We start from the raw sequence: 140986 nt of genomic DNA, 5'->3' as shown, positions 1-140986 counted from the left end.
CTTAGTCATTTGCCTCTGGGAGAGAAGGGTATTGCTTTCCTGTGTTTATTATTATTGAGAGGGGTAACAGCACAAGAGCCCTACTGGATCAGACAATCTAGCCTACTATCCTGGCCTCATAGTGTCCAACCACATGCCTATGGGAATTCGGCAAGCAGAACCTGAGCACAACAGCACATATGCTCTCCAGCAACTGGTATTGAGAGGCATACTCTCTCTAATGCTGGATGTAGTACATGCTCATTATCTGCCCATGTATTTGCTTAGTCAGCTTCTAAAATCATCCTAGTTGTTATTCATTGAGCTTCTTTACTTGAGGACTTGGGATTTACGAGAACGAGTCAATATAATGCTGAGATTATGATCAGCTTCAGGAGGAAAAAAAGGCTAAATGAGAGAGTAGTCTGCCCTGGGTCTCCTTGTCCTGTTACCAAACTTGCACAGGTGCCTAACTTGCTCAATACCTTGATGCTTTGTCAGGTGGGGCTCCCCCCTCCCTTTCTCATAGATTGAGTTTCCACCATAGCTTACCCTATTTTTACATTTCCGGCTAGCTTCTTCCAGCTGCTACCTGAAGAATCCATTTAACTATATTCATTTCTCTTGATTTTATTTCTCTTGCTGCAAAAATAAAGCTTTTAGGTGGACATCATTAAATTGAGAGGGAAGGCAGTGGAGGCCTGGAAAACAGGGACTGGCAAAAGGAATAGCAGCCTAGGATTCAGCTGCTTGCTTCTCACTTGCTCAAAACTGGCAGTCACTGTCTCTAAAGGCAGCTGGTATATATTGAGAGTTTGCAACGGTTCTTAAATTGTATTTAGTGTGTTTATTAACATGAACACAACTTGCCTTGCCAAATCCATGTTCTGGATCTCAGAATAGCACTGTGTGAAGCATCATAAATATACTTAATGTCTTCTTCATTCCACCGTTTTTTTCCAGGCTCTTCAGGAGGCTTATCGAGTCCTGAAACCAGGAGGGAGATTCCTCTGCCTAGAATTCAGTCATGTCAACAACTCCTTCATTTCCAGGTTGGGTTAGAGATTCTCTTTTTCATCCCCTTAAGCAAATGTTGTTTACCTCCAGATGTTTTGAATTACAACTCCCATCATCCCCGGTTGGGACATAGGATTCTGGAGCTTGCAGGATGGCTGTGCAGGCAGGGGCTGATGGGACTTTGGATTGGCAGATGAAGGGCCCCCCAGCCCCCATCTTCCTCTTATCATAGCACTGGAGAAGGCAGTTACTGTCTTTTCTCCTGTGCACTCTCCATTGCAGCACTGGGCTAGGAAGAGAGGTTTAAACCACCTTAGTCCAGCACTATAACGGGGATAAGTATGGTGTGGTCTATGTGTGCGTTTGGTGGCATGTGGCCCTTGAAGGGCTGGCCAGCCTTGAAGTACCACTCTGTTCTGCCTTGGTCAGACCCCACCTGGAGTATTTTGTACAGTTCTGGGCAGCAGAGTTTAAAATGGATATTGACGAGTTGGAAGATGTGCAGAAGGCAACCAGTAAGATAAAGGGTCTGGAAACCAAGCCTTGTGGGGAAGGTTTGAGGGAGCTGGGTATGTTTAGCCTGGAGAAGATTGAGAGGCGATATTATGATAGCCATCTTCAAATATATAAAGGGTTGTCACATGGAAGATGGAACAAGCTTGCTTTATGCTGCTTCGAAGGGCTAGGACTCAAATGTTTCAAATGGCAAGAAAGGAGATTGATCTGTATTATCTGTATTAACCTACTGGTGTTTTTCCTCCCTTTGCAGTCTGTATGATCTGTATAGCTTCCAGGTTATCCCTGTGCTGGGCGAGGTTATTGCTGGTGACTGGAAATCCTACCAGTATCTCGTAGAAAGCATCAGGCGCTTTCCGTCCCAGGTAAAAAAATAAATCCTTTTAAGTCTATAAACATTGAGGTTGCAATTGTACTTCCTAGGATTGTACACAGCAAGTGTCCCAGGTGAGGTGCACTGTGAAATGTTCGGGAATCCTGCAGAGTTTCATCATTTATTGACAGTATCACCATTGTTGCATTTCAGGTAGAATTCAAGGAGATGATTGAAGATGCAGGCTTTCTGAAGGTGGACTATCAGAACCTGGGTTCAGGCATTGTGGCTATTCACTCCGGCTTCAAGTTATGACTTTCATCTTACAGTGTACAAGTTTTAAAATGGTGGACTGAACTCTGATGGCCAAATTCAAATGGTTATGGCCTTGCAACACACTCGGCATCATGCCATCAAAGCACACTAATCCCTTGGGGAATTAAATTTCAGTTATCAGTCAGCTGCTGTATTCTGCTGCTGTAGTCATGTGACAGCTGGGCAAGCATCTGCCTCATCTTGCTAGGGAACAACACGTGAACCACTGAAAGATGGGACTTTTATTTCAGTGAGAATTTTTTAAAAATCTGATGGGTTTAGGCAGTTCTGTTCATGAGGGCAGCTGCATTTTAAGACTCAAGTAATTTCCTATTTCAATCATGTCAACCACCTTTTGTGTAGCCATGTGTGGCACCAACTAGCCTTAAAAAAAAAGAGGTCTGCACTTACTGGGTAAAAGTCACTGAAGCACCAGATTTTTTGCTGTATTTATTAAAAATATATATTAATTTTCAAATTTCTTTTGTTTCATTGAAATAAGACTTGTAATTTGTTTGAACCTCAAAATGGATGTAGCCTCTGTGTAGAGGACACATACCCTATAATTACCAAGATGGAGGTCCTAATCTGTAAAGTCTATTATTTATTGAATTTATATACTGCTCTATACCCAGGTCTATGGCAAGACACACATAATCCTCATCTCCTGCTGTAATGTAAGCATGTGTAACTACAGTAACTACCATGTTATTTCTTCTCTTAAAAAAACTCTACCATGAGGTTAAGGAGCTGCCCCCCCATCCTTTAAATAGTAGCATCATGTATGTGGTACTGCATGATTACAATAAATTCAAGTGTGAAGAGTTACATAAATGTTCCCGTATGTGAAGAAAGCTTGGGCACTGCCATTCTTGGTGTAGTGCTGCATCTCCTGAACCCAAGCCCCTGGATTCTGTTGAGTGGCAGTAAGTCTTCATGGACTGCCCGCCCTCCATCATCACTTTTGGCAGGATTGAATATCTACATTAGAAAGAGGAGTAACTAGCACAGAGGAGCAAGCATTTGCACAAACTACATACAGTATTTAAAGTTTGATGGAGGTGCACATTGGGTCTCTGTACTTACACCTACAGTGAAAGCTGGATAGCTCAGTTGGTTAGAGCATGGTGCTGATAAAACCAAGGCTGCAGGTTCGATCCCCATATAGGACAGCTGCATATTCCTGCATTGCATAGGTTGGACTAGATGATTCTCCGTGTCCCTTCTAACTCTGCAGTTAAATGATTTTCTGGGCTGGCCTTTACTTCAACACCAGAAGATGCAAATAATTTTCCAGTCTGGATGCTATTGACCTCCCATCTACCCCCCCTGAAAAGAACAGGAGATGAGCTTGCATGACTACCACCAAGTGATATATTTGCAATGAAAAGTAGTAGCAGCCACTGCCAAAAAAAAAAAAAATCTTAACTACCAAAGAGCTACCAACCTATTACAAATTAATGTTGCATTCTCCGAAGTTGCAAATATTTTCAATGGAAAAGTTGAGCATGCACTCTAGTGTACAAAACAACAGGTCTTCGTAAAATGCTTGATTTGGATTGTGGGAAAAGGAGATCTGACATGTCAGTGAAACAAGCAGGAGTTGCACATCCTGCTAAGCTAGGTGATAATTCTTTTTCCAAGCAGTGGTATGTTTTATTCCTTGGGCTTTAGACAGGCATTCTAGCCCTGTTCCTTACATCAAGATGCCCTGCCATAAGTACTATGATGCCCAAAAAAACAGTGCAAGTATGCTACTGGGAACAAGTATTGTAAATGCTTTTGATTACATTGTTAGAATGTTATGTATTAAAATATTCCATATTGGAATTTAAATAACCAGGCATCACTGAACATTTTCAGAGGCGACAACAAGTCTGGCACATATTTTTAACTAAAGAATCACACTGACCAGAATGTAATTTAAATTCAGTTGTTCCTTTTGTACACTGCATTAATCATCAAAGCATGCATACTGGTGAGTAAAGATCATCTTTGCAGGCGTTAGATACACCCTAGATTGCAGTCTCATGCAAAATTACTTGTAAAGACAATGAACACACTGGGATCCCTTCCAATTTATGCATAAGCTTATGCAACCTCGTACATACTTGCTTGAAAGTCCCACTGGATGAGTCAGTTATGTCATTTTACAAGTAAATATTCTTAAGAATCAGATGCAACACAGGGAATAGTTTACAGGTCCTATTGGCTCCAATGCTAGCGCTGTTTTGCCAAAGGCAAATCTAGTTCATTCAGTAGATAGAAAACTATGGTCTCCAGATGTTTTTGGATTCAAACTCACACCAATCTCTAATGGGGGTTGTAATCTGAAACATCCTAATGGGGGTTGTAATCTGAAACATCCAGAAGGCCACAAGTTAGTCACCCCTGATTTTGGCAAATAATTTGCTACTTCAAGTCTGCAGTGCAAAGCTGGTAGTCATAGGAGAGTTGGCCAAATATGGAAGTATTAGAACAAGCTCTTAAAGACTGAATGTATGCCCAAAGGTTTTATTAGAAAATTAGGACTTGTGGGTTGCTTTTTGGAAAGAAAATACATACAAGATTACTTTTTTGCTATTTTTTTATGGCCACAACAAAAACACAAAATGGTACAGAGGAGTACCTGTCCATTAAAACAACAAAAGGCTTGAAGATCAAGGTATGTTCCCTGGGGAAGGCTGAAGACTTCAGTCTATTTGGAATTAGCGTGCAGTCCTGTAACCAAATGCATGTTTGGGGTGGAACAGTCCCATGTTCTAACCGGATTTGAAGAGGAGAATGGCAACTTGACCCAGGTAGAAGTAGATGAAGTGTTTGGTCTCATGAGTCACATAGCTGCCAAAATTTCTTCCCACAATGCAGTGCCAAGTAGGATTGTATTTCTTGTCAAACTCCTGAAAGAGAATAACTTAATAGCTTAGCTTCTCAAGTGAACAGCTTCACTCATGTATTTGGAAAGAATATGGAATGCAGTCTTCTAACCTCTTGAGCTATACATACAAGAAACATGCAGCAACATAGCCCAGTGACTTAACTTTTGTTCTTGCCATGTATGAGACAAGGGAAGACTGCAGTCCACAAATCACATTGAAACCATAATAACATACTGACATTAACTGGACTATTTTGGAGCAAGTAGCTTGAGAAGTGCTGTAGGGATATTCTAAGCAACCCATACAGACGTTCAGGCTATCTGGGTTTAGGAAGAGAAGTTACGCACAGGTCCTACTTTTGTAACAAAGTCCACCATTTCATCATTTCCTATGGAAATATTTCTAATTCGGGATTTGTCCAACCCCCCGCCCAAAGTTCCTGAAATGTATGCAGCTAATCTGCAAGAGAACAGAGGAAAAAAACAGATTTGCCTAACGCAGGGTTTCCCAAACTTAGATCTCCAGCTGCTCTTGGACTACAGTTCCCATCATCCCTGACTAGTGGTCCTACTATGTAGGAATGATGAGAGTTGCAGTCCAAAATCAGCTGGAGACCCAAGTTTGGGTCTCCCCTGCCCCAATTCCTTTGTTCTTGGCTCCCCACTTCCTCTCTCTCTGGTTTCTTCCCAAAAATGGCTGTTGCCAACTAGCAAAGCACAAACCAGCAAGGAAGTCAGTTCTTTGGATATCTGAGTCTACGGTGCTCATAGCAAGGTTTGGGCAGAAGGATAAGTGAATTTTCGCATCGCAAGAATGTGGATAGCAGCACCTGCACATATACAACTAATAATTAGTAGTATAATACTCCTCTGTGCTATCTATTTAAGTGTGGGTTCTTAATTCAACTAACTTAAGAGAGTAATGTCTATGGAACAATAAAGAATCTACTTCACTTTGTACCTCACAAGATTTGGTAAGAATTTAATTCATGGTAAATAATTTTCAAAATGACTTAAGTTAAGTAATGGCATGCAATGAAAACCCCGTCAAAGCAACTATGACAGTATTAGCCAATCCTAAAGTTTTGGGGAGATGGTGCGACCAGGATATGGTGTACTTAAAAAGGCAAAGTTTTTGTGGCTTGGGCTGGTTCACGGTCCCGCACACGCTGTGGTGGGCTGGAGTGTGTGCGCACGCATGCACAAACGCTATTTCCAGGGCTCCTTTTGGCACGGAGCAGGAGGAGAATGGGCAGCACGGGTCCCTAAGCAGGTGTGGGGGTCCATGGGCCTTAGGTTGCCGACCCCTGAATCAGACCAATCCTAAACGTATAGTGGCTAATGCAGCAAGTCTTGAGTGTCTACCACATTCTTTCTCCCCCAGCCCATATGCAAAACAGTCTGAGTGGCCAGGTTTGTACACTATTAAACTGTAAGTTAGCACCTCTTTCAGTGTGCCATCAAGCTGATTCAATTACCGTATTTTTCGCCCCATAGGACGCACTTTTTCCCCTCCAAAAATGAAGGGGAAATCTGGGTGCGTCCTATGGGGCGAATGCAGGCTTTTGCTGAAGCTTGGAGAGCGAGAGGGGTCGGTGCGCACCGACCCCTCTCGCTCTCCAGGCTTCAGGAACACATCTGCAGCCTAGGCAGCCCTACGGGAGGTCCGGCAGGGATGTCTAGGCTGCGGATAGCAGCCTGCTGCCCAGCGCGAGGGGCACCCTGAAGCAGAGCGCCCCCCGCGCCAGGCAGACATCCGCAGCATGGGGAGCCTTGCAGGAGCTCCCCGCAAGGCTCCCCACACTGCGGATAGCAGCCTGCTGCCCAGCGCGAGGGGCAGACATCGGCCAGCCCCACAAGCTCGGGGGACAGCAGGGAGGCGCAGCGCCACCATCCCGCTGTTCCTCGACCTGGTTCTGTTTCCCCGACCTGCTTTTGGGGGGGAAATAAAGGGGAATTTTTTTCCCTTTATTCCCCCCCCCCAAAAAAAACTAGGTGCGTCCTATGGGACGAAAAATACAGTAACTACAATTTACTGTTGCACTCAAACCTTGAATTGTGGTTAATCTTAACTGGTTAATGAAAAAAGCCTTTTTTGATTTGAAACCAACCTGTTTCCACTAATCATAATTATAGCTAAAACTAAACGGTATTTCCAAGTGATCATCATACCAAATTGAGGCTAGGTTAAAATAGAAGCAAGGGCTACCAAACTCTTCAAAGTCATGCTGCAGAAGATGGTAGCAACCAACCATGAGGCTTGCTGTGGCTTGCCTTCATAGTGCTGAATTGTTGAATAGCACTGTTGCAAATACAGGGTGTATCTTGCTACAACTTGTTAAGAGCTATGCTAAGGAATGTTTTAAGGTTTTGTACTTTTCTCATCTTCGAGGAACAAATGTGTATGCTTCCACACTGTCTTACTTATGCAGATATAAGCTTGCCCACTGTCACAGCAGATCTGGCAAGCTTCTTGCAAGCTCTGCCAAAGTCAGAAGATCACAGATGCTTGACAACCCTCTAGGAACACAGACATGCAGTTAGACCACCCACATAGACTAGGCTGTGAAGGAAATGCAGGAAAATGTCCAACTATTCCCTGGCAGGCCAGAACACTCCTACACATACAAAATCAGCTTTGCCAGTTAAGAAATCTGTGGACACATGTTTAGTTAGAAATAATTTTAACTGTTCCCTCCCTCAGTCTGAATTTTCCTCTTCCTCTAAGAATTCTAAACTAGCAGCATGCAACGATTATCAAGCTTTACCTTCTTTATGTGGGCAGCAATATCTTTCTCAATGTTGTATTTTTCCAAGGCCTGTGTAGCACACTCCACGGAGTCCTGCTGCATCTCCTCAGACATATCTGCATTCTTTATCACGGCCTTTCGATCACTCATGGTTACCTACAAAGCACAATGGACAAGAATTCAAAATGTTAACCTGTGCTGGTAGATCCATACACTACACCAGCTAAAAGTCTTTACTGTATAATGGCTTAATTTCCAGAACCATTCAGCCACTCTCATAAACACACTCCAGAATTTGTTCTGGAGACACAAAGTTGAACCATCTGTTCGTATTTCTGATGAGCTAATGAATATACATGCAGTTTATCTCCTCCCACTGTTTTAACAAATCAAGCATGTAAGATCAAACATATAAATTATTTCTGCAAGAAGAGACCAATATGCTCAACACTTTGTGTGCCAGATGTACTTCAGTAAAACACAGACCCCACCTTGGGGGTTGAGCTGAACAACCTACACACTACTTAAATTAGACGGAACAAATGCAGTGTGTTGCAGACACCTTTTGCTGAGCTTGGCTCATTATAGGAGGACCTAATTGGCCACAGATGTCTTGAGTTGCCCCACCCACCTCCAGGAATGCAGACCAAGGTATTCTCATCACTTATACCCACAGACTTAACTGTCTTCACCCTCAAGCAGAAATTCCACATTTTCTTACATCCTAGAACTATTTGCCCACAAGATACCCTTTGTACAGCTCGCAAGAGGACTCCCTCCCATCAAACAGGATTCCCAACTCTTCCTACATTATTTTGATTCCTTTCTTCTCCAAACTCTTTTTCTGTATTGCTTCAAGTCACACAACATCTAGCACATTATTTTAAGGTTATTTCCGAAATTAAATGATGCAGTTAAGGGACTTTATTGTTCTATTTTTAAAAAATACAAAATTGCAGGGTTGGACACGGGGACTAGTTTAAAGAAGTTGTACAATGCTTTGCAGAGCTACAAAAATTTTGATAATGTCTTCATCAGAAACTTTCCCACCATCACCCCTCCCAACAATATTTGCACATCATTAGACATTTAGCACCCTCCCTAATTTGCCCATTTTACCCACAAGGCTTCAGAGATTCCTTGCCACACCCACACAATCATACTATGCCTTTTAAGTAAGCCTTGTCTCTCCCATATACACACACCAGACTTAAGTGTCAGTGTCTTGAGAGAGTAGGAATTACACAATACCCAGCACACTAGATAATACAGCAATACAGTGCAATCCACCACAAATCCTACCCATCTTGAAAAATATACGCCCAACAACATATTCAGAAAACGTACTCCTGTTACTTCACCTCCTATTTATTCCCTTCCCTAGTTATTCATTGCAAACCAAATAGGAGCTGGCTGTGGTTTCTCTTTTATCTCAATAGTTGGACCCCACATGGCACAAAACTATTTAAGAATACTTTCAAGCATTTCTTTTTTTAATTTCTCTCTGTAGAATCTAAAAATTAGGCTGCAACTCAAAGCAAAAAAAAAAAAGGTGCAACAGCAAAATCCTCCTCCTCCTCCATCAGGTGACCTACAAACTCACTACAGGGCTCCCCAGTTTGAGTGTTCATTCAAAATAATGTAAGAAAACCAGGAGCAGCAAAATCAGCCAACTGTGCATGTTCACATGAGGTGGGGAAAAGAGGATAACTGTCCAAAATGCAGTTGGCCAAAACACTTATTTAAAAGGTTGCAAAATAAGCTTGCAAGCATCCAAGTTCTCCGGAACCCTTCATGATGCCAACACTATGTACCATGCTTAAAAGTCATTTCTATTCCACTTTCTAATGCCACCCCCCCTAATTTAAATTTCACAAACTTAAGGAATTCATTTATTTTAAAACTTTTTTAAAGTTTTGCATTATTATGTCTTTTAATTGTCTGTAAAACTGCCCAGAGAACCCAACTTTACGAGAAATCAAAATCTATAATAAATGAAATGGAAGAACGATTACCCATGATTCCGATTCAGTTGCGCAGATTTATTTATAACTCCTCCCAAGGGGTTTCTCCCCCCACCAAACAAAATAAGTTTACATTTTACATTTTCTGAGGGCCCAACTTATATATGAGCAGAACACAAACGTATTCAATAACTCAAATAACCAACTGATAATCATGACCTGCTTTAATGGGTTTTTAAAACGCCATTTAAATTTTGTACCGTATTAGAATTATTCAAACGGCCTGTGAACATTCCAGAGAACCCAACTTTTATAGGATCAGAATTGCAAGCTATACTAATAATAATAATACCGTTTCTTCCCCCACACGCCCCCCACACTCCCATCGCCTCCTCCACCTCAGCAATCCTTGCACCGCACTAATATTAATCTGTATTTTCAAACGGCTTTTGGGCAGCTCGCAGAACCCAACTTTTTAAAGGCCAGAATTACATACCGAACTACTATTTTATTACTTATCATGATAATAATGTCGTCTCCCCCTCACCCCCCCCATCGTCTCCTCCTCGACAGTTCAAGTAACCGTAATGTCACTTTATAGATCATTTTCTAACGGTCTCTAGACGGTCCCACAGAAGCCAACCGACACATGGCCGGAATCACGCTATGACTCTCCTCATATTAATAATGTCCCCAACCGCCCCCTCCCATCATCTCTGCCGACGCCATTATAATTTCCCCGCTTAAAAACCTCGCCGCCGCCGCCCCTCACCGTGTGCTTCTGGTTGGCGGCGGCTCCTGCGCCTGCTTCCTCCTCAGAGAACGACGACGGCGACGGGCAGGGACGTTGGTGGAGCGGACGAGCAAGTTGTCACCTCGGCGCTCCTCCGGAGGCTGCCCCCGTCGCGTAACGAGCTGAGGAAACCCGCGCGCGCCTCGCCTCTGCCTTCGCCCGCGAACAAGCCTCGAGTGCCGCCTGGAAGCTCCGGCCACGCCCTCCGCCCGCCGGCAGCGGCCACGCCCAGCCCAGCTCGCCGCCAGCTGCCATTGGCCACGACAACAATACTCCTCTGAGACTATTGGCCGTCTCTCCTGAGCCTCCCGTAGAGTTTTATTGTTGCATTTTGTTGCGGGCCGGCATGCACCGCGCCGGCGTCCGTTACCGTGGCGACGGGGCCTGGTCAGCCAGACGGACTACGAGGCGGAGGGCTAGGAGGTGGTGCTGCTGGTGGCGCCCTTGCAGGACCAGGCAAGCCGCAGCTCGGCGGGTGCGTCAGCAAACAGCAATATTTCTCTGAAGAACTGGGAGAGAGACGTTCTGGAATGCACTTCTTCAAGCTGAATGCTTCTGAGCTTATGCATGTATAAAACCAGAGAGAACAGTGTTCCTGAGCATGTGCAGAATGTATTTACTTTGTGATTCGGAGTGCTCCTTCAACTGTTAGCTGTATGTTGTTGCTTTTGGATACTGTTGTTATATCTCTCTTTTTGTTGTAATGCATACAGTCTAATATGGTAGGAGGTATAGAAATGTTTTAATAGATAGTAAGTAAAGTGTTCAGAGGCTCCCTGCCTTGTGGAGTTAGGTGGTGCCCTCTCTTACCTGAGAGGAGATCACAGGTGGTTGTCTCATGAGTGGCAGCTAGACTGGTGACTGGGAGCGGCCACTGAGACCATATAACACCGGTCTTGAAAGACCTACACTGGCTCCCAGTATGTTACCGATTCCCAATTCAAAGTGTTGGTGCGGACCTTTAAAGCCCTAAACAGCCTCGGTCCAGTATACCTGAAGGAGCGTCTCCATCTCCATCATTCTGCCCAGACACCGAGGTCCAGCGCCGAGGGCCTTCTGGTGGTTCCCTCACTGCAAGAAGCCAAGTTACAGGGAACCAGGCAGAGGGCCTTCTTGGTAGTGGCACCCGCCCTGTGGAACGTCCTCCCACCAGATGTCAAAGAGAAAAATAACTACCAAACTTTTAGAAGACATCTGAAGGCAGCCCTGTTTAGGGAAGCATCTAATGTTTAATAGGTTATTGTATTTTAGTGTTTTATTGGAAGCCGCCCAGAGTGGCTGGGGAAACCCAGCCAGATGGGCGAGGTATAAATAATAAATTATTATTATTAGCGGATGAGGTTTGGCCCCTACCTCTGGGCTGTAGGACTAGCAGGGCAGCTGGGAAAACTTAACTGCCTGGCCCATTGGGACACTTTCCCCAGGTCACAAAACCCTCCCTGGCCCAGCATCACACTCACCTCAAAAAAATGTGCCCAGCTAGAATATGACCTTGATTAATTATCATACTTCTTGCTTGCCTTAATGGAGAACAGAGGGTGTATGGTTGTGAAAAAGCTAGCCTAGAGTACAAAAGTAAAATTCCCATTCCTTGCCCAGCCAAATGTTTGCTTCTGATCACGGCTACCTTTGCCTCTGGCCCTACCCAACAAAGGCCCCTGGAAGCTTACCCAGAATTGAATGCAGCTGTCTTACTGAAAAATGTTTCCCTGCCTTTGCTGTAAAATTGTTCTCAGCTCCTCTCTGAGATAATCTTTTCTAGTCCAGAACATCATGTGGCTCTGCAATGTGCATTACAGCACAGCCACACCCCCATGTGACACATAAGTGTGGTATGACTGCAAATAACATACACATCAAGAAGGTAGGAGTGAACTGACAGTTCTCACACTGTCTGGGAATTAAGCATAAGAAGAGCTCTGCTGGATCAGGCCAATGGCCCATCTAATCCAGCATCCTGTTCTCACAGTGGTCCACCAGATGCCTGTTATAAGAATTTTAAGGTCTTATATATATAAAATAGATGTTCATAAATGTACCAAGCAAACACATACAAATATGTAAACAACATGTCTGAAACCCACAGAAAAGTCCTGAAACCATTTTTTTCTCTCCCAAAATGACCTCAAATATTTATCTGCAAGGTCGACGGAAATGGGAAATCTCCCCATTGTCTCTCTCACAAATCCTGTCTTAAGGTCACATTTAAGATATGAATAGTATGTGAGCCTGTGACCTGTGACCTGGATTCAGGAGTTGAAGTAACAAAAGAGTGGCCAGGATGCCCAGGTAATTCAGTCAAGCAACCTAGCAGACAAGAGAAAAAAACAATGCCCTCAGATTTCTGTGGCAGTCCGCTCTTTCTGTGATGTATGTATGATGTTTCTGGGGGTGGTCTTGGACTCCAGGGCAGGCAATCTATATAAGAACTTGCATGCATGACTTAGGGTCCCTCCCCCCGCCTTGTGTGTGTTGGGGAGCACCCTGTTGCAACAGCTTTAATAAAGATCAGGCTTACTTGCTGCTTTGCTTCTCAATATTCTCCAGTTGGTCTCTGTTATTTTCTCCTACCGATAGAGAACCTACAAAAGGACTCTATGGGTTCTTGGGTACCCCATAATGGAAAAGAGCAGTTTTTTCTCATAACATGCCCATTATGGGAAACTGGCAAGCAAGTCCTGAGCTCATGAGCACTCTGCCTGTCTGCAGTTTCTAGCAAGTGGTATTCAGAAGCATTACTGTCTCCAGCTTTGGAAGCAGAACGTAGCCATGAATTTGTCTAATCCTCTCTTAAAGCCATCAAAGTGGTCATCACTGTCTCCTGCTGGAGCAAGTCCAATAGTTTAACTGTGCAATCAAGCAAATACCAACAATATCAATGCAATCAAGCAAATACCAACAATCTCTGTTGGTAACACATTAATGCTGTTCAGTGCTCTGAAGCCAAGGGTCAGCTGGTGGGCATCCATCTGTCTCAGGAAACAATGGAAGAGTGCGCCTTTGGGACTGAAGTCAAACTGTTAGGGATTTACAATGCCTACTGTGGCTGTAGAAATGGATAGAGGAGAGACATGTTTTGTTGCAGCTGGAATAGATGAAGGTGTCTGGTTTTGCTGGGACAGATGCACCATGGCATTTCTTATTGCCTCGTTCCTCCCAGCAGTCATGCATGCAAAGCAGATGCTTGATCTACTGCCCATCCCCAGCTGCAGCACAAGAAATTGTTAAAGCGGCAAATGTGGTTCAGCAAAAGTAATTTTAAAATGATGCCTATAGAGGCAAAGCTTCACATTCATATTTGAGTCCAAACAAAACATATAACATTAAAAAAATAACAAGGCAGGTAAATCAGCAATAAAAGCTAAAATCAAGTTGGAACATATTTAAAAGGTTGCATATGGGGGGCACTTTGATCTTACCTGCCTTGAGTAAATGCTGTCTACCGATGCTTCAACCAGATTTGCTGGATAAACAGGATTGTGTAAATATCAGAAAGCATCCCCAACAGGGCCTGAAGCAAGTGTTGCTGGAAATTTTTAGTTTTGATCATGGATGTTCTACTCTGTCTTGAGATTTCAATTGTGTCACTTAAGGGCAGCTCATTAGCAGGCATCCTTCTTGGAAATGTGCAACACACTAGGCCCCAAAGGGGCGCGTGCGTGCATGCACTACAGGCTTGCCTTTTTATTTTATTTTTTTATTTAGAGTATTTGTACCCCAGTTTTCAGCCCCAAAAGGCTCCCAGAGCGGCTTACATGAAATAAAGACAAGACACTATCTACCTGCAGGCTTACATTCTAATAAAAAAACAAAAATACAACACACGAGAAAAAGAGCAAGGAGGGAAGAGGAAAATAAAACTCAAAAGCTCAGGCCCGAATGTTTGGACAGCTGTTCCTATGTCTCCCACTGAAACAGCCTTTTCCTTAATGTGGTTTTGCTGATGGGTGGGCAGAAAGGAAGACAGAAGTCCAGTAATAAATCTGTTAAGTTGTGGGTGAACATATCAGACAACACAGCAATTCTTCAAACAGCTCTTGTTTACTCACAGGCCTGAACTGAACTGAAGGGTTCAGCCAACCTGCTTATATAAAGCTCAACTACAAGGCAACAGTAACAACTTTCTGTAACTATCCAATCACTGAACATCACTTTCAATTCCTTATTTGCATATGTGGACCTGAGTGAAAACTATCTACAGTACCCCCCTGCTGGCCCAGGATGAGAACTTCAGTACATAACAAAATCAGTGATGGACAATGCAGACACCAAGTGTGATAGTTAAGCTGGCTTTCCATGCACAGGAAGGTACTGTGATACCGCTTTTAAGAAGTCATGGCTTCCCCCAAAGAATCCTGGGAAGTGTAGTTTGTTAAAGGTGCTGAAACATATTGCTCTGACTTCCTTTAGACCACATCAGCGAGGCGGGAGACTGCCCGAGCTTGTGCCTGGAGGTAACTTTGGTGCTGCTATCCCCAGAGGCGCACTCTCGAGACAGAGGATGCCCACAATACAATGGTACCTCGGGTTAAGGCAGCCCTGTTTAGGGAAGCTTTTAATGTTTAATAGGTTATTGTATTTTAGTGTTTTATTGGAAGTCGCCCAGAATGGCTGGGGAAACCCAGCCAGATGGGCGGGGTATAAATTATTATTATTATTATATTCGTTCTGGAGGTCTGTTCTTATCCTGAAACTGTTCTTAACCTGAATAACCACTTTAACTAATGGGGCCTCCAGCTGCTAACACGTCACCGGAGCACAATTTCTGTTCTCATCCTGAAGCAAAGTTCTTAACCCGAGGTACTATTTCTGTGTTAGCGGAGTCTGTAACCTGAAGTGTATGTAACCTGAAGCGTATGTAATCCGAAGTACCACTGTATCCCTATATTCCCTTTCCTGAAGCTACAATTTCAGAGAGGTTTAACTGCCAATCCTTCTCTTTCCAGCGAACTCTCAAGAGCTGCAGCCAGTCTGGCATCGATGGTTATTTCTTAACAGCTTCCAGCACCTTTAACAAACTACACTTCCCAGGATCCCTTGGTGCTGAAGCCCTCACAAGTGGCATCACGCTATTGAACTGCGCGCATCCGCTCAAATATCCCCGCCCGCCCCGCTGGAGGCACCCTTGGCCCACAGAAACCCGAGCATGCGCAAACTGCAGCCGCCGCCGCATGCGCATCCGGTGGCTCTTTCGTGCTCCCCCCTCCCTCCCTCGGAGTGAGGGTTTGCATAGGAGCCGTTCCTTCCCCCCCCCACCCCACTTCCCCATCTCTTCTCGGTGGCGCGTTGCCTCTCTCTCCTCCTCCCCTTTAAGCTGCGGTTTCCCCCCGCTCCTCATTTTTTGTCCTCCGTCACGTTGCTCCTTGCGGCGTGTGAAGGCCTGAGGGGGCGGCGGCCGAGGCCGAATCGCCTGACTGACTTGGCTGGCTGGCTCTAGGCCCCGGAGGCGTTTGCAGCGGCCTGTGAGGGACTCGGAAGGATGTCTGGGGGCTGGGGCCGGGATATGATGGACTACGGAGGCGGCGGGGCCGGCATGTCCGGAGGGGGCGGCCGGGGAGGCGGGAGCGGCGGCGGCGGCGACGGCCGCATCTACGTGGGCAACCTGCCGGCCGACGTGCGCGAGAAGGACCTGGAGGAGCTTTTCTACAAGTACGGCCGCATCCGCGACATCGAGCTGAAGAGCAAGCGCGGGCTCGCCCCCTTCGCCTTCGTCCGCTTCGAGGACCCCCGGTGGGTGACGGGGAGCGGGGCGGGTGGGTTCCCGGGTTCCCTCAGGCGGGAGATGTAGAGAACCCCCCCAATAATCTCTCAAATTTGGGAATGGGGGGTTCCCAAGCATGCCTGGAGGGTGGGGGGAGGAGGAAGAGGAGCCCCCCAACCCCAATTTTTGGCATTTTGTGAATGTGGGGCTCTCCATCTTGCTGGCAGGGTGAGGTGCAAGCCCCGCCTCACCCCCTTCTCCTCCTCCTTCTTTCCCGCCTTTTTAAAATTTATTTTTATTTGGTTCTTTTTAGCACGTCACATGCTGGCTTTCTGCTATAATAATAATAATAATAATTTTTTTTATTTATACCCCGCCCTCCCCAGCCAAGACCAGGCTCAGGGCGGCTAGCAACCAATAATAAAAACAAGTTGATTAAAATACAATTTAAAAGATTAAGATATAACATTAAAGCATTAGGATGCAGCCTCTTCACAGGAGGAGAAAGGAAAAAGAAAGAGGGGGAGGGAATCAAACCCACCTGCATCCACCCACCCAGACGGTTTTCAGATTATTATTATTTATATTAATGATATAAGGGGGTTGCTATCCAGCATTTGCCATGCTCCAGAGAGTAGACCCGTTAAAATGGATGAGCTCAAGATAGTTAATTTCAGCAGGTCTCGAGTACTGTTGAGTAGGATTGACATTGGATATGATTCGCTGAAATTGATAGATGTTTTGTTTTGGAATGGTTTCGGCTACACAAATAAAAATAAACATTGCCTTACAGTGTCACATTATCTTCTTTATGATAATAATTTTTATTAGTTTTCAATAATAGCCTCATAATAACAGTACCAATTTATAATTACTAATACCAGCCATTCAAATACCGAATCACGTTGTCATTACCCACCCTTCCCCCTAAGGTTCCAGCAATTGAAACAGTATTAAAAACAGCTTAAAACAATTTAGTTACAAAAATAAGGCTGCCCTAGAGTCCATTAATTTCAATGGGTCTGCTATTATTGAGTAGCACTAAGATAAGATGCAACCCATTAAAATTAACAGACATAACTTGTATGGGGTCCATCAGTTTCAGTGGGTCTGCTATTGAGTTTGACAATGGATACAATCCATTAAAATTGATAGGCGTGATTAGCATTGGGTCCATCAGTTTCAATGGGCTTTCCCTAAGTAGAACTCAGTTGCCTATAATCCTAAAATAATCTATATGAAATGTATTATGTTTATTTCCCACCTCGCTTCCTTAATGGAAGCCAAGGTGGCAAACATTATTATTATTATTATTATTATTATTATTATTATTATTATTACTATTATTATTGGAATTTATATACCGCCCTATACACCTGGTAGTGTTTTCTCAGGCAGCCTCCCATCTAGGCAATGAGCAGACCCTGTATTGTATCCAATGCAACCTACAACCTTCACCAAACCCCATGTTGTTGGACTAGTTTGTGTAGAGATGGCCAACTGTTAGAAGGTAACTCGCTGCGTGTCTGCTTTTGCATTTGACGCATGAAAAGTTGTTCAGCAGGGTATGTGGCTCTTGATGTGAAAAAGGTTTCTCAGCCCTGGCCTGTGTAGATTGGCAGCAGCTCTCCAGGGATTCAGACAGGACATACAGTACTGGATATATCAAGGATTGAACTAGGGATCCTCTGCGTACAAATTGGGTGTTCTGCCTCTGAGGTATAACCCTTCCAGAACATAGGTGGATCAGATGCACCTAGACCAATATTCTTTGCAAGAATACCAGCCACTAGTTTAGGGGTGGGGAACTGTGGCCCTCCAGATGTTGTTGGACTACAACTCCCACCATCCTTGGCTGCTGGGGCTTGCAACTGGGACTGTCCAGTAACAAACAGCAGTGGAGGAGCCACAGTTTCCCCACCTCTGCTTCAAACCACACCTTGGGTTCAGTTTATTTATATTCTGCCTTTCAGGATACAAATCCTGCCTAATTCAAGGTGATATATATATATATATAAATTATATTTAAAAACACGCACAGAAACAAGATGGAGGATAAGATGGTGCCTTTTCCCAATTCATAAATGATTATTCGGGGGGGGGGAGTAGTAAAATGGACTGTGGAATGGCTCATCTGCTGTTAATATTACAGTGGTATCTCGGGTTAAGTACTTAATTCGTTCTGGAGGTCTGGTCTTAACCTGAAACTGTTCTTAACCTGAAGCACCACTTTAGCTAATGGCGCCTCCTGCAGCCACTGCGCCGCTGCTGCACGATTTCTGTTCTAATCCTGAAGCAAAGTTCTTAACCCGAGGTACTGTTTCTGGGTTAGCGGAGTCTGTAACCTGAAGCATATGTAACCCGAGGTACCACTGTATATAGTCAGAGATCTAGATGATGTAAAGACCACTGCATCTTTAGTAGGTTGCCAGTCTCCTTCCTGCCTTCCTTTCTTTCTTTCTTTCTTTCTTGACAAATCCTGGAACAGAGCCTTTATGTTTATGAATTAATTTTTAATTCATTAATTTTTGTACTGCTTTTCAAGAATAAAAATCTTCACAATGTGGTTCACATTAAATATAACAACAAAATGCAATATATAATATTTTAAGACATCATTAAATCCTATGGAAAGGGGTGTTTCCTTCATTTTTGCAGAACTGTTGATCATGTATATATTAAATCTGCTTTACAAATATGTACTGTTCTGATTCTGGCAAATTCTTGTTAGTATGTCTTAGTCATTTTCTTCAAATATAGACGTCTATGCAATGCGTAGCTCAACACCACAGCATATATGACTGACAACAGACCATTAATCCTAAATCTGAGGAATGGAGGATTGGACTGCATCAGAAATTAGTCCAGTTACACATAAGTCACACCCACGACCCCTTAAGTGGTGTAGTGAAGGGCTTTTTTGGGTTACCACATCAGGGATGAAGATTAACTACAAAAAATATGCTGGCATAAAGAAGCAGGCTGCAGGGGTTCCCAAAGTAGTGTTTGGCACATTGCTAATTGATCTGTAGAAAGTAGTCTGCTGGTGGAATTCTTGTTGCTCATAAGCATACAGAGAAACTTCTTCATTTTGTTGTATCTCTTGAAAGTAGCCTTCTTTGCGTAACTGACAATGGCTTTTTGAAACAGCTGGAGCAAAGGTGCCTTGGGCACTAATGTTTTTTAACCTGATTGCCACCTTCTTGATTTTACTCCAGGGAGACTAGAAAGTCAGCAGAGTAATTGGTGTTCGGAAAATAAATAGGAACTCCCTGGTGCTATGTTATGCTAACTGTTGTTGTAAGTGTAAGGCATGAATGTTCAGAATTCTTTTTCTTGTTTGCAACATTTTGCGTCCTGATGGTGAATACTGTGTCCAGTCAGTATGTTTCATCCTGTGACTTTTCTCCAAAGCTAGAAACAACTTTATCGTTCATAAATGTCAAGTCCTAACATCTTCCAGCTTAGAAACTGGGAACCTCTCCACTTATAGTAGGCTGGAAAAAGTGGGAAAAATCTAAATATTTCTATATTTAAGTTTCAAAGTACAATAGTTCCTAGGAGTACTCATTTTCCAGAGGGTTAATCTATTTCAACAAATACAGCAAAGTATCTCTTTGTACCTTAAGGAGCAACAAAATGTGTTAGTCAGTAAGGTGCTAAAAGACTCTTCTCTTGTTTTCGTACCTTTCCTGTTCTGTCTGGGCAATGCTAAATTCATGCATATATTATTTGTTCACAGAGATGCAGAAGATGCAGTTTATGGGAGGAATGGCTATGATTATGGTCACTGTCGCCTTCGTGTTGAGTTTCCCAAACCTTCCAGAGGACGGGGTGGAGGCTTTGGTGGGGGGCCTCGTGGGAGGAATGGCCCTCCTTCACGGCGTTCTGAATTCCGAGTCCTTGTTTCAGGTATGTTGCCTTCCATACTTCATACTGGCTGGGAGCCATCCTGATGTCATGCTACATGTTTTGGTATATTGGGGAGAAGGAGCACCTTGCTTCCATAATACAGGGTTTCTTCTTTAATAAGAAAACTGTTCCTGTGAAGGAGTTTTTTCAGAGCTGCAAGAGGAGAAGACAGCTTTCTGGTTCAATTAACGGAGGAAGCCTATTTTAATTTGCTTTTGGAGTTCAACTTCGTGAATGAATGGTGAGCAAAAGATAAATCTCATCTCCACCTGTAGGCAGGCATGAACTCAATGGACTTGGAAATGGGCAACTGGGAGGGTGAAGGGAAAGAAGAAGATCCTTGTAGTGTGCAGGGCCAGGAGGACTGGGTCTCCTAAAAGCAAATGATTCTCTGAGACAAAAATATGAGCATTAAAGAGCTGCCTGAGCTGCTGCTGCTGCGCAGTATTTCTGCTTATTATGAGAGAAAATAACCTGAATTAGATCCCTCAGTTAATAACCTTGTGGATCCCTCAGAGGAACCTTGCCATATCTGGAGTAGGTGTCTTGTTTAGTGAGTTGGGAGAGACAGGTGAAAAATACCTCTTACTGGAGAGAAGTGGATGTATTTTGGAGATTTTGCCATGGCGATCAAATCTCTGGAGAAAACTCAGCACTCCCTGACCAGTTTTATGGAATGGTCCACTTAAAACAAATCTCCTTTTAAAAAAAACATGTTTATTCCCATGTACTGCTTAAATAAAGTACAGTGACCTATCTTGGTGCTTCTCTGCATGGTACTGTGGCATCCTGGCTAAAAATGTGATTGCTCCCTGTGAGGAAACTACTGAATTGCAATCTCTTCAGCTTTGCATCAGGACCCGAAAACAAAAGTGTTGAACCCCAGAACCACAGAAGCCTGGGAGGGCAGGGAGGATATCTGGAGGAATCTCTTTGACGTTTGGCATGAATGGGAGAACGTGCATTGCTAGAGAGTATTGTGAAGCGTTCTTGAAAACTGCTAGGAGCAGCAGTGTTCTAGTGTCTCCAGAATGCGATGTGGAACAGGGGAGCCACTTACCTTTGCCTTTACTTAAGGTTCATGCTGATAGTTAAACACAGGTATCCTTGCTTCGCTGCCCAAGGACCCAAATTGGAATCAAAACTCATACTGTTAGAAGGGGACTATCATTCTTGGATGGGAATCTGATCCTGAGTAACTTAAGTCGTATGTGGAGTACAAGCTGCCCAGGCAGAGTTAGGGGTGATGTTAAGTTTACCTTGGACCAACAGGAGGAGGATTCCTTTCAAAGCCCAGAACTCTGAATCCTACCTAGGGGACCACCTTGCTGACAATGAAAGGCTCATCTACTCAGGAATGGAACTTAACTGCTGTTCTTTGGATCCTTAATAAGCAGGAAGTCTGTGGAAGTGGTGGATGGAGACTCAGACCCACTGGAGGGACCATTCCAGGGTGTGCAGCTTTTTCCGGCCCAGCCTAAGCCGCAAGTGCCATCTCTTTACGTAGTCTCTTATGTTTTGTGTTCTCACTGCTCAGGGCTTCCTCCATCAGGCAGCTGGCAGGACCTGAAGGATCATATGCGTGAAGCTGGTGATGTATGTTATGCAGATGTACAGAAAGATGGAATGGGGGTGGTTGAGTTTCTCCGCAAGGAAGACATGGAATACGCACTGCGTAAACTGGATGACACCAAATTCCGATCTCATGAGGTGGGTCCCTGCCTGTGGGTGAAGAGCATGTGCGTTGTGCCAGTCATGGAGGAACATGCGTTAACGTGTCCTGTTGTGATGCTCTCAAGAGGCTCCGGGGGCACAGTCTAGCAATAGTCTCGGAATTGGTGGCTAATAGTAATCCTTGTAGCATGTTAGGAATCCAGCTTAAAAGAGTGGTCAAGGCCTTGTGAAACCTGCCCCATGATGGCGTGGTGTGAGCCCTGACAGCCAAGGCCAGGTTTTCTGGGGTTCATTCCTAAGTTACATGGAAAAAAAATAAGCATTTGGATTTACTTGCCTCTGTCTTCTTCTAGGTAAGTCGAGTTGACTTGCTTTGCCATTCTCCCTTTAACAGACCAAGAGATGAACAGAGATTGCTAGTGGTTGGCTGTTGAATAAGCTTAGCTCATCTTTGCCTTGGCAGCCAGAGCTTGCATTCACAAACTGCAACGCTTCTCCCCAGAGATGCTGATGAGTAACCATAGTGGTTACAATAGCAGTCATCCCCACCTATGCATGGAACCTCTTCCTATGGTGGTCTCATGATGTCTCTGCCATAAACCAGTTTTTTCCCCCAGTCTTGGGGCATTGCTACCTCTCTTGCAACCACCTTCCATCTGCTGCAACCACCCCCTCTGTCACAGCTGGAGGCTGCTTGCTGTGGGATTTCCCTTCAGAACCTGAGCTGCTGAGATACAATTAAATTAAGATGAGATGGTGAGACAGTTCACCAAGGCATCTCCCAACTATGCTGAAGGACTCCACTAGATTACATCTCTTTCCCTCTGGCAGTTAAAAGTTGGAAACTATCGACATCTTCACCCTTCTTAGTTAGATGAGGACAGAACATGGCTGTGTTTGCCTTACTAATACCTGCACCGTACTAGCTGTTATGTAACACATGCCCATCGTCTGTAGACCCTCAAGGGCCAGATCAGAGCTGGCCCAAGGCAGCAGCAGTAGATGGACTCCTACTTACATATATATGGAAAAAAAGCTGTCTCCAGCCTCGAGCCACTTGTGCATTGGTTCCTGATCTTCATTTTTGGCATTCATTCATTCATAACGTTGACCACAGGATGTTATGCCAATGTTTGGGTTTTCTCTGTTTTAAATTCCAGGGTGAAACATCCTATATCAGAGTTTGTCCTGAAAGAAGCATCAGCTATGGCTACTCGCGCTCCCGTTCTGGTTCAAGGAGTCGCGATTCTCCATACCAAAGCAGGGGATCGCCACGCTACTCTTCTCCCTTCAGGCCATACTGATTGCACCCAACAGGGACTTCTAAAAATGTGAACTGAGCTCTTTATTTCTGCTCAGAGTTTACATTCCAAAATGGATGGATATAGTCTTTCGTAGGAAGCCTTGTCCCCCCCCCTTTCTTATTCAATAAAATCTTTTTTTATGACTTACAGTTTTTACTAGGGAAGTGTCGGTAATGAAATACTATAAAACATTGCCACTTGAACTTCTTTTGTTTGGAAAATGTACATTGTTTTTGTTTCTCCTTCTGAACGAAGGGATATGAGCTTGAGAACTAGTATGCGTTAATGGTTGTCTGCAGGAAGGTGCTGTAAAGCAGTGGAGCAACCTGTATGGCTCAGCCTGTTGTGTTGTTTTGAAATATACTTAAATGTTTCTGTAACTCATCAGTGGGTGACTGTCTTTTTGTGCAGGTGGGAAGCTGGTGTAAAATACAGCTTTTAAATTCCTTTCTGTTCCTGGGTTTATCAAAGCCTACTGGTCAAACCGGGTATTGTAGTGGGGGGGGGGATCAACAGAATATTTACACTACAGTAATATAATTTAAAAGTTGCTCAGATATAATAACCCTGAGTGCTTTCAGATGGGGAGTGCATTGTGGAATTGGTGTTGCTTACACATTTTATTTTTTTGCAGCATCTACACATTGTTTTCATAAAAATGCCAGCCCATACGTGTTCACAAACAATCCGGATAAAAACTGATAAGTGAAAATAACCCATTAATCATCCACAGTGACCACTGGAGTGGAAACGTGCTTGCGGCATGTGGGGGGAGTTTGTCACATCTGTTATTCTCTAGTGAATGTTCCCGATTGCCACACCCCTACTTCCGTTTGCTCCTCATCTGAATGTAGCCTAGCTGTTTCATTTCTGGCAGCAAAAATGACATGAGCCTGCCTATTTCCACTGACTGCCACATGCAGTAGGCATGTCTGAAACCATTTCAGCAGAGGACACATGTGGAACTATCTTGGAGACCCAAATTGCAATTGCACACATTGGATTTTTAAATAAAACCAATAGAACTTTATAGCAGAGCACCTCTTATACTTCTCTGTTACATGTCAAGTAAATATCACTCTTGCAAAACACCAGAGTATTAATTAAAATTTTAAAAACTACAATTGTCCCTATGAAAAGCCCACAATCTTCTGTTTTGCCCTTTGTAAAACATAGCTAAAGCTGATAACATTTGCTCTCGAGCACTTTCTGGGTTTTCTCTCCCTCCCACCACAAAAAAGCTACAGAAGTACGTGTGCACCTGCCAGATTAGAAAAATTGGGGAGATGGGTGGAGCAGAAAAATACAGCACAGGTGCATTCAGTCAAGCTCCAGTATGGAATAGCAGTGACTGTCCACAACTGGAAGAACAGACCTCGTAGTACTTCACATGCCAAATGCACATGACATAAATTGGTTATGAAGTCCCAGTTTTAAGGGCCTTTTCTAGAGGCCTCTGTAACTTCATGACCCCCAGTACGTTTCTGAGCACAAGGTGATGATCTACAAAGCCCTAAACAGCCTCGTCCAGCTATAAGGACCTTCTGGCAATTCCCTCACTGAGAAGCAAAGTTACAGGGAATTGGGTAGAGGGCCTTCTCAGCAGTGGTGCCCTCCCTGTGGAACACCCTCCCATCAGATGTTGAGATAAAGAACAACACAGCTTCTAGAAGACTTCTAAAGGCAACTCTGTATTGGGAAGTTTTTAATGTGTGATGTTTTCCTATGTTTTTATATGTGTTGCAAGCCGCCCAGAGTGGCTGGGGAAACCAGATGGGCAGGGTATAAAGAATAAAATTATTATGAGGCAACATCAAAGAAAGATAACAGGCAAGGCAGCAGAATTAGTGAAGGGGCTGCTGGAATAGGAAGCACAGCACCAGAGCGCACAACTAATGGGATAGGTTCCTTCTCTGGCCAAAGACTTAACAAACACAGAGGGGTATTTCCTGTGCATCTAGCCAACTACTAAATCTGCCCAATTATTATTAATTTCATTTCTTTACCATCCTATACCCGAAGGTCTCAGGGCAGTTCACATGAAATATAAAATACATACAAAATACATAAAATCAAAATGCAATGCAAGCATTTGCTCCTTTGAGAGGAAGGGTGGAACATAAATTCAGTTAATAAAGCTGTATTAAAGCCCCATTGCTACTTGACTTGTAAACCTTTGAAATTAATGTTTTGTAGTAGTTGACATGTAAAACAAGAGATGTTCCATTTCATGCCTATGAAGTTGTATTTGCCTCAAGCCTAGAGGGCTTCCTGGCAAAGACACTATTGCATGCTTAGAGGCTGACTTTTCTATCTTGCCTGCAACCACAGAGAAAGCATTCTCTGATTATGTGATAATTTATTTAAGTGCTGGCCTGGATAATATTTGTTAAGCCTTGTAACAGCTGTAAAGAAGGCCTAACCTCAGGTTTGGAGCTAAGTTAAACTATTAAGTGTGCTGTATCATGTTAAGGCTGCAATCCAATCCATGCATACAATAGAGTTGTGCTACTGGTGTCCATGGGATGCGGGTGGCGCTGTGGGTTAAACCACAGAACCTAGGACTTGCCGATCAGAAGATTGGTGGTTCGAATCCCCGCGACGGGGTGAGCTCCCGTTGCTTGGTCCCAGCTCCTGCCCACTTAGCAGTTTGAAAGCACGTCAAAGTGCAAGTAGATAAATAGGTACCGCTCTGGTCGGAAGGTAACCAGCGTTTCCGTTCGCTGCTCTGGTTCACCAGAAGTGGCTTAGTCATGCTGGCCACATGACCCAGAAGCTGTACGCCGGCTCCCTCAGCCAGTAAAGCGAGATGAGCGCCGCAACCCCAGAGTCGGTCATGACTAGACCAAATGGTCAGGGGTCCCTTTACCTTTACCGGTGTCCATGGATTTCTATATAAATAAAAGGTCAGACTGCATATGTTATACATAAACAGGTCAAATTGATGAGGAAATGCACTTCAGATCAGCAAATTATTTATTACATACAGCTCAACAGTATCTTGAAAACTAGTTTCCTTTTCTGAAGCAGAAATTCATATGCCAATATGAAAATGACAAATACTGCATAGTTGAGGATAATGTGCTTCAGTGCCTTTTGATTCCCCTTCTGAGCCAAATATTACTAGTCTGCTCTCATAGGTTTTGTAAGTACCCAACCATGAGCCCATCTCATAAATTAACTCTACAGCAACATTCTGTTAGAATAGTATCACAACTACCACTGAGCAACATGCTTGTTCCAAAGGTCTGCCATATGTTTCCAGGAAAACATATATCCTATTGTCTACTGTTGCCTGTTGTCTACTTCTCACATGTTTTTATGTGTATGGTTTTTTAAAATAGTGATTCCTTTATGCGTATAACTATCTGTTGATACAACTTGTTCCCTGAATCTATGGTACCATTAAATATCACACCTATACTCCTCCCACGTTTTGAGAGGTGTGAGCTAACCCATAATCTCTCTTGGGCTGGATAGGAAGAAACTGCCAGAAGTCTGTGTCTCCCCTCTTTCATCTCGTATCATTCAGCGCATCACAGACAACCACTCCATCCTTGGGCACCTTTGACAGCTGGATAGCTTTGAGATTCTGCTCCCCCAAATATGTCAGTCTGCTTATCCAGACACAGAACACTGGACAATGACACATCAGTCCTTGCTGTGATCACTCTCCTTTCAATATACAGAGCTCAGAAATCTGCTACATTCTGCTATCTGGTTTCTCGATCATTTTTCTAAAACCATTTCCCCTTTAGAAGTAGAAAGTTTGGTTTTGGGTGTTTTGTTTTTGAACAGGCGAAAGGGTTATGGTTGTGAAAATCTTTTGGCCATAACTAAAAATGGTGTTGGGTACATCCAAAGCCAATTGAAATAAGCAGGTTTAAGGACACTTAACTCTGGGTTGGATTGTTGCCCTCATTGTTGGATTGTATACACACTTTAAAAATGCCCGAGTCAATAATAACTTAGGCCTAAGCAGTACAGAAAAGCAGTCATTTCAGAGAGAAAGGTCAAGTTGCACAAGGGGTGTGGTGAAGGTTTATCCTGCATGCAGCTTCATGGAGTAGATGCTGGCTGCTGAAGAAGTCTATTGTGGCATCTGATGTAGAGCCTAGGACTCTTCTTTCCACGGAAAACTCCTTCTATTTTCAAGCTCTGGTAAAGGGATGTTACCTAACACAAAGAATAAAATTGGCTGGAATTAAGTGCTTGTTAGTATAGGTTTGCTTTTGACAGCGTAAGCCATTCTCTCTTACACCCAGAGTAAATGTTTGTACCATCTAATACATAGTAAAACTAGCAGTGGTGAACATGTATGCCTCAGTTACAGATAGGTAGCCGTGTTGGTCTGCCATAGTCAAAATAAAAAAATTCCTTCCAGTAGCACCTTAAAGACCAACTAAGTTAGTTCTTGGTATGAGCTTTCGTGTGCATGCACACTTCTTCAGATACACTGAAACAGAAGTTGCCAGATCCTTCTATATAGTGAGAAGGTGGGGAGGGGTATTACTCAGAAGGGTGGTGGGAATGGATGATTGGCAGATAGCTGAGATGAGCCTGTTGACGACTCTTAACGACTGCAATAGGTCTTACAGGAAAAGGCAAGGGGTGAGAAACTGATGTATACCTCAGTTACTGATGGTTAAGCAAAATGGGCTGACTAATGCTTCTTTAGGGGTTATCGGAGCAACTCTGTTTCTTGGTAATTCCACAATTAGGTGTGTACAGTATGCATGCCTGGGATGGTGGTGGAGACAGAACAATAAGATACTGCATGCAGAGTTCTGCTTCCTGGGAATCTCAGCTTTAAAATCTAGTCCTTGTGTTGGCGAAACTGTGCTTGGGATGTAAGCAAGGCATTGTAAATCTACAAAAAGTAGAAGGGTTTCTGAGTAAGTTTCCCACAATGGCTAGGGGACACTACTACCCTGCACAGTTGCTTATTCAAATCACGTACAGTGGTACCTCAGGTTAAGAACTTAATTTGTTCTGGAGGTCCGTTCTTAACCTGAAACTGTTCGTAACCTGAGGTACCACTTTAGCTAATGGGGCTTCCCGCTGCTGCCACTGCACCACCACCGCACAATTTCTGTTCTCATCCTGAAGCAAAGTTCTTAACCCAAGGTACTATTTCTGGGTTAGTGGAGTCTGTAACCCGAGGTACAACTGTACTAGCAAAATTACTGTGCAGGACATCAAAAGCTGTGCAAATTCAACTGTTTATTTGCATAATTCAGGGTTGCTTGGAGGACCCCACGTTAAAAGACAGACTTGCTCTTAATCTCTCTTGTACATTAGCTGAATTGGAGATTGTCATTATTTAACTAAAATTAGTTAGGATGTGATTGTTAATAAACTCTGTCTAACACATGCTCTTAAACTTGGAAGAGGTCTAGAAATGTCAAAACGACAGCAAAGCCTTGACTGCATATCTGATGCAAGATAATACCTGGTGGAGCTACAAAATAGTCTTCAACGGTCTCCTTGGCTTTCTCCAGTAGCTCCTCTGCACAGTTGCCTTCTGTGACTTCATCTTCCCTGAGGTACAGATATCTGAGGAGAACAAGTAATTATTCAACATCGTGGAGGTAGTCGGCATAAATACAGAATTGAAGCAGTTTACCACAATGCTTGTCACCTAAGGATCAGGTTACACTACCTGACCTCCCCCAAGGATTCAAGTGTTATTCTTTACTTCAAAAGCAATCAACATGATTTGTGGCAGCAAGCCTTATGGGCTATCTTCTACACATGCTTTCTCTGATGTTTATTTACTCTCTGGTTATGATGATGAGTAATAAGTGTTCACAGACTCTTACAAAAACAGCCCAGGAATATCCTGTACCAATTTCAGAAGAATTCAAGACTTTCCCTGCTGGACCAATAGGAAAAATTTTAAGAGCTGATATGCAAGTGGTCCTGATACTTACCTGTCTTCCAGTACTGAATCCATCGGCTCTACTCCATCTGTATTAACTGCATGGAGTTTTTCAGCAAATTCAATGGCTTTTTCCAAACGCTCCACACCTTCCTGATTGCGGAAATCGACAAGTGCCAGGCGCTCCAGGTGATCAAGCAATTCCAAAGTTACTTTTTTATTCTGGAAGAGGAAAAGTAATGCAATTAGATCCTGCAAAGAGGTCCTCAGTAAATGATAACATAAAGCAACTTGTACAGAATCACATCTGTTTCTTTCTGAAAATCCATTTTTTTTCTTTAAAAATAACATTTGGAAGGAAATTTGTATTGCAGTTTCTCTTGGCTTTATATACTTGCTGCTCTTTCTGTTGCTTCCAAGTACGTATACATGTTTGGAACTCCAGTATCGATTGCATAAACTTGTTAAAACCCACACAGCTGAAATACTTAAACAAGCCAAACTTTCCTGAATTCAGTAATAATTGGAACAGAGGACAGCATTTACCTTATATAAACAGTGAATATCAGAGAACATAAATCCTACTGGAAGGAAAGTAAGGGTATATTCCAACCATGCACAAGCCATAGGTTATGATGTATACACACACCCTCCACCCAGGTTCTGCTGACAGCAAAAACTGCTAGGTTTTTAGCAGGGGCAATTAGAATAAGATCTATTATTTTATTATTGATGTAATACAAAATGTATTTTGTATAGTTAAGCTTTTACCTCTATCTTCAGTACATTTTATTTTATTGCTATGGCTAATGTCTGATGCTGATTCTTCTGATCTGATCCTCCATCCAGGTAAGGAAGAGGCATGATCACAGTTCAATGACATATTCCAGCCAGAAAAGGCACTCGAGCAGAGCCTGTGAGAGGCATGACATGGGCAGAATCTTGAGGACCTGATAGATCCAGAAGCCCGCAATCAGCCCCAGGGCCTGAGGTATTCCACCCTCTGATGTACGTGGAACATAGGAAGCGGCTTCACACACCTTTGGTCCGTCTAGCTCAGTATTGCTTACACTGACAGGCAATGACTCTCTAGGGTTTCAGACAAAGAGTCTTACCCAGCCCTAACTGGAGATGCCATTGGTGGTCGAACTGTTCTGTATGCAATGCAGCTGCTATAGTCACTGAGCCATGGCTGCATAATAATTATATGAAATACTGTAGGAAGAACCTTGTAAATCACCTTGAGCTCCTTGGAGGAAAGGTGGCCAACAAATGTAATTCATGCATCACTGTCATCACTACAATTTGAGAGCCCTTAGGCTAGATGTCCAAGAACCCACCAGTGACTGCTGGTTTTTGTTTTTATAAGACCTCTACACACGCTCAGAAGCACTCTCTCCTATGTCACTTCCTCGTATTTCTGGGGACAAGCTCTGCTTAGGCGCCGCCGGGCCTTTTACTCACCCGGGGAGCCCCTGCTTCCCTAGGCGGCGCGGGGAGACCCCCTTCAGGAACTCCAGCCTGGGAGCAAAACCCCGCACGGAAAACACGGGCGAGCCGCCGAGCCCACATGCCTTCCTCTGGCCCGGCGCTCCAGAAGCGCGTCGGCACGTAACCCCGCTTCCGTGCGCCAAAGGCGGAAGTCACGCTTACTTCCGGGTTCGCGCTTGGAGGGTCGGTGCTGCGGTCGCCATGAACAGCGTCGGCGAGGCCTGCACGGAGATGAAGCGGGAGTACGACCAGTGCTTCAACCGCTGGTTCGCCGAGAAGTTCCTGAAGGGCGAGGGCGGCGACGGCAGCGGGGACCCCTGCGCCCAACTCTTCAAGCGCTACCAGCTCTGCGTCCAGGCAAGGGAGGGCACCTCTGAGCGCATGCAGAGGTCGGGGCGGCGGGGCTTGCGCTTCAGGCTTCGGCTGCATCTGCACCTCGCGTTTAAAGCGCTATTTCTTGCCTTTCTGTCTCACTTTATTTCCTCTAAGGAGCTGGAACATAGTCGCCTCCCCCCAATCTCATTTAATCCTCTGGGTGAGGTTGCGAGGCTGGGACTTCCTCAGAGTCACCCAAGTAAGCTCGATGGTCCAGTCCAGCCATAGCTGTCAACTTTTCCTTTTTCTTGCGAGGAATCCTATTCGGAATAAGGAAATTTCCCTTAAAAAAAGCGAAAAGTTGTCAGCTATGAGTCCAGCACTCTTGAACATAACGCCTAGCCAGCTCTCAAAACACATATCTGAACCGCTTAAAAGCTGCAATAACACTGTGATGGTCACAGCTCAGAACTCTAGAAACCTCAGTATGTTCAGGGTGCTGCGGGCTGTTAGGAGATGCTTCTGCTTGCCTCATGTAGCTGCCATTCCCAGAGTCCCCTGTGATGGTGAAGCCATTCTGGGAATTGTCGTTCCAGAAAGGGAATTCGGTGGTCTCTTAACAAATCTGAGAGTCAGCGTGGTTTAGTGGTTAGCAAATCAGACTACCAGGACCTGGGAGAACAAGGTTCAAATCCCCATTGGGTCAGGAAGGTCATTGGATGTACCTTGAGGCCAGTCACTCCCTCTCAGCCTAACCGATCTCATAGGGTTGCTGTGTGGATCAAAATGAGGAAGGGGAGAATTCTGCGCACCACTTTGAGCTCCTTCGAGAAATAGGTGGGGTAGAAATGCAAATTTTAAAATAAAAAACCCAGCACTATGGACTGTTGTCTAGTGCTGATGGGAGTTGTGGTCCAGGACTTCTGGAGGCTATGTTTTACGAGTTCCACATTCTGTGGTATATGATTCTAATCTTTTTTTCCCCTGTGTCTAAATACACATTTTTTCTATTGAGACAATTAAGTAAAGTGACTGGGGCTTATGAGAATTATAGTCCAAAACATCTGGAGGGCACTAGAGTAGCGCAATCTAGGTTGGACTAGGGCTGGGTTGATCCAAGTTCAAAATTCCCTATTTGGTCATTAAGCTCCTTGGGCCAGTTGCTACCTCTCACCCTCAGGATTATTGTGGGGGAATGGGGGAGGAGGAGAGTTGGGTACACTGCTTTGTGATCCTTAGAGGAAGGGTTGAGTAAAGGGCAACATATTCACCAGGTCTCAAAATCAGTCCCTGGAACTTCTAGTGAGAGGCTCAGGCTGCAATAATTGTACACTTACCCCCTCCCCCAGACCCTAATAGAACAACTGGTTGGTGGAGGCAGAACTGATCAACATGCATACATCACACAAAACTCTGGAAGTCACAATCATAGAATTGTAGAGTTGGAAGGAACCCCGAGGGTCATCTACTCCAACCCCCTGCAGTGTAGGAGTCACAAGAAGAAGAAGAGTTTGGATTTGATATCCTGCCTTTCACTCCCCTTCAGGAGTCTCAAAGCGGCTAACATTCTCCTTTCCCTTCCTCCCCCACAACAAACACTCTGTGAGGTGAGTGGGGCTGAGAGACTTCAAAGAAGTGTGACTGGCCCAAGGTCACCCAGCAGCTGCAGGTGGAGGAGCGGAGACGCGAACCCGGTTCCCCAGATTACGAGACTACCGCTACACCACACTGGCTCTCTGCCCACACAATCTGGGTAGCATAGTTTATGACAGGGGTGGCAGCCTATGGTTTTTTGGCAGGGAAAGAGGTTGAACTATAGGAGAACAACTTTTTGTTTTTTCCCCGAGTGCCATTTTGTGTTTTGCTTTTACACAAGCAATAATGTAATAGGTAATCCCCGCAATAACATGTTTGTGTGGGTGTCTTGCAAGGGAACGAGAAAGTTATAGTCATTACAGCAATTGCTATAATAGTATATGTCCTCACTTTAATGCTGTTTGTGGTAGTTGTTGCTGTTTATACAGTGCTATTACCATATTTTTGCTTTTAATGTTCTGTGGATGGATCCCTGACCTCGGGAAGCTTACAATCCAGCATAGACAATAGCCAGGCATGAGGAATGCGTTTGCAAATACTTTGCAAATTTCTTTATATTCCACTTTTCTTCCTCCATGTCTCCCACGGTGGTGCACATTTAGGTGCTAGACATTCTCTCCTCCAGGCACTGATCACACCCAGACCTGCATGTGCCCTCAGAATGTATCCGGAGACATTTTAGGAATGTGTACACAATTTTAGGAAGGAGCTTCAGACACAGGGAACAATTTTGCCTCTACCCCCAAATTTTGCAATTCTCTCTGTACAAATAGGGAAACCACTGTCCTAAGCATAATACGGAATTTGGGGGCTTTATCAGATGTAGTTCTAAGTTAAGGTCACTTATAAGTATACTAGTATCACTGGTGAAATGTTTTGCAGCAGTGGATCACTGTTGAACTTGAGAATGCAAAATTACCGTATTTTTCGCCCCATAGGGCACACCTAGTTTTTTGGGGGGGGAAATAAAGAAGAAAAAATTATTTCCCCCCAGGCGCGGGGCTGGGGAAGCCCGAGCTTCCCCAGGCCCCAAAACAGGCTGCTATCTGCAGGGATGCAGGCAGCTCTCCGGAAGCCATGGGGCGTGCTGAGCTCAGTGTGCCCCAGGCTTCGGGATGCAGGCAGCTCTCCACAAGCCTAGGGAGCCTGGCGGGAACTCCCGCGGGCTCCCAAGGCTTGGGGATATCTTCCCGAAGCCTGGAGAGCGAGAGGGGCCGGTGCGCACCGACCCCTCTCGCTCTCCAGGCTTCAGCAAAAGCCTGCATTCGCCCCTTCATTTTTGGAGGGGAAAAAGTGCGTCCTATAGGGCGAGAAATATGGTAGGTGGTTGGTAATGTATCTGCCATGCAACAAGTTTCAGCTAGCACAGCTGTTGCACTGGATTTCTCTGTTGTGGAGCATTAATTATCACCCTTGCACTAGTGGGCAGAGAATGCTGAATTCAGCACTTTGTGTGTGTGTTTTTTAATAATTTGGTTACTTTTTAGACCATATTTGTAAATATTAAAATATGCTTGCCTTTTTGCTTCTTCCAGAAAGCTATTAAGGAGAAAGACATCCCCATTGAAGGACTGGAATTCATGGGCCCCAGCAAAGGGAAGTCGGAAAACTCTTCTTGACCATGATGGTCACAGAAAAAAATATTCTGAACCCGCACCGGCATGCTAAATCTAGTTGGCTGCTGGACAAGGACTCTAGCTATGTTGTCCATGGGGATGGAGAAATTCAAGGACTGTTCAGCCCATGAGCAGTAACATCTGCCTCATTAATCTAGTAGCAAGCTTTATATCTACTGACGTATTGTGGGCTTTATCATGTGCAGAATGGGATTCTCCTGATTTACAACTGAATGTATTTCTAACAAAGGAGTTGGGAAAAAATTCATGCCTGGTTTTTGATCAACCAGTTGTTTTTATTTATGTAAATCTTAACTGCAACTGTTAAAATGAATGTCAGGGTCAATCTCATACAATAATCAATGTGTTCTGTTGGGATTTTACTTTCTGTTTGTCAATTCCACTTCTAGTGGTAGCAGAGAATTCCACTTTGGCTGTAAGTGAAACCTAACGTTAAAGGATACCATATTCAGTGAAATACTGCTGGAGAAATACTGTGCCTCTGAGGAAGTTGGCCTCGTTCTGTGTCTGTTTGTTCAGCTATTCCAAGAAGCCCAGGCCAGATGTAGAAGTTTAAAGGGTACAATGCTTTCTATTTACCAAAGGGAGGAAAGGTTTCAACTTCAGCACAGTGTTGTTGGGATTGACCTCAAAAACTTGAAATCTGTCTACAGCATAAGATGGATGTGTAAAAGGTGGGTCTCCATTTCACTTGGCCAAAGTCAAGTTATTAAAATGAGCCAGCATTGTTTTAACTTGTTGCCTGATTTATAAACCTGTAGGAGGAAATCTAGAATTGAAACAAGTTGGTAGCTGATATCAACAAGCATCTAGTGTCATACAATCTTACCATAGTAGCTAAAATGCATCGGTGTTCGTTCAGAGGCAGCTGGATTGAAACTCCTCAAAACCAGGAAACGGACAGCTCTGTATGTGAAGCTTTTTTAAGTTTGTTATGTGATGGCCTGACACCCATCTCTTACAACCTTGACAAGTCTAGTTTCTTAAGCAAAAGGATTTCAGTATAAGATTAATAAGAAGTGTAGACACCCCCCCACATGCACATTGTTAATGGACTTTAGGGGCATAGCAAATGGGCTTCTCAACCCCATCTATTAAATCTGCATTTATTTTAATTTTTCCCAAACCAGCAGCATTTTTAAAGAGAAAAATGCAGTTTGTTTCATATTAAAAGGACTGAATTCAATAGTTGGGTCACCTGCACAACCCCACAGAGAATTCTACAACCAACTTCTTGCAGCCCTGTTGTCAGTGTTGGAAATGTTCTTGCAACAGAAAGTGCCTTCTGATATGATGAATCAGCTGTATGCATTCTGCTGTGTGCAATAACAATTAAACAAGAATAAAAAAATAAAACTGTAGTGGCCTTTTACTTTGTGTAGCACTGCTTCGGACTATCATAGGTGGACAGCTTGTGGACAGCTTACACCACTGGTGCTCTTCCCTGAACTAGGGAAGATACTTGCTGTATAAGTAGCTAAGATACCAGCTGTGAATGTCAGAGCTCAGGTCTTGCCTGCCTCTGCCATCCATTCAGTTCAATGGCCTGAGACAAATCTCCACCTCAGTCAACGCAGCTGCAACAGAGCTACTGGTCTGTCTTAATAGGTATGGCCTCAGGCAAATCTCTTATCTCAGCCAACGCAGCAGCAACAGAGCTACTGGTCTGTCTTAATAGGTATGTATATAGAGCACTATGTAAAATTCCAATAATTACCAATTCATTTAGTCAAATAATCTTTTAAGTATGTAGCCCTCCTCAGTATTGGAGGTTGTGATTAGTGCATAAACCCACCATTAGGAGAACCCTGGGCTCCTTCACCGGAGGTACTAGCCCTCCCCTAACATAAGCTGGATAAGAATGTGTTTTGGGTTGCAAAAATAATATTTACTTCCATGAAAATTTTAATCTAAACTAACGCATAAGAAATACAGTGGTTAAGAATCAGAATGCAAGCAACAAATGTGACTGTTCTCTGCTTTTCTCATCCCTGTGCACAATACAGAGAAAATTTATCACTTCATTTCATAACATAATCTGCTCAAACATGAAAGAATATAAGGAAACCATACAGTGGTTCATGTTCCCATTTCCCCACTGCTGTTCAAGTTGTCTTAAACCAAAATTGTAGCTTCCCCAGGATAGTTAAGAAAAATCACAGAAAAACTTGGTTGAAAGTGTTTTCTTTTTAATGTGACCTCTGGAACAATACATTCTGCTAGAGGTCAGAACTTCATCATTTCATAGTATAAGGAATGGAGAGCACTGCTGGTCCCAACGTGGGTCTTGGTCCAGCTACCTTAAATGGTCCACATGGCTGGCATGATGCAATTGCTTAATGGTCATCTTCATAGCCAGTTGGCAGAGCGTTAACATGGGGGTTGTGGAAGAAAGTATGGTTCCCATCACCCCATGGGAAGGGCTATAGAAAGAAGAGATTAAAGTTTTTAGCAAGCTACAAAGCAGGAATTCAACTACTTATAACAGCTTATAAATGAAAAAGGCGCAGTAGATTATTTAAAAAAGCAATTATTCTGAAAATGATGCTTGAAAAGCATTAATTGGCACCAAACAGGAGGCTAGATCAGAAGTCACTGCTACAGAGCAGGGACAACTTGGAAACAGTAGTTTCAGAGTTACCGGTGACTCAAAGCAGATTACAATTAAATACAAACTACCAGCAAAACCGAGAGACAGAAGACAGAGCTGACACTAAATTATAAAAGATAACGGCTCTTTCAGTCAACACCACTCCCTGAATTGGCTACACTGAACATGGTAACCTATCCCAGAGCTTGGGAGCCCCTCCTAGAAGATTCCTCTTAGCCATGGTCATTAGACCGTCTGGAGGGCCTCAGGTTAGGGACAACCGAGTTAAACTAAAGGCTTAAAATGACAACTGTATAGAATTGTAGATTCATAGAATCATGGAGCTGAAAGAGTCTCAGGGTCATCTTTTTAGCCCAACCTCCTGCAATGCAGGAATCTCAACTAAAGCAGCCATGATGGAAATTAGAGCTCTTTATCTTTAGGTATGTACATCCCACCCTGTTCCGTTCAGACCAGTGGCTGGGACAAAGTCACGTGGGTGGGCCCCAGGCAATGACCCAACAGGGCCATTTTAGTAGCTATTGGGACATTTAGAAAAAACAAAACACACATATATTTCAAATGCACTTTAAAAATGTTTCAGTGTAAAATAAAAGATAGATAACAAAATAAAATAAAGTGGGACTAAAATGGCACTGGCTATGGGGTGAAGGGCAGGGCACATCTCAGGCTGGTGGGATCCACTTCATTTTTCATTGGGCACCCCAAGATCAACTGGCCAGAGCTGGGTGCAAGAAGACCTAGCAGACAGAATCAAACAATGCAGGGGGTTTTTTTGGGGGGGGGGGGAGAAACAGTCTGTATTTGCTTTTTAAGTTGATCTTTAACATTGCCATTTTTTCAGCTACTTTTTTTTAATGAAATACAGCTTTTGCACTAACATTTACTACCTTTCTCTACTATATAATTTTGGAAAGTGGCTTGCCTCTTGAGATCTCATCATCAACCTATCTGGCATGATGGATCCCAAGGCGGGGGAATAGCATGTTTAGATTCCACGGGATGCAGCTTTGCATCCAGATGGGAGGGCTGAACCTTTCCAAACTGCATTGATTTGGAAACCTCTTAAGGCATCATCATCCAGTTTGGTGCCATCTCCTTGTTAAGTGGTCCAAATAAATAAAGAACAAGACTTGCTTGTGGACAGGTTTGAGTCCAATACCTTGGTCCGGAGGCGCAGATGGGCATAAGGAATGAACTCTGGCCTTTCATGTTCTTGCTGAGACTTCAGGTAGCAGTTCAGCATACACACAGCAACTCCAGGCAAAGCAACCACGAAGGACAGGATCTTCCACATGCGAGCTAATGGAAAGAATTCACACACAAGCAGAAACTGATTGGTTGCCCTGTTTTTTTGCAAAGGGAAAAAAGAGCACAGGACTGATAAAATTAATCCCTGAATGTCAGCTTCTTTATAATGGGATCCCTCCTCTCAACTGGCCAATAACTTAAGCAGTGTGTTTCAGAACAGTTTGCAGGCACTTATGGTTGGCGGGGGTGGGGAGTAAGGAAAAATAAAAGAACCTCAGCTTAAATTGTGCTCTTTTTAGAGTATGAATGTAAGAAGAACCCAGTTGAATTAGATCACGGGCATTGTGTTATCAAAGCAACCAACTAGATTTCTCTGGGAAGCCCGAAAGCAGGACCAGAGTAGAATGCTCACCCCCAGCAATAATTATTCAGAGCTATATTGCCTCCAATACTGGGGAAGAGCAACCAGAGCTAGTAGTCATTAATAGCCTTATCCTTCACTGACTTGCCTAAACCAGGCTCCTCAACCTTGTGCCCTCCAGATGTTGCTGGGCAGGGTGGGCCTTTGGTCTGATCTAGCAGCTAGGGCTGCACGATATATCAATATATAATCCAAAAGTGGTTTGAAGTCCATATTGTGATATCGGTTTCATAATTTCTGACCTGGCAAAATATCGCAAATCAGTGTGTGTGTGTGTGTGTGTCTCCACTATGCAAAAATCACATTTCTGGGGAAAACCGTGAAGCCAGCCAATGCTCTTGATTCCTGCAGCCCGTTAACTCTGCCAACTCAGCTCTCCCCTGCCTCCTACAGGGAGCAGCGAATCACAATAGCAGTCCTTCTCCGTTGCCAGCACCAAGCAACTGGTAGACTGCTTCTGACCTTGGAGGCCCTATTTAGCGGCCACCAGAAAGAACATAGGCCAGTGGCAGGGCAACAGCTTTACATACAAAAGGTCCTAGGTTCCATCCCAGATAAGGATTGAATCCTATCTCCAGATATGGCTGGGAAAGACTCCCTTCTTGAAACCCTGGAGAGATGCTGCCAGTCCGTGTAGGCAATGCTTGGCTAGATGGACCAATGGCCCGACTCAGTATAAGGCAGCTTCCTATGATCATTTTGGGGAAGCAGGTACACGAGAGCTCATGCCAATAACTAACTTAGTTGGTCTCTAAGATGCTACTGGAAGGAATAACTAACTTAGCTGGTCTCTATGCTGCTACTGGAAATAATTTTTTTTAAAAAAAATATTTTGTTTCGACTATGGCAGACCAACACGGCTTTGTTGTTGTTTAGTCGTTTAGTCGTGTCCGACTCTTCGTGACCCCATGGACCAGAGCACGCCAGACCCTCCTGTCTTCCACTGCCTTCCGCAGTTTGGTCAAACTCATGCTGGTAGCTTTGAGAACACTATCCAACCATCTCATCCTCATCTCATCCTTCTCCTTGTGCCCTCCATCTTTCCCAACATCAGGGTCTTTTCCAGGGAGTCTTCTCTTCTCATGAGGTGGCCAAAGTCTTGGAGCCTCAGCTTCACGATCTGTCCTTCCAGTGAGCACTCAGGTCTGATTTCCTTCAGAATGGAGAGGTTTGTTCTTCTTGCAGTCCATGGGACTCTCAAGAGTCTCCTCCAGCATCATAATTCAAAAGCATCAATTATTCGACGATCAGCCTTCTTTATGGTCCAGCTCTCACCTCCATACATCACTACTGGGAAAACCATAGCTTTTACTATACGGGCCTTTGTTGGCAAGGTGATGTCTCTGCTTTGTAACTAGCTCTCTGCATAAGGTTGGGAATAGATTCTCAGCCTGGAACCCAGGAGAGCTGCCAGTACGTGTAGACAGTACCAAGCCAAATGGACCAGGGACCTGGCTCGGCACAAGGCAGCTTCCTTTGTTCGCCCCCCCCGCCCGCTCTCCTTCTTGGCGGCGCCGGCAGGACCGCCCTCTTCCCCGCAAGGTCACCCGATCACAGGCCCCACTTACTGGACCCGGCCTCGCCGTGGCCCGACGCCGCTGCCGCCGAGAGGAGCCGCTTCAGCCCGGCCCGCGGAGTTGGAGCCACCAGCTGCCGGGAGGCCTTTCCGAGCACGACCGCTGCCGCCGTCGCCATGTCGCCGCCTCTTCTCGACTAGAAGACCTCGGTCGCTCTCTCGGTGCCGGAAGCGGATGTAAGGAGACGGAGAGTGGGCGCTTGCTAATGACGTCAGCACCAGGGGGAGCGATGGGAGACATAGCGCAGAGGGCGTGCCTCCAACATAGACTTGTAAGGGATAGATTCACGCACACAGGACTCACTTCCGGGTTGCTTGGGGCAGACGTGGGAGCTGCTGGTTTACAGCAATGAAGGAATCTAGCATTTTAGGCTGCCATCCTAAATCCGCTTGAATTCCCCATTTAATTTAATAGATTATTTAGGGTTGTGTTTGCTGCCTGTTGTTTCTGGTTCAGTTGTTATCTAATGTGTGTGGGGAGGAAAGAGTTTTGTTGTTTGGTTTGGAGATTTTAACTTTTAAAAGTGCAAACTGGGCAAAAGCAGGCTTCAGATTGCCATTGGGAGCTAGACAGATCTTGCTTCAGCCGCAGGGGTACTTTTGATTGGGGGATTTGTGGGTGGCACACTGATATTCCTGTGGATCAGGCAAACAATTTGCAATTAGTTCTGTTCAGAATTATCCATACAAGCTTAATTACCAAATGGAAATATTACCAAATGGAAAACCAAATTACCAAATGAGATAAGTAAAAAAATTGTCCAGTAGCATCTTAGAGACCAACTAAGTTTGTTCTGGGTATAAGCCTTCGTGTGCTTATCATGACCTAGCAACCCAGTGGAACACAGCCGGCAGAAAGGGTGGTGAAAGTTGAATTTCTCTAACTTGATCCTGAGCAGATTCTGGAATAGGGACAACTTAAGCTGCTGTGATCTATGTCATCATAAATTCTGCCAACTTTCTAGAGTTAGGATTGTTCTGTTATGCACACAAAAGCTTATACCCAGAACAAATTTAGTTGGTCTCTAAGGTGCTATTGGACAATTTTTTAAATTTATTTTGACTGCGTCAGACCAACATGGCTACCTACCTGAATCTCAAATGAGATAAGGTTATTTATGTATGCAACAACTGCAGCCCGTGTTTTGTTAGCGAGGTCCCAACCAAATGGAATAATGGAGCGAGGTCCCAACCAAAGAAGTATGGCAACTTAAGTTGACAGAATATGTGCAACTTGCAGACTTAACATATAGAATAAGAGAACAATGTAGCAGGAACCCCCCCACCCCAATCATTCTGTTTGCACAAACTTCACACACACTCACACTCACACACTACATACGCCACATTTCTGTTATAAATTCATAGAAAATCAACCATACATCGGATTTGCACTGTTCCATTTTTTACTCCATGTGACAAGGACTATCACAGTTGGTGCTTGGTTTCGGGTCAGCCATAATCCCTTCACCATCCCAGCACATCCACAGGAGCCCTGCCCAGTTGCTATGTCAACCCTGATAATCCCAGACAGAAGACAATCAAAATCACAAAGAACAGTGGATTCACCACAGGCTGAAACAAAGGACAATGATCAGATCTTCCCTCTGGGGGCAGGAAACTGCAAACTCCCCATTGTCACCTGGAAAGTACTCATGGGGAGGGGGAAAGGAGGAACCAGCTGGGTGACGGGACACTCAGGTTACCACCACAACTCCTCCCTCAACCCCTCCTTTCTGTAATGTATGCATGATGTCAACCCCTTCTGTAATGTATGCATGATGTCAACCCCTCCTTTCTGTAATGTATGCATGATGTTTCTGGGGGTGGGCTTGACCTAGAGGAGGGGAATTTCAAAAGTTTTTATAAGGTCTTGCAGCCCATGGTTCTGGGTCTTTCCTCTCTCTTGCAAGGGAAGGGAATACCCTGTTGCAACAGTTCAATAAAGGCCAAGCCTACAGGCTGCTGTTTTGCTCCAAGTTATCCTGGTTGGTGTCTTTGTTTTGTCCAAGAGAGCCCTCAGATTTTTCCGTTAACAACAAGAAGACCATCTGTTTTAAGAAGATTGGAAAAAGTTTATTGACTATATGGAAAATAATTGTACATAGCTGAAAACATTGGCAGCATTAAGATAAATTCAACAGTGTAAAATAAGTAAATTTTGAAGGATGCAATAATGGAAAGCTGATTGGTATTATTTTTGTAAAATATGCAGGGATTTAAGATATGTAAAATGAACCATAGAAAGAGAAGAAGGGAAGTCCCTGATACTTCAAGGATGTAAAATAAGTATTTGAAATTGTAAAACGGAAAACTTAATAAAATTATTTTAAAAAAGAAAACCAAATTACCCCAAAAGCTTGCTGGAGGTGCTATTGAGGTTGCTGAATATATTAATTTTATGAATCTGGGAACTAGTTTGATAAAGCTGCTGAGAATTGCAGCTCTGTGAGACTACAGTTCCCAGGATTCTTGGGGAAAGGAAGTCATGTGCTTTAGGTGTGGAGCTGCTGTGTAAACCTAGTTTCATGGATATTTACTGCTGGTGTGACCCTTTGACCAAAGAATACAGAGAAGAGCTCCTCCTAGCTTATAGCAGTAATAGATCCTGGAAAGCCTGGAAAGATTAAAGCAGATCCTCAATACAGACCTGGAGCATGGCTTGTGAGTAGAAGAGGAAAAACTGGCTTGTGGAAAAGGAAATAGACACTGGGCTCTGAAAACCATTTCAGCAGTGGAGGCTTGTCTGTTAGACTGAATGTAGTAAGTGACACTTTCTAGCCATGTTTACCTAAGTATATAAACCCCATTGGATTAAGCAGGAGAACCAATTATTTCTGAGTATAAATGATTATAGTTAGGCTATTAAAATCACCTGTAGGATGGGGATAGGTAGGAGGACCAAGATGCCCATCTGTGTACATCTCTTGTTTTCTCCTCTCTTGGGGCTGGCAGTTTCCACTTGACAACAGCAATATGATGGCCACCAATTTGGTTAACTTTAAAAGGGGGTTAGGCAAATTCCTGTAAGGGAGGGAGGCACAGTTCGGTGGTAGAGCATCTGCCCTGCCTGCAGAAGACTCCACGTTTGATCCCCAATTGCTTCTCCAGGTAGGACTGGGAGAGACTCTCATCTGAAACTCTGAAGAGCCACTGCCAGACAGTATTTACAGAACTGAGCTAGATGTGCAAGTAGATAAATAGGTACTACTCCAGCAGGAAGGTAAATGGCGTTTTCATGCGCTGCTCTGGTTTGCCAGCAGCAGCTTAGTCATGCTGGCCACATGACCCGGAAGCTGTACGCCGGCTCCCTCGGCCAATAAAGTGAGATGAGCGCCGCAACCCCAGAGTCGGCCACAACTGGACCTAATGGTCAGGGGTACCTTTACCTTTACTGAGCTAGATGATCCATTGGTGTGACTCAGGAAAAAGCAGTTTCTTGCATGTCCACATACAAACAGATGCATCCCAGTTTGGCCAGGCTTTCCTTTAAATGATCAGGCCTCCCACCCTGTTGTCCAGCGGCCAAACCTCCCCATCTTAGTGTCCTGCACTGCTGGGCATGGTGCTGTATTCTGCAAATTAAAAAATGGTGTGGGTCTGATCCTCTGGTCTGATCCAGCAGAGATCTTATGTTCAAAAGTGAGTAGAGCCACAGAGGTGGCTTTTACAAGAATCTTATATTCCATCCACACAAAAGCCAGGGTTTTCTTCCACCTCATCTGTCCACCAGGCAAGCAAGGAAGATAACATCACTCAAGGAAGGTGTAGGGCAGGGTCAGTGAGGGGTTTGGCTGGGGAGAGTGCATTAGGCAAGACAGAGAGACATGGAGGGCCCCATTCCATGCCCAGTGGCTTCCCTCCACTGGCCTAACATAACAAACAAGGCATTGCTAACATTTTAGGCGAACAGCTCTGGAGAAACCGCCATCAAGTCCTGAAAGGTGGATAAATCATTGGTAGTACTTGACAGTTCCACGGGGCGGCAGGCTGAGCTTTCTACCGGTGGCTGACCCTGGAGATGGGATGTCCAGGCGACTGTTTCACATCTCAAAACATGCATTTTCTAGGCGGGAATGTAGATCTGCTCTAATCATGTAATTTACAGGGTCGTTGTGCGGATAAAATGGGATAGACCCCATGAATACCACCCTGATCTCCTTGGAGACATGCCAATGTCATAAAAGGAATAAATAAAATCCCTTCCCTGCAAATCCACCACAAATTAGGCGCTGGGACCCCAAAGGACTTCAGATGCATTTTATTAATTAAGATGTAACAAACACACTACAGTGGTACCTCGGGTTAAGTACCTAATTCGTTCCGGAGGTCTGTACTTAACCTGAAACTGTTCTTAACCTGAAGCACTATTTCTGGGTTAGCGGAGTCTGTAACCTGAAGCGTATGTAACCTGAAGCGTATGTAACCTGAGGTACCACTGTATACCTTTTAAAGCACATTCCTTTCTGGCCAAGAATTCTGGGAACTGCAGTTCCTTAAGTCTTGCTGGAAATTGAGAAGCAGCGGAGGCTGGTTTCGTGAGGCACTGCCCCCACCAGCCTTTTACTTGTCTGCCTTCTTACTGATGAAGCAGGTGCCACTAGCGACCAGCTTCCTCCTTCTTAGTCTCTGTGTTGCCCTTGCAGAACTCAGCAGGGATGGGGAGAAAACCAGAACTGAGTTGGCTCTGGCGCCACCTACTGTTGGGCTCCCAGTGGGCACCAGCTTCCAGTGGTGAGAGATAAAACTACAGCACGCAGAATCTTTGAGGGAAAGAATGTGGCTCTGAATGCATTTCATAGCGGGTGGAAACAGAGAATGGTAGAGTTAGAAGGGACCCCTAGGGTCATCTAGTCCAACCCCCTGCAATGCAGGAATCACAGCTCAAGATTCCCCAATAGATGGTCATCCTGCCTCTGTTTAAAAACCTCCAATGAAGGAGATTCCATCACCTTCCAAGGTGGTCCATTCTGCTGCCCAACAGCTCTTAGAAAGTTCTTCCTAGTCTTTAGTTGGAATCTCCTTTGTTGTCACTTGAATCCACTCGTTCTGTTCTCTGGAACAGCAGCGAAAACAATCTTGCTCCATCTTGCATGTGACAGTCCTTCAACTATTTGAAGGCGGCCCCTCCAGAAGAGGAGATAGATAGATGATAGATAGATAGATAGATAGATAGATAGATAGATAGATGATAGATAGATATTTGTGTGTGTACTCATTATACCTTTAAATTATTATTATTAATTCCTTTTCTATATCACTTTATATTTTTAGGGAGGGAATCTCAAAGCAGTTTACGTTAAAACATCAAATAAAACAACCCAGAATAGAACATTACTGAAGAAACTAAAATATAAATTATACATTCAAAGCAATGGGAAACTAAAACATGATCTTAAAGTTTTCAGGATATAACATTACAAAGGAGGTCAGCTACAGAATGCACATTTTAACGCAGCAAACTTAACCCACATGTGGGAAACATTACTAAACAAAGTTAAATATAAAATGCACATGTAAAGCAGCATAATTATCAAGCGAATAACATATCTTAAGCATAGAACATACAGGTACATGCTACTGCTGGGAGGGCTGTGTCTGTAGAAGCTCAGGCTCAATGACTGGAGTCTGCACTAAGAGACAAGATGGTCTCTGGCCTCTTCAGCAGCCTCAGCTTTTGTAGCTGGAGTCAGTCAGGGCCCCGCCTTCAGAACTCACACCTAAGAGGGTATAGACCCAGTTCCACCCACTGCATGCCCTGATAGGCATCAGGTTGGCTACTGTGAGAACAGGATGCTGGACTAGATGGGTCTCTGGCCTGATCCAGCTGAAGGGCTCTTCTTGTGGTCTTGCGAATCTGAACACAGCTCTCACTTGGAATGAGGCCTTTTATGGTTTCTGAAAAGTCCTATCTTATACTGTAGAAGAAGATGCCTATGAAACATGTATTATGCAGATGAATGCATGTTTTTCATGTTTTAAAGGGTGCGCTTTAATTGTGTAGAATGTGGATTTTATCGGTGTGCAATTCTTTTTTTCCTTCTTTTTAACTATTTACCCAGAAGGTGAGACGGAAGGGACCTATGCCTTGGTGCCCATGAGAAATGGGACAAATTCTGGGCTGTTCAGTCCACCCTTGGATGCTGCAAACTCTTGCATCACTTTCAACACGGGGAAAAAAAACCCTGTTTGCCTCCTTTCCATGGACGTTCACTGGTCAGTCCTGGCTGAGCAGCAGCAGAGACAATGATGGGACAAAAGAGAAGATTTGCCCCATTCTTTTCTCGCCTGTCTCCAGCCTCCTCCATCCCTTCAGATCTTGCCCTGCCCCTCCCCTTCTTTTTACAGGGACCCCCATCCATCTACACCACAAGGCGGAGGGCAGGGGGTGGGGAGGAATGCCATTGTCCTGTCTTCTAGGAATGATCTGGAAGCTCTATGCAAATCTTCAGTTTTGCATAGAGCCTGGGAACTGGGCCTCTGGGGGATGGGTTTAGCTATGGGGTCTGGGGGAGGGGGAGATGTTTGGCGATCTCTTAGCAGCCCAATGCAGTATCAGTTCAGTAGGCAGGGAATTCCTTCTCCTTTCTCTTGTTTCCTTGGAAGGAAGGACAGCATGATACCATATGTTGTGTGTGCATCCTCCGACATGTATAGCTGCCATGTCTTCTGAGCATCTGGGATGTTCATTTGGCTGGTCTGATGAGCGTAACTACCCAGATGCCTTTTCTCTCCCTTAAGGTAAAGGTAAAGGGACCCCTGACCATTAGGTCCAGTCATGACCGACTCTGGGGTTGTGGCACTCATCTCGCTTTATTGGCCAAGGGAGCCGGCGTACAGCTTCCGAGTCATGAGGCCAGCATGACTAAGCTGCTTCTGGAGAACCAGAGCAGCTCATGGAAATGCTGTTTACCTTCCCGCGGGAGTGGTACCTATTTATCTACTTGCAGTTTGACGTGTTTTCGAACTGCTAGGTTGGCAGGAGCAGGGACTGAGCAACGGGAGCTCACCCCGTCGCGGGGATTTGAACTGCCAACCTTCTGATTGGCAAGTCCTAGGCTCTGTGGTTTAACCCACAGCGCCACCCGTGTCCCTTCTCTCCCTTTATAGATCACATTATCCTGAATTTTGTGGTGTAAAAGCAGCAGCTTGCGCACCTTCCCCTTCCAGGGAGCCCTTTCTGAACTGCCTTGTTGGCCATGTTGCCCCTCTGGGTTGCAACGAATCTTGGGAGCTCATATATGTCCATGCATAGCAGGGTCTGTTACAGTCTTTTCCAACGTGGCACCCTCCAGATGTTCTTGGACTACAACTCCCATCAGCCCCTGCATCATCCAGACGTGCTGGCTGGGGTTGATGGGAATTGTAGTCCAAAAACATCTGGTCTTTTAGGCCGCACTGCTGCTTCTGCTGCTCCATGGGGATTAAGAAACCAATGTTATCCTCAGGCTGCGTCTTGCAGGTTAAGTGGTTTGCAAGCTGTCTTAACAGGTAAGCTGGCCTGTCGTTACTAAGGTCATTCCAATGCTTTCTAGAGTACCTGCAGTTTGATAGCCATGGGTAGTCAGGCACATAACTCAACAAGAAGCAGTGGCGTAGCGTGGGTTGTCAGGGCCCGTGGCAAGGCAAGTTCAAAATGTGCATGGCTGATTTTGAACAATGCATGGAAGGCAGTGATGATCACCAACCTCATTGACATTGTTATAAGAATTGTAAGGTCTCACATATAGAATAAATATTCATAAATGCACACATATCTAAATATATGAACCATGAAGCCATTTTGACTCTCCCAATGATCTCAAATATTCCTCTGCAGTAAGGGAGGCAAATGGAGAAAGCCTTCCCATTGCCTTTTTGCTTGCAAATACTGCCTTAAGGGCGTATTTGTGTATGAATAGGGTGAGCCTGTGACCTGGATTCAGGAACTAAAGTATTAACCATCACAAAAAAATGGCCAGACTGTCCAGGTAATGCAATCAGTGACCGTTATGAGGTATCCTGGCAGACACCTCCTCTGCTGTAGACAGCCTCCTTTTGTGATGTATGTATGCTGTTTTAGGGGGTTGGTCTTGGGCAACAGGGTGGGCAGTTTCAAAAATCTATATAAGGGCTTGTGCACCATTTTTCAAGGTTCTCCCTCTTGTGTGTGGTGAGTGGGGACCCTATTGCAACAGTTCCTTTAATAAAGATCAGGCTTACTAGTTGCTTTGCTTCTCAATATTCTCTGGTTGGCTTCTGTTTTCTCCTACCGATGGGGAACCCACTTAAGGACTCTATATAGGCTCCAAAATACCCTATAAGTGAAAAGGAGCAGTTTTTCTTATAACAACTTTAAAATAGAGTCGACAAATGAATGGAGGATAGGGCTATCAATGGCTAAGGTAAAGGTAAAGGGTAAAGGGACCCCTGACCATTAGGTCCAGTCATGACCAACTCTGGGGTTGTGCGCTCATCTTGCTCTATAGGCCGAGGGAGCCGGCGTTTGTCCGCAGACAGCTTCTGAGTCATGTGGCCAGCATGACTAAGCCGCTTCTGGCGAACCAGAGCAGCGCATGGAAATGCCGTTTACCTTCCCCCCGGAGTGGTACCTATTTATCTACTTGCACTTTGACGTGCTTTCGAACTGCTAGGTTGGCAGGAGCAGGGACCGAGCAGCGGGAGCTCACCCCGTCGCGGGGATTCGAACCGCCGACCTTCTGATCGGCAAATCCTAGGCTCTGTGGTTTAACACTCAGCGCCACCTGCGTCCCTTATCAATGGCTACTAGCTGCAATTGACTATACTCTGCTTCCACGGTCGGAGGCAGAAAAGCTTTTTAATACCAGCTGCTGGTAGCCACAGGAGAGGAGGGTGCCCTCATGTTTGGGTCCTGTTTGCCGGTTTCCCACAGGCATCTGGGGGACCACTTTGAGAACAGGGCTGCTGAACTAGATGGGTACCCTTTGGCCTGACTGATTGGGCTCTTCTGCTGTTCTTACGTTCGTATGACAAGGACCACTTATCTGCATTCATCCACATTTGCTTGCAGGGTGTTTACACGTCATCCTGTTCCTCATTCATTCACCCCACACTTTTCAGTGCATTTCCCCACTGCTTTCCAAACCGCAATTAAAAACCCCAAAAAGTGTTTTGTTGCGCTAGGGTGAGACAAAGCGCTTCAACCCACTTTAAATGCGCAACCCTGAAGTTCTGGTATGCGCTGGATTCCCTCCTGTGAAATACGGACAGTCCCTCGGATGCTATTGCCAGCTCTCATACAAAGGCGCTGTTGACATGCAGCCATCCAAATCGCGTTCCAGGGTTTTCTTCTCTCTCCTCTGATTACCCCTCTGACAGATAAGGAGAACAAGCTGTTCCTTTCCTCTTCGCCTTTTGCGGAAAGGTAACATCACGCGGCCTTGCCTGCTCAACAGAAAACAATTCCTTCCCTTCTCTCTCCCGTTTCTCGCCGTACATTTCTCTCTGCTTCAGGAATGCCGGCCAAAGGGAGCAGTGCACACATGAACTCTTGAGGGCAGAGGTGTGCGGGAGAGAAACTCTTGCACGATTTCCCAGCGAGATCTAACAAGTGGTTCAAGTGCCCCAGACTTGAAGGCTGCTTTAAAGTTTAGGGCCCACCTTATTGTCTTCCAAAGCAACTACAGTGGTACCTCAGGTTAAGTACTTAATGTGTTCCGGAGGTCTGTTCTTAACCTGAAACTGTTCTTAACCTGAAGCACCACTTTATCTAAAGGGGCCTCCTGCAGCTGCTGTGCCGCCGCTGCACGATTTCTGTTCTCATCTTGAAGCCAAGTTCTTAACCCGAGGTAATATTTCTGGGTTAGCGGAGTCTGTAACCTGAAGCGTATGTAACTCGAGGTACCACTGTACTCTATTCCAAACTTAAAAATGGAAAGTGTAATGCTGGTGGTCAACAAAATAGGTTTAAAGACTCTCTCAAGGCAAATCTAAAAAAATGCAGTATAAACATCGACAACTGGGAAACACTGGCTTGCGAGTGCTCCAATTGGAGAACAGCCTTTACCAAAGGTGTGATGGACTTTGAAGACGCTTGAACTCAGGACGCAAGGGAGAAATGTGCTAAGAGGAAGGCACGCTTGGCAAATCCACATTGTGATCAACTCCCGCCCGGAAACCAATTGTCCCCACTGAGGAAGGACGTGTGGATCCAGAATTGGCCTCCACAGTCATTTACAGATACAGATAGGTAGCCGTGTTGGTCTGCCATAGTCAAAATATAAAAAAATTCTTCCAGTAGCACCTTAAAGACCAACTAAGTTAGTTCTTGGTATGAGCTTTCGTGTGCATGCACACTTCTTCAGATAGTATCTGAAGAAGTGTGCATGCACACGAAAGCTCATACCAAGAACTAACTTAGTTGGTCTTTAAGGTGCTACTGGAAGGAATTTTTTTATTTAGTCATTTACAGATTCATTGTTAAAACTGTGTTTATGGAAGACAATCTTACTCGGCTACGAGTGATCGCCAAAGAAGAAGACTGTACAGGGGCACCTGATGTCGGCTGTGCCAAGATAAGCAACGTTGGGCTCACACTTATCTGCAGCAGCAAAGCGCCAGCGAGAATGAAGAGGGTACGGGTGGGTGCAATTGTTTGGGAATGAAGAGGAACTGGGAAGCCTGAAGAAGACCTTGAACGGACAGCTAGTATTTGAAGCTGATACTATAACTACCACCAGCTTCAGCTACTATAGCATGATGGGAGTTGTAATCCAAAACACCTGGAGGGTTCCCGGCTGGAGAAGCCTGTCTTATGCTTTTTAATTCTTTGTAAATTGCCACAGATAAAGAGATGTGTGTATCACATGATTTTAAACATCTCTTTTTTTTCCACAGCAAGGTGCTACTAACATGCCAGTAACTTTATGTTCTCCTCGAACTGTTTCCATCCCAGTTAGTCATTATAAAAACTTGGTCACTGAAAACCGGGGCTTGTGTTTGTTTTCTCCCTCCCAGTAGCCCTTTCCTTTTATGCTGTGCCTTTTAGATTACAAGCAGGAACTGACTTTTAAATCTGTTCCTTGGAAGTCTTTGTAAGCTAAAAAGCAAAGTACACCAAGTTTTTAACTCTTTAAAGATTTTCTTATATGGCTTTAAACTGCTTTGACATATATATATTTATGATATAGCGGCAAATAAATATTTTTTAAAATAAATGAAAGCAAATGCTTTTAATAAATTATAAAATAAAAACAAACGTATACACACAAACATACACACACACATATTTTCCAGTTTTAAAAATTATATCATGAAATGTAACATTTTATCAATATAAAGGTAAAGGTACCCCTGCCCGTACGGGCCAGTCGTGACCGACTCTGGGGTTGTGCGCTCATCTCGCTTAAGAGGCCGGGGGCCAGTGCTGTCCGGAGACACTTCTGGGTCATGTGGCCAGCGTGATGAAGCTGCTCTGGCGAGCCAGCACCAGCGCACGGAAACGCTGTTTACCTTCCCGCCAGACCGATACCTATTTATCTACTTGCACTTAGGGGTGCTTTTGAACTGCTAGGTGGGCAGGAGCTGGGACCGAACGACGGGAGCTCACCCCGCCGCGGGGATTCGAACCGCCGACCATACGATCGGCAAGTCCTAGGCACTGAGGTTTTACCCACAGCGCCACCCGTGTCCCTCTTTATCAATATATGTACATTTTAAAAAATATTTATTTTTATATATCTGTTTTTAGAAAGAAATATACATATCATTATTTAAGTTGCAATTGCATATCTGGTAAATTTCTGCACTTGCAGGAGTGTATGCTAACTTTTTTCTCAAACACACACACACACACACACACACACGTGTGTCAATGGATCTTTCATGCACAGAACAACCAATTCTCTTTCATGCACCTGGGTGCAGCCACGGAAAAGCTCTTGTTTCCAGAGCAGAGTTTATTTATAGTCCTCCTGGCCTCCTTGTGAATGTGAAAAGGAGGAAGGGCCTCTTCCTCCCTCATCCCAACAGCCCCTCTTCCCTGAGGGCTCCTTTCATGTGGAAATTGGAGAGTCTAGCTAGCCCCACCAGGGTCAGAGGAGAAGGGCTCGACTCAATTACTCCCAGAGAAAGAAGCAGGCAGGAGGCTTTCTCAGGCTAAGCGGGACTCTGGCTTTTTGTGGATGGGCGAGGCAGGCACTTCTCCTGTCCTCCTTTTGTGTCAAGAAACGGGATCCCTGCGGGGTATTCTTCTGAACTCTCTTCTACCAGAGACATGGCAGATGGAGACGGGCCAGCAATATATCCTCTAAACATCTGAGAGCTGAAACACCCCCATTAAAAGTGGAGGCAGTTTCCCACCCAAAAAGGCAAAAATATAAGGTGCCCCCATCTACAGAGGAACCCATATCATGCAGGGAGGCAGCAGGAATACGCCTTTGAGGGAGCAATGGAAGACACCTCCCAGAACAACCACAGAGGCTAGTTACCTCTGCTCAGTTGAGGCTGGCAGGAAAGAAGGAGGCCAGGCTTGAGCATGCAGAGACGCAATGAGCACCTTACTCTCTGGACAGGTAGATTAGGCTCACAGGAACATTTGATTGTGTGTTTCAGGCTTGTGTGGCCTACTTTGTTCTTTAACTAGAGCCCCCAAGTCCACCAACCCGGGGCTGGTGCAAAGGACACAGGAATTCTGAGCTCAGGGATTGGTTTGGAGTGCCAATACTGAATGGAGCTTGCTTAACGTTCAAACCAAGCTGTCTTCATTTCAGCAATATAATTAAGGCAGGAGGAGTCGGCCACTGTGAGAAAAGGATTCTAGGCTAGGTGGGCCATTGCCTGATCCAGCAGGCTATTGGGTTGTTGCTGTTGCTGCTAAACCATTGTGGCAGCTTCAGAAATGCCCTCTGACCTACAGCAAATCACTCAGGAGATGTACCCGTACATCCAGTTCTGCTTTCTCTTCACCCTGGCTTGATTTTTTTCACTTCATGTGGAGTGCCAGCTGCTCTGTCGTGGCACGTGGCTTGGGACTTGGTGTCTCTAAGGACCCCCTCCGGAACGTCAAATCAAAATCCACCAAACCAATCCTCTCTTTTTTTTTAAATTGCGCTTTCGCGATGACTTGTACTCGCGATGGTGTCAGGGTGGTTATAAGCGGTTATATGTTTAGGGGTGGACAAACCGCTTCGTTGGCAGCAGATGCGTCTCTTGCAGTTCCCTGCTGAAATCCTGTCACTTTTTATACCACAAATGTCCTGGGTTGTTGCTTTTTTGGCCCGTTTTCGGTGCTGCAGTGCAAGAATTGACCCTGCAGGTGGCAATGATGCAATAATGTTGGGGAAACATCACATAGCTGCTAATAAAGCTGTGTGGACAGTCCAGTTTAAATCCACCACCAATGCTGTGTTGTTTTGTCACTGCTACGTTGCAGTTGAGAGCCACTGTTGTAGTAGTTGAGCTAAGATTTTATTTTGTTAAATACAGTAATATTATAACTTAATACAAGTTGTATTCATTCAACTTGTTTTTATTATTGCTTGTTAGCTGCCCTTAGCCTGGCCTTGGTTGGGGAGGGTGGGGTATAAATAAAAATTATTATTATTATTATTATTATTATTATTATTACTACTACTACTACTACTATAAAAATGCAAATTGAATGAGCAGAATATGGTGTCCTCTCTTAAAAGTAATTCTTCGCTCTTATCGCCCACAAAGAACAATAGCTCCTCCCAGCTCTCACCTGGGAACTTTCCTTTCCCCTCCCAGCTTCTCACCCTGGGAGTCCCACACTTCCCAGGGTCCTCCATTGATTATCACCCGCATGATGAGTATACATATTCTAGTCCTTAACATAAAGGCCCCAGGCATAGGACTCCAAAGGAAGAAGAAAAAGAAGAAGAACAAAGGAGAGCAACAGAAGAAAGAAAGGGAAAATAGAAAGAAAGAAAAAAAGGAGAGAGAGCGGGAGAGAAAAGATAAAATACAAAAGAAAAAGAAACATTAGGAAAAGATACCAAAAAAGAAAAGAAAACTTCTGATTTTCCATCTGCAGGTTACATTTAAAAAAGAATACTGTATTTTTTGCTCTATAAGACTCACTTTTTCCCTCCTAGAAAGTAAGGGGAAATGTGTGTGCGTCTTATGCAGGCTGCGCAGCTATCACAGAAGCCAGAACAGCAAGAGGGATTGCTGCTTTCACTGCGCAGCGATCCCTCTTGCTGTTCTGGCTTCTGAGCTTCAGAATATTTTTTTTCTTGTTTTCCTCCTCCAAAAACTAGGTGCGTCTTGTGGTCTGGTGCGTCTTATAGAGCAAAAAATACGGTAAATGGTTAATTTAAAACATTCAGCCCATGCTAACATCCATCTTTTCTACCTCCAGTTAAACAATATTTCTTTTAATTCAAGGTCTCTGAGATCCACCCCTGCCCCGCAACAAAGAGTCACTGTGGTGCAGGGGTTAGAGCGTTGGACTAGGAGACCAGGGTTCAAATCTCCACTCAGCCATGAAGCTTATTGGGTGTGACCTCAGGGGCCGGTCACTCACAGCCTAACCTACCTCACAGGGTTGTTGTAAGGATAAAATGAGAAGTCTTTAACCCACCTTGGAGGACAGACAGGATAGGAATGTAATAAAGGATATAAATAATAAAAATGTTCCAGAATACAACTGCCAGCCGCTCCCCTCCCCGCGTCTGGAAGGGCTCGAAGATTAAATCTTCAAAATATTTTGTTTATTGTTCCATTTATATCCCACTTTTCCTCTGAGGACCTCAAGAAATGGTTCTCCTCTGTATTTCATCCTCACCAGAGCCCTATGAGGTAGGTTAGGCTAAGAGGCCCAAGGTCCCCAGTGAGCTTCATGGCTCGGTGGTGATTTGAACCCTGGTGTCTCAGGTCTCTGGGACGCGGGTGGCACTGTGGGTTAAACCACAGAGCCTAGGACTTGCCAATCAGAAGGTTGGCAGTTCAAATTGCACAACGGGGTGAGCTCCCGTTCCTCGGTCCCTGCTCCTGCCAACCTAGCAGTTCGAAAGCACGTCAAAGTACAAGTAGATAAATAGGTACTGCTCTGGCGGGAAGGTAAACGGCGTTTCCGTGCGCTGCTCTGGTTCGCCAGAAGCGGCTTAGTCATGCTGGCCACATGACCCGGAAGTTGTACGCCGGCTCCCTTGGCCAGTAAAGCGAGATGAGCACCGCAACCCCAGAGTCAGTCACGACTGGACCTAATGGTCAGGGGTACCTTTACCTTTACCTCTCAGGTTCTAGTCTGACCCTCTAACCACTCTGCCACACTGTTCCACGGACAGGGGTGAGGTTGCAAGCCTCACAATGCCTCTCTTTTCAGTCTTGGGTTGCCGCTGCTCCTGGAAGCAGCTCTCCTCTTTAGAAGAAGGAAACGAGCTAAGCTGGTTCAAGTGCTGTTCCTAATTGGTGTCCTCGTTAGGGGCAGTAATTAGTGCAGGCTCTGGCCAAGTGCTCACCATGTCCCAGACTTACACTGAGAAAGGCCTGACCTTCCCGTAAACCCCCTTCTTGCGTTAATGCCCAACCAGATTCCTCTTGGAGTCCCATTTGCTGCATCTCAACAACAAGGATACAGTGGTACCTCAGGATAACTATTCAATTCGTTCCGGAGGTCCGTTCTTAACCTGAAACTGTTCTTAACCTGAAGCACCACTTTAGCTAATGGGGCCTCCTGCTGCTGCCGCGCTGCTGGAGCCTGATTTCTGTTCTCAACCTGAAGCAAAGTTCTTAACCTGAAGCACTATTTCTGGGTTAGCGGAGTATGTAACGTAAAGCGTATGTAACCTGAGGTACCACTGTATTGTGGAAGGTGCAGGAAAAGGGTGTCTGTTCTCGGGGAGGAAAAGCTGAAACGTCGTTTGCTTCCCAGTTCAGAAAAAAGGGTGCTGGAGTGGATGTAAAACCAAGGTTTATAAAATGATGAACAGTGTGTGGAATGTCGATAGATGGGGAGAAAACCCCCTCATTGCGCTAGAACTGGTCGACATACAGTGGTACCTCGGGTTACAGACGCTTCAGGTTACAGACACTTCAGGTTACAGACTCCGCTAACCCAGAAATAGTACCTCAGGTTAAGAACTTTGCTTCAGGATGAGAACAGAAATTGTGTGACGGTGGCACAGCGACAGCGGGAGGCCCCATTAGCTAAAGTGGTACCTCAGGTTAAGAACAGTTTCAGGTTAAGAACAGACCTCCAGAACGAATTAAGTACTTAACCCGAGGTACCACTGTAATATTAACAGCAGATGAGCCATTCCACAGTCCATTTTACTACTTCCCCACCCCCGAAGATGCAGTGGTCTTTACATCATCTAGATCTCTGACTGTATGCAGTGGTACCTCGGGTTACATACGCTTCAGGTTACAGACGCTTCAGGTTACAGACTCCGCTAACCCAGAAATAGTACCTCAGGTTAAGAACTTTGCTTCAGGATGAGAACAGAAACTGCGTGGCGGCAGCACGGCGAAAGCGGGAGGCCCCATTAGCTAAAGTGGTACCTCAGGTTAAGAACAGTTTCAGGTTAAGAACGGACCTTCAGAACGAATTAAGTTCTTAACCTGAGGTACCACTGTACAGGGAAGCTGCTCAGGAGAGATAAAGAGGGAAATCGTTCTTCAAAGTTAACCTACAGAACTCACTCCCACAGGAGGCAGTGACCATCTGTCTCCTCTTCTCCAGGCTAAACATACCCAACCCCAGCTGATGGGAGTTGTAGTCCAAAACTTTTGGAGGGCAGGAGCTTGATGCAGGCTGTGCTATGGGCTGTTCTCTGGTGCTCTAGACTGTGCCTGGGCCAAATTGCCTCCCGCCACCCAGATTGTGATGCTCATCGTGTAATCTCACAAAAGCCGTGCACCTGATTTTGGATCCGCTGAGCTCCCGGCAAGCACCCTTTCCCTGGACAGCTAAAATCTGAGCCTTTCCTCACATGTTTAATGCTGGCAGAGGGAAATCCATCTCTACAGCCCCGCTCCCTCCCCGCAACCACCCTGAATAATTCATCAAGAGCATAATTGTTAGGTCCGTCCGAGAACCAGTTCCTCTCCTCTTTCTCTCTGTTTCCTTCCTTTCTTCAGCCCGACAGCCTTTCAGGGGTAAAGTTTTTAATTACAGCTCTGGGAGGCTTCTCCGCCAGACAGCAGGGGCCTTGATGCCGGCTGCTGGGCCGCAGAGATGGCTATTTATACAACCCGAATTAATCAGGTGCAACATTTCAGCTGGGAAGAATAAGGGAGGGCTATTTGGTTTCCCATTTTGTGTGTGTGTGAGTGAGTGTCTGAAACAAGCTGCACCGGATTTTCAGTGTAGCAGAAGAAAAAGCAGGTGACTGCGCTATGGGGCCAGTCTGGGAACGTGGGGAAAGCCAAGAGAGAAGCCACAGTGGGGAGAGACATGATTGACTAAGGATCAAAGGATATTGCAGAGCTGCGGAAGGCTCAGAAAAGGGCACTGATCTGTGAAACGGTCCCTGTTACAGATGCCACATACTGTAATACCTATTCCTGGAAACGATGCCTTATGAGGAACGGCTAAGGGAGATGGGCATGTTTAGCCTGGAGAAGAGGAGGTTAAGGGGTGATATGATAGCCATGTTCAAATATATAAAAGGATGTCACATAGAGGAGGGAGAAAGGTTGTTTTCTGCTGCTCAAGAGAAGCGGACACGGAGCAATGGATCCAAACTACAAGAAAGAAGATTCCACCTAAACATTAGGAAGAACTTCCTGACAGTAAGAGCTGTTCGACAGTGGAATTTGCTGCCAAGGAGTGTGGTGGAGTCTCCTATTTTGGAGGTCTTTAAGCAGAGGCTTGACAACCATATGTCAGGAGTGCTCTGATGGTGTTTCCTGCTTGGCAGGGGGTTGGACTCCATGGCCCTTGTGGTCTCTTCCAACTCTATGATTCTATGATTCTATTCTATGATTCTATTCGGCATTTGCAAGAAATAAATATGTTAGAGTGACAGTGCTTAAACTTTGGAGCCATTGACGTCAGGCTGGTTTCTTCACTGTACAGTGGTACCTCAGGTTACATACATTTCAGGTTACAGACTCTGCTAACCCAGAAATAGTACCTCGGGTTAAGAACTTTGCTTCAGGATGAGAACAGAAATCGTGCTCCCACGGCGCGGCAGCAGCGGGAGGCCCCATTAGCTAAAGTGGTGCTTCAGGTTAAGAACGGACCTCTGGAATGAATTAAATACGCAACCAGAGGTACCACTGTACTCTTTTCGACACCTGCTAAAAATATAGAATCATAGAATGGTTGGAAGGGACCCTGAGAATCATCTAGTCCAGCCCCCTGCAATGCAGCAATATTCAGCTGTCCCATACAGGGATCAAACCTGCAACCTTGCTGTTATCAGCACCACACCCTAACCAAATGAGCTATTAAGACCACCCAGGTGTTTAGAAAGTGGGTGTGAGTTTTGATCTATTGCTGTTTTAACTTTCTCAAACCTTAAATTGTTGTTATTTTTTTCTTATTGATAATTTTTAAAAATCTTTTTTGTAAACCGCTTGGAGGTGTGTTTTTTTTTTTAAAAATCAAGCATTGTGTATATTTTATGAAGTACAATAAATAAAATCTCTAAGCAGGGCATGCAAGGCACAACCCCGAAACCACAAACGAAAGGTCCATACATAGCATCAGCAAATGAGAAGAAACCTATAAAGCATTTAAGCAAAACATTGAGACCTAAATCCCGTGCTTTGAAGAAAAACCATAGTGACTCATGTTCAAACCCTAAACTGTGGCCTGTCGTAACTACTGCCCGTTGAAACAAGCCTACTTCGCAACCCGCAAGTTGAGTTTCTCTTGTCTCAAACAAGCCATTGCCTTAAAAACTGACTTTTTGCTCATCCGCAGTGTGTTCAGAGGGGGGAAGTGGAAGGGATGGAAGCAGGGAGAGTCTGCCTCTTGCCTTGTGGGGAGGGCAGGTCCCTGCTCTCAAAATAGGAAGATGTCAGATGAGGTTGGCCAGTTAGAGAAGCAATTAGCAGCTGCTGGTCGTATTTCCAGACAAGGCACCTGTAAAGCACTCTAAGCCTGTAAGCAGCAACCTATTAAACTGCTTTCACCTTGGCAACTCCTCCCTGGCTGCTGCGGAGCCTCTTTGCTGAGCCCATGCAGTAATCTGCTTCTCACACGCCCAGGTTCGCCAGGCAGCCCGTAGCCGTCTCTCTGCATCCAGCGATCATAGCTTGGGTGGCGCTAGCAACTCCCAGGCGCTGGAGAGCCAGGGAAGGGGTGGTGGTGCTGGCAACCAAGCTACACTGGGGAACAGGTGCAGTTCAGAGGAAGAGCGTCTTGCCTTCCGTACAGAAAGTCCCAGATTCTATCCCTAACAACATACAGTGGTGCCTCGCAAGACGAAATTAATTCGTTCCGCGAGTTTTTTCGTCTAGTGAATTTTTTGTCTTGCGAAGCACGGTGTCGGAAAAGTTTTGGAAAAGCTTCAAAAATCACCAAAAACCTCAAAAAAGGCTACCACACCGCGTTCTATGAGTTGCTCCTCGAAGTCAAGTCGCAACTGTATTAACGGTGTTAAGAAAAAGGAAACAAACTTGCAAGATGTTTTCGTCTTGCGAAGCAAGCCCATAGAGAAATTCGCCTTGCGAAGCAGCTCAAAAACTGCAAAACCCTTTCGTCTAGCGAGTTTTTCGTCTTGTGAGGCATTCGTCTTGCGGGGTACCACTGTATCCCGGTGGTACTGCAAGAAGTCTGAAATGCTGGAGCAGGGGTCAGCAAACTTTTTCAGCAGGGGCCCGGTCCACTGTTCCTCAGACCTTGTCAGGGGCTGGACTATATTTTTTTTGGGGGGGGGGGGGAATGAACAAATCCCTATGCCCCACAACTAACCCAGAGATGCATTTTAAATAAAAGCACACATTCTACTCATGTCAAAACGCCAGCAGGCCCCACAAATAACCCAGAGGTGCATTTTAAATAAAAGGACACATTCTACTCATGTCAAAACGCCAGCAGGCCCCACAAATAACCCAGAGGTGCATTTTAAATAAAAGGACACATTCTACTCATGTAAAAACATGCTGATTCCCGCACCGTCTGTGGGCCGGATTTAGAAGGCGATTGAGCCAGATCCGACCCCCGGGCCTTAGGTTGCCTACCCATGGGCTGGAGGCCTGCTGCCACTCAGAGTAGAGGACACTGAGATATATGGACCAGTGATCTGGCTTGGTGTAAGGCTGTTTCCTACGATCCCATTTGTGAAGGAATGCAGCTTAGTGGGGCGTCTGCTTTGCATGCAGGAGAAGGTCCCAGATTCAATCTCTGGTATAGTATCTGCTACGAATGCAGAAGGCCGCAGGTTCAATCCCAGACCCTCCAAGTGTCCCTATTTTCAAGGGACATTCCCGGATTCTGATTTGATCTTGGAATGTCCCGCTTTTCCTTAGGATACCCTATTTTTTTCAGAGAAATGTAGGAGGGTATGGAGTTATGCAACCCCTGACCCAAGGACAGTCTAACGGAAGTATAACGGAATCCGTTCAGGAAGGCCATTCAACTTCCAAAACATTCAGAAACCAAGGCACGGCTTCTGATTGGCTGCAGGAAGCTCCTGCAGCCAATCGGAAGCCACGTTCAGACATTCGGGTTCCAAAGAACATTTGCAAACCGGAACACTCACTGCCAGGTTTGCGGCATTTGGGAGCCAAAACATTTGACTCGCAAGGCGTTCAGGATCCAAGGTACGACTGTACAACCTTTAGAAGACATCTGAAGGCAGCCCTGTATAGGGAAGTTTTTAAATGTTAAATGCTTTATTATGTTTTTATATGTGTTGGAAGCCGGCATGCCATTGGGGACTGAACCTGCGACCTTTTGCATGCAAGGTTGGTGCTCTGCCCCTGAGCTACAGTGCTGCTCCCATTACCTTGTGCATCACATCACCTGGGACTGATGGGAATTATAGTTTCAAACATCTGGAGGGCACCAGGCTGGCAAACGCTGGTCTCCGCAGTCATAAGGTGGAGATTCTAGAGCAGGGGTCAGCAACGTGTGGCCCGTTGGCTGGAAGCGGCCACGAAAACCATTTTACCGGCCCAGGAGCCACCCTCGAACCGAGCTGCCTGCTTGGCAAGTCCCCCGCGCACTGCACTAAACCAGCGCAGCGCGGCACGGGGACTCACCAAGCGGTGCCAGAAATCACGCCTGTGCATGTCCAGATGCTGAAAATTGCTTCTGCTCAGGCATGATTTTTGGCTTCTGGGCATGTGCAGAAGCGATTGTTGGTGCCACGGACATGCACAGACCTGATTTTCGGCATCGCGCTGTGCCAGTCCAGCCCACGGACAGTCTCCGTAGGAATGATCCGGCCCATGGCTGGTAAACCTTGCCAACCCCTGTTCCAGAGCCTTGGGGAGCTCAAAGGGTGCTGTAATTTTTATCTGGCCAATTCCCACCCCCACCCCCCACAGTGAAAGGTTTGGGACTTCATCATCTCCTTTAAGTCGTTTGCTTGGATTGCTGCCGAAGATTTCAACAAATTTGGGGCCTGGGCGAGAAGCTGAATTATTTATTATCAATTAGAACTTTTCAGGGTTTTTGACGTGGCGCTCAGAGCTCGTATTGTTTGGGACCTGCATTTAACGCTCCCGCAGATAAAAGAACGAAATTATCACTCGGGAAGCTTTTATTCCAAGCCGGCTCTGAGATACCTCCTTTGCATATTTGGCGAGATTTCCCAGCTACAATTCAGTGTGTTAATGCTACATCTTGTGGCAGGCTGTAGCGTTGGGAGGAATAAATTTAGAAACACAGACACGTTAAAATGCACCTGAAGACCATCCAGTCCTTCTGTGCCTCTTCGCAGATCAGGTTTGCGCTGATCTCGAAGCAGGATCGGTGGAGCAAAATGGGCTTCCAAATGCAACCTGGAAAAGACCTGAGTTTAAACTGGAAAAGACCTGTGTTTAAATATAACCTTTGCCCACAAGCTGGTAGGCAGGAGAGCAGGGAGCCTGACAGTAGGTGGCACCAGAGAGCCAATGACAAGGGAGAGAGTTCATTCTAGTTTCACCCCAGCTGAGTTCTTCAGGGGCAACCCTGATACCTAAAGGAGGATGCTGACCGGCAGGGCCACCCTCTGGGCTGCATGTAAGTAGGAAGGCAGGCTGGTGGCAGCTGGCTCAGATTGGTGCAAGCAGTGCCTCATTTGCCCTCATGGATAATCTACGAGATCATATGCGCCTACTAGACCGCTTCAGTTGGCAGAACTGCCCCTGTTACAGGTGCCACAGAATACCTGTTACAGATAGGTAGCCGTGTTGGTCTGCCATAGTCAAAATAAAAAAATTCCTTCCAGTAGCACCTTAAAGACCAACTAAGTTAGTTCTTGGTATGAGCTTTCGTGTGCATGCACACTTCTTCAGATACACCGGCAGGGCCACCCTGTGTATCTGAAGAAGTGTGCATGCACACGAAAGCTCATACCAAGAACTAACTTAGTTGGTCTTTAAAGTGCTACTGGAAGGAATTTTTTTACACAGAATACCTGTTCTACATTTGTAGAAACTTGACATTTGGCAGCGTTACACATTGGAACTCCCTGCCTATTGATGTCAGTCAAGGTGCCTTCACTCTTTTCAGTGCCCACTAAAAACATCCTTCTTTAGACAAACCCACCCAGATGTTTAAAAAGTTGGTGTGGCTTTTAATCTCTTTTTAGTCTGTGGTTATTTTACCTTTCTGAAAGTTTTATATTATTGCTGTTAATTTTTCTTATTGATAATTTTATTGTTTCATCTATTTTGCAAACCGGTTTTTGAGGTTTGTTTGTTTTCCTACAGTTAAGTGGTGCATAAATTTTATGAAATAAATAGAATAGAATAGAATAGAATAGAATAATGGAGCAGCCTCTATTTCTAGGAAGCAAACTGCAGGTAAGGCAGTTGGGTGTAAACATATTGAACTGCAACTTCCAGATTCTAGTCGGAATCTTCTGCCTTACCTCCGGCACCAGCAATGCTAGTAGTTCCAGCTCTGTCTTTAACTGGAGCTGAGATTCCCCTTGGGCAACAGATGTTCAGGAACATCATCTTTCTTCTGAGCCCCCTGCCATTCTCTTCTGTTGCCACATGGCCTTTCCTGTCCATCCGTCCCCCCAACCTGGCCGTGTGCTGCAGGTTTGCAGTGGAAAATAGGAACATACATCTGACATTAGATCCATATAGCATTGCATGCTGGACCCTCATCAAATCCGGAACCAGTTTTGAGAGGGGCTTCAGTCCCACACTGGTTTCAACACACGCCCTTCTGCTGCCCAACTGTTGCAGCTTTTGGTCAAATAGAAGCTTCAGTTTGTTTGTTTTTTATACTTTTCAGATTTATAGATAAAGGTAAAGGGACCCCTGACCATTAGGTCCAGTCATGGCCGACTTTGGGGTTGTGGTGCTCACTTTACTGGCCGAGGGAGCTGGCATACAGCTTCCGGGTCATGTGGCCAGCATGACTAAGCCGCTTCTGGTGAACCAGAGCAGCGCCTTCCTGCTGGAGTGGTACCTATTTATCTACTTGCACTTTGACGTGCTTTTGAAGCACTAGGTTGGCAGGAGAAGAAGAAGAAGAAGAAGAGTTTGGATTTGATATCCCGCCTTTCACTCCCCTTCAGGAGTCTCAAAGCGGCTAACATTCTCCTTTCCCTTCCTCCCCCACAACAAACACTCTGTGAGGTGAGTGGGGCTGAGAGACTTCACAGAAGTGTGACTGGCCCAAGGTCACCCAGCAGCTGCATGTGGAGGAGCGGGGACGCGAACCCGGTTTCCCAGATTACGTGACTACCGCTCTTAACCACTACACCACACTGGCAGGGACCGAGCAACGGGAGCTCACCCCATCGCGGGGATTCGAACCGCCGACCTTCTGATCGGCAAGTCCTAGGCTCTGTGGTTTAACCCACAGTGCCACCCGCGTCCCTTTCAGATTTATACATTTCACTAATTATTACAATCATCTTAACATTTCAAAACATGACTTCCTTCTCCCTCTTTCTGCGGTTCCTTAAATTTATTTTTAATATATTCTGCATATCCAGATTAACTTAACTTGCTCATTTATTCATCTTTTTTAAATATATACTCTTATGAAACTGCAGGTTATTACAATAATCCTGCCAATGTTCTTATCTGTTTACAATTTATCTGTAAATATTCAGTAAACCATTTCCATTCTTTTATAAAAAGTTTGTTATCTTGATTTCTTATTCTTCTGGTATGTTTTGCCATTTCTATATATTCCATAAGTTTTTGTATCCATTCTTCCTTTGCTGGGACTTGTGCTTTTTTCCATTTGGGGGCAAGTAACATTTTTATTTTACATGAATAAGTTTCTATATAGCTTAGGTAGTTCTGTCTATAATTCCCAAAAGAAAGGCTGCTGGGTTTTTGTGTGTGTGTCTGTGTGTTGTTTTACAAAGGTTATTTTTAACATCCTTTCCATTAAACAGTGGTACCTTGGGTTAAGTACTTAATTCGTTCCGGAGGTCTGTTCTTAACCTGAAACTGTTCTTAGCCTAAAGCACCACTTTAGCTAATGGGGCCTCCTGCTGCTGCTGCGCCGCCAGAGCACGATTTTGTTCTCATCCTGAAGCAAAGTTCTTAACCCGAGGTAATATTTCTGGGTTAGCGGAGTCTGTAACCTGAAGCGTATGTAACCTGAACCGTATGTAACCCGAGGTACCACTGTATATCATTTCCCAGTAACCTTTAACCTTACCACAAGACCACCACATATGATAAAAAGAACCTTCAGGAGCCACAGATTTTTGCAAGAATGCAAAAAGCGTGCTGAACGTTTTGAGCCGGCGCAAAAAGTAGAGTGTGCAAATATGCCATGGGCCACATTTTCCATCTTTCAAGGTACCTTCAACAACCCTGTTTGAAGGGGGGAACCTAACAACGCTTGCCTGTCTTAGAGGGAAGCCCTATGCCACCTGTTTGTTGGGAGCCCACTTCATTGTGCGTCATATTTGTCTGTCTCCCTCGATGTCCACCCTTGGTGGCAACCAAAACCCACTGCTGGAGGAGGCTGCTTCAGTGGCCCATCTAGTCCAGCTTCCTGTTCTCACAGTGACCAACCAAATGCCTCTTTTGGGAAGCCAGCCAGAAGCGGGACCCAAGCACAAGAGCCCTCCCCCCTCCTGAGGTTTCCAGCAACTGGTACAGCGGTACCTCGGGTTACAGACGCTTCAGGTTACAGACTCCGCTAACCCGGAAATAGTACCTCGGGTTAAGAACTTTGCTTCAGGATGAGAACAGAAATTGCACGGCAGCAGCGGGAGGCCCCATTAGCTAAAGTGGTACCTCAGGTTAAGAACAGTTTCAGGTTAAGAACGGACCTCCAGAACGAACTAAGTTCTTAACCCGAGGTACCACTGTACTCAGAAGCATCACTGCCTCCGACTGTGGGGACAGAGCATAGTTATCTTGGCTGGTAGGGACGTGGGTGGCGCTGTGGCCTAAACCACTCAGCCTCTTGGGCTTGCCGATCGGAAGGTTGGCGGTTCAAATCCCTGCAACAGGTTGAGCTCCCGTTCCTCGGTCCCTGCTCCTGCCAACCTAGCAGTTCGAAAGCACAGCAAAGTGCAAGTAGATAAATAGGTACCGCTGCGCTCTGGTTTCCGTCAGGGTGTTGCATAGCGCCAGAAGCGGTTTAGTCATGCTGGTCCCGTGACCCACCCGGAAAGCTGTCTGTGGACAAACGCCAGCTCCCTTGGCCTAAAAGCGAGATGAGTGTCACAACCCCATAGTCTCCTTTGACTGGACTTAACCGTCCAGGGGTCCTGTATATCTGAAGGAGCGTCTCCACCCGCATCGTTCAGCCCAGACGCTGAGGTCCAGCTCCAAGGGCCTTCTGGCGGTTCCCTCATTGCGAGAAGTGAGGTTACAGGGAACCAGAGGGAGGGCCTTCTCGGTAGTGGCGCCCGCCTTATGGAACACCCTCCCTTCAGATGTGAAGGGAGACATCTGAAAGCAGCCCTGTTTAGGGAAGTTTTTAAATATTTAATGCTGTATTGTTTTTAACACTCGATTGGAAGCCACCCAGAGTGGCTGGGGAAACTCAGCCAGATGGGTGGGGTATAAATAATAAATTATTATTATTATTTACCTTTACATTTTATCATGGCTGGTGGTAGCCATCAATAACCACCTCCAGCCTTTCCTGGCAGCCTGACCCTCTTCCCCAAAGCCCACCATTGGCATATTTCGCCCCTGTTGCCAGAGCCTCCTCTCCCCCCCCCCCGGCAACTGCTGCTGGGCATGGCTGCCATTTTAAACCCAGGCGTTCTGCTCTCCCTTGGGTCAGCAAACAAGGGTCTGAGGTATGGGTGCTTTTTGGGGGGTGGGAATGGCTGCTCCTTTGTCTGCCCAGGGAAACGTACATTCCTTCGGGTCTGCAACTCTGGGAGGCCTGACTTGAGCACAGATGGGACTTGGGGAAGGGGGTGTGGAGAGGGGAAAAAAACCCTTTTCCTCACCCGCCCCCGCCTTTCCAGGAGGTGACAAAGAAGTAAAAGGGCAGAGCCTGATATTTAATTTGGGTTGGGGAGGGAGGTAGGTGGGAAAACACACACGCACACCCCTCGTCCCAACTCCCCGCAAGGAGCCTTCCCTCCGAAAGGCCTCTGTTGTGTCACCAGCTCCACAAAGCGCCCGTGATAAATGAAAGGAACTGAGTCAGGGCAGAGAGGAGGGGTGGGAAGGGCCCCTTTCTCTTCTGGGTCTCTTTCCCAGCTCCTGTTTGCCTGCCTGTCTCACCCTGCTCCCATTGATCAGGCATGCAGAAACATTCCCCCTCCTGGGCGCCCATTGTCGACACCCGGTTGCCAGGCTGCGGCTGGCTTGAATAGTTCCACTAAGCCCGGCTTCTCCAAAAACCGTGGCCATCCGGTGCTCTGGGTACAGGGGGCGGGGGCGGTGTAGGGGGCAGACAGAGCCGGCCCTCCTTCCCCCTCCCTTCTTCCAGGCAGAGATGGCGTGGGACACCCCTGAGTCCAGCTGGAAGGCGGAGGAGCAGGGAGGCAGGCGAGCAATGACATCACGCCTCTCCACAATTCCTTGCTGGTCTGGGTCACACATGGGAATGTAAGAGGAGCTGACTGGATCAGGCCCATGGCCCACCTAGTCCACCATCCACTTCTCACAGTGGCCAACCCCTACTTGACTTTAGAATGTATATAAAGGTAAAGGTAAAGGTACCCCGGCCGTTAGGTCCAGTCGCGAATGACTCTGGGGTTGCGGCACTCATCTCGCTCTATAGGCCGAGGGAGCCGGCGTTTGTCCGCAGACAGCTTCCGTGTCATGTGGCCAGCATGACTAAGCCGCTTCTGGCGAGCCAGAGCAGCGCACGGAAACACCGTTTACCTTCGCGCCATAGCGGTACCTATTTATCTACTTGCACCTTGACGTGCTTTTGAACTGCTAGGTGGGCAGGAGCTGGGACCGAACAACAGGCGCTCACCCTGTCACAGGGATTTGAACCGCCAACCTTCTGATCGGCAAGCCCTAGGCTCCGTGGTTTAGACCACAACGTCACCCGTGTCCCTTTATAATGTATATAGAATCATAGAATTGTAGGGACCAATTAGAGTCATCTAGTCCAACCCCTCTACACTGCAGAAATCCTTTGCCTGACATGGGGCTCAAACCCACAACCCTGAGGTTAAGAGTCTCGTGCTCTACTGGCTGAGCCGTAGGTTATGATGTATGCCGCTGCTGAAATATAGTACAGTCTTGGCTGGTATGGCTATGACCAGGTCTTTGACCAGCTTTGCACAAACCTTATGCTTTACCCATAAAGGAGAAGAAGAGGAAGTCATCATTGTTTACTATCTGAACATTCTTTTTTTTTTAAATGAAGTTTTCTTAACACTTTTCACAATGCAATAAAAGACAAGCTAAATCTATACAAGGAATAAGAAAAAGAAAAGAAATGGAGATAGGAGAATACAATATCCTCTTTCACAAATATATCTTAACTTTTGTCCCATGCAGAAAAAGATGTGTCTTCCTAGCTCTCACCTGAGAGCATCCTTCTCTTTGCCTACCCTTTTACCTGGAGAGATCTCACCTTCCTTGCTTCTCACACAGGGGCTTTCTGAACATTCTAAATTCAATTTGCCCATCCGGAAAACCATAAGAAACGTGATGTGTCTTGTGTTTCAGTATTTGATGTATGAATGCGCCGCAAATATATGGTTGTAATTTTTACCTTTTCTTAAATCGTTGTTTATTTAATGTTCAACTGTTTCATTTTCAACTGTTGTCATACTTTGATAAAAATTATATTAACACATTTAAAAAGTTGGCTCGCTATTGCATAGTTGCATAATTTTATTTAGTTTTTTAAAGTAAAAATAGCAGTGCACCCACAATTTCCTCTAAGCGCCCCTGAATTTGTACTGCCTCAGGTAAGGGAAGTTAGGGTTGCAATCTTAACTGCAGAAAGATCTTATTGATATTTATATCCCTGCTTTCCGTCAAGAAGATCAAGGCAGCTTACATGGCTGTCCCTGCTTTATCTGTACAACAGCCCTGTGAGGTAGGCTAGACTGGGAGACCGTGAGAAGCCAAAGGTCACCCACTGAGCTTCCCCACAGACTGGGGATTTGAATCCTGGTCTCCTAGGCCTAACACTCTAACCACTAAACTCTACTGGAATGTGCAAAGGAGGAGCGGGTGGAATCCAGTAGATCACACAAGACTGAAGCCAGTTCTCCCCTCTGTTAGTTTGGTCCACTGGGGAGTGGGGTGAAAAGGCACAATTGGGAAATATACCTTTATTTGAGTCAACCACTGTGTTGCAAAACAGCAGGCAGCTGAGGAACTGAAACTGAAAAACAAGGAAGAGGTGATGATGTTCTGGTCCAGTGGAAAACAAACAAACCAGGAGAGGGCCCAGGAAGGCTCCCATTTGCTCTCCACTCTGAACTCAAAGGGTGATGAAAGTCCAGCACTCAGGTGATTAGCATAACAATCCTTACAGATCCAGCTTGGTCCTGAGCCCAGGGCTTGCTCAATCCAATTTCCACTCTCTGCTCTTTCTTTAGAAGCCTAATTCCTGCCACCGGGATGTTTTTTTTTTTAAAGAAAAACGGACCTTCTTAAAGAGACAGGCACCTTCTTGCTCCTCCCGCTTTGCTCCCAACAAACACCTGCCGCTTTCCAGAAATAATAGTTGCGTCAGGCACATCATACCTTTAAAACACATCCGACGCACATTTCAAGCACACGTCCTCCGCCAAGAAATCCCAGGGACTGTATGTAATTTTACTTGAGACAGTGGTTTAGAAGGTGAGTCACAAATCAGTGATATCATCACCATCGTCTCTAGTTTGTTAAGGGTGCTGGGAATTGTAGCGCTGTGAACTACAGTTCCCAGGACTCTTGGGGGGGGGGATTCATGTGTTTTCAATGTGTGTGGATGTTCTTTCAACGTACGGTGTGGATCTGCTTAACTATCGGATAACGTAGCCTACCCTAACCCCACAAATCTTAAATATTATAATTGTTGTGGGGTTCATTATTTAATATATCTTCCACTATGGTGGTAAATCAATACACATGACACAGCCCTTCCCCTATGCACTTCATATCCTACATAATCTCAGCATTCCTTACAGGGTAGATAACGTGGTACGGTGCCCTCTGCTTTTAGGACTCCAGTTTCCATCAGCCCCAGCAAATATGGAAAATGGTGATGGATGATGAGATATGTAGTTCAGCACAATCTGGAGGGCCCATTCATTCCCTAAGGAAGAAGGTGAGCATGACATCATCGAACTAACTCATTAAAAGAGGATTGCACCAATTCAGGGAGGAAAAGGCTACCAATGGCTACTAGCCATTATTAACAGCTGGGGTAGCTCAGTGGGTAGAGCATGGACCTCTTAATCTCAGGGTTGTGGGTTCGAGCCCCATGTTGGGCAAAAGATTCCTGCATTGCAGGGGGTTGGACTAGATGACCCTTGGGGTCCCTTCCAACTCTACAATTCTATTATTCTATATACTGTGCCTCCTTGGCTGGAAGCAGTGATGCTTCTGGCTACTGGTTGCTGGAAGTTGCAGGAGGGGAGAGTGCTGTTGCGCTCAGTCACTGCTTGTTGATTTCCCAGAAGAGGCTTCTTTTTTCTAATTTTTTAATCAAAATTAAAACAAGACATATTATCCAAAAACATATCATCCTTGTCCCCCCCCCATTTTCCCTCCCTCCCCCACCCTCCCACACAACCCCCCCACCCCCCGACTTTCCTCATTTCCAGTCTTTGGTTTCTCTGAGACTGCTGCTTTTTGCATGTTACAAAGTTGTATAGATCCTCAAACTATTTAGCTGATTATTATCAATAAAAAGTTTGTGAATCTTTATTCAAAACCTGCCAGGGAGTCCAGTTCGCTTTGTTGCGTCTTCAGATACTTTGTGAAGGGTTCCCATTCATCCTTAAAGTCACAGTTATCCTTGTCCCGTAGCTTATATGTCAGTTTTGCCAGTTCTGCATAGTCCGTCAATTTTTCTTGTCATGATTCTTTAGTTGGGGTTTCTTCAGTCTTCCATCCTTGTGCTACCAGAACTCTCGCGGCCGTTGTCGCATACATGAAGATGTTTTTCAGCTTTTTTGGCAGGTCTTTCTCTACAATCCCCAACAAAAATGCCTCGGGTTTTTTAAAAAATGGAACATTTTCTTCAATTCATTGTATATCATTTCCCAATTTTTTTTAATTACATTACAATCCCACCACATATGATAAAATGTCCCTTCCTTTTCCTTACACTTCCAACATATATTTGAACTAGTTTTGTACATTTCCCCTAACTGCACTGGTGTTGTGTACCATCTATAACCCAGAAGAGGCTTCTGATTGGCTACTGCGAGAACGGGATGCTAGACTAGATGGACCACTCAGTGGCCTGATCCAGCAGCTTCTTCTGACATTCCTAAGTCTCCTTGAGCTCCATGTGGGCCATGTTGCCCAGAAATCATGGGCTACACAGAGCCCAGCAAAACTGGGTTGGTTGGGGAGTCTTAGGGATAAGCAAGTCTTTGCTTTGGAGGGTGGGGGCAGAGAAAGTACTGTTTGCAAAGAAAGTGTTAAGTGATGGGGTATGATGTCTTCAAAGCCAACAGTTCAAGCAAGGTAAACTTTCGACTCTCCAAGTTTTGTGCCTTTCCTTTTACTTCCTGAGTTAGCAAGGCTTGTTTCTGTTTTTGTTTGCTTGTTTGCTTGTTTTGGCCTGGACTCCCAGGCCTTTTGAGTGTACTAACTGGGGTTACCAATTCCTTCTCCCGCTCCACACACAGAGAGAGTTTTTGCCTTTTAAACAGCAGCAGGAGGTGCAGAGATTTAACAGCTGAGATGCTATCTGAGATGCTAACTGGAACTTTATCTATGTTATCTATGTTCACACTCCCGTTTAACTTTGCATCCAGGGTGCTCCCAACACACACGTTGTGTGGGCAACCTTTGCTACAAATTTATTTATTTATTTATTAAATTTATATCCCGCCCTTCCTCCCGAAAGAGCCCAGGGAGGCAAATGTAACACCCTAGAACTCGCGGACATCCGCTGAAGCTGAATGTTGGAAGATTCAGGACCGATAACACAGAGGATTTATTGACACGGTGCAGAGTGAGTTAACCTATGGAACTCCCTCCCACAAGAGGCGATGGTGGCCACCAATTTGGATGGCTTTAAAAGAGGAGGAGAGGGCTGCCGATGGCTACTGGCCACAATAGCTCAGCTCTGCTATGGAGGAAGCAATGCTTCTGAACACAAGTTGCGGGAAGCCACAGCGGGGGACATTAATAGGGTGCTTGGGTGCTGCTTGCGGGTTCCCCACTGCGAGGACAGGGTGCTGGGCTAGATGGGCCGGATCCAGCCACCTTCTCTTACTTTCTTATGTTAAATGTTGTAAACAAAATTCCTATCACATAAAACAATAAAAGCACATTGAAAACACTCCCAGGAAAGATGTGGATAGATCCTTATCTTCCCTGCCTTCTCTTACAAAATGCTTCTTTTTGATGTGTTCTCTCTCTCCTGCCCCAAACCAGCTTCAATCCCAATTGAGAAAAAGAAAGACTTTGCTGTGTACCCAGCATTCATGTTCTGAGTAGCTAAAGCAGCACCAGTTACCAAGAAACCTTGGCAGCTCTCTCAGGCTGGCTCAAGGGAGGCAAAACAGCTTGATCTGAAGAAGATAGGAGGGGGGCTATTTGTTGTTTTTTTTTTTACAGCACAGATAGATAGACAAACAGGATTGCCCAGAAAAAGTCTGCAGGCAGAGCTTGTTGAGAAAGCCACGGTTTCAGGAACTGTTTCCAAAAGTTCACCACGGTGCAGTGTGTGATTCTTAATCTTCTGGGGCGAGAGTTCAAGGAGGCCCAATCTCTTTGGGGGTTTGTGTGTGTTGGTGTGTGTGTGTGTGCCTTTAAGGAATCCGGCTTGGCTGTGCCCCCTCTCCTCCCCCACCTGAGAACCAATTAAAACTCCATGAATTCAAGTGGGGGGCTTTTGTCCTTGGCAGGGGCTGGCCTGACAAAAGACTTCTCCAGGCAGGGATGAAAGCTGTTATTCAGCAAGCTGGGGGTTTGTTCCCATTCAAATCACTTCCACTCCACTCTCCTTTTCTCGCTTGCTCTCCTCTGAGTTCCCAGGCCGGGCTCCCTGCCCGAATGGACCCCCCCCCAAAAAAACCCTGCCACCATCCCCCTGTGCTGAGCTTCTCCCTCCCCATCCCAAGTGGCCATATGCAAGCTTGGGGGGTGGCCAGCAGTGGCAGGAGCCCCAGAAGCTGAGCTGGAAGCTGCCTTGCAAAACTTAAAGGCGGCTGGTTCTGGCCACACAAGGTGCCCATAAGGAGAGCAGCTGGATCAGGGCAGCACCTGGTATTCAGAAGCAGAGGCTGAGCCAAGCCAATGTAGATTTATCCTTCATGAAACTGTCCAATCTTCCATCGTTCCACCCCCATTGCTCAGCCCAGACACCGGGGTCCAGATCCGAGGGCCTTCTGGCAGTTCCCTCCCTGCGAGAAGTGAGGTTACAGGGAACCAGGCAGAGGGCCTTCTTGGTAGTGGCGCCCGCCCTGTGGAACGCGCTCCTATCTGATGTCAAGGAAATAAACAACTAGCTGATTTTCAGAAGACATCTGAAGGCAGCCCTGTTTAGGGAAGTTTTTAATGTTGGATGTTTTATGTTTTTAATGCAGGTGGTACCTCTGGATGCGAACGGGATCCGTTCCGGAGCCCCGTTCGCAACCAGAAGCGAACGCAACCCGCGTCCCCGTGTGCGCGGGTCACGATTCGCTGCTTCTGTGTATGAGCGTGATGTCATTTTGACCGTCTGCGCATGCGTGAGTGGCAAAACCCGGAAGTAACACACTCTGTTACTTCTGAGTCACTGCAGCGCGCAACCCAAAAATACTTATCCCGAAGCTACTTCAACCCGAGATATGACTGTATTCTGTTGGGAACTGCCCAGAGTGGCTGGGGAAACCCAGCCAGATGGGCAGGGTATTAACAACAACAAGAACAACAACAACAACATTTCCCCAATAACCCTTGACTATTCTGCATGACCCTCCTCCATGTGTCATGGCTTTGTTTCCAGTTGGTGCACGTTCCGTAACTTCGTGCTGAAATCCTGTAACATTTGGCAGATCCAAGCCGCACATTTAAAGCGCATCCGACACACATTTAAAGCACATGACTCCCCACCCCTGTAGAATCTGGGAACTGTAGTTCTCCCTGCACAGTGCTACAACTCCCAGCATCCCTGACTACAGCCATCCAGGTGAGTGGCCATCACTGGCTTCTATGGGAGCCAGTTACCTAGTTTAGCTATGTACAGTGTGAAGCAGTCCTTTTTACCTGTCCTGAGTCTTCCAACATTCAGCTTCCTTGGATGTCCACATGTTCCATACCGTCCAACATTTCTCCGATGAAAATAGGAACGTCCTATTCAATTATTATACTATTTATATCCCGCCCATCTGACTGGGTTGCCCCAGCCACTTTGGGCAGAATCCAACATATATCAAAACATAACAGAACATTAAACTTTTTAAAAAACTTCGCTATATGCGGCTGTCTTCAGATGGCTTAGTGGGGTCGGATAACTCCATACCCTTCAACATTTCTCTGATGAAAATAGGGATGTCTTAAGGAAAAGCAGGACATTACAGGATCAAATCAGAAACCAGGACAGCTGTAAATCTGGGGTTGTCCCTGGGAAATAGGGGCACTTGGGAGAGTTTGATTTATGAAAGAGGGAGAAAAACCTTTATCTGCTTTCCTTATGCCATGCACAATTTCACAATATTCCACCATGCTGCCTGTTGCTCTCCTTCTCTCTAAACTAAAAAGTCCCGGAGGCTGCAACCTTCCCACAGAGGGAAGTTGCAGATCTTGGGCTGATTGGCAGTGGCCATTCTCATGTGCTTCAGGAGGGCTGAGCTGACACTCTCCTGTACCTGAGGGCTCCCTGGATAAGTCCTCGGGTTTGAAGGGAACAGAAGCAAACTCTGTACTTGGGCATTTCCGCTATCCAAAGCGTAGCAGCCCCTTGTGGAACACATTGACCTTTGCCTCCTGTGTGCTTCCTTGAGGAGTGTGTGTGTGTGTGTGTGTGTGTGTGTGTGTGCTCATTGGTGTGTTATGTTTCTCATCAGTGGGACGAAATTGATGCCCCCAATCCCTTCCGTGTGGGGAAAAGGGCCTCCATCCCTACACAAATGCCAGTCCTTAAGAGGAGAGTTCCGGGTCTGACCTCAGGGAAAATTACATCTGGGACCCTGCTCCCCCAGATGACAAGGAGGCCCCCTCCCTGACGGTTCCTCGAATCTGGAACTTTGCTCCCTAGTTAGCCGACGACCATGTCAGACGAGTCTCCTTGTTTTAATTACCGTGTTGTTTTAATGGGACTGTTTTATTGCATATTTTAATTATGGATGTTTAAATGTTAACGTTTTAATGGGATTGCTTTATTGTGCGTTTTAATTATGGATGGTTGTAATTTTCATGCTTGCACAGTTGGTGTTTTTTGTTTTTTTTAATGCTTGTAAGCCGATTTTGGTAAATAAGCGGTAAATAAATAAAAAAACCAAAAGGCCCGACGGCATTCCTGGCCTCGGAGACAGAAAGACCTGGACCGAACAGGAAGGAAGGGGTTAACAGAAGAGACGGGCTGCTGGATCAGGCCCAAAGGCATTCTGTTCCCACATAGACCAAAATGCCCCTAAGAACATAGGAACCTAGATAGAATGCCTCTGGACTTGGAGGTTCTATAAGAACATAAGAAGAGTCCTTTTGGATCAGGCCAAAGGGGTCTACCGTATTTTTCGCTCTATAAGACGCACCAGACCACAAGACACACCTAGTTTTTGGAGGAGGAAAACAAGAAAAAAAATATTCTGAATCTCAGAAGCCAGAACAGCAAGAGGGATCGCTGCGCAGTGAAAGCAGCAATCCCTCTTGCTGTTCTGGCTTCTGGGATAGCTGCGCAGCCTGCATTTGCTCCAGAAGACACACACACATTTCCCCTTACTTTTTAGGAGGGAAAAAGTGAGTCTTATAGAGAAAAAAATAAGGTAATTTTATTCCAGCATCCCATTCTCAAAATGGCCAATCGGATGTCTAGAGCAGTGTTTCCCAAACGTTTTTGGGCAACGGCACACCTGTTTACTGAAAAAAAATCTCGCGGCACACCACCATTAAAGCCCCGCCCCGTGACGTCAGCGCGCAGCGTCACGCCGGGAGGGACGCACAAAAGTGAAAGTTTTTTCCCTCGGCAGCTCCTCTCAGCTGCGCTCAATCCGCCTCGGAGCGCAGGAGCGATGCCTCTCTCTGGCTCTCCCTCCGCGCAGGCTGAGGGAGGGAGGGAGGGGCGCGTGTGACCCGCCTCTGCTGGGAGACCAAACCCAGCGAGGCAGAGTCGCGCGGAGGCGCCCAGGCAGCGCTGCCGGCTGCGAGGAGGAGCACCAGGCAGCAGCAGGAGGCGCGGCCTCTCCTCGCCGCCGCCGCCCCGCCTCTCGCCGCCCGACTCGCCCGCCTCCCTCCAGGCATCTCGCGGCACACGAGGCAACGTCTCACGGCACACTCGTGTGCCGCGGAACACCGGTTGGGAAACACTGGTCTAGAGCAAGCATGCAAGCAGAACCTGAGAGCGACAGCGCTCTCTCAACTTTTGATTCCCAACAACTGGCATTCGGAGGCATGCTGCCTTCGCCTCCAAGGGTTCATCCTTTTCCCTTTGATAAACCATGTCCCCTTTCAGAACGGATTTCTAGGGGCCAATTACAGTACAAGTAAGTGGTTTACTAGTCATCAGGCTGTAGATGCTGAATCAGGGTTAATGCTACTGACATTCTGGTGCCTGAAGGTGAACGTCTAAGGCATCCTTTGCCATCCAGTAATGATTACCGGGCCAGGAGGAAAAGTTGAACTAATTGGGGCAGGGGGGGGGGGGCAGGAGTGCAATTAAAATTAGCAAGGCTGAGAGTTAAGTGCACACTTGTTTATTTTTCAGAGCTGTATTGGTTCCGGTGTGTTTATTCTTCAAAGCTATATTGGTTCTCGTGTGTTCGATGAGGGGCTCCAAACACAAAAAACACGCTGAAAAGATCCTTTGTTTCCTAAGAAAGAGTGGCAGTCACGTAATGCCTTAATTAGGAGCAAAAAGGAACGTCATAAAAAAAATGAGCAAGCTTTTGAGTTCACCAGAACTAATATCTTCTAGATTGAAGATTCCTGATAAAACTGAAAGCTTTCTTGTGATGCTGTGAAGGTTCAGTTGGTCCTCATGAAGGTATTACACATTTGTTTTTGATTCCGGTTATTTTCATGAGCTTATGAGTTCTTTTATTTTTTTAATGAACAAATAGAATTTATTTCACACCTCCTACAATATCCGGAAAACAAGTGTCACATCCATACCATACATTTAAAATTGCTTTAGCCATCCTGGAGAATTCTGGGAACTGTAGGTTTGTTGAGATTGCTGATAATTTTTGGTCTGCGAGGTCAGCACCCTTAAACTACAGTCCCCATGATTCTTTGTAGACTGCTAAAGTGGTTTAAAGATATGGGTTTGGATGTGAGCAGAGGCCCATTTTTTGTGCTGGGCAGATAGATCAATTTATTTATTTATTTATCTATCTTCATGCAGCATAGTTAGAAGTATGGAACTTGGGGGCAGAGATAGCCACTAGCCTTGATGGCTTCAAAAGGAGATTGGACGTGTGACGTGGGTGGTGCTGTGGGTTAAACTACAGAGCCTAGGACTTGCCGACCAGAAGGTTGGCGGTTCGAATCCCCGCAACGGGGTGAGCTCCCGTTGCTCGGTCCCACCTCCTGCCCACCTAGCATGTCAAAGTGCAAGTAGACAAATAGGTACCACTCCGGCAGGAAGGTAAACGTTTCCGTGCGCTGCTTAGGTTCGCCAGAAGCGGCTTAGTCCTGTACGCCGGCTCCCTCGGCCAATAAAGCGAGATGAGCGCCGCAACCCCAGAGTTGGTTATGACTGGACCTAATGGTCAGGGGTCCCTTTACCTTAAAAAAAAGGAGATTGGACGAATCAATGAACTTAGATAGCTCAGTTAGAGCATGGCGGCGATTAACGCCAAGGTTGCAGGTTCGATCCCCGTATGGGGCAGTTGCATATTCTTGCATTGCAGGGGGTTGGACTAGAGATGATTCTCAGGGTCCCTTCCAACTCTGCCATTCTGTGATTCTATTATGGTTGCTCTGCTCTGCCTCCATGGTCAGAGGCAGCAATTCTTCCGAATACCGGTCGCTGGAAACTGCAGGAGGGGAGATTGCTCTTGTGCTCAGGTTCCGCTTGCTGGTCGGCCACTGTGAGAACAGGTTGTTGGACTAGACAAGTCCCCTTTGGCCTGATCCAGCAGGCTTTTCTTATGTTCTTGTGTGTAGCAACTACTATACTGTACAAAGGAAGAAATGTACAATAATGGTACTACCCAGTGTTGCCCCAGGCCCTGCACCCCACTGGTGTGTGTTCCCCAAAAGGTTGCCCTCAAGGGGCTTGCAGCCCTTGGGTGGAATAAGGTTCTCCTGAAACAAAGTCCCTTCTCTCCTCTCAGGGTTATCTTTCCTCAGGAAGGTGTCCGTCTCAATTAGGAGATGCAGATTGACCTGTCAGGTGGTTGGTGCAAAGAAAATACCTTTGCAAAGCCACGGGGAAGCAAGGCTGTCACCCTGAGCTGCTTAGAGAGGGATTTGGGGCATGTATTTCTGTCTAAGCATCTGGATTGGGTCTTAGCCTGTTAGCTTGCTCTGTTTCTGCAGGACGGGGACTGGAAGCCGGGCTGGCTCTGCCATTAGGCAAGATGAGGCTTGCCTTAGGCGGCAATTTGTTTGAGGCTACTGTAAAAAGGCAGCCATTTATTTGGAGAATTTCTTTTTTTAAAAAACCAAAAAAGTCTTGAAGCAATTATAAATCGCTAAGACAAATAAACAAAAGCTGTCCCTGTCCTGAGGCCTACAATCTAAATAAAAAAGACATGACACAAAAGGAAAATGGAGGGAGACTTCCTAGAAACAGGAAGTAGAATGCTCTTGTACTTGGGCCCTCCTTTTGGACCTCCCACAGGCATCTAGTTGGCCGCTGGACTAGGTGAGACTCTGGCATGATCCATTAGGGATCTTCTTGTGTTCAAACACAGTGAATACTACTCTTTTGTGGAGGAAAATGGTATCCTAAAGTGGGTAGTTGACTGGTTAGAGCTTGGTGCTGATAATGTCAAGGTTGCAGGTTCAATTCCCATAGGAGTTTCTTGCTAGAGCTGTGTTCCAGACTTCTGGGCAACCTCCCAGGGGCTGCATGCCAGTAGTGGGTGGAGCCAGATGCAAAAGAGGACGGAGCAATAAATGCAAATGTTACCTTTGTACAGTAGGCTAGTTTCGTACATCACAACCCCTCTCTGTCCCTCCACTCAGGCAAACATGCACCATCAGGATTCAAGGACATATCCCAGACAGGGTAAAACACTGCAAGGTGCAAAGCAGGGCCAGTAAAGAGTGTGGCTCAGGGAAGAGTTCTGAGGGCCAGATAGAAATCTTCGGAGGGCCGCATTCAGCAACCTGGACCTTCTCATCCATGTTTTAGGATGCAAACACACCAACATGGAAGATTTGTGCATCTTTAGGGGAGTCTGGAGATAACACAGATCTGCCAAGAGGCTCGTTTTACTCTTTGTAAGGGACATGAGTCTTTCCTGCAGTGGTGCTTTGCTGTGGAATCCCCTCCCTTATGAACATAGGCATGTGCCAATGCAGGACATTCCAGCGCCTTTTGCAATTGGCTCCCTGGATTTTACTAGCTCTTCATTCCATCGGGTAACTAGGATACACACCCTGATTTACCAGTTGAATTTATTTTATTTGCTTTAAATGTATTTTAAAACTATTGTACATCACCCCAAAAGATTTTCTGTGAATACAATATAGAAATGCTTGAATACTACTTATAGTATGATGCTACTGATATCATTGACGGCACAGATGTGGACTGAACTCAAAGAAAGCATGTTTACCTGCCCACCTGGATAAGTTGTCCAGGAGGCAACTGACCAAAGGAACAATTCCAAGCAGAATAAGAAACAAGGACTCATTTTTTTTTAATCATGTATATAGCACAAGCAATGCACATGGCTCAGTAGAAACTTGTGGTTTTTTTAATAAAAAAGAGGCAGATACTTTTGCCAGAATCCTCATGCACACCAATTTAATTACCTACTTCCACACTGAGCTACACACAGGTGATTGGAGGGTCCTATAAACTGCACCATTTCAGACTGCAAGGTGGGAGGGCTGAAAGCTCCAAGCACTCCATTGTTAGCTGGGCAAGTGATTATGGGAGTACGGGAAAGTTCTTCCTTTTTTCTGATGGTATAGATTCCCAGGTGGGGAACTTATATTTATTGCATTTATATCCAACCTTTTCCTCCAAGGAGTTCAAGGTGGTGTGCATGGAGCTCCCCCTCCTCACTTAATCCTCACAACCACCCTGTGAGGAGTCAGTGACTGGCCCCCAAGGTCACACCCAATGAGCTTCATAGAGGAGCAGCGATTCAGATCCTGGTCTCCCAGGTTCTAGTTTCACACCACGCTGACATCTCTTACTTGGCCTGAAGCCGCACAACCTTGAGCCCTGCATGTAAATCAGGCATGTGGGGATCTGTGGCCCCCTGAAGATGTTGCAGGACTACAACTCCATCAGCTGGACCAATGGCCAGGGATGATGGGAGCTGTGTTTCCAACAAAAGGTGCAGGGGCAAAACTTCTCTGCACCTGGTGTATAAATCCCAGCAATGGGGGCGGGCTGAGACCCCCAAATGCTGTGGGACCCAAACTCTCAGCAGGCCCAGTCGAGGTGGCCATCCTGTGGGGTTCTGAAGGTTGTGGAGTTGGGAGCCCAGCGCCATGTGGAGATCACCCACCCAGAGGTGACTTGTGCCCTGGACCGAGATGGTTAAAAGTGGCAAAAGAAACTCCCCCACTTTTCCCCTCTCAAGGTCCGGCCCGCTTGATCCAACCAGGTTCCGGACAGGACCACTTTCCGGGGAGGGGGGGATGCACTGCCCACTCATTCGCGGCTCCCCAAACCAAAATGGCACCTTCTCCCTCTATCACCCCCCCCCAAGGCACCACGTTCCCGTCCTTCCCGAGGCCCTCGCGCGAGAGAAGCTCCATCCCGCGCGCCTCTATGAGGCGGGCCGAGCGAGCGAAAAGGCCGCGCCTGAGGGGGCAACTTGGGCGCTGAGGGTCGCCAGGGCGCTGAGGCGGCCAGTAAGCTAGCCTAGCGGGCGAACCCCGCAGCTGCCCCACGAGCGAGCGAGCCGGCCGGCCACCCTCCTCCTCCTCCTCTTCCCTCAAGCGCGCCGGTCCCCCGCCATGTCACATGCTGTTTATTGTTGCCGGCTAGATGGGCTTTAACCCTTTCCTGCGTGGGCTCCCCCGCTCCTGCCGCCAAGCTGGGCTCCAGCGGCGGGGCGAGCGAGGCATGAGGCGCCAGGTGGGCCCAGGCAGCGGAGGGAGGAGGGCGGCCCCGTCCTCCGCCCGGCGCCCTTGACCATGGACGCCGCCGCCGCCTCCTCCGTGGCCGCCTTCAGCAGGTAGAGCAGGACAAAAGCCCCGCCGGCATCCCCCGGCCTCCGGACCCGCCTGAGAGGCCAAGGTGGACCTGGCGCCGGCCCCCCGCCCGCCTTTGTTCCCCGGCGAGGCCTTCTCCCTCGCCGGCCCCGGGCGCCCTGAGCGCACAGCCGTGTTGCGCGCCGCCTTTGCCGCCGCCCTGAGCGCGCTGCCCGGCGGCGGGCCGGCTTTTATGCTCACGCCGGCTGCCGCGGGTGGGAGGAGCCGGGCAGGTTGTCCCCAGCGCTGCTGCTGCTGCTGCCGTTGCCCGGCCTCCTCCTCCTCCTTCCCTATCATCATCTCCACCTCCTCCTCCCCGCCCGGCTGAGAGGGGTCGGGGGAGGGGGCAGCATGGCCTGGCCGTCCGGCCCCTTTTCCAACGCTCAGCTGCCCCGGGAGTGTGGCGCTGCGCCTCGCAGGGAGAAGAGGTCCGAATGGAGACAGAAGCCAGCCAGCCCGGCCTCGCCTCCCCGGACTCCCCCCACGACCCCTGGTACTCGGCCCGGCCCACCCTCGCCTCCGACGCTGCCTCCTCCTCCTGCTCCGACGCCGACGCTCTCGGCCGGCCGGCAGCCTCCCCGCCATGCCCGATTGCTGGCGGCGGCGGCGGCCGGGGCAGGCTCTCTCCTCTGCCTGGCTGCGGGGAGCCGCCAACATGGCCGATTCCCCCGCGCGCTCGCCTCCTCCATCCACGCCTCCGCCGAGCCGGGCAGCCCACTTGCGCCCGCTGCATCCCCGGGGCGCCCTGGCGCCGCTGCCGCCGCCCCGATCCGCCATCCCGAGCGCTCTGGAGGCGGCGCACACACGCCCCCCCTTTCTCCCCAACGCCACGCTCGCCGCCCGCCATGGACGGAGGAGTTCCGGGGGTCCCCCAGGCTGCCTCCCGTCCTCTCCCCCTGCGCCCGCGCCGCCCTTGATCGGGGGGCTTTCCCTCCTCTCCGAATACGAAACGCTTAACTTTTATGGCCGTCTTGTTGCTCTCGCGTGCTGATTTAAAACCCCGTGTCTCTCTCTCTCTTTTTGTGTTTTCTTCCCTCTCTCGTTAGCAAAATGTTCATCGGGGGATTGAGCTGGCAAACCACGCAAGGTGAGAGCAAGGCGGCGGTAGCGGCCCGGCATGGGGAGTATTGGGGCGGATGGGGGGGTAGGGAGAGAGTTACTGGTCCGGGGGCCGGGGGTCTTCTGGGTTCGGTTCTGGCCGAGCCGCACCTGCAACCCAAACTTTCCCAACTCCTCTGACGCCTTTTCTCCTGCCCCTCCCCAAATCTTCTCTGCGATGTACAGAACTTAGATGCGCCTTTTCATGGCGGGGGTGGGGGGAGCGGGCTTCTCCCATGTGGGTCTTTGTGAATAGCTTTGGGTAAGGGGCGCTGTTCGGACTCGTTTGCAAGGGTCCCCCCCCACATTCCCTCTCTCCCTCTCTGTTGGGGGGGGAGCTTCCCCTCGAGCATGCCCCTCTTTCTCTTCTCTCTCCACCTCCAAGTGTTGTAGGATCTACCCCACTCTTTGCCAGCAGAGGTCGAATAGCCCCCTCCCTCTTTTCTGTAAGCTGTGGGGAGGAAAGAGGCATCACCCGGGGACACCCCCCCACAGTGCCGCCACCTGCCTAGGGGACCCATTTGTGTCCTTCTCTTGTGCTTTGCAGAAGGCTTGCGGGAGTATTTTAGCCAGTTTGGCGAGGTGAAAGAGTGCCTGGTCATGAGGGACCCGCTGACAAAGCGATCCAGGTGAGATGCCCCCCTCGCTCCCCCCCACCCGCGATCCCTCCAGTACCAGATCCATTCTTTCTAACCAACTTCCTTTCCGTCTCTTTTTCTCTCCTTCCCACCTCCTCTCCCTGGTCCAGAGGATTCGGGTTTGTCACTTTCATGGACCAAGCTGGTGTAGACAAGGTACTGGCCCAATCTAGACACGAACTGGACTCCAAGACGGTGAGTCTCCTTCTCCCATCTCCAGAGCGCTGTGTGTGTGTGTGTGTGTGTGTGTGTGCAATAGCCAGCGACCTATCAACTATTGACTAGAGCTATATTGATCCTGTCTGGCTATTGGGTTTTGAAGCAGGCAGTGAAACCAATGACTTCTCTAGTCTGCGCAAGGACCTGATGTGTTTCTTGGCTTAGGGGTTGTGTTTTTCAAAACTTTTTAACTCAGCAAAGTTCTCTTTGCAGAACAGTTCTAGGGAGGTAATGAATTGAAAAGTATTGTACTGGGGCAGGCTGAATGCCTGTGTGATGCTGGTTGGATATTTTGGAGGAAAGTCTAGTGCTTCAGTGGTGGGGTGAGGGCAGACCCTAGGCCTTTTGTCTGGCTTGGCCCATGGGGTGCTGCTGGAGCTTTTGCTGAACCTAAGATATACTGAAGGATGCTTGATTTCTCCCTGAAGATTAGGCCTATTATTTTGGTTCTTCATTAGGCATCAGAAAGTGACTGGGTTTTTTTGTTTTTGTTTTTTTTGGGAGGGGGTATTTTATTTTGATTTTGGATTTTCCACCTTGGCCTAACCCTTTCAAGCTGGATCTTCTTCCTCCAATATTTGGGACCTGAGTGGTTGACTGGCAGATCCCCTTCTCGCTTGCAAAATAAAAATAAAATTAAGCTCTTTTGGTCCAAGGTTGTGTGGAATGCCAGCTATGATGTCTCAGGGCTCCCTCCCCATTAATTCTGGGTATTGGAAGATGTCAGTGTCTCTGTTAAAGAGGGAGAGTCACTCTGCATATGGTCAGAGACACAGTTTTCAAAACATTCCATGGATGTGGCCCTGGGGCTCATGTTCTGGGTCTCAAATGGAGACATGGCTTTACAACACAATGTTCTTTGCAGTAGTGAAGGCTTTTTTATTATAAGAAACCAGTAATTTTCCAAAATAACATATGCAGCAATAAATACATCTAAACAGCATAGCTATATATAGCGATGCATGATAATTTCAAATCCCAGGTGCAGGTGAGGAGAAGGATTTCTAGAGTATATATCTCTTTTGCGTTTCTCTAACATTTAGGTCACCTTGGGGACTATTTTTAAAAGTAGCATCTCCTAACTCCTGTTACAAATCAGAATGAACCTTTCATGTGCATCTGTGTCTGTCTGGGCTGGGACTTGCCTCTCACCATCTTCCTGATTTAACGTAAGAAATAAAGTCATTCCAAAGTTGTTGAGAATTAGTCTGTTGCCTTCGTGTTTCTGAGCAGCTTAAGGAGGCATGTTAGTTTCTCCGTGATTGCCAGGTCCCAAAGTTCAGTGGTGAACTTTGATAAGTATTTGTTTTAAAGCGGGGGTCTTTTTGATGACCAACAGGTGTTTGGGGGACTTCTCTCTCTCTCCCTTGTGAAATTGGGGGTCTTGTACACTTAATTTACCTAAATGTTTAAAAGTTATCTCTTTTGTGTCCCTTTGCCGTTGTGGTTGGGAGAGGTACCACCAGAAAACTGAGGCGGGAAGAGTATGTTTGGGGAATCTGCAACCTTTCACCTGGGAGTCACCCTACCCCCTTGGCAAATGCCCCTCCTCCTAGGAACTACATAAATGACTTTCTGACATATTTCACCAATCGCCACCCTCCCCTCAAGCCTATTTGCATGTTCAGCAAGCAAGAAGACTTGCCCTGGGGTGTGTGCAGAGGAAAGTAGCAGGTCTGGAAGCAAAGAACTAGGGAGGAAGGCGGGGAGGGGGGTGGGCTATAGAAGTGATCAACAGCCAGCGCAGCTGTTCCATTCCTATTCCCAACATATGGTGGCTCTTTGGTTGTCTAATAACAGAGAGCTGAGTCCGGATCCAACTAGTGTTTTAGTCCAAGTAGATTTGGGGCCCTGAGGTGGACAATCCAGATGAAAATACCCAAATCAAATCCCCTCCCGACTTTCCAAATTTGGATTTTCAGATTGGGTTTTCTACCTCTAGGCCTTAAAATGACTGGACCCCAAATAGTTGGAACCCCCCCTCCAATTTTGGGGGCCTAAATAGGGACTTAAAATGCTTGCTCAGCTAAAGGTCTTTGTTCAAGTTGGTTAATAATAACAATAATAATAATTTTATTGCTATTTATATCCTACCCATCTGGCTGGTTTCCCCAGCCACTCTGGGCAGCTTCTAGCACATATAAAAACATAATAAAATGGCAAGCATTGAAAACTTCCTGATACGGGGCTGCCTTCAGATTACTTCTAAAAGTTGCGTAGTTCTTTATCTTTGATTTGAACCGTTGTCACCCAGAACTGGGTTGAGTGCTCTTTTGAACAGTTTGTGAGACCTGTAGTGCATCTTAGTATAGCATCATAGAAATGTAGAGTTGAAAGGGGAACCCTAGCATCATCTAGTCCAACCCTCTGCATTGCATGTGTCTTTTGCTCAATGTCGGGCTTGAACCCACAACTGTTAGTTTTTCACTCTTAGTTTTTCAGGGCGGGGGGTGGTGGTGTTTGTGAATGTGGATACACATTTTGGTGTTGGATTGCAGTGACTGGGAGTCTTTTCTTGAGGATACTTTTAAGTCATTTTTCCTGTGGTTGAAATCTGAGATATGGGGCTCAAGGTTAGAACTCTGCCTAGAGGAAACAACGTCCCCCCCCCCTTGCAGGGCATGACTTTTAAAGGAACAATTCTGCTCAAAGCCCACAGAAACAAAGGGGAACCTATTCAGTCCCCCTTCATTTTGGGGCGAGGGGCTTACGAAAGAGAACTTTGCCAGCGGCTAATGTCACAGTGCGTGCCGTTTTAATCCAATTTCTGGTAGAGTTCAGTATCCAAGGTGAACAGAAGGCATTCCAAAGGGAGACCTTTCCTTGAGGCTGCCTGGGGGAGTTGCAGGAAAGTTGATCACTGCCCTCCTTTCTTCTGGGGATCGTTCCCTTTACCGTGTCCAGGAATCTCCTCTCTCTCCCGAATGCATGTGCCCTGTGTTCCTTAAAAGTGTAATGAAAGTTTATCCTGAAAGTTCGGCACAAGTTTTCATTATTTTTTCTTTCTTTTTAACCCGTTAAAAAGACTTGATACAATGAAGCAGCTCACGCAAGTTGTGCTGTGCTAAATGGGTTAGTCTTTCAAAAGTCTCTGTTAGTTTGGGAAGAGGATATGATGGTCTACTACTTGGAAGTAATCCTCACCTAAATCACTGAGGTTGCTGTAGGATTGGGTTGTAATAAAGCTAGTCCTATTGGGGTATGTATGCAGAGTAGGGTATTTCGGGGGGGGCAGGCCATCTCCCCTCCCTCTTAAACCAGCCTCCAACTGGGTGCCCTCCAGCTGTTCGGAACTACAACTCCCATCAGCCTTAGCTGACTGGTTGGGGCTGATGGGATTTGTATTCCAAAACAGCTGGAGGGCACTCGGTTGAGGAAAAGCCTGCCTCTGAACTTTGCTACGGTGCCTAATCAGCTAAGCCCATCCTGGATCTCTGTGGGAGCAGCAAGGTCACCCCACCCCTGAAAGAAAGGAGTGAGTGATGAATGAATATCCATGGCGGCTGGCCTAATCCTTGGGAACAGTTTCCTGGGGATACAAAGTGAGATGAAAGCCGTGGTCGCTGATCCCTATTCTTTTCTCTGCCTCCTCCGAACAGTGTGCTCTGTCTCTCTCTCTCCCTCTTGTCTCTTACAACCTTGCTGTGGGGCCTCCCCTTCGAGGTGGAGCGGTTGGGGGGAGGGGTTAAGTGAGCCGAGGGAGAGAACAGAAGGGGTCTCATGCTGTACGGATTGGTGGGGTGGTGGTGGGGGGGGTGGTTGGCCGGCTATTGAAATCTCCTGATGCGTCTGCTTTGCTGGGTTGAGGGGGAGGAGGGCGGGAATTGTGGGGAGCAATTTCAGTAGAGGATAGCCCTCTTTTTTAAAAAATACCCACCCTCTTTTGTTTGGAGCTCAAACCCTTCTGAGCTATCTATCCTCTTTCTCTGCCCTTCCACCCCACCTGGGTCAGTCAGTGTTTCAGGTCCTGAGATGGAAAATCTAAATGGCATCACACACACACACACACACACACACACACACACACACACACAAACACAACATCTTCTGGGACATTCTCCTTCTCACACCCCATTGGAATGAATGGGAGTTGCAGGAGAGCACAGACTCCTGCCCCCATAAAATCTTTCCTAACGAGGCATGTGCAGAATAACTTCACAGTATTTATTTAGTTATTTCATTTATATCCCACCTTTTTCTCCAAAGAGCTAAGGTGTTGTACATGGCTCTTTCCCCTCATTTAATTCCCACGGCAACCCTGTGAGGTAGGATGGGCTGAGAGAATGTGATTGCCCCAAGGTCACCCAGCGAGCTTCATAGCTGAGTGGGGATTTAAACCCTTGTCTCCCAGGTCCTAGTCCAGTACTCTTAACTGCTACATCACATGGGCTGTCCCATACTTTAATGGTGCCCTGAAACTGCCACCTTGCCTTGTTTTATTGCAAGTAGAGCTCTGTTCCTTCCTTCCTCTTTTTTTAAAAAAACAAACAAACACTTTTTCGGATATTAGACGAACATAAGAGCAATCAAACTCTCTCCTCCTTTTTTAAGTAAAAAAAGTCTGTTTGGAAACATTGTTCAAAACATGTGCACAGTCTTAGGCTGGTGCAAGTTTCCAATACTATTTATTTGTTAAGTGTATACAGTGGTACCTCAGGTTACAGATGCTTCAGGTTACAGACGCTTCAGGTTACAGACTCCACTAACCCAGAAATAGTACCTCGGGTTAAGAACTTTGCTTCAGGATGAGAACAGAAATCATGCTCGGGCAGTGTGGCGGCTGCAGGAGGCCCCATTAGCTAAAGTGGTGCTTCAGGTTAAGAACAGTTTCAGGTTAAGAACAGACCTCCAGAACGAATTAAGTTCTTAACCCGAGGTACCACTGTATTGTGTTATCTAACCCATCCTAATCCTGGAATTTAGGAAACATTGGAGTAGGGATGTAGCTCAGCAGTGGAGCATTTGTTTTGCACACAGAAGGTCCCAGATTCAACCCTCAACACCTCCAGGTAGAGCTGGGAGAGAACCCTGCCAGCCAGTGTAGACAGAACTGAGGTACATGGACCCCAAATGGTCTGACTTGGTATAAGGCCACTTCCTGTATTCCTAAAACATATCAAGGGCATCAGGTTGGCAAAGGCTGGTCTTCTGTGACTTGATAGTGGCTTTCTAGGGACTCAGCCAAAGCTATTTCCATTTACCCCCATCTGATCCATTTTAAACTGGAAGTGCCCTGGGGTTAAAGCTGAGACCTCCAGGATGCAAAGCCTGGATTTTTCTACCAAGTTCTGAACCCTCTTTGGGAAACCCTGGTCCAGACCTAAACGTCTGAGTTCACTGACCGCTTTCATGAGCTTATTAAGCTGTCCTTGCCCCAGTGTGAGAAACTCAGATATAGAAGCTAATTGGCAAATGGCATCTTAAACCTAGGTTGTGGTAGCCACAGTGGAATGTCTAGTCACCTTTTTTGCAGTGGCATTTATTATTATTATTATTTATTTCATTTCTATAACGCTTTGTATTTTAAAGTAAAAAATTTTACAGCCGTTTACGACACATTAAAACATCAACTCATGCTTCAAGGAAAATATTTCAGATCCTTCTCTAAGTGACATTTGGCTTTCCCCATATTTATTTACCTACTTAATTTATATAGCTGCCCCATAGCAGAAGTACTCTAGGGAGCTAGTGTGGTGTAGTCATGAAGCTCACAGCGTGATCTTGGTCCAGTCATCACATCTTAACCTACCTCACAGGGCCATTGTTTAATTGAGGGGGGGGGTGAACCTTCTAGTCCTTGGAGAAAAAGGTGGGATATAAAGGCAATAAATAAGCTATTCTGATTACCTATGAAAGCTGGAGGGGTCAACGAGCTGGAGATGTCAGTTACCAACCTGGCACCCAGAGATCGCCATGTGATCACATTTGGACCCGTGCCAGTCGCAAAATGCACCAGGCGCTTGGCTAGATTCAAACACTGCTTATCCCCCAACCCATATTATTAGAAATGGAAGTGAAATAACGTCAAGAAATAGCAATACAGATTTTTTTAGCAGCATGGTCTGACGGTAGTGTTGTCTTGTGTAATTATCTTATTAATCACAGAGGTTTCTCGTTGGCAAGGGAGTGCACTCTGTACATGCACATGCCCTTGATTTCTGAGGCTCATAGTTCCTGATTAATTTTTTTGCACTATACCCTGTGAACTTCTTTTTCACCACTAGACCCTTGCTGACCCTCTTTTGACCCCCAGGTCTTTAATCGCCCACTGCACAGCCCCATTGACCACTTTGGAGACCCTAGTCTGGGAGATGTCTCCTGAGGTCCACATACACTTCCCATGTGATTTGATTACTCTCCAGTTGACTGGCTGGCAGCTTCCCATGTACAAATGGGATCCTGTTGAAAGGCAGAATTGAACTCAAGTAGGCAAAGTAGGCGTTCCTCTCTGGTGATGAATCTGTTCCGGCTCATAATAACGTAAGAAGAGGCTGCTGGATCAGGCCATTGGCCCATCTGGTCCAGTATCCTGTTCTCACAGTGGCCAACCAGGTGCCTATGGGAAACCTGCAAGCAGGATTCAAGCACAAGGGCCGTCTCCCCTCCAGCAGTTTCCAGCAACGGGTATTCTGAAGCATTGATGCCTCTGACTGTGAAGGCAGATTAGAGCCATCATGGCTAGTAGCTGTTGACAGCTTTATCCATTTGTCCAATCCTCATAAAGCCATCTAGGTTGGTGGCCACCACTGCCTCCTGTGGGAGGGAGTTCCATAGTTCCACTATGCATGAGGAAGTCCTTTGTTTTTCCCCCTTATCCTGAGTCTTCCAACATCCAGCTTCATTGGTCGTCCATAAGTTCTAAGGTTATGAGAGAGGGAGAAAAACCTTTTCTTTGTGCCATGTATCTTATTATAAACTTAAATCATGTCACCTCTTTCTCTCTCTTTCTCTAAACTAAAAAGTCCCAAACCCTGCAACCTTTCCTCAATGGTGTGTGTTTGTGTGTGTGTGTGTCACTCTATCCCCTTGATCGTTTTTTGTTGTCCCTTTCTGAACTTTGTCCAACTCTATAATCTCATTTTGGAGTTGAGGGAGCCGCAACTGTACACAGTATTCCAAATGCGGTTTCACCATTCAGCAAGCCCATTCAATTTTCAGTGTGGCTGTGAAGTGATGAATGAGCCTGTGTGAACCAGCCCTGATGGCTGCTGGCCTCTGCATTTCCCCCTGCTCCCTAGGAGCCTGGCGTGATTTTGAGGTGGGAGAAACTTAAGTGCAGTGTTTCCTCAATGGCCTTTATTTGTAAGCAACGTAGAAACACGCTGAGGTCTGTTTACGCGAATGCTAAGTCTTAATAGGTACCTTTGCTAGGCTGGAAGATAACCATTGCTGAGGGGGCAGGAGGAAAGTGGGGCATTTTGGATTCAGGGTGAAGCAATTTGCAGCATAGCTGGCACCGCAGGTCTTGCCGACGTGTCTTCTGTGGCTCTGCTTGGCTACGGCATCGCTTTGGCAATAGATAACTTCAGAGGATGATTCCAGCAAGTTAAATGTGGTTACATGGGCTTTAACGGTAATTACACAGTGTTTGGAGCGGTAGTAGGATTGCGAGGAAGCGGATTGTGCCCTTGGCTCCCCCCTGTAAGGTCACTAGTCCTCATGATTAGAAGTGAGATCAAGGGGTATTGGTTCAATAAAGTGCCTTTTTAAAAACCGTGCATACATATAGTGTTCTGGGGGTATTGAGAGTGCTTCACTCAGAAGCCCTTACAATAGTCTTGTGAGGTTGGAGAGTCTTATCCCCCACCCCAAGAGAAAAGCCAGACCAAAAATGCGTACTGTGGGGTGTTTTGCAGGGAGGATTGGTCAGAGGACGAAGAGTCCTTATTTTTATTTTATTTTTAATTATTACATTTGTATCCCATCTTTTTCTCCAAGGAGGTCAAGGTGGCATACACTGTTCTCCCCCATCTCATTTGAGTCCCCACAACAACCCTGTGAGGTAGGTTAGGCTGAAAGGCTGTGTCTGGCCCAAGGTCACCCAGTGAGCTTCACATGGCTGCGTGTGGATTTGAACCCTGGTCTCCCAGGTCCTAGACGGCACTCTTAACCACTGCACCAGGCTGAAGGACGCTTGGGCGTGATGTCATTCCTCTCTGATGCCACCTAGTGGTGGAGGCATGACTCGCACCAGTGGCTTCCTGGCTCACATCTCCACTTCTTATGCACAGTTTTGGGTGCCCCGTTAGAAGGGGAGAGGGCAGAAGTGCCTTCCTCCTGCCCTGTGGGTCTCTGCTGAGTGTCCACCTGATTGGGTTGAGCTGCTTCAATGCACTTATTTCAGGAACTGTGGGCAGCCAGCCTCTGCTTTCAGTTCCCAGCTAAAGCAATGCACTGGCTGGCCTGTCATAGGAGGTTTATGGGGTTGGTTGTAAGGCCGCCTGAGATAATGTGTCCAAAAGAACTCCAGGCATGCTGGAACGCTGCTGCATAAATATTAACAGCAATTATGATGATGATTAGGGTTGCTCTTAGCTGGGAGGTGAATAACTTCTCCCTCGGCCCTGGTTTGCATGGAGGTATTTTTTGGAGAAAGGAAGGATAGGGAGGGAAGTTTGGCCAGCCTTGCAAATAAGTAATGAAAGTTGCTAGCCTGCAAAAAAATAGTAACCAGACAGAGAGCTGAATTTCTGTGCTGGGCGTGTGGAGGAGGGGCTCCACTCCCGCCGTCCTGAACCTCACTGCTTTCTATGCTGGCCTGCCCACACATCTGCACAGGACACCATGCATTCACCTGCATGCAATTCCTTGTTGCCTGTGGCTACCAGCTTGGTGCTTAACCTGATATAACCTTTATGTTTTAAATCTGGCCTTCACTTTTCATAATCTGTTTGCAACTAAATGCCCAACTTAAATTTCTAGACTTTGCTGCAATCGGATCAGGTGAACCTGAGAAAGAGCTGAGCCAGTAGTAGCCAATATGGTTCATCTCCAGATGTTGCTGGCTCTAAACCTCCCATTATTCCTGACCTTTGGCCATCCTGACTGGGACTTGCGGGAGTAACTGTAGTCCAACAATGTCTGGAAGTGTTGGCTCTCACCACGGGATGAAGACTGGGAACTCTCAGCACTGTTTCTGCCAAAGGCTTTAATGCAAAAGTCAGGTTCAACAGGTACACCAGATACATCAGAGGCATGGGGCTTCCAAAGGCTGTCTGCACAGCAGCGTTTGAAATTCACCAGACTCCAGGCACATTTTGCAGCTGGCTCTTGGCCACTTGCAACCAAGTGGAGATGCCCAGGCGCCAGGATGTCACCCGATGTCTCCACCATCTGGTGGTGCATGCCTGGGGATCCTTGGATCTTGCCTGTTTTCATATGCCAGCAACATATCCTGTAGAATTCTATCCGTTACATTTTATCTGCACAATCAGAATGAATTTCAGGAACTAAAAAGTCATCTTGAAAAGTACGACTTTTGAGCCATCTGGCCCCAAAATTGCAACTAGGCATTCTGTTTTGGCGACTGTAACCTGGTTTAAGGGGCCATTTGATGCCTAGCTTATATAGCTGAGTTTCTAAGACAGTGGTACCTCGGGTTACATACGCTTCAGGTTACAGACGCTTCAGATTACAGACTCCGCTAACCCAGAAATAGTACCTCGGGTTAAGAACTTTGCTTCAGGATGAGAACAGAAATCGTGCAGCGGTGGCGTGGCAGCAGCAGCAGCGGGAGGCCCCATTAGCTAAAGTGGTGCTTCAGGTTAAGAACAGTTTCAGGTTAAGAACGGACCTCCAGAACGAATTAAGTTCTTAGCCTGAGGTACCACTGTACTGTATGCACAGCAAACATCCCAAGTCCCGGGTCTGGGCAAACAAACGGGCACTCCTTTGAGTAGGTCAGCTTTGGGAGGCATCTTCTCACTGGTGCTGACTCCAGCATATCCTTGGGGATGGGAGCGAAGTCAGGACTGGCTTTGCATTGGTCTTTAGGTTGCCTCTCCAGGCGGGAGGGGCTGTTCAATGACAAGAGGCAGCACCAGGTATGGCTCCATTGCAGGTCGTTTTGGGCTTGGGATATCTAGCGTCTTGGAGGAAGAAGGTTCTTCTGTCAGTCGGCTTGGGCCCAAACTCCCTCTCTCAGCTCACTGGGCTCCTCAGGGTCAGGCACCGACTGGGGTCCCTATCTATTCCCCCCCCCCAAGTTTGCTAGGAGCCTCACAGTGAGTCATCCAGCTCCAGCTCCCCAGTCTCTCCCCATTCGTCTTCTGCATCTGGCTGCCCTCTCCAAGGCATCTTTTGCAGCGGACTCATGACAGGAGGGAACTGTGCCGGCAGTCCTTGAGCCAGACAGATTCATGGAGGGCAAGTTCTGTGAACAGTTGTTAGCAGTGTCAGCTAATTAGATTCCATGTGTTTCATGACATACTTGTTTCATAAAAGTTATATACTGCTTGATTGTTGAAAAACAGAACAAATATTATGTGGCACCTGTAAACTGTACCAGTTCCGAAGATTAAAGCCAATTGACCAGGCGTAGGGGGGGGGGTAAGGTGATCTTGCAGCTGTGTGTAAAACCTTTAGCCTCCCAGATGTTTCTTGGGACTACACCTTAACAGGAGATGCACCAACTGGAAAGAAAACAGAAGCTTTTGCAGACACAAACAGTGTCAAATGTGGGATTGTGTATAAATTTTCCCGTGCCATTGTGAGCGCCAGTGTGGTTAAGAGTGTTGGACTAGGAATTGGAAGAGACCAGGGTTCAAATCCCCACGCAGCCATGAAGCTCACTGGGTGTGACCTTGGGGGCCAGTCACCCACTCCCAGCCTGCGCCCGCCTAACAGGGTTGTTGTGAGGATAACTATGTACACCACCTTGAGCTCCTTGGAGAGAAAGGTAGGATGCAAGTGTGGTAAATAACCTAATAAATCATGAGCAGGTGTCATCAGGAGTGTCCAGTGAAAAGGATGTCTGGATAGGCCCAAGGGCGTTTGAATTTACTTTTTTATTTTATTGTGTTTACGCCCCACTTTTTTTCCCCATGGAGCACAGGCTAGTATACATCGTCCTCCCGCTCCTCATTTAATTCCCACAACGACCCTGTGGGGTAGGCTAGGCTGAGAGGCAGCGACTACCCCCTCTGCAAGGTCACACATAGTGAACTTCATGCCCTAGTAGTGATGAATATTGTAGCTGAATATTGGTGCTTTTAAGTTGAACCCAGGATCAAATAAGGTAACCAGTGCAGGTGATACATGAGCCCTGTAAGATAATATGATAAATGATCAGGCGCGAAAGAGTTGAGTAACGCTTTGCCAGGCTGAAGCAGGCTGCCCAACCTGACAGCCGTTTCCTGTACAGTTTTTACAAAAAAAATGCTGTTTGCTTCTCGGGAGCATCAAACACAACCTTCCTCTTTTCTCTCTTGGGGTTCTTTATATTCCTTGCTTCTGTTTTTACGTGTTCTGACTCCAAGCGCACCCTGTATTGTTCCCACTTCTTAAATAACTTGCTCACTTCTAGTTACACCTTCTCTAGCCCCCTTTTTTTTAAAAAAAAGGGAAATAAAAACCCTTCCAGCCTCAGTTTTCCTCCAACACTTGCTAGCCAGACTGTCTAGCTGCATAATTTGAATAACAGCCTGCCTCACCCAGCTTATAGCAAGCAGGCTCTCTTTTCTGCCTAGTGAATTGTGCTGGGAAAAGGAAGGCCTGGGTTAACTTTTGTTGAAATAGGGGAGTATCTTCTTGGCAGGAGCTGAATGTCTCTGGCTGGGAACTGAACAAGACAGGGGACAATTGTTTGTGCTTGGTATCTTCCATCAGCCTCCTGCTGTCCCGCGAGGCCTTGGAAACTCACTGTGGGCTTTCGCTAACGCCACAATGCAAAGGGATTGAGTGTGTTTTTGTTTGTTATGTGTTTTAGAAACTTGTCTCCTACCTATTCTCCCTCCCTGCCAACCCTCCCTGAACAAGGATGTGCTTGTGTGATTATAAGCGTTCAGGGATGATCGGGAGCAGAGGTGGCCCTGGTGAAACACAGAAATGATTGAAAAGCATTGGAGCATCTTCTGTACAAGGAGAGGTGGTGCAGCAGCCTTTTGCCAACCTGGCACCCGCCAGGTGTTTTGGGCTACAACTTCCATCACCCTCAGCAGCATATGGCTTGTAGGCTGGGGTTGATGGGAACTGTAATGCAAAACACTTCGAGGGCAGCAAGTGTGGAGTTCTTTAGTTTAGGGGCAGGGAAATGATAATTTTGGGGTGGGGAAAAGGTGTCTAAACTCAGTGGTGTGGCGAGTGGAAGGCGACTCTGTTTCTCTTCTCAGAGTAGCTGGCCACTTGTGAAAACTTATTGAGGAAAGGGGCACAGAGCAACCTACTTCTTCCCCTCCGCACACAATTGACTGATGGGGTCTCCTTGCCAAGCTATGTGTTTTTGGCGGTACGCCTGGATGCTGGTTTTAAACAAAGGATTAGGCAAATCCATGGAGGATAGGCGTAATTTAACGGCTCCTGGCCACAGTAGCTAAATGGACCAATCCCCTGTCAACAGGAGCACTGCAGCTCTGATGGACCTGATGATAGGGATGAAGAAGCAGGGCAAGGCTGCTTCCCTACCTGTGAACATCCAGAGGCAGCTATTTGCGTACAAAACCTACAAAATTTAAAATAGGAAGTAGGACGTTAGAGCAATATGCATAGAGGAAAGAAACATAGAAAGCTGCCTATTGCAGCTCGTCCATGTGGCTCAATATGACGCTGACTAGCAAAGGCTCTCTAGTGTTTCAGACGGGGACTGTTTCCAGCCTCACCTGGAGATGCTGCCAGAGATCTCATCTGAGACCTTCTGCTGGTAAAACAGATGCTCTACTGCTAACTTATGGTCTTGCCCTGAAAATAAAGGTTCTAGAATAAAGCTGCTTCATTCCAAGTCAGACCACTGGTCCTCTTAACTCAGCATGGTCTACCTTGATCGGCGGTGATTCTCCCTGGTTTCAGGTGATGCTGGTGATGCTGTTGGGGGTTGATCCTGGGACCTTCTGCATGCAAAGTAGGTGCTGGACCACTGAGCCATGGTGCTTCCCCAAAGACCTGCTGAAATAAAACTATTTCAGACTGGTGCCTGAAACTTAGCAGGGCTTGTGGCTGCCTGGTTTCTGATGGGATTGAGTGCCATGGAGTTGGGCCCTCTATGCTGCAGACACGACTCCTTGATGGCATGAGGCATGCTTCTGGATCATGGGGGAACCACAATCAGTGCTCCTGCAGGTGTTCTCAGCTTGTGACACAATAAGGGTGAGGCAGATCTTAAGGTGTATCCTTAAGGCAGAGGTTTTCAAACTTTTTGAGTCCACGGCTCCCTTTACCAACTTCATTCTTTCTGCAGCATCAGTGTGGGGCTCAGGAGCTCAGTTATGTCACCCCTTGCCTGCAGAGCTGGCAGCCTCTCACCCTTTTTCAAACACCCTTGCTTGTGGAGTGTTCTCTCTTCCTCCTCTCTTCTCCCTTCTCCTTGGGAGTCCTCTGGGCAGCCGCTGCTGCTGCCCCTGGTCTCTGAGCTGCCCCACCCCACCCCAAAGAGGTACCTCCTCACGCTGCCCCACAGGGGCCTGGGACTTGTCTGTCCATTCCCAGCGCAAGGGCTAGAGGACTGGCTGGCTGGGATCCCTCACCCACTTGCTTGCTTACTGAGGCTGCCTCAGCTCCTGGCAACCAGCACCACCTGACCAGCCCCAGAGGCACCATTTGCCTGGGGAGCTTGTAGCCAGGGCTGTTGCACAAACAGCCACACAAGACTTTGGGAGGCAAAGACACAAGAGGAACATCAGAGGAGGGAGGGAAGGAAAGAGGAACAGAGGCTCCCCTGACCATCATTCAAGGCACTCCAAGGTGCCACGGCACACTGGTTGAAAACCCCTGCCTTAAGGTGTATCCAAAGCTGCTCAGGGGGTTTGTACACTAGTACAAGAACCTGGAGTATGGGTGAGAAGCCACTGCAGATTTAACTCTGACTAGTTGGGCACTGTTGGTAGCAGGTACTTTCAGCATCGCATCTGTTGCTGTGCCTTTGTTGGCATATGGCCCTTGGAAGGTTGCCAGCTGGGGAATGCGGCCCTCTGGCTGAAGATGTTTACACATCTCTGCCTTTACATGCCAAGTCTGGGTGATATCCAGAGTTAGTCATACTCAGACCTGTTGAAATTTATGGCCACAGCAACATCAGTAATTGGTGTAAAAGGTGCCTTTTAAAAAAGGTAAAGGGACCCCTGTCCGTTAGGTCCAGTCGCAGATGACTCTGGAGTTGTGGCGCTCATCTCGCTTTACTGGCCGAGGGAGCCGGCATACAGCTTCCAGGTCATGTGGCCAGCATTACTAAGCCGCTTCTGGCGAACCAGAGTAGCGCACAGAAATGCCGAACAAGATTGCAATAAGATGGGCAGGTGTGTGAACAGATACGAGTGATACCCACTGTTGTGACTGCTCTTCTATTCCCTGGTTCGAGGCTGTGATTTTCCTGGGCAAAAGAATTCTGCCTTGGTCAGACCCCACATGGAGTCTTGGGTACCACAGTTTAAGATACGGAAAGCTGGAACACGTGCAGAGGAGGGTGACAAAGACGAGCAAGTGTTTGGAAACCAAGCCTTATGAGGAATGGTTGAAGGAACCGGGTATGTTTAGCCTGGAGAAGGCAATGGGGTGATATAATAGCCATCTTCAAATATCTCAAGGGCTGTCACATGGAAAATGGAGCAAGATTGTTTTCTGCTGCTCCAGAGGGTAGGACCCGAACTAATACGTAGATTCAAATGACAAAGATTCCAATTAAACATTAGGAAGAACTTTCTGATGGCTAGAGCTGTTTCACAGTGCAAAGGATACCCTTGGAAGGTAGTGGACTCTCCTTTGTTGGAGGTTTTTAAACAGGCTGGGTGGCCATCTGTCAGGGATTCTTTAGCTGCGACTCCTGCTTTGCAGGGGGTTGGACTAGAATGACCCTTGCAATCCCTTCCAGTACTACAGTTCTGCAAAAAGTGCACGCGCAAAAGTCCAACCGGGAGTAGCAATGGTTGCAGCAAACTGTGTGGTCTTTGCCGATTGAGAGTTCACTTGCATATGTGGGTACCTGCCCCGTGGGTAAGGTACACACTGTCTGCCTGTCATGGCAGGGAGGAAGAGTCTTGGAGCAAGTCACAACACACTCATATGGCAAAGGTGCTTTTTGGGGGGTGTGATCATGGAGACTGTGGTACAAAGTGGGAGTGCTGCCAGACTTTGCAGTGAGGCTGCCCCCTTCCCTTACTAAACAGTGGGGCCGGGTGCTCTGTTCTGGCATCCCCAGCTTTAAGACTGGAGTTGCTGATGAGTGTCTTACGCCTGGAGTCACCCAGCAAGCGTTGTAGGGAGAGAAGCATTTGCAACGTGCTCAATTCCTGGTCTGGAGCCAGGTGGCTTGGTGCTAAGTGTTCTCTTTCCTCTGGTGTCCATCACCAGAGTTCCTCCTTGTGTGCTCTGTGTGTGGCATGAGGGAGAGAGTGAGAGCATACAGGACATCACTCTCTGTGGGCTTTTTATATATTGGTGCTATGAATTCTGTATTGCAATTGGGTCTTGAATTGCACCATAGCCTATTGTGCATTCGGAGGTGTGCGCAGGGTCATCCCTGGGTCAGGGTCCTTACATCATTGTGGGGGTGGCTATTCTTATCCCCTCTCCTGAAGCCAGGGGGAAATACATGTCTTACGTTCAGGGGTGTATCTAGGGGTTGGTTAGGTTGGACCTGCCAATGGCTCAGGCGCAGAGGTTTGTGAAAAAAGTATGCCTCACCACTGGCTCAAGAGTGCCTAGGAGCCTACCTGTGTGCTCCCTGGGCTGCTCCTCGGCTGTTCTGGGTAGCTGGGAAGGGACACAGTCTCCTCTGGGTGCCTTGGTAGAGGAATCTGGTCACAAGTGATGGGGGGGGCAGGGCTGATACAGCTCCTTGCCAAGGGTGCAAGGGAGCCTCGGTAAGCCTCTACTTGTGTCATGTCCTGGTGTCTTGTAAAGATACCCTATGATAATGTTGAGGGTATAGTGTAGCAGCCTTCATCAACCTGGTGCCCTCCAGATGTTTTGGACTACATGCTAGCTGGGTCTGATGAGAGTTCTAGTCCAAAACATCTGGAGGGTGCCAGGTTGGTGTAGCATCAGCTACAGCATAAATTTGATGTCCCATCGTATCCATGACTCCACACTATTTTAGGCACCCCACAGGTGGATCTTTGGTAGAATGTCTGCACCTGTGGAATGTCCTGCTGGCATACCTGGGCAGTCCCACTGGTGCATCTGTCATGGTGGCAGCAGGCCTGGTATTCCATCAGTGTAGCACCCACCAGATCTTACTGCCCTTCATCCAGCATCTGCTAGTGTGGCGTATCAAGTGTTTTTCCCCTCCCCTAATCAATAGCCCTGTTCAAATACTTATGGTTCTTTGAAAAGTTTTTTTGAAGAATACGATACTTTTATATGGTGGATAAATTAATGCAGCATACTTTCTGAGTTTGATTGTTTGTATTAAACATAAGCCCAGTGAATAAGCCAAAATGCAACAGTTTCTGATTCTGGCAAGTTTTTTATTCAAAATTTTCCAGGAAACCCCACAATGCTAGGGAAGGTAGTATTTCTGATGCACAGCTTCTTCTTCCTGATATAGAATTACTCTGTAAATCAGTTAAAACACTATTGCAGCATCAGCACCATTGATTTCTGTAGCACTTCCTCACAGACAAGGATGCATAGCAGCCTTCACCAGATGTTTGATGCCGTCCAGATGTTTTGGACTCCCAGCAGCCCCAGCAGCAAGCATGGGCAGTGGCTAAGGATGATGGGAATTGCAGTCCAGCAACACCTGGAGGGCACCACTTTGACTACCGTAAACTACCAGTGAGAGTGAACTTAGAAAATCCAGCTCCTATCTGTGCCCCCTGATGCAAATCAGAACAAAATTTGGGAGGGGAAGCATGGCAAGCCTTTGCAGCAATTTGGAATGGCTCTGAAGGGCCTGAATTCTGCACCATAAGTGAAAGAAAAGGAGCCAGGAAAATAAATGAGGGGGAGTGGGAAGCAGGACATCTATAGCCAGGCAGTCCTCCCTCCCTTTAATCCTTTGGAGTTTGCCGAACTGGTGGTCCGAAGGGAGTGAAGGAACCCACAGGATGGTTCCAGCTTTGCACTGAGCTGAACCTGTTGTTTGCAAGCACCAGCCTCTGTTTGTTTGTTTGTTTAAACCATTTTTATCCTGCTCTTTAGCCAAAAAGGCTCCCAGAGTGGCTCACATACAATCAATTAAAAACAGGACAGTTCTTGCCCGCCGGCTTACAATCTACAAGGCACAACACCCGAAGGGAAAGGGACACAGAGGGAAGAGAGGAAAAAATAAGCAAACTCGGGCACCAATTCTTAAACAGCAGTTATTATCATGATGAGTGGACATAGAAACAGTTCCGCGATTGGAAGGAAGTGATGCTGAACTTAGTGTGGACAACCGATTCAAAAGTACCCCTAAGCTGCGTCTGCTACTCCTTCAGAGGGAGTTTAACCCCATCAAGAGCAGGCAAGCTCCCATCCTTCTGGAACAACAGTCTGAGTTAGGGTTGTCTTCTCTTCTAGTTTTTATCAGTCAAGTGGGGCGAGGGTCCAGAGTGCAAGTGGTTGCCTTGACTGATTACAAGCACCATGTCCACATCCTTGAGCCCTGCTAACTGAAACTCATCCAGCATAACAGGACTAGACAGTGCTCTAGACTCCTCAAGATTCATTTGCTGTAACAGTGGAGTCATGATCCTTGGAGGATGCAAACGAATTTATCTTCAAAATGCTTTGCAAACAAAGTCACAGTGAGCTACCATTGGTTCTGCCACCTTCTTTGAGCCAGAATGTCAAAGGCCCCACACTACCTGCAAAAGCTCTGCTGGACAGCACAATGAGAATTCAAAGGAGACAGCAACGTATGCCTTCTTTTCTGGCTTGATGAGCTTTCACCAGTGTTGGCTTACCTCCGACTGAAGTTTTCCTCCATTTGCATTCAAGTCATCTCCCAGCTTTGTTTCCTCGCCCTAAGCTCTGGAATATACTAGGGAACCAAACAGGCTCCATGAAGTGGGAGAGGGCCATTGGCCCAAGCCACTTGGATCTTCCAGAGATTGGCCAGAGCACCAATCACAACTCCCAGAAATCCCCTAGAGCCATCTGGAAATCCATTGGATCCATCAACCTCAAAGGATGGAGCATCCTAATAAAGTCCCTGACCCGATACTGAAAGCCTAAATCTCAGCAGGAAGTGATCTGACCATGACAAGTGACTGGTGTCAATATCCCCTACTTTCAGATCACCCTCTTCCTGCCCAGTTGAGAAAACAAGGTCCAGAGTGTGGCCTGCCATGTGTGTTGGGCTGGTGACAGGTTGGCACAGCCCCATGGTCATCATGGCAGCCATGAATTCCTGAACCACCCCAGAGCCAGTCGCTTTGGCATGGATGCTGATGTGCCCCCCAAACCAGCAGTCTGGGAGTCTGCAACACCCCCTCTAAGACCAGTTCTGTCAGTTCAGGCAGGGTGACTGATGGACAGCGAGGCAGGTTGTAAACTAGCAAAGTTACAGTACAGAAGGACATGTTCTATGCCTCCTGGTTCTTACAGAGGTCCTATTCTTAAGGAAAGAGGGATGCCCTGTATACCTGCCCCAAAGTATTTGGGATAGAAGAATGTTAAATCTGACAAGAATAAAGACTTTGCAACATCAACAACATGCAGATTCCTAAGGTCTGCAGCTAAATGGAAAGGGTCATCAGAAGAGATGCCCAAGGAGTGAGGTGAGCAGGTTGTCCCTGAACAAGACCTTTATTGTCTAAGCCTCTTTTTAAAGCACCCAAATCAGTGCCCATCACTTCCTCTCTTGTGGGAGTGAATTCCATAGCTGAACTATGTGCTGTGTCATTCTCCAACGAAGGACTATGGTGCTGTAAGCAAGAATAAGAACATCAGAAGATCCTGCTGGATTGGGCCAATCCCCCTTCTAGTCTAGCATCCTGTTCCCATAATGACCAACCAGATGCCTGCAAGAAGGACCCAGGCACAAGAGCCCTCTTGCCTCCTGTTGTTTTCCTGCCACCAGTATCCAGAAGCATTAATACCTCCAAAACCTTTCAGAATCTTCAGTTTAGTTCGGCTATCCTGTAATAGTCAAAATTGACCCTCGGGGGTTGATGGGATTGTGCAGGGGGTGGATAAAGACCTAAGGCTCAACAAGGGCCTATGAGGTATCATTTGGAAAATTTTAATTAGGAATTAAGAGCTTCTGAAGTAAGGGATGTGGGCACTGTCAGAGTGACATTGTTAGTATTTCTGCTTGCTTTACTTCCCTATTTTTTTTACTTTTTATGATTTCTAGTACGATAGTGATCTGTGATTTATAAATATTGACGTAAACATTGATATTTCTTGTTTTATTTTGTTTACATCCCTAAGAATCTGGGCTGGAGTTGATGGTAACTTTGTAAGCTCATCAAAGAGTCAATGAAATCAGGGGTCTGGGAAACCCCAATTTAGTTGAAGGACCTATCTTCTTGCCTGGGTATCTGTGGGATGTTAGCTGCAATTTTCGAACCGGTGGGAGGCTGTATGTGTATTTTTATCATTGAAATTTTAGCGCTGTGGTCTTTCTCTGTTGCCTGCTCTTAATTCTCCAGAATTGATGATGTTGTTACTCCCCCCTGAGATTATGTGATGAACGGAGTGCTAAAAATATACTTAATAAATAGATTCCCCTGGGATCTTTGGGTGGCGGAGGAAGCTACATGTTGGAAGATACAGGGCAGATAAAAGAAAGGGCTTCTTCATGTAGCGCATAGTGAAACTATGGAACTCACTTCCACAGGAGCCAGCAATTGCCACCAACTTGAATGTCTTTAAAAGAGGATAAGAGCAATTCATGGGTCATTGATGTCTACTAGCCAAGATGGCTATGCTCTGCCTCCACGGTCAGAGGCAATAATGCTTCTGAATGCCAGTAGTTGGAAACCACAGGAAGAGAGAATATTCTTGTCCTTGAATCCTGCTTGCAGGTTTCCCTTTGGAGCATCTGGTTGGCCATTGTGAGAACAGGCCATTGTGAGAACAGGCTGTTGGCTTGATCCATCAGGCTTTACTTACGTGGAGTCATAGAGGCTTAACTGTTTCGAAACAGATTTGGATTTCTAGCGTAGATGTGCCTTTGCTCAAGCCGTCAAGATAGCCTTCGTCTTGTGGAACAGGGATGGCGAAACTGTGGCCCGCCAGCTGTTTCTGGACTATTGCTCCCAGCATCCCTGACCACTAATTGTGCTGGTCAGAGTTAATGGGAGGAGGAGTCCCACAGCGCGTGGAGAGCCAAACATTTCCCATCCTTGTAAATGAGCAGTCTTCCCTAGCCTGATGCCTTCCAGCTGTATTACAGGTCTGGACATGCTTGTTGTGCGGATGATGGGACCATAGGTTGAGCCTAGTGGATCAGGATCAGGCCAATGGCCCATCTAGTTCCTCTTCTCACAGTGACCACCCAGGTGCCCCACAGTGAACCCAGAAAGCAACTGTGGTTTCCAGCAACTGGCATTTATAAATTTTCACCAAGTCAAATTTTAAAGAATAAAACAAGGATGAAGTGATTGACAGCAATGTTTTTCTTCCTCACGCCTTCTCTACACGCAGCTGGGGGTGTGGAGTTTTATAAGTTGTGTGTCTTCGTTTTTTTCCCAAAAATATTTTTTATTAAAGATTTTCTTAGTTTACGAAAGTACATGCATTGTCTCTTTTTTCAGGTTGTGTTTCTTTGTTTCTCAATTTGTTTCTTTTACATGGTTTTGTATGTATTGTGGTATTTTATGAATTATGCCTTGCAGTTATTCTATTGATCAATTATTTTTCATAATTGTTCTGTTTAATGATCATTTGCTGATGTTTCCAGAGTTAATTTTACTCTGTGCTGTTACATGCTAATAGATGATTGAATATTACTTTATTTGATATAAGTCGTTCCATTTTAAAGTTATGCTTTATTATGACTTTTTGTATTTAATCAGATTATTATAAGCTGTGTGTTCTTTGTTGTATATTTTTGTTGCTGTCAACCAGCTTGTGTATAGCAATATAGAAAGGCAGTACAGTCATGCCTCGGGTTGAAGTAGCTTCAGGATGAGTATTTTGGGGTTGCGCTCCGTGGCGACCCGGAAGTAACGGAGCGCCTTACTTCTGGGTTTCGCCGCTCGCACATGCGCAGACGCTCAAAATGAGGTCATGCGCGGAAGCGGCGAATCGCGGCCAGCGCACACGCAGATGCGGGTTGCGTTCGCTTCAGGATGCAAACGGGGCTCCAGAATGGATCCCGTTCGCATCCAGAGGTGCCACTGTATGCAAATTAAAAGTGAAAAAATGAAATCAAATGTAAAAACTGAACAGGAAAATGGGTACCATCTCCAGGAATTGCTCAGCTGCTAGCCCCAATAATATGAATGGGAACCTTGCAAAATCCTGTTTTTGGCTAGCTCCTCCTCCTAATAATAATAATAATAATAATAATAATAATAATAATAATATTAATATATTATTTATACCCTGCCCATCTGGCTGAGTTTCCCCAGCCACTCTGGGTGGCTCCCAATCAGTGTTAAAAACAGTACAGCGTTACATATTAAAAACTTCCCTGAACAGGGCTGCCTTAAGATGTCTTCTGAATGTCAGGTAATTATTTATCTCTTTGACATCTGATGGGAGGGCGTTCCCTTAATTTCACTGTAGCTTGTGCACAAGGAGTGTGGCATCCCAAAAATGCTCTTTACATTGACATGTTTCTTGTTGCTTTGTTCTATTCTCCCGTAAGGTCTTCTAGCACGCTAGAAAGCTTCTATTGTGCCGAGAGTTGTTGTCTCCACATGTGTGTGTGCTGTTATTTCTTAAAGGAAAGTTTTGTGTAGTAGTTTTTTTTTACCTGCCTCTCCTTGTCTTTCAGATTGACCCAAAGGTTGCATTTCCCCGCAGAGCACAGCCCAAGGTAGGTACTTGTTTACAACTTTTGAGAGTGACCTCCCCCCAACCAATCATACAGATGCTTTGGGGTCATCAAACTTTGGAACCGCTTCCTTGGCCACCAGGCAGATGCTGGGTGCTGGAGCTCTTCCTCTTGGGTTGATGTACAGATGAGCCCTGGACTTTTCCAGCTCCTTGCAGCTGAAACCTCAATGTTTTTAGAGCATGCTGGTTATTGGGTTTATGCCTGTTGTTTCAACCACCAGTGGTCTTCCCTGATGATGGAACAGAGATGGAAACTGCACAAGAAGCACCTTTCAAAGCGGGACTCCTCACCTGGGGCTACCTTGCAGTGTTCCCTTCTGTCAAATGTGCCTTTCTTTTGAGTGTCCACACTTCATTTTTCTAAACCTCCCCGTGGCTCCAGTTTGTGTTGGTCTTGCTTCTTTTTGGGATTAAGATGTCCACTTGCATGCACTAGAAGCTTGGCTGCCCTCTTCTTAAGTAAGACCTTTGTCCTTGGCTCCTGATGGAAGGAAACAGTTTTATAAGTGACCCGAAGAGAAGCTTAGAGGCAACTGCTTGAACTGTGACCCGCTGCAAGCTTGAATGGTCTATATTTTACTTTTTACTAGAAACCAAAGGTTTAACCCTGGGGTCGACAACCTAAGGCCCATGAGCCACAAGCGGCCCACGGGGGTCGTTTAACCAGCCCCCGAGCCGCCCCTGAACCAAGCCGCCTGCTTGGCGAGTCCCCGCATGCTGCGCTAAACCAGCGCAGTCCAGGGACTCGCTTCCGCAGCGCTGAAAATCGCGTCTGTGCATGCGCAGACGCCGGAAATCATGGGTTCACGTGCATGAGCATGCATGATCTGGCCCACAGAGGGATCTCCACTGGAGTGAACCAGCCCAGGCGAGGTAAACCTTGCTGACCCCTGGTTTAACCATTTGGGTGCAAAACGGTGGCTTCAGCAGGGGTGTGGGGTGTAAGACCCCACACAGCAACCTGTGATTCATATACTGGGCTGACCTGAATGAGTTCAGGAACCTGTGGCCCTCCAGAGAGCGAGCCTCATTTAGCAATACATTGGCTTGCATGGTGGTTTGCGAAAGTTCAAAGGGACAAGTCCTTGCTCCAGGGGACTAATCATCTAAAATTTGACATTGGGGGAGGGGAGGGAGAACTGAGGCAGGAGCGAAACGAGGAAAGAATATGCAGTTAGCTTGAGTTTTATTTTGTTGGGTTCTCGCTACTCTTTCCCTTGCTACAGACGCTTTACCTGCTGACATCCCCTCTTCTACGCGAATCTCAAAAGACCCAATTTTCATGCTGCTCTTAACTGCTTTTAATCAAAATGTTAAAATATTGCATTTAAAGCTTGTGAGCTGCCCAGAGAACATACGCCGTTGGGTGGCCACAGAAGTGTAGGAAGTAAAATAAAGGCACCTTTTCTGCCCTTTGTCCTTGGGCTTGATGCGCAAATGAGGAGGGTTGGGTGGATGGGGGAACCCAAGGAGAGGGAACGTGATGTGTGCCAGCCAGCGAAGCAGGGATCAGGGCAGTGAGTGCTCAGGTATCCCAAGTAACCAGCACCACGAGCACATGGTTGGAATTGGGTTAATTCCATTAAGCAGTTTTGGTGACAGAAGGCGCTTTGCTGTTTGGGCGAGCTGTTCTCTAAGGCTTGGAATTGCTGCGGATTAGCTCTGTGCACTCCTTGGGGTAATTAGGAGCATGTGTTTCTTGCAGAGCGGGGATACAGCCATCCCAGGGGTGGGGTGGGGAGGGCAGCAGTGTGAAGAGAGAGCCTATTTGAAAAGAGCATCCCGGGCCCTTTCTAAGATCAGGGAGTTCTGCAGGGCTGAAGGGACCAGGAAGACGTACAGAGAAGTCTCTTTCCACAAATGCACTTGCCCTTTCTGAGCGTCTCAGAGTGAATGTTCTGCCAGCCATGCTTGGGGTTTGTGTGTGTCTGCCTGTCTCTCTTGCGGTGACTTACCATCACTCCAGCATCAGATGCAGGGCCTTGTTGTGAGTCTCAGGTGGAAGGGAGAAAACACACACACACAGCGCTACAGTCCAACAGTTCTCCTATGCAAGTCCTGCTGAAGTGAATGGAATGAGCTGTTCAAAAGCACCCTGTTTAAAAGCTGTTGAAAACAGGATTTAATGGCAAAGAAAGCAAAGCGGCGGGGGAATAAGTAGTTTGCAAGCAGACATTTCATGCAGGGGGTGTCACAGTGAAAATTCTGGATGAAGTGAAGCTGAATTCTGCAAATTGTATAAGTTATGCAGATTAAGTTTCTAGGCTGCATAGCTCCCTGCAATGCAGAAATCTCAACTAAAGCTAAGTTATTCTGCATAATTTAATTATTGGGAGGGGCAAAGAGCTAAGCAGAGGTCACCAAAGCACCACCTGTAACTGCTGTAAAGGTTGTTCATCACATCTAGCACTTATAATTGCACAAGGCAGCAAACCACCAGAACCTTAAGGACTGGAACTTGGCTTCTTGATTTTTTTTAAGGGAAAAAGAATATTTGTTGGTGTTCTTTCTCAGGAAGCAGGATTCTTAATATGCATGGGATAGTGGCTCATGGAAATGTCTTCCTTTAAACTTGCACATAAATCACGGGATGGTGATAGACAGCATATTTTCTTTAGCTGGCAAAGTGAAATGAAGTTTTTGTAGTTTTGAAGGAGCGGCCCTTTTTGCTGTCCTACTGCCTTCTTGTCCTTCTGTCTTCTAGATGGTGACACGGACCAAGAAGATATTTGTGGGCGGCCTCTCTGTGAACACCACCGTGGAGGATGTGAAACAGTATTTTGAACAATTTGGGAAGGTAAGTGCTTTGGGTCCAGTTAAGCAGCCAACTGCATCCCTCCCCTGGGTATATCTAAACTGCAGCCATAACCTGGTTAGCAATCTGGGAAATGTAGTTCAGTCAGTGGAGGCAGGGAGGTGTTCGAAAGCAGAATTTTCAGTACTCTCACCAAACTTGCAAATCCCAGGATACTTTGCAGGGAAGCTGTGATTGTATAAAACCAATATTACACCTTTTGGGGTTTGCTGAAGGAAAGGATTAGGAAATGCAATGTTTTCCTTGCTAAGACATCCACAGATAGCTTGGTGTTCTGTCAGCTGACCTGGGAAAAAGCTGCCTGGCCTGTTCTTCTGCCTTTAAGACCAGTCTAAAGTGCAGAAATCAGCAGGTGATCAGTGGTACCACTTCCTGCTAATCACCAGAGCTGCTAAAGGCAGAGCTACAAGGACTGCTTGTAAAGTTGGCGATTCCAGCTTCACAGGAGGTTTATTTTAAAGGTGTTTTGCCTTTGGGTACCTCACAAATTCACAGAACGTGAAGTAACTCAACAAGTCAATGCTCCCTCTCCAACCCAGATTCTCCTGAGATGAGGAGATGAGGCTGAGGACTAGTGGCATGGCCAGTTCATAGTTCTAGGTGATTTGTATTTTCATTAGAGCCCTAAACCATGTGATCTTCAACTAAGTTTGAAGTTCTGACCCTAAGAGGTATTCACTCCTAAGCCTTATAGTTGACTGAACCTTTTCCACACTCTTCAAATAGTCTCTCTCTCTCTCTCTCTCTCTCTCTCTCTCTCTCTCTCTCCTTCCCCAAACATTAAGACATTTTGGTGCCTGAGATGGAAAGTGGCCCTCCCTGTTACTTGATGATGGTAATAAATTTAGCTTGTTGGTTACTGGACACATAAGGATTCTCCAGACAACTCAGAAAATGTTAAAAGCATAAAGCATGACATGAAATCAGAAAAAGAACAATGCGTTCACAAAAAGCCGTACAGTAATCCAGCTGAACAGCACCAGAATCATTCCATCAATAGGGAGCAAAGTCATGATAATCCTCCCAGTGCCTCAAGTTGTAAGTTTTTAACCTGGCGCTGAAAGGCTGTTAATTAAGAGACCCCAGTGCAGGGCTCAATCATCCAAGAAGCTCTTCCGTGAACTTGCACAGATCCCCCAGTGAATTAAGTTCCAGGGATCAGACCTGTTAGCCTCCCACACTGCCACCACAGTCTGATACCTGTGGTGGTCATCTTCCCTTTCTGGGCGTCTCCTGCCCTCTTATCTTTCAGAGACCTGTGATGCCACCTTATCCAGATTTCAGTTTCATCTAAGTTGCTCCCCAACTCTTGGTACCTTTAAAAAAAAAAAGTTCTTAGTCTTCAGCAACTAGCCCAATTGCCTGCTTTCAGTTGTTGGGAGATGAATCTGAGCCAGAACATTGATGAACTTTTTTTGTTAATGCATAGCCATCCTATTTTACTTTTTTATTTTATAAACATATAAATAACTTCCAGAGCGTGGCTCAGCCTTATCCCCCAACCTGGTACCCTCCAGATACTTTGGATTTGACAATTCCCATCAACCGTCAGCGTTATGTGCCATGCTGGCTGATGATCTGAAGGGCACCCAGTTGGGGAAGACTGGCATAAAAACAATATAGTCATCAAAATACAGGCGTACCTCGGAAGTCGAATGCCTTGTGAGTTGAACATTTTGGCTCCTGAACGCTGCAAACCAGTGAAGCGAGTGTTCCAGTTTGTGAACGTTCTTTGGAAGCTGAACATCCGACGTGGGTTCTACGGTTCCGATTGGCTGCAGGAAGCTTCTGCAGCCAATTGGAAGCCGCGCCTTGGTTTCTGAACATTTTGGAAGTTGAACAGATTCCGTTCGACTTCCGAGGTATGACTAATAAGAAGTGGTGGAAAGAATAAAACAGCAGGTCAAAAATACAGTGCCGAAACAAAAAATGGTTGGAAAAGTAGAAAGGTCTTTGTCTGGTATGCTGTGAGTGAGCCTCCCTCGAGAGATAGTTGCCCAGGCAGGGTGTCATAGGAACACAAGAGGAACATAGGAAGCTATTTTATACTGAGTCAGACCATTGGTCCAGCTAGCTCAGTATTGTCTGCACTGACTGGCAGCAGCTTTCCAGGGTTTCAGGCAGGGGGTCTCTCCCAACTGTACCTGGAGATGCTGGGGATTGAACCCGGGACCTTCTGTGTACAAGGCAGATGCTCTGTCACAGAGCTCTGGCCCACCATTAGTCACGCTTCTCTATTCAGAGAGTGGGTTGGGTCCAGTAATGGGCCTCCGAAAACGACCTGAGTCCACCAGCAGGTTGTCCTTGTGGCACAAGTCCCAAGTGGCGTGTAGTGCTTTAAAGGCGATCTGCCAACACTCTGAACTCTGCTCGAAACCAGATGGTGAGCTCTGTCAACACTGGCATGGTGATGTGGTCCTAACAGCTGGTCCCAGTTAGCAGCCCAAAGCGGATGTGTTTTCAGGTACTCTCTTCTGTACAGTCTTCAAGGGCAGCCCCACAAACATTTGGCATATCTGTTTGCCTGTCATGGTCTCTTAATAGCTTGTCCCAGTGTGAAAGATTATGGGGGGGGGGGCACTTTAAAAGGGCTCAGATGGGCTAATTCTAGCAAGTAACCATGTGCCTTTCTATAGCCACCAGGGTCTTTTGGGGGTGGGGGATAGACCCAAGCTTGTGAATGCTTGCTAACTGCTGCCTGGTGATTCTTAGCTGAATGCAGGAGAGCTAAGTGGGAACCTTCTAAGGGTTTTAAGGAAAAATCATATAATTGTGCAGTTGGAAGGGACCCAGTGCAGGAATCACACAACCGATGGCAATCTTGTGAGGTTTGTGAAATCCCCACCATTGTCTGTCCAACCCCACTCACAGGCTATGGGGTAGTGTGCCTCCTTGGAAGTGAATACCGTTCAATCTGTGGAACTTCCTTCTGAGCAAGTTTTTTTAAAAGTTCTTCAGGATTTAATGTGAAATGCATATATTTTTTTAAAAGAAAGATTCCAGCAGAGATTAGATACCACTGTCTGTTCTCTTTCTCAGGACCCCCATTTTTTAATTTTAAACTTTTACTGGTTTGTTTACTTACCATGGTGTGATGCATTTGGATAACTATTCAGTCCCGTTGACCCAAATGGCATAGGGTAGCCTTAGAAATAGTCAGAAACATTGGGGTCAAGGTATTATGGGAACTCTTTCTGAGAGTAGGAGGCCATGGGAGGAAGGTTTGGTTAATGGAGTTACTACCTACTTTTGATGAAAAGAAAGCTGGTAAACTGGAGGAGGATGGGAATCGCAAGTGAGGAGAGTTGCTGCTGCATTCATGTCCTACTTGGGGGCTCCCCTTTGCGGCATCTGGTTGGCCACTGCGAGAACAGGATACTGAACTAACTGGGCCATTGTCCTGATCCAGCTTCAGGGCTCTTTCTAACGTTCTTAACTGGGGTTGATGCCTTAACTTTCAGGGAGGGAGAGGCACATGGTGAGAGAGACCGCCTTGTTCCCCACAGGCCCTCTTGGGTGCTGAGATCAGCAGAGGGGGTCCTCTTAGTAGTTCCTCTGCCCTCAGATTCTTGGGGGGATGGTGGTGGCTTGGGCCAGGGCCTTCTTGTGGTGGCCCCTAAGCTGTGGAACTCCCTTCCCACAGAGGTGCATCTAGCACGTTCTGGGGAATGCTGAACCTCTTCATCCTGGCTTTTGACACTTTGAGGTGCATGTTTTTAAGACCCACCTTACGTTTATGATCGTAAGCTGTTCGAAATTGTTTTTGAATATTGTGTTTCAATGCTGTAACCTGCCCTGGGGCCGCAGGGTGTGAAGGGCAGGAATTAATAATACTCAAATTGGCATGATCCAGGAGGAGTGGAACCACACCTTTGCCCGGGAGCTTGCTGTTTGCCCAACTGCTGCTCCATTTCAAGTAGCTGTAATCACAGAAAAGTAGAGTTGGAAGGGGAACCCAAAGGTGCAGGAATTACAGCGTAGTTGTCTGTGCAGGAGACGAATCTTCCCGAATGTGGGTTTGAGAGAGAGCCCACAGCCCTTTTGCTTTCCTTCCTTTGCCCCTGCTACACATCCTGCTGAACTCCTTACAAAATTACTTCCTGGGGCAGGCGGCTCCGGCGTTTGGATGGCATTTGATACTTGGCAGCTGCTGTCGGCCTTCCCTCCTGGCCAGGAGAGCCAGCCAGCCGCTGTTGCACATGACTCTGCGCCCTGTGTGGATCCTAAGCTCTCTTCTATGACGTTGCTTCCACAGAGCCCTCCCTTATGTGGCCATGGATGCTCTTTGATCAGTAGTTGGCAGTGAAGGGGGCACCTTCGTGTCCCAGCATAGATCAAAGGTACAGATATACAAATGTGTAGTTTCCCCCCTCCCCCTCACTCCCCCCCTCTGTCTTCTGGCTCAAAGAATCACAAAACCAGCTTCACCCTTTTCGTCTCTGTTGCTCGCCTAGTGTTGCCCAAAGACTTTTGTAGATAGTTTTATCATTATCTGTATAGTTAGACTTAGATGTAGGAAAAACAATAATAATAATAATAATAATAATACATTTCAGCTGTTTATAGTGATTTTTTTTCTTTTTTACCCTTTTCTTTCCCACTGTTGTTGTGTTTTAATTTTTTGTACGTAGCTTTGAAGGTCGCAGAGTGTAGATGACCACGGTAGCACATGTGTGTTAGCGACGCTCCATTTTCATATCCACTTCCAAATCATATGCTTAGCCAATGAATGTAGAACTTGAAAACAGGTTCTTTTTTGGGGGGGGGAGAGAAGTGGCTGTGTGTATATATCTCCCCTGCAGCAAACTGATTTTAGAATTTGCCTCTGCCAGCAGCAGCTTGGTAGTGAAAGGATTCTACAGGACTTTTCTGCATGGAGCTCTTTCTTGGCCTAAGTAATGTATGAATACATGGAACAGGTGGGTCAGGGTTTAGCAGAGAGCTGGAATCAGAAGCCCATCCCTTGCCCAAACTTCTGGTTCATGCTGATTTGGTATCAGGATAGGCCCTGCTAAAGTGGTCCTCGTCCAGCCTCTGAGACCCAAGTATGTATTTATTTATTTCATGAAATTTATACACCTCTAGACTGTTTAAAAAACCTCAAAGTGGTTTGCAAAGAGAGTAAAACAATAAAACTATCAGTAAAAACAACTCTTTAAAACATTCAAAAGATAAAATCGGCAATTAAGAAAAAACAAGATTTAAACATACACCAGCATTCTACATGACTGGGTTGGCTTATCTATAAATAAAAATGTTTCTAGCAGTACTGTACAGTGAGGGTGCCTGCCTGATGTCAATAGTGTTGGTGCTGCCACACTACAATATTTATTTCTTAAAATGCGGAATGGGTATTACGTGGCACATGTAGCAGTGCCAGTTCCGCAAATCGAAGCAGTTGTGTGAGCATATTTGGGGTAATGAGATCTCACAGGTAAACTGGTCCCAAGTTGTTAAGTGTTTTATATACTAATACCTTGAACTTGGCCTGGTAGCAAATGTGGCAGTCTACCACAGCCAGTCAAGTGCAATGGAAACCCCACATGAAACCTTGAAGTTTTATCACTCCACAATGATTATTTTCATTTATTATTACCCATTCTTTGCTCTTAAGGTCCCAGGGCACGTGCCAGCAATTTAAAAGACAGCTTAAAAAACAGTTTTAAAAACTTGTACCTATAAAAAGAAATGCAATCATGAAAATAAGGTGGATCCTGAAAATATGCATCTCAAGTCCAAAGACCAGGATAGAGGACCCCTCCAGACCATTGTTTATTTTTTAGTGGGTGTAATTCTGCAACATTCCATTGACACAATAACAGTTCATTAGAGGTGGATTTATGCAGGACTGATCACACATCGTTCTGCTTTATTAGCTGACCTGTGATGCTTCCCCAGCGTTATTGCTGTCTGGCTGTGTGTGTGTGCTCTATAGTGGAACTGAACAACAACAAAAAAGCAACAACCCTAGAACATTCGCAATATTAAAAAGTTGCGTGATTTCAGCAGGAAGTTGCAGGACATCCACTGATTGTAAAGTAAGCAGTACCACCTCCCTGGAACTTCTGCAGGTGCAAAGAGTATTGAAAGTGGATTGATGGCTGTTGGCTAAATAGTAAAGATTAGAGCATTGAAAGCAGAATTACTTAGAACCACCCTGATACCATTGTGAGCTCAGATCGTAATGGATGCACAAGAAAAAAGGATGCCTGGAAGGACCCCTAGGCCAAGAAGGTAAGGGCTGGCTCAGTCGCAGTTTCTCCCCTTAAAACTGGAGGAACAAATTGGACAAATTGAGGCTCTGCCCAGTCCTTTATTTGGGGATGAGTCACTCCAAATCCTCCATCTCCTGTATTAGAGGAGAAATTTGAAGCAGTTTGCATTTGAAGCCAAATCTTTCAAATTTGCAGTATGCAAAGCACAGCTTCCCTTGGAAACCAACACTTAGCTGAATTTTGTGAAGCAGTTTTGCAACCGAAGAGCTTTTATAAAGAATGCATATTTAGGGGAAAGTGTGCATAAAGATGAAGGAGTTAGTGAAAATAACATACAGAAATGCATTGCATTAGGGAAATCTTGCAAAAATGTGTACAATAGTCAAAACTGCATTATAAAGGTGTTTCTTAGAAGAAATGCACACTAAAATACTGATGAATTTGAAAGAAAGGAAGAAAGGAGCAAATTGCTGCAAAATGTGGAGAGCTGAAATGAAGATGAAGAAGAAGAAGAAGAGACTGAGGGAACCGAGATTGACAGATCCTTCCATCTCTATTTCCGTGAATAAGAAGTGTCAGTTCCTGGCAGTTCTTGCAGAAGAGCAATCCACTGCTTAGCCTGTAAACCTTGCTCCAACTCTGCTTCCCTCTGTTGGGGGGGGGGCGGGCAGATGGCTCAGAGGATGGTCCCAGGGCCTGCCTTCCAATTCTGCTGCTGAAGATGAGCAGGCCGGCCCTCTAAGCTGCTTGGCTAGGAGCTATAAGCAAGCTGCTCTGAGCTCCTTGAGGGACAATCAGGGTAGAGCAATCAAACTAAATATATATAGTGGACTGTCCAGAGCTCCGGTGAGACTGATCAAAGCAGCAAACCCTGGGAGCCAGTTTCTGACAACGACCTGTCATCTGCCTACAAAATCCACATGTGACTGGGGCTAAGAAGCGGGCATGCTGGAGAAATGTGCCGCCTAATGAACGGCTTCAGATTACTCGAGTAAGTGAGCCAAGTCACTGCAAGGGAATTTAAACACACACACACCTACCTCGCTCTGCCCTGACCCCTCCAGTTCCTAAGCACATGTAAAATCCAGCATGTGCATCAGGGGGGAAAAATAGAGAAGTCTGTGGGTGGGTATGGGGGAGAAGGACACAAATTCTATGCTAGTCAGCAGAAACTTAACTGGAGGGAGAAGGACCACCAGCTTTCCTTCCAGGAAGCATCAAATTGCAGCAGCTTATGTGGGATGTCAGGAGTTTGGGATGGGGCTGAAGTACTTGGAAGGTATGTAGGCATGCAGAACTTGGGGGTCCCCTGCAGCCATGAAAGGAAGTAGTCAAGTGCACCAGCAGCTCCTGTGATTGGCCGGCAGTATGACCCACCTAGATTGGCTGGTCCAGGTATAAAGACTGTGAGAATCTTGGCTTTCCCCCCCTCTTCACCTGGTCAACAGCACGGAGCATTTTGTTTGCTGTGATCCAGCTGCCAACTGAAATCTGATTTGTTGGGCTGGATTTTGGTGTGTCTTTCTCTCTCCCACCCTTAATATGAGAGAGCACAGTTGACATGGTGAATTGGATGCCGCCTTGCAGGCTGCTCAGCCATCCTAAAGCAGATGTTTCTCTTTTTGGCATTTTTAAGGGCACTCTCCCTGACAACCAGCTCACAAGGGGAAAGTCATTGGCCTTTGTTTTAAGGTCAGGTTTACAGAAGGGTCTTTATTTGCCTGCTTTTCCTTCTCCCTGGAAGAAAACGCTGCTCAGTTATCTCATAGAAGTATTGACAGATTTTGCAGAAACTCTGGAAAGGAGAGAAAATTCACAGAGGGTGATGCACCTTCCTTCTCGCCTCCAGTTTTGCTGGATTTTTAATAATCCCACTCAGCCACACACTCTGGAAACTGGAAAAGGACCGATTGGTTCTTGGCCAGCAGTGGTTTGCAATTTTACATCTATATCATAAATGCCTGCTTCTAGATGAGACCATTTCTAATGGCAGGGGAGTATTCACTTCTATAACTGAATATCCCCCTCCAAACATAAATACTTTTTGCGCATAGAGAACTTTCAAGGGTTAGAACCCTTCTCCTTCTAGTTTTCTATAATATATTCCTAAGCTCATCGTCTCCAGATATTTTAGGCTAAAGCTCTCATGCTCCCTAACCATTGGCAGTGTGGGCTGGGGGCTGATGGGAGTTGTAGTCCAAAATATCCAGAGAGCATCAGGATAGGGAAGGCTGTGTGTGTATATATACATATAAATTTATATATTGCTTGATTGTAAAACAAATGAAAACCTCAAAGCTGTTTACAAAAAGAATGAAACAATGAAATTATTTTAACTCAGTTAAAAACAACTATTTAAAACATTTAAAAAATTAAAATCAACAATAAGCTAAAATGCTGATTAAAGTATATGTCAACATTATTATGCATGTGCAAATAGGCTTCCCTAAACAAAAATATTCTTAGCAAACACTCAGAAGAATACAGCAAAGGTATTTGCCTGATGTTAATAGGCAGGGAGTTAGTAAGTGTAGGTGTTGCCATAGTAAAATACTAAGTTTTTGCAAATGTAGAACAGGTATTACGTAGCACCTATAACTGCCAGATCTTCAGATCAGAGCAGTTGAGTAAGGTGTCGAGTATATGGAGTAAGGTGAGCTCACAGGTAAACTGGTTCTATATAGTGAGGAAACTTGTCCTCCAGATGTTTTTTGGACCACAACTTCTGTCATCCCTGAATACTGGGCCACTGAGGCTGGGGTTGATGGGAACTGTAGTCCAAAAAACATCTGGAGGGCCACACGTTCCCTATCCCTGATCTGCACAAACAGGCAAGGAAGTACCGTATTTTTTGCTCTATAAGACTCACTTTTTCCCTCCTAAAAAGTAAGGGGAAATGTGTGTGCGTCTTATGGAGCGAATGCAGGCTGCGCAGCTATCCCAGAAGCCAGAACAGCAAGAGGGATTGCTGCTTTCACTGCACAGTGATCCCTCTTGCTGTTCTGGCTTCTGAGATTCAGAATTTTTTTTCCCTTGTTTTCCTCCTTCAAAAACTAGGTGCGTCTTGTGGTCTGGTGCGTCTTATAGAGCGAAAAATACTGTAAATGTCTTTCTTAGCTACGCCAATTCAGCTATGCTAAATCTATACATTAAATAGATTCCATGTACCTCTGGAGGTATATATATATCACACATACAATCTATACTAAGTCTGCAGTGGCACAGCTGAGGCCGAGTTTTCCTTCCTTGCCTGTTGTTTGTGAACACCTGTCCTCCAGGGATTAAGTGGTGGAGTCGCTCCCTCTGGGTGGTGTGTTGAGCCTGCAGCTATAACTAGGTGAGAGACTTGGTTGCAAGGAAATTATTGTTCACGCCTGCTGCTACTTACCTTGCCCCGTGAGATACCTCCTCACATTGGGGAAGTAGCACACACCTAGATCCCTGCATGCTTCTGGGTCTGTTTGGCTCTCCTGCGATGCCTCCACCCTCTAGGCTTGAACATGTAAACCTGCTGTCCTTCCATTGGACTACAGCTCCCATCAGCCTCAGCATCGTATGGCCATTTTGGCTGGGGCTGATAGAAGCTGCAGTTTAAAACAGCTGGAGGGGGCACAGCTGCAGTTCAAAACAGCTGGAGGGGATGACAGGTACATAAGAACATACGGATAACCTGCTGGGTCAGGCCAATGGCCCGTCTGGTCCAACCTCACAGTGGCAAACCATTGGGAAACCTGCAAACAGGAATTGAGCAACAAGAGCACTCTTCCTCTCCTTCGGTTTCTAGAAATTGGTATTCATAAGCATTTCAGCCTCCAGCTGTGGAGGCGTCATGACTAGTACAGTGGTACCTCAGGTTAAGTACTTAATTCATTCCGGAGGTCCGTTCTTAACCTGAAACTGTTCTTAACCTGAAGCACCACTTTAGCTAATGGGGCCTCCTGCTGCTGCCGCACTGCCGGAGCACGATTTCTGTTCTCATCCTGAAGCAAAGTTCTTAACCCGAGGTAATATTTCTGGGTTAGCGGAGTATGTAACCTGAAACATATGTAACCTGAAGCGTATGTAACCCGATGTACCACTGTAGCCATCAATAGCCCTCTCCACCATGAATTTGTCTAATCCTTTTTTAAAGCTATCTAGGTTGGTGTCCGTAACTGCCTCCTGTGGGACTGAGTTCCATAGCGGCATGAAGCTGTCCTGTTCTTCCTTCTACCTTGAATCCTAAACATTCAACTCCATTGGATGTAAATAAAAAGCAAAACACAGTAGCGGTGAAAGGAGGTTTCCTCCTCCCCGCAAGATAAGTGATTCTGGCCTAGTTTTCTCTGTGATAAATAAATCTTGCAGCTGGGGCTTTGCACCACGGCACACTCCTCCGTTTGGAAAACCCCTCCGTGCAGAAAGCTATCCTAGTCCTTTCCCTGACATGCTACCTCAATAAGAGCAGTCTGCGTTTTCTGCAAAGGATCATTCCATCGTTTATGTCCCCTCTTGTTTTGAAGTGGCCCGGCTCGGATGCAGGTTTCATCCGCCTCAGTGGGCACTAGGCCTCTGCACTAGATTAGAGATCCCTCCCTCTCTCTCACACACACATTCTAAAAATAAAATGCAGTGCACTTCCTCCCCCCCCCACCTGACTCAGAGTTCCACCTCCAGATAGGATGTGAAGGTGGAACGGAAGTGAGGCTGAGGGGGCGTTCTGCTATTTATACCCTCTGTCTCTATAAGCGAAGGCCTCTCTTTCTGAACATGCTCTCTGCCTGCACTCCTCAGCGGCGCTTTCTTCCAGAAAAGCTTTTGGCTGGCTTGCGACGCCTACGGCAAGGAGTGGCCGGGTGGATTTTATTTGGGAGAGACGAGACACAGTTAGTAAACACTCTCCTGCCGCCGGCTCGTGTGTGTTAAATCATCTAATAGCTACACAGTGCTCTGTGGCTCAGCCTTCCCCCAAGCTGGTCCCTTCCAGCTGCTCTTGGACTACAACTCCAATCAGCCCCAGTAGCTGGGAGCCATAGTCCAAAAGGGGGGACTTTGAATGTCCAGAAGAAGAGAGCCTAGATCACCATGATGGTCACTTCTCTATAACTAGACTACAGTGGTGCCTCGGGTTAAGTGTTTAATTCGTTCCGGAGGTCTGTACTTAACCTGAAGCTGTTCTTAACCTGAAGCACCACTTTAGCTAATGGGGCCTCCTGCTGTGCTGCCGGAGCATGATTTCTGTTCTCATCCTGAAGCAAAGTTCTTAACCTGAAGCACTATTTCTGGGTTAGCAGAGTCTGTAACCTGAAGCGTATGTAACCCGAGGTACCACTGTACTGCAAAACTGGTTCTTTGTTTGAAACTCTGGGAAGCTGCTGCTGCTGCTGCCAGTCAGTGTGGACAGTATGGAGCTGGATGGACTGACGGTCCACTTCAGTATAAGGCAACTTGGGGAGGGATGGAGCTCAGGGGTAGGGCATCTGCTGTGAATGCAGAAGGTTCAATCCAAAGCAGGGCTGGGATAGACTCCGGCCTAAAGATCTGCTGCCGGCCGGTGTAGAAAGTATTGTGCTAGATGGGTCAACAGTTCCTAAGCTTCCTGTGTTCCTAAGCTGTGGCGTTGACCCGTGGTCTGGTGGAACGGACTTGTGACTGAGCTGAGAGCTTTGCACAGTGTGTGCGAGGGCCGACAGGGCCTCCCTCGTAGGAGGCTATTGTGTGCCTGGAGGAGGAGGAGGGAGCGAGTGGCCCTGGCTCTCCCTCAGGAGGCCCACAAGGACCATCTCCTCCATGAGGAGGGTCTGTCCCCAGCAGGGATGCCTTTTGTGTGGCTGTTGAGAAGCGCTTTTTTTTCCCTGGGAGAGAGAAAGAGAGAGCATTAGAGCTGGCGCTAATCTGATCCAGCAGCTCGGATTGGAGGGGCCAGGGTTGCCACAGCAACCAGGCCCCAAGAGAAGCCATCCCCAGCCAGCCTCTTTTGTTCCGGGGCGTTGGCAAAGCCAGCCACTGCGGCGGCGGCGGCCTCCCTCCGGAGAAGAAAAGGGCTCTGGAGAATGGGGCCCAGGGGAGCAGCGGGGGGTCTCTCTCCCCCCCCAGCAGAGGGATCTGCCCAAAGAGGCACCCAACGGGCAGCCGCTACAATAGCCGCCCGCCGGGGGCTGCCACTCACACTTAGCGCTTGCCCGCCTGAACTTGGCGGCTCCGCCATAATCCCGCCTCTCCCCTGCCCTGGGTTTCCATGGACACCGGAGCCTATTGAGGACACACATTTTCCGCCTGTGAAATTGAATGCCCACCCGGTGTCAGGGAAGGCCTCCCTCGTCAATGGGGACGTGCTTGGAGAGCTCGAGGGGGGGAGAGGGGGAGACCGGCTGGCTGGCCGTTCCCAGGGATGCTCCTGTCCACCATCTTCTTCCCTCCTGGCTTTTCATCCCAGGCTTCTTTGATGCAGTGGAGGAGAGGGCCATTGATGCCTGCTAGCTGTGATGGTTGTGCTCCACAGTCTGAGAGAGCAATGCTTCTGAATACCAGTTGCTGGAAGCCATGGGAAGGGAGAGTGCTCTCGTGCCTGGGTCCTGCTTGTGTGTTTTCCCCGTAATGGGCATCTGGTTGGCCCCAGTGAGAGCAGGATGGATCCAGCAGGGCTCTTCCTAGGTTTTATGTTCTTATGCAACCTTGAAGCCTGCCTCCATTTCTCCGGGGCTTAGTGTGCTCGCTGACCACTTTGTGGAAGATCTGGGGTTTTCTTAAAACTTGCCTTCCTGTGAATAAAAAACCGGAGAAGTGTGTTTCTGTGGCGGTTCAGTTCCTCGGCCTTTGCACTGGAACACAGGGCCCTTTTCTCATCAAGAACTAACAAATTTTATGTCCTTAATTCAGGGTCCTTTGGTCCTTCAGAGTCCTTCTCCTTTGTGGGTTGGAATTGTTCCTTCTCTGCTCTTTTATGTGGTCTTCCCAGCCTACAGATTATGTTTTTTAATACAGGAAGACAGTGGTTTTTTAGTTAGGTCCTAACTAACTAACTAGGTCTTTTTCAAAGACAGAGTTTCCTTTCTACAGTGCTCTTGCCTCTCGTCTTGGGCTTGTTCTTTGAGGGTGTCATTTTGCCATCTGAGCAAAGAAGAATTTTAGTGAGTCCCCAGGAAATCAAATAGGTGATAGTGATGATGATGATGATGATACCACCATATGTGAAGGAGAACCTCTTCCTCCAGAACAGGACTGAGACCACAAAGGTGTTAGGTGACTGAATGTGCACAGTGTCGTGTAGTGGTTAGAGTGTCTGGCTAGACCAGGGTTCATATTCTCCCACTCAGCTGTGAAGTTCACTGGGTGACCCTGGGCCATCCGCACGCTTGCTGCCTGACCAACCTCACAGGGTTGTTGTGAGGACAAAATATTGGGGACATGGAGGGAGAGCCTGGTATGCTACCTTGAACTCTTCTGGAGAGGCCCCCCCCCCCCAGCCTTGGCAGAATCCCCCGGTGGCAGTGGAGTTGGGAGGGTTTTGCCCCTGTCCTCGGCACACGTTAATGCCTGCTACCTTGGGGTTAATCAGGCCGGAACAGCAAGTGCCCTGTGCTCTATCCCTCTGCCAGACGCTTCTACTCGAGACGCCCGCTGGTAAAGTGGATAATCTCCTTTTCTCTCTTGCCCTGCTTTCTTTGCCCAGCGCACGTCAATCTTGAAACCCTTGCAACGTTGACTGCCAGGCTTGCCAATTGACAGCGGCCCTGACCCTGAACACAGAAAGCCCATTGTGAGCACCTTCTCCCTCTCTCTCCCCCCCCACCTCCTTCATCCTGGCCTGCTGATATTATGGAAGGGCAGTTTCTGTGTCCTCCTGTGACACAAGGTAGACAAGGAAGCGGGGCACAGTTAGCAATCCTAGCGAGACCCTCCTCAACATCCTTAGCCTCCTCCCACAGGGATGGAGTCAGGCTTCTGGTCTCAGGCCAACTGAAGGGGTCAGCAACCTAATTTTCAGGAATGGGTCCAAGGGTGCCGACTGTTTATCTGCCACCTTAACTGGTGCCTTGGTTCCTGATTCCAGGCTTTCGCCTCCACGACAGACCTGCTCTTTTGCAGAATCATGCCACTTTTCAGAAGAGGCATGTGGACCGTTTGGCCACCGAACACTCTGAAAATGGGGCAAATATGGTGATTATTGCTGAGGGATAATTCATTAATAGTTACTTGCTTGGATAGCAAACTTGAGTGGGTCAATGCATATCAGTTTGGAAACAGAACTGGGCTATCCATTTCCAGATAACTTCAATTGGACCTCCAGGTAGGGCTGGGAAATGTCCCTGACTTGAAACCCTGGAGAGCCACTGCTGGTCGGTGTAGATCAGGGGTAGCCAGCTGTGGTGGTCTCCAGATGTGGTTGTACTGTAACTCCCATTAGTCCCAGCCAGCCTGGCCAGAACACCTGGAGGTCATCACATAGGCTACTCCTGGTGTAGACAACACTGGGCTAGATAGACCATTGGTCTGACTCGGTATAAGATAACTTCCAGCAGTAGAGCACCAGCTTTTCATGCAGAACGTCCTGGTTTCGATTCCCAGCATCTCCAGGTAAGGGCTAGGAGAGACCTGAAAACCTGCCATGCCACTGCTGGCCAGTGTAGAGAATATTGAGCTAGAATGGATGGATGACCTGACTCATTAAAGGGCAGATTCCTATGTTTCTGCTTAAAATAAGGTCAATGGTTTCTACAGAAATGTAGAGGGCTGCTTTGGCTTGCAGAAAGGCTTTAATATTTTTTTTTAAAAAAAGAGAGATTAAAAAAAAACACAAATGACAACCACCCAGTATGGCCCAGCAAGAACCTGTGAGCTTTCAGGAAATAAATGGAATGTAAGGGTTACTTGCAAGTGTCAGCTTGGGTGGGAGGGAATAAGCGGAAGTGGGGGGGGGGGTTGGAAGAAGGAATTAGCCTTCTCAAGATCCTAACAGATTATAGTAAGCATCCTGGATTGGGGAGGGGTGGGAGGGATTAGGGTGGTGAGAGATGTGTGCTGTGAGGTTAATAATACTTTTTAAAAAAACAACAACAAACAAACCTCACCCTCCCCTGTGCTGTACAGGGCTGTTTCAGGAAGAAAGACAAGGGGAATATGTATATTTTCCCTTTTCACACTCGCCAGAACCTTCCTGGCTGTGTAGATACCTGCCTTGAATGTGTGATAGAAATGGTTAGTAAAAAATGCAGGAAGCAAATGTCTTAGGGGTTTGGGGTGGCATTATTATTAATAATGAATGTATGAACAATCAGGGTACAAAATAAAAATAGAAGGAAAAAAAGTTACAAAACAATTATTTGTTATTATTTATTGAATTTACTGTATGTGCCACCCTTCCTTACACTCCAGAAACAATTGCAATTAAATCCATCTAAGAGCAGTTACAGTAGAGTAGATTTTATTTCTCCATTCAGTTATTCAATTGATATTGTGTCCTTCCTCCCAAAGGAACCCAGGGTGGCAAACACATGCATAATAATTTGTTTAAGTGTTCTGAAAACAGTTAAAACATTCCAAAAAGCAGTTACAGTTAAAAACATCATTCTATCCGGTGATGTTAGGGTAGCCATGAACAGTATCCTTCATCCACAAAATGCCTGGGTAAACAAGGATGATTTCAAATTCCTCTGAAAGATGATAATGAAGGAGAAAGGGTCAGCACACTGGGGAGGGCATTCCACAATTGGGGAGCCACCATAGAAAAGGCCCCGTCATGGGTCTCCGCCAACCACCAGTAAGGCCTTGCCTGCTGGCAGTAGGATCTGAGAAGGTTGGTACTGGGGAATGCACTCTTTAAGGTCTTTATATGCTGATATTAACATCTTGAATTTAGCCCTGTAGCTCAGTGGCCACCTCTACAAATTCTAAATAAAACAATAAAACCATTTATACACGTGTTCAATTAATATTCCATAAATGGCTGGATCACATCTGGGAGAAAGCCTTATTCAACAGAAGTATCTTCCATAGGTATCATTTGGGAATAATCCTCACACCTCACACTGATGTAGAGTCTGAGGGGGACAGTTACTTGTCTAAGTTAGTGGTGTGATCATGGTGCCTGGACTACAACTGCCATCATCCTTGACCTTTGGTTGTGGCTGATGGGAGTTGGAGTCCAACAGCATCTGGAGGCCACCTCTGCTTGAGCTCTTAACTGGGGTCATCCTAATTCTAGAGCTCTGGTTTCTTTGTTACCCGACGAAAAGATCCTCTGCAGGCTGCTTACTACAGTGTCCTTGTGACAGCATAGATATGCTGGGCTTCCATCCTCTCCAGCCAAGTGGGGAACAACTTGCCTTCCTGGATTTTTAATCCGAATTGTGTTAGAATTCTCCTTGCCTCTTTGGAATGGCATTACGGATGAGCAGCTTACTAAGTGATTACATTTCCAAGTGGCATGTTAGCACTTGATAAACCATCATCCGTGTGTAACCGGAGTCTCTGGCCTGGAGGATTTTTCTGGATGCAGTCATAACGTTAGCAGTGTACAGGCTCAGTGGCAGAGCATCTGCTTTGCATGCAGAAGGTCTCAAGTTTAATCTATAGGTAGGGCCAGGAGAGACATCCCCACCGAAAACCAGTGTTGGAAACTCAAATATATATGCTAGGTGCCAAATGGCTTCTTAAACAGAATGTCCAGTTGCCATTTTAGGGGCAAGACTGTTCTAATGTCTTATTTTTCAGATGATGGACTGACTGTCATTGAATCTTGTTTAAACATCTGGCTCGTTCAGATGACAACCTTGAGCTAGGTTAAGAGCTTTGAAAACTTAAAGAAGAAAAGTCGCTTGATCCAGGGACAGTCTATGTATATATTGGCCTATTCCAACCTCTTTTTCTTAATGGTGTCTGCTCCTGCTCAGGCTGCACAGAAGAAGCATTTTGGTTCCAGAAACTCGTTCCGATTGTGCAGATAAAATATAATTGATAGAATTCTACAGGATGGAGTCTGAGGATGTGAAAACAGTCCAGATCCAATGATCTCCCAGGCATGCACCTCCAGATGGTGGAGATGTCAGGCATCATCCTGGTGCCCAGGCATCTTCCCTTGGTTGCAAGTGGTCAGTAGCCAGGTGCAAAATGCATCTGGCACCTGGCTAATTTCAAACACTGCCTGAACCCCTGGAGAACTACTGCCAGTGTATGTAGACAATACCGAACTAGACGGGCAAATGGTCTGATTTCTGCCTAAAGGAGCTTTCTAGGTTACTATGGTTTTATTTGTTTGTTTGTTGAATGATTGATGGCCATTTAGGGCAGTTCCACTTCTTTGGGATTTGGGTGACCAATGTCAATATCCAGAAGTGCCCAGCAAAGGGGCTGGTCTGCTTAAGATTCGGGCAGGATGGGGGCGAAAGGCATGGGCAGCACAGCCTGTCCCAGGACCTATCTCAACAAACCTGGGCGCTTGTGGTGGGAATCCTACAGGCGCCTCTCTCCCTTTAAAGAGACAGTGAAACAGCTTTGGTGCTTGGCTGCCCTTTCGTAGCACCCCAAACCTAGATACAGTGGTACCTCTGGTCGCGAACGGGATCTGTTCCGGAGGCCTGTTCGCAACATGGAAAGAGCGCAACCTGAAGTGCCGTATCTGCGCAGGTGCGCAGCGCGATTTGGTGCTTGGGCGCATGCGCAAGCGGTGAAACCTGGAAGGAACCTTTTCTGGTACTTCCGGGTCGCTGCGGGACGTAACATGAAAGAACGTAATATGAAGCAAACGTAACATGAGGTATGACTGTACCTGGATCCAGCTGCCTTGCTTTGCCTGATGATAGGCAGAGAAGACCTAAGGCTTCGGGGGATTAAGTGTAGGAACCGGTTCCCTTCCGACCCCAAACTCAATTTCACTCCCCCCCCCCATCTTTGTCTCTTGCAGGTGGACGACGCAATGCTCATGTTTGACAAGACCACGAACAGGCACCGAGGTGAGGCCCTGTATTTTGAGGAGCCAGGCTTCGGGGTGTTTGATGGGAACCCAGGCCCCACTTGCGACTGCCTCCGCCCTCCTGCCCTGCCCCACCCTGCTTGCAGCTCCTTCCCACCCCCTTCCCTCCAGCCTCTTCCTTCCAGATCCACTTTCCTTCGTCAGCCGTGTCCTTTTACCCGGCGCGTCCCCTCTCAGCACAGAGGGCTTTTTGTCTGCCTGCTTCCTGTGCCGTGTAACTCTTTGCCGGCGGGGGCAGCCTCTTCCCCTTCCCCTCCCTGGTCACCTACGTGGCTCCATCTGTCTGTGTGTCTTACCTTGTCCTGAGTAATTTGAGCCCCCGGGGAAGCTGACACGAAAGCCAGGAGGCTGCCTCTCCTCCTTTGCCGCAGCACGGGGGGGGGGGGGGGGTTAGGGCTGCGGCGGCTGCTCCCACTCCTAGGTCACCTTTTCCCAGAGCCTCCCTTGGGGAGTTTGGTTACAGAGCAGGGTGCTGGCAGGAGACCACTCTCCTGCGTAGTGGTGGGTGGGTGTTGTGCCGTTCGAGGCAAGGCTTGTCCTCTGGGTTGAAGACGACTGATGTTACCCAGCCCGCCCCCCAGCCCCTAGATGCCTGACTCCTTTGGGAATCAAGAATAGGCCATCCCTGCTTTCAACTTTCACATATTGTTCCCAAACTGTTTCAGCCAACCAGCCTCTTGGTTCCATAAGCTCATCTCCATTGCCCCTTACCTTACACTGCAATAACGGTTTGCACAACTCACTAAGGAATATAACAGCACAATGAAATTCAAAACGGAAACAGTTGATTGCACATTTATTCAAAAATCCAATAAAAACCATTTAGTTTAATGAATTCAGGAAAATGGGTGGACTTGAGCCAGTGATACTAAGTTTTCAAAGTCCGGTGGTCATTTACATTCCATGCCACCCTCTTGCCTGCTTGGCACCCCCTGGGTAATCCACTGCCCCCTTTGGGAACCACTGGTCTAGGATGCTGCTTGCTTTCACTGATGTGGGACTCCACTACAAAATGATTTAAAATAATAATAAGTATTTGTTGGTGTTTTTATGCTGCCTCAGCAGAGAGATAAAGGGTAGCTGCTTGTTGTTTTAAGCGCACGCGCACACACACACACAAACACACACACACACACAGCCTCATACTCAGCCTACCTGAAGGGTTTGCCAACTTCCCAGTCACTTCCAGTGGCTGTGACTTTTTAAACACGTTACCATGCGATGTGGTGCCTCCCTCTTAGTGCTGTAAAGGCTTTTTTTTGCCTGCTGGGGTCAGCAGATCAAACTGCTCATGGAGACCTAAGTGCAGACTTAGGTGGATCCCCCATTGCCCTGCAGTTCCTCAGTCAAGTGACAACACTAGGCCTACCTGTAGAAATACTTTGGTTTTCTACATGTGGCAAGGTTGAAAGCTGTGTTCTGTACAGGAAGCAAATAAATTCCTTTCCCCCCAACCTGCCTGCCCTGCATTCACACTTGTGGTGAAATCTGGTGGTGTAGCTTTTGAAAACCTGGTGCCCTCCAGAGGCTTTAGAATACACCTCCCATCAGTTCCTGACAGCTGATAGGAGTTATAGCCCAAGTCCAAAGTGGCATTAGTACTCCTGAATGAGAGAACCAGTGTGGTGTAGTGGTTAAGAGCGGTAGTCTCGTAATCTGGGGAACCGGGTTCGCGTCTCCGCTCCTCCATATGCAGCTGCTGGGTGACCTTGGGCCAGTCACACTTCTCTGAAGTCTCTCAGCCCCACTCACCTCACAGAGTGTTTGTTGTGGGGGAGGAAGGGAAAGGAGAATGTTAGCCGCTTTGAGACTCCTTCGGGTAGTGATAAAGCGGGATATCAAATCCAAACTCTACTTCTTCTCGAATACCAGTCGCTGGAAACAGCAGGTGGTTGAGAGTGCTCTCGAGTCCTGCTAGAGAGCTTCCCCATTAAGGCATCTGGGTGGCCACCGTGAGAATTGGACTGGATGGGCTACTGGCCTGATCCAGCAGGTTTCTTTGCATGTTGTGTTTGTGTTTTGACATTCTGACAGGACCTGAGCAGGGTAGGATCCTGGCCTGGCCTTCATTCTGCCATAGAATATGATTCTGCAGCATCTTGACCAGGCCATAACTGCTTTATTTCTCTTTCAGGTTTTGGATTTGTCACATTCGAAAGTGAAGACATTGTGGAGAAAGTCTGCGAGATCCACTTCCATGAGATCAACAACAAAATGGTTAGGAGGAGGAAGGTTGGGTTGTGGATTCTGCAGTGTGTGTGTATATGAAGTGTTAGATGGGTCTCCCTTCCTATCGCACAGCACAGCCACCTGTCTATGATCTATGTGGCCAGTGATTCCTAGTGTTGTCAACTATACGTGCACTGGGAACACTTGACTAGATTGGAGTTGCTGATTTTTTTTAATTATTTTATTCTGGCAGGACTTAACATGTCTTTAAAAGTTGCATGATGGGTGGTAATTCAACAGGTGCAGCCCCCACCACCCAAATATGGGGATGCAATGAAAGGGAACACTCCACCCATTGTGTTTCTGTCAGTTGCACCACTTTTGAAGAGCCACAGGAGCCTTGTAAGGGGGAAGGAGGAGGAGGAAGTGGCAATGGGGTTCCACATTTAATAGGGGACAGGGTGGAAATAAGCAGGAAGAATCCAAGCAGGAAATGCTGTGTGCAAAGAACTGTTGGATCCAAACTAGTTTAGGGCAAACTTTTTTTTTAAGATGTCGTGATGGGAAACCAGCCTTTTGTGGCTTAGAAAGGAGACATAAAAAGAAAATAATGGAGCCGTCTTCGCCCTTTAGAAGTTTTGGGCGACAATTCAAATTGGCCGCAGCCAGTACAAAGTTGGAGAATGGTTTTGCGGGCATGGTTATGGAAGGGAGGGGGGATGCAGCAATTTTTACAGGGCTGGGCTTGAAGAAAGCTCTTCTGCTTGTAAATCTGACTCCGGGGTTGTGAAGTGAGGGGTTGCTCTACAAGCTGACCTATCCTACACGGTTAGGGGGGCTGTCAAACAAGCTGTCTCCTTTCTGTGTCCCATGCCAGGTGGAATGTAAAAAAGCTCAGCCAAAGGAAGTGATGTCCCCCACTGGCTCTGCAAGAGGGCGGTCCCGGGTGATGCCTTACGGAATGGACGCCTTCATGCTTGGGATTGGCATGTTGGGTAAGGACGGCAAAGGAGCTCTCTTTAACTGCCTGCGCCCCTTACTCTTTCTCTCTGCCCTTATTGCTCTGCAGCAGACAGCCTGTGTTAAGACCTGTGCAGAGTTGTGTAAGGATCAGCTCTCTGATGTCAGAGGTCTTGTGATGGGGGTAATAACATTTGGGCGGGCGGGCATTTGTCATCCTACACTGCCCTCTTCTGGCAGCATGGGCGCACTGCAGATAATTCCACTGCAGATAATTCCAGAGTTTCCCACGAAGGAGGTACACCTTCCCCTACAGATTAAAATTTGACACACACATTGCTCTTGCACATGAAGAGCATTCCTTTTGCAGGGTGCAAAAGTAAGAACTGCACACACTGCTTCCTGTTTAAAGGAGATGAGGCGCCACTAGAGCACTTTAAAAAATCATGCAGAGATGCAGCACGGAGACTCGCTCCGCTTTAAGGTGTTTGGAACACAGCACAGGATCCTTTAATGACTAGACTAAGTAAACGTGTGCCAAAAGATTCTGTTCTTCTTATCTTAATTTTTCCACAAGTGCTGTTTTGCCATAATTTTGTTGTGCCGACTTGTCAGAGAAGCAGTCTCTTGAGTTCTTCCAGTGTCTCATTATTGTGAGCCCGGCTGCTAGTAGAGGACAACCTATTAAAGGTTTGAACTGTATGTGAATATTGTCTCCCATAAAAAGATTGAGGAGAGCGAGATTCGGACATTTAGAAGATCCCTTCTGTTGCCTCTCATGAATGAGAGACTACGGAGGGTGAATCTGGTGTGTGTGTGCCTTGCTGTGAAATAATCTAACTTTTCTCAATGCTTTTGTCTCTGGGAATAGGTTACCCAGGTTTTCAGGCTGCCACCTACGCCAGCCGAAGTTACACGGGCCTTGCGCCTGGCTACACTTACCAGTTCCCTGGTATGTCTCTCTCCCTTTTCTCAGTTGTTGTGCCTTTGTGCTAAGGGTGGGCTCCCCAGTGACCCCAAAATTCATCCCTACAATCCCGGCGGGCAGTGGAGGATGGATGACAGACCTCAGTCCCAGAGTCTTAATGCAGCCCATGAGGACCTTCAGCCCTTGGAACTCTACCCTAGCCACACAGACTCTCCCTAGTCCTTGGGACTCTGATAAGGCTTCATTCTCATCTGGATGGAGATAGAGGGGATCCATGCGAGTGTGTGTAGAAACTAGCCTACGACACAAAAATAAAATTCACACTTGTTGCTCCGCCCACTTTTGCCTCTGGCCCCGCCTACCAGCAACATGTGCCCCCCCCCCCCAGGTTGCCCAGATGAGAATGTGGCCCTCGGGCTGAAAAGGGGATTCGCCGCCACCTCTCTAAACTTTTGCCAATTGTCTCCACTCAAGAAGGAAGTGAGAGAAACCTCTGAGGTTTTAATAGGAGCAGGACGCTGATGTTGTGGTTTCTTCCTTGGTCCCCTTCTCCCTGGAAACTTGTTAGTCCTAGAAAGGGCAGCTTGCAAGCCTCTCTCTCTCTCTCAATCTGTTTTTCTAAGCCCCTCCTTCCCTCCCTGCTTCTGATCCTCAACACCCACCTCAAACCCCCTCCCAGAGTTGCCGCCTTCCTGAAAACCGGAACACAAAAGCCCTCAACCGCACCATCTAAAAGCCGGATATTAATTGAGACTCACAATCAAAAATCTAACGGGCTCCAAACCTCAAGGAATGAAAAATAATTTGTTACTTCAACGGGGTGGGTGGGGGTGGATCACAAGAAGCCTTTGAGGCAGGTCACACTGCTGCTGTTTGCAAAGGGGGGGGGGAATCCTTTATTTAGGCGGTCATACTGAGCCAGGGCACCTGGTGCCGGTTTTGAAAGCAGTGGTGGGTCTTTTCTCACCTGCTCCCTACTCTATCAAGTCCAGGTAGCAACTCTGAGGATTGGCCTCACCCAGAATATTTGTGTTTTCTGCTGTTGCGCCTCTTCTCTCCCCCGCCCCTTCCGCTCTGCTTGCTGGATCCTCTCTTTCGGGGACGAAACTGACCACATATCCTAAGTTGTCTTGCCTTTCGTTTTTAGAATTCCGGGTAGAGAGGACCCCCCTCCCGAGTGCCCCAGTCCTCCCTGAGCTGACAGGTCAGTCCCACCGATTTCCTAAACCTTGCAAAAAGCTGGAAGGGTGGGGTGGGGGCACAGAGTTTTGGGTGGCTCCTGCCCAGTTACCACCTTGCAGCTTGTTTTGGGGGAGCGGGCGGGAGGTAGGTTGGAATTGACCCTCGTTTCCATTTCCATCTGCGTGAAAATTCAGGCTCTTGCGTTGTTCTGCAACCGCTCCACGTTCAGGGAAATGCGTTTGATGTTACACCCTTACTTGAAGGGCTCAGCCATTTAACACCACCGATAAGGCATCCACCCACACAACCCTTTTGCTCTTTCTCTCGGTGCTTTTTCACCAAGCCTCACTCTGCAAAGCATAAGAGAGACACCGCTGGTCAGAAGGAATGTTGCTGGTCTGTGTGGACCGAGGAGAAAAGGGGTCACCTTTTACCAAGTGTGGGGGCCTTCAGTCCTCCCTATGTTGGCTGAGGACTCTGGCTCCCATCAACCCCAGCAGCCAGCATGGCCAGTGGGTAGGGCCAAAGGGACCTGTAGGCCCGGAGTTTCCCCCTCCTCTGTTTTCTACCAAGGCAGCTTCACATGTTCATGGGCAGTTTGGAAATCCCTGTTCTGCTCCGAATTCTGGTGCCTCCTCCTAGAACTGTGAACTACTTAGCTACGCTTCCTGAATTGCAGGGGGTTGGACTAGATGACCCTCAGGTCCCTTCCAGCTGATTCTGCTGCATTGTTCCTTACTCTTTGCCCCCCCCCCGAGAAAACAGCCATGCCAATGCTGGAATGGCGCAGCACTGTTTCCCCCTATTTTTCTGGAGATGGAATGGGGTGGAATTTTTTGGTGGTGCTCCTTCCCTGCACCCACTGTTCACAAGGGAGCAGAGGGCACCTTCTCCCCACCCTCCTCCTCCTCCTCCACCTCCTCTCTGAGTCTAATGCCTCCCGCCGCTTCCTTCCCATGGCCCTTCCGCCCTTTGGCCTGGCCTCGCACTTGCATTTCAGGGCGCACCCCCTGCCCCCCGCTGCCATTTCCCCAAAGCTTTGTAGAAGCTGCCACGTGTGTCTCCTGCCCAGGCAGCGCTCTGCTGTTCCTCTCTCATCCTGAGCTAATGGACTGACAGGCCCGTCTCATCCTCCGTAACATCCCCTCACTCGCCACACTTCCCTCTCTTTCTTCTGAGGTTTGGAGCTTCAGGGGTGGGGGAGACCTTAGCCTACTTCATGCCGCAGCTTTCCAAGGTAATTTGTTATAAGCACCCAAAGACCCTGCAGCACAGGCATTCGGATACCATAGGTAATAATAATACAGTCATACCTCTTGTTACGTTCGCTTCAGGTTACGTCTTTTCAGGTTGTGTCCCGCGGCGACCCAGAAGTACCGGAAAGGGTTATTTCCGGGTTTCACTGCTCGCGCATGCGCAGATGCTCAAAATGACGTCATGCGCAGAAGCGGCGAATCGCAACCCGTGCACACGCATACGTGGGTTGCATTCTGCTCATGTTGCGAACGTGGCTCTGGAAAGGATCCCGTTTGCAACCAGAGGTACCACTGTAGTAATAATAATAATAATAATAATAATAATAATAAAGCCTTTCCCCAGGCTTAAAATCTTGCTGCTTCTGACCTATTTTATTTTCTTAACGTGGGTATCAAAAAGCTTTATTTCATTGTGGAGCCCTCCCCGAGATGGCGTCTGTGTGGTTCTCAGGTGGTCATCAATACATGCCAGCCTGACCTGAGCCAGACCTACTTAGCTTCATCAAGTTGGTGGCCTCTTGTGCCTTCAGACGACGTCCACAGTCTGGAGCTGACAGGATGCTGAATCCAACCACGCTGGCTATCCCAGGTAGACCACAGTTCAAGGTCACGTCCGCACCATAAAGAGCTATGATACCATGGCCACCCCGCTCCAAATAATTATGGGAGCCGTGGTTCGTTAAGAGTGCTGAGAGTTGTTAGGAGACCACCCCCACTCCCCTCCCAGAGCCGCTACCCCCTAAGTGGTTTAAAAATCAATCCTTTTTCCCAGGGAACTCTGGGAACGGCAGCTCTGTGAGGGGGCTGGGGGGTCTACTGACCAGTGCTTTTTTTCTAGAAAAATAGAAGCCATGAAGCTGTTACGGTAAGTGCCACATTTTTAAAATTACAACAAGAGAAGTGCCGGTACTGCCTGCCCCTGAGTACCTCCTGGGGGAAGCACTGCTCCTAACCACTCTTGGCACCCTTAACGAACCACAGCGCCCATAATTCTTTGGGGGAAGCCATGCCTGTTTAGAGTTCTTTAAATATATGCTGTGGCTGTGACCTTGAACTGCTCTCTGCCTGGGGCAGGGAGAGCCGGCGTGGTTGGAACTCCTCCTCTTGCCAGCCCCAGCCAATATGGCCCAGTGGACTACAACTCCCATCACCCCTTGACCAACATTGCAGCATGTTGACTACCCCTGATGTAATTAGACAGTGGAGGAAACCTATGAAAGCTTCCAAAGCCAGCAGAAGGCAGCTTGTCTCCCACCATCCCTGAGATCGAAGAAGAGGCATTATTCCCTGAGTGGAAATTCTACTTCTCAGAGAGCAGGGAATACCAGTGACTCCAACTCCCATCAGCAGGCGAGGGTCACCACCTCCCCTATCCCTGGCTCATGGGCCCTGGGTGCTCTTCAGATTCACCAGCCACCCACGCCTTCACCACCCCTGCGGGGAAGCCCAGGCCTGCTCTGACGTCTCTCCCTTTCCTTCCAGCCATCCCTCTCACTGCGTATGGACCCATGGCGGCGGCGGCAGCAGCGGCGGCTGTGGTGCGAGGGACAGGTAACTGCCGTGCTCCCTGGGGGGTGGCCACCTTGCTGGCTTTGGGGAAGCTCTCTATTTGTTCTGGGTGAGGGGTGGGGCGGGGGGACGAGGGGGCCTTCATTTTGGCATCTTCACTGGCTAGTCCTGCTTCCTCCTGTAGGGTCCACCCCGAGCCGCACCGGTGGATTCCTGGGCACCACCAGCCCCGGGCCAATGGCGGAGCTTTACGGAGCAGCCAATCAGGATTCAGGAGTCAGCAGCTACATCAGCGCAGCGAGTCCCGCCCCGAGCACTGGCTTTGGCCACAGCCTAGGGGTGAGTGATCAGCTGGAGGGCCCCGTGGGGCGGAGCAAGGAGCTCTCTAAAAAGCAGCCTCCCCCAGGCTGCTGCCCTATGGATGTTTTGGACTACAACTCCCATCAGCTCCAGCCAACATGGCCATTTTGGACTGCAGCTCCTGTTGTAGCTGTAGTCCAGAATATCTGGAGGGCACCAGTTTGAGGCTGGCTGAATTAAAGGATGCGAAGGGCTAAGCAGGACCCAACAGAGCCACTGCCAGACAGGAAAGGCAGGCCAGTGACTTAGTAGCATAACATTCATTTATGTTTGCTTTTTAAAGAAATGTCGGGACTTCTTTAGCTTTGCCTAAAGTCATATATCCTTCAGTAACAATCATAATTATTGAATACTGCTAAAGCACGTAGCATTTTTTTTAAAAAAGCACTGTGCGTATATTAAATTATGAGACTGTCCCTGCCTTCCAGGCTCGCAATTTAATAGGTACAGCACGTAAGGAAATAGGAATGTGGAGGGAAGAGGAAAGCAAGCGTTAGAACAGCTGCTTTTTCACTGGCCGGTGGATGGGGCCAAGTTGGTCTCCCCATTGCTATGATTATCTTCCTAGAAGGCAGTATGTGCAGCCCTGCCAGTGGCCCTTTCTGATGACAAAGGCTAGAGTGCTCTGCGCTTCAATTCTGCAGCACCAGATAACTCAGTTGGGTCATTTGATGTATTTATTTAGTTCATAAAATTTATATACTGCATGATTGCAAAACAAAAAACCCTGAAAAAACCACACTCAAGGCGGTTTACAAAAAAGAACTCTTTTTTTTGTGTTCAGTATTTTACCCCCTTAAGGAGCCATTTTTTTGTCAGTCGTGTTATGAATTATGTGTGTACAATAAAAATAAAACATTTTTTAATTTAAAAAAGAACAACCCCCAGATTAAAAATTTCATCAACATTCTACGTATCTGGATAGGCCTTTCCTTAGCAAAAACGTTTTTAGCAAGCGCCAAAAAGAGTACAAAATGAGGCACCTGCCTGCTGGATGTCAATAGGCAAGGAGTTCCAAAGTGCCACCACACTGAAAGTTCCATTCCTTACAAATGTGGAACGAGAATTTTGTGGCACCTGTAACAGTGCCAGTTCTGCAGATTGAAGCAGTCAAGACTGCACATGTGGGGATAAGGTCATCTTGCAGTTTAACCTGATATAGTACACCCACACCCACCCACAAAATACGGTACATTGTGAGTGTTCAAAGCTCTGCAGATAATGTCCAATCAATGTCATGTCATTGTTTTGAAGGGACCTTTGATTGCAACAGCGTTTACTAATGGTTACCACTGAAGCTGAGGACCAAGGAAGGAGGAGGTAAGATGGCCAATGGGGACTCGGCTTCCGCAGTGTGCTGTTCATAGGTCTGTCCTTGAAGACAGTTTTAGAACTTTTAGTTGAACTGTAGGGTGAAGTGGCCATAGTCCAAGATATTAGAGGGGATGCCTCCTCCCATAGATACCTATCTGTACTTTGAAGTCACGTGGTGAGACCTGGGATGGTTCTCTGCATCTTCTGGCTTTAACAGAGCATCGGGCAAATTCATGCTTTCAGCGGCCAATAGCCATGATGGCTGTACTCTGCCTCCGTAGTCTGAGGCAGCAACGCTCCTGAATCCCAGTTGCTGGAAACCAACAGGTTGTGTGTCTGAGAGAGATGCTTTAGCGCTTGTGTCCTGCTTTTGGGGCTCTTACAGCCATCTGGTTGGCCACTGTGAAAACAGGAGGTTGGACTGCATGAGCCATTGGCAGGTTCTTCTTATGTTCAGAGCCTGCCTCCTCTTTTCTACATGAGGGGGAAAGGCATGCCCATTGTCTTGACACACATGCTTGGCTGTGTGAGAAAAAGCCCTTCCATTTGTCTCTCGTGGGATGTTTCCATTGTGGAGTCTAGTATTATGTTGGGCATTGTAAAGGATTCTTTAGCTGTGATTCCTGCATTGCAGGGGGTTGGACCAGATTAGCTTTGGGGAGTGCCTTTCAGCTCTAGGCGGGTGGCGCTGTGGTCTAAACCACTGAGTCTCTTGGGCTTGCTGACTGGAAGATTGGCGGTTCAAATCCCTGTGACAGAGTGAGCTCTCGTTGCTCTGCCCCAGCTTCTGCCAACCTAGCAGCTTGAAAGCACACCAGTGCAAGTAGATAAACAGGTACTCCTGTGGCGGGAAGGTAAACGGTGTTTCCGTGCACTCTGGCTTATGTCATAGTGTCCCGTTGAGCCAGAAGTGGTTTTGTCCTGCTGGCCACATGACCTGGAAAGCTGTCTGTGGACAAACACCAGCTCCCTTGGCCTGAAAGCGAGATGAACGCTGCAACCCCGTAGTCGCCTTTGACTGGATTTAACCATCCAGGAATCCTTTACCTTTACCTTTTAACCATTGTAAGATTCTACGAGAAGGTGTGCCTGCACACTCTTGAGACAGCTGTGAATGCAAAATTCTGGGGAGGCTAACCTTGCACGATCATTCCATAATTTCCATCTCCCCACACCCTTTGTTCTTTCAGATTCCCCAGTGAGCAAACCAAGGACAAGCGACCTGGAGGATCCGGCAACACTTGAGGGATGAGCCAAGATTTCATTTTTAGTAAATAAAACTGCACACTCATGGCTGTTTGCTGGGCTTCTCCCGGCCTGCCCTGATCTCTCCATTGACCAGATCTTGAGCACTGGATTTGAACGCAAGGAGATCTTGTCTCCTCTTCTTACTAATAACCGCTGACCGTTTACACTTCTCCCCAAACCCTCCACCCCGACAATTCTTCTTTTATTTATTTTGTTAGCTTGTTAGCTTTTATTTTTTAATCTTTTTTGGGGGGGGGAGGGGAGGGAGAGGGGGGTGCTGGGGGAGGAGGACTGTGGAGGTGTGAAGTCAGTCCTCTCATTGTCATTGTTTTTTCGTTGTTGTGGTTCTTTTTGCTCTTTTGCAGAGCCTCTCAGAAGAACCGTTTTTATGAATTTGGATTTTATTTTATTTTTTGTGATTGTGAGTAGGGGGTAGCTTTTATTGAGGAATATTTTTATTTGGCTTTGAAATCTTTTTGTTTTGTTTTTAGATATATATTATATAAATATATATTTTGGGGGGCGGGCAGGGCAGGAGGAAGGAACAGGACTCGGTCATGAGAAAGCAAAAGGTTATCTTGGAAAGGACGCATTGCGATGTCAAGTGAAGGCAGTAACGAAGGGTAGGCAGAGAGCAGGGAGATGTCGCTGCATCGGGCAGATTCTCTTTCTCTCGGTCTCTCTCTCTTTTTTGTGTGAAAAAAAGAAACCTTTTCTTTCTATCAAGGTGAGGCTTTGAGAAACGTGCCGAATTAGCAGAAGGCAATTGCTGTGGAACGAATAATGAACTGTATATTTTGCTAAGTGGACTAAGAGGAAGAAGAAAACACTATTCCTGATGACTGAATTCCCCCTCCCCTCCTTTCCCCTCCCCTAGATTTTAGGTTTCTGTGGGTTTTTATTATTGTTATTTTGTTCTCCGCCCCCTTCCCTTTGATCTTTCCTGTATCATATGTAAATATTGCAGGGCTGTCTTCGGCCTTGTTGTGCACCAAGCAAACTCTGGGTTTCTTAAGCTTCCTTTCTTTTTCCTCTTCTCATTCTGGGCCTCTTGATGCCGAAAACGTGAGCAATACTCTCTCCAGTTGGACCGTGACGAACCTCTTTCCCCTCCCCCTTTTTTATACCTTTTACTGTATAAGATTTTAAGACCTCTGGGAGTCTGGTGGGGTGGGGAGCAGGAGGAGGAGGAGGGCGCTTGGGGGGTGTTGGGGGGGGAGGGCGGGTTTGGAAAGAGTTGGGTGAGAGCTACTTGCATCATCTGGTGCGGAGGGGGGGCTGCTGTGTTGCTGAGCGGCTTGCGCCAGGCTCAGCATGCGGGCGTCGTGCCCCCCCTCTCATGTCGGTGCCAGCGCCCGCTTTAGAAAAGGGCTTCTTCAGCCACCACTGCTGGTCTCTGTTGACGCTTTGGGTGGATGTAACTCTCCCAATATTTACTGCTTCCTGCCAAGAGGGTGGGCAATAGCTTGCCGGGAGGGCGGGGGTGTCGAGGGCGTCTGTTCGCCCCCCCCCAATCTCCCTCACTTTTTACTGTAAAGGTGGGTGGTGATTCAGGCAAAAAAGGTGTGTGTGTTTGTGTGTTTTGCTAGTGAGAGAGACTTAGGCTGTGATCCCACACCCTCCTAAACCCATCCATCAAACCCAATGGGCATTATTTCTGAGTAAAGGCCACATCCATACCATACATCGAAAGCACATTGAATCCTGGGGGCTGTAGTTTGTCGAAGGGCGCAGAGAGTTGTTAAGAGACCCCCTGTTACCTTCCCAGAGTTACAGCTCTCAGAGTGGTTGAACCCTCAGTCCCCTCTTTCCAGGGGAATTGTGAAGGGGAGGGAAGGTCTCAGCACCAAAACAAACTGTGGTTCCCAGGATTATTATTATTATTTTGTAGGGGCGGGGAATTCATAGCTGTATTGAGTGGTTTTAACTGGTATGGTGTGAATGTGGCCCTGGATCTGGTAGAAAGGTTCTCAGGGTTCCTGTGAGTTTGGGGGGGGGAGAGAAGCTCTGGATCCCCCACCCTGTTTTACTATGCCAGGATACCGTTTGTTCTTAAGAAAGGCACATTTGAATCATAGAATTGTAGGGCTGGAAGGGCCCTGAAGGGTCACCTGTAGTTCACCCCCCTGCGATGCAAGGATCACAGCTAATTTTGCTGAGACTGACCCCACTGGGAAACCCGTCTTCCTGTCAGGGGCGAGGTGAGCAAAGTTTGCCTCCTGCGGTAGAAGTGGAAAGTGAAGGGCCACTCTGCACACATTCAGCGCTCTCTTTGAAGCAGAAAAGTTACCGTATTTTTCACTCTATAACACGCACCCGACCATAACACGCACGTAGTTTTTGGAGGAGGAAAATCCGTAGGCATGCCACCCGTAGGCATTCCCTCCATAACACGCACAGACATTTCCCCTTACTTTTTAGGAGTAAAAAAGTGAGTGTTATGGTGCAAAAAATACGGTAAATCCCCATTCATTTCCCCTTGCACAGGGGTCTGCAACCCGCGGCTCCGGAGCCGCATGTGGCTCTTTTACACCTTTGCCGCGGCTCCGGGCGGATACTAGCAAGGGGAGGAGGCGCATTGTGCGCCCCGACACTCCTCACTGTGGCGGGCGCTGTACTGGCTGTGACGTCGCATGGGGGCGGTGCGTGTGTTAGTCACGCACCGTCCCGACGTCACTTTCCCGCCCGCTGTCAGATCGTGGCTCCGGAGATATATTTGTTTTAAATGTCGCAATGGTTTTGCGGCTCCCAGTTGTTGTTTTTTCTTCGGAAATGGCTCCAAGTGGCTCTTTTTGTCTTAAAGGTTGCAGACCCCTGCCCTTGCACATGGCCCTATGCATCTTCCTTCGACTCATCTCGCGGGGGCCTTTCTTTGTCTTCCGCACACCTTCTATCAAGATTTGCTACTACAGTGGTACCTCTGGTTGCAAACGGGATCTGTTCCGGAGCTCCGTTCGCAACCTGATAGGAATGCAACCCGCATCTGCGCACACGTGCGGGTCGCGATTCGCCGCTTCTGTTCATGTGCGAGCGGCGAAACCCGGAAGTAACCCTTTCCGGTACTTCTGGGTCGCTGCGGGATGCAACCTGAAAAGGCATAACCTGAACTGAACGTAACAAGAGGTATGACTGTACACAGCCAGGGAGAGACTGGGAAGTGTGACGTGTGTCTCCCCTTGGAACAGGCATAGCCAGTCATGCTCTCTGGGTGTGACTGGACTACATCTCCCAGCCTTTGCCTGGCTGGCAGGTGGGGCCCAAGAGCAGCTACACTGGCTATCCACTCCCTAGGCCACATTTGCATGCCTCACCTGCACGCCTCATTTTCAAGCTACTTGCCTTTTTGCGGGACTCTTCCTTCCCCGCTCTTCTCGCTACCATGAGGACGGGCCGTAGCTCAGAGGCACAGAGTGCCTGCTTTAGGTGCAGAAGGTCCCAGGTTCATACCTTGGGGTCTGTGTAGACAGGAATAAGCTAGATGACCGATGAACTGACTTGTGCAAGGCAGCTTCTTTGTATGTGACATTCTGTGTGGTGAGTTGCTGCCCCAGAGTGGGCTTTTGGATTGCTTCTGACTACCATACTTGAATTCCGACCCCCCCCCCAGGCCCGTTTTTGGGGAACCAGTGGTCTCGCAGAGGCGAGCCATGGCTCCGTCCAGATGTAGATGTGGCCTTTCCAATGGATTTTGGGCATCACTAAGGTGGGAAGCAGGCAGATCCAACCCCTGTGAGGCCTCCTCCAGAGAGCGAAAGTGTGTGATGCGAAAGGATTCAGACATGCTGCAGCCATGTCCCTGCCTCTCTGCTTCAGCCTTTCAATAAGAGAACATTTTGGTGCCCGAAGGGCAAGATCCCAGTGGCGCCACTCCCTCTCCCCACACGCCTATCAATGGAGCTATCAGTCCAGTGTGATGATCTCCCATGCAACCTCCACTGAAATGAACGGCATATGTGCAAGAGTATCATAGTTCGTGACATCACAGGCACTAGC

The 140986-nt window shown here is 46.9% G+C and overlaps 6 protein-coding genes and 2 long non-coding RNA genes across 12 annotated transcripts in view; 5 read left to right on the top strand and 3 right to left on the bottom strand.

Annotated features, from left to right (window-relative positions):
• COQ5 (coenzyme Q5, methyltransferase) overlaps positions 1–2618 on the top strand; it is a 7806-nt gene extending 5188 nt beyond the window's left edge. Inside the window, exons 5-7 of the mRNA XM_083478852.1 lie at positions 943–1031; positions 1766–1877; positions 2039–2618. Coding sequence (XP_083334978.1) covers positions 943–1031; positions 1766–1877; positions 2039–2140 — 303 coding nt within the window. The 3' untranslated portion in view covers positions 2141–2618. The remainder of the gene's footprint in view (positions 1–942; positions 1032–1765; positions 1878–2038) is intronic.
• A 2008-nt stretch (positions 2619–4626) lies between these two features.
• DYNLL1 (dynein light chain LC8-type 1) lies at positions 4627–10804 on the bottom strand. Its single transcript, XM_083478970.1, has 3 exons — positions 10505–10804; positions 7787–7924; positions 4627–5040 (listed from the first exon to the last, which is right to left on the bottom strand). The coding sequence occupies exons 2-3, from the start codon at positions 7916–7918 to the stop codon at positions 4903–4905; spliced, it is 270 nt and encodes an 89-aa protein (XP_083335096.1). The 5' UTR covers positions 7919–7924; positions 10505–10804; the 3' UTR covers positions 4627–4902.
• Positions 10805–15678: 4874 nt separating this feature from the next.
• On the top strand, positions 15679–23500 carry SRSF9 (serine and arginine rich splicing factor 9). Its single transcript, XM_083478899.1, has 4 exons — positions 15679–16255; positions 19969–20138; positions 21676–21848; positions 22973–23500. The coding sequence occupies exons 1-4, from the start codon at positions 16005–16007 to the stop codon at positions 23114–23116; spliced, it is 738 nt and encodes a 245-aa protein (XP_083335025.1). The 5' UTR covers positions 15679–16004; the 3' UTR covers positions 23117–23500.
• Positions 23501–29217: 5717 nt separating this feature from the next.
• Positions 29218–35392, top strand: TRIAP1 (TP53 regulated inhibitor of apoptosis 1). The gene is made up of 2 exons (XM_083478971.1): positions 29218–30845; positions 33935–35392. The coding sequence occupies exons 1-2, from the start codon at positions 30399–30401 to the stop codon at positions 34016–34018; spliced, it is 531 nt and encodes a 176-aa protein (XP_083335097.1). The 5' UTR covers positions 29218–30398; the 3' UTR covers positions 34019–35392.
• Positions 35393–36208: 816 nt separating this feature from the next.
• Positions 36209–40098, bottom strand: COX6A1 (cytochrome c oxidase subunit 6A1). Its single transcript, XM_083478965.1, has 3 exons — positions 39888–40098; positions 37810–37949; positions 36209–36459 (listed from the first exon to the last, which is right to left on the bottom strand). Exons 1-3 carry the CDS (start codon positions 40012–40014, stop codon positions 36373–36375), a joined length of 354 nt encoding a protein of 117 aa, XP_083335091.1. The 5' UTR covers positions 40015–40098; the 3' UTR covers positions 36209–36372.
• LOC310695042 lies at positions 38108–39796 on the bottom strand. Its single transcript, XR_014519887.1, has 2 exons — positions 38404–39796; positions 38108–38369 (listed from the first exon to the last, which is right to left on the bottom strand). It is a non-coding gene; the product is annotated as an uncharacterized lncRNA (long non-coding RNA).
• Positions 40099–67030: 26932 nt separating the features above from the next.
• On the top strand, positions 67031–68116 carry LOC310695051. The gene is made up of 2 exons (XR_014519896.1): positions 67031–67089; positions 67901–68116. It is a non-coding gene; the product is annotated as an uncharacterized lncRNA (long non-coding RNA).
• Positions 68117–80665: 12549 nt separating this feature from the next.
• MSI1 (musashi RNA binding protein 1) lies at positions 80666–137083 on the top strand. 5 transcript variants are annotated; one of them, XM_083478821.1, is made up of 15 exons: positions 80666–81033; positions 82096–82136; positions 82695–82776; positions 82896–82980; positions 105026–105067; positions 107792–107884; positions 125999–126047; positions 128202–128284; positions 129114–129231; positions 130068–130148; positions 131272–131328; positions 134045–134113; positions 134238–134410; positions 135686–135751; positions 136936–137083. In XM_083478821.1, exons 1-14 carry the CDS (start codon positions 80993–80995, stop codon positions 135725–135727), a joined length of 1056 nt encoding a protein of 351 aa, XP_083334947.1. In that variant the 5' UTR covers positions 80666–80992; the 3' UTR covers positions 135728–135751; positions 136936–137083. The 5 variants fall into 5 exon arrangements, with proteins under 5 accessions (XP_083334947.1, XP_083334948.1, XP_083334945.1 ...); XM_083478819.1 differs by lacking the exon at positions 80666–81033 and adding an exon at positions 81345–81542; XM_083478820.1 differs by lacking the exon at positions 80666–81033 and adding an exon at positions 81346–81542 and having other exon boundaries at positions 134256–134410.
• The last annotated feature ends 3903 nt before the right edge of the window (positions 137084–140986 follow it).

This window comes from Podarcis liolepis (genome assembly GCF_965112155.1).
Source record: "Podarcis liolepis genome assembly, chromosome: 15".
Taxonomy (NCBI): domain Eukaryota; kingdom Metazoa; phylum Chordata; class Lepidosauria; order Squamata; family Lacertidae; genus Podarcis; species Podarcis liolepis.
Note: the sequence above shows the minus strand (reverse complement) of the source record. Positions and strands in the feature narration are given on the sequence as shown.

Excerpts from the sequence above, each read along its gene's own strand:
- DYNLL1 (XM_083478970.1), bottom strand. The coding sequence starts at position 7,918 with ATGAGTGATCGAAAGGCCGTGATAAAGAATGCAGATATGTCTGAGGAG. Across the intron at positions 5,041-7,786 it reads TTGCTGCCCACATAAAGAAG|GAGTTTGACAAGAAATACAA; the intron begins GTAAAGCTTGAT and ends ATTCTCTTTCAG.
- SRSF9 (XM_083478899.1), top strand. The coding sequence starts at position 16,005 with ATGTCTGGGGGCTGGGGCCGGGATATGATGGACTACGGAGGCGGCGGG. Across the intron at positions 16,256-19,968 it reads GTCCGCTTCGAGGACCCCCG|AGATGCAGAAGATGCAGTTT; the intron begins GTGGGTGACGGG and ends ATTTGTTCACAG. Across the intron at positions 20,139-21,675 it reads ATTCCGAGTCCTTGTTTCAG|GGCTTCCTCCATCAGGCAGC; the intron begins GTATGTTGCCTT and ends CTCACTGCTCAG.
- TRIAP1 (XM_083478971.1), top strand. The coding sequence starts at position 30,399 with ATGTCACTTCCTCGTATTTCTGGGGACAAGCTCTGCTTAGGCGCCGCC. Across the intron at positions 30,846-33,934 it reads GCTACCAGCTCTGCGTCCAG|AAAGCTATTAAGGAGAAAGA; the intron begins GCAAGGGAGGGC and ends TGCTTCTTCCAG.
- COX6A1 (XM_083478965.1), bottom strand. The coding sequence starts at position 40,014 with ATGGCGACGGCGGCAGCGGTCGTGCTCGGAAAGGCCTCCCGGCAGCTG. Across the intron at positions 37,950-39,887 it reads CCACGGCGAGGCCGGGTCCA|CTCGCATGTGGAAGATCCTG; the intron begins GTAAGTGGGGCC and ends TCTTTCCATTAG. Across the intron at positions 36,460-37,809 it reads ATCTGCGCCTCCGGACCAAG|CCCTTCCCATGGGGTGATGG; the intron begins GTATTGGACTCA and ends TTCTTTCTATAG.
- MSI1 (XM_083478819.1), top strand. The coding sequence starts at position 81,484 with ATGGAGACAGAAGCCAGCCAGCCCGGCCTCGCCTCCCCGGACTCCCCC. Across the intron at positions 82,137-82,694 it reads GAGCTGGCAAACCACGCAAG|AAGGCTTGCGGGAGTATTTT; the intron begins GTGAGAGCAAGG and ends TGTGCTTTGCAG. Across the intron at positions 131,329-134,044 it reads AGTCCTCCCTGAGCTGACAG|CCATCCCTCTCACTGCGTAT; the intron begins GTCAGTCCCACC and ends CTTTCCTTCCAG.